Below are 107,185 nucleotides of genomic sequence, written 5' to 3'. Positions count from 1 at the left end.
CGTGATCAGTTTTTATTTTTTATGTTTAAATGTCTGTCATCACTTATTGTAGACATTACTTACGCTGATGGTCAGAGTAAGTAATGTAGCCTATAGTTATTTTATGAATTATGCCTTTTTGAAAAGTCTCTGGTGAATATTTGTTTTGCTTGTTCTGTGTCATATGTGTTGATTGGCCTATTTGGCGATATGTAGCCTAGTGGTATCTATTGTCTACTGCATAGTCGATTAACATAATACTGTAATGTGTTACAGTAATCGGGGTACTATTGCAAACACTATACCGTAGGCCTAGCCATAGAGATGATGGGCCTACCTGCCATAGCGTCATCAGTGTACACCTGTGTACACGTCACGATTATAGACCACCACTCTCCGCGCCCTGCATGGCAGGGGAAAACCTACGCAGTATCTATCAACGAACGATGTTACACACATCCGGAAAGCCCTTCAGTATTTACAATTAAATCAACGGGGATAATAAAGATTGCCTCCTGGACCTAGGCTACCAGAAGTTACTATATCCATTGGGCGTCTTCAAGATTTTAAATACTTTTGAACGCGTTTGCATACAGGAATGTGCAGTTTTTTGGGAGAAGACTTTACATTTACAGTAACCGTAATATAATTTGTATTCCAGCTCAAAACTTTTGGCTACAAAAGCCATGGTGTAAAAACGGCATGTCTCGTTTCTTCTGGCCATGATGGATTTTTTGTTATTTACATACAAGTATCACAAAGGAGCGGAATGTAGCTCGCCTGTTTCTCCAACTCCCTGAATAGGTGTTTTCGGTGCGTGCAGAACAAACCAGAATAGTCCCCTTACACTGGTGCGCAACTGTAACGCAATTTGTATCACATTCTTTTTGGAAGCATTTGATCAACGAGGAATATTCGCGGAATAAGCATTGTTACCCCCCCCCCCTTCTTTTTAAAAAAATCGCCACAACAAAGTAGCTTGTGCGATCGTCGCATCAAAAGTGAGCAGTTTTTATTTTGTCCCTTTCGCTTATTGCAAACAAGTGTTTTTTTTGTTTTCAAAGCTACACGGTGAGTAATCCACCACGCTACTCTCTAATAAAGTGCCCGTGCGTGTAGGAGTGTACAGTCAAATCATCATGAGGAACACCGAGGAGGCGGAGGGGTTTGATGGCGAGGCCTCCAACACTTCCATGATCTCGGGAGCAAGTAGCCCATACCAGCCCACCACCGAGCCCGTACACTCAAGGAATGTTTTGGGTGGCATTAGGTGTGACTTTGAGTACCTGAAGTCACACTTTGGCATATTAAAGGCCGTTGAAGTGGTGAGTTAAATCATTCAGTCAAATCATTCAAGAGACTACTTGACTAGGCAACTGAAGAACGGTAAAGATGTGCATATGAAAACGCTTAATTGAATGGTGTTTAGCTTCATTTGTATGTGTGTAGTCTGTTTTTGATAGATGGCCTGCTTCTTTAGGCACAGTTACATAGTAGTAGCCCATTTTGCATGTTGGTCACCCACAGTCCACTCTGCTACACTTTAAAAAAAAATCTAATCAAATTTACTCTCACATGCGCCGAATACAACTGGTTTAAGATTTTACCGTGCAATGCTTGCTGACGAGCCCTTCCCAGCAATGCAGAGTTTAAAAATATAATACACAAGAATGGCGTTATATACAGGGAGTAACAGTACCATATCAATGTGCAGAGAGGTACATGAAGGTAGTACGCGGTTTTGCAATGGAAGTAGCCCAAATAATGACAAATTCCTCTACTAGAAAGAATTCCTTATCAACCAGTTCCTTACTGTTCAAAAGTTTGGGATCACTTAGAAATGTCCTTGTTTTTGAAAGAATAGCAACAACAACAAAAAATGTGTCCATTAAAATAACAACATTGTTCAGAAATACAGTGTAGGCATTGTTAATGTTGTAAATGACTATTGTAGCTGGAAACTGCAGATTTTTTAAATGGAATATCTACAAAGGTGTACAGAGGCCCATTATCAGCAACCATCACTCCTGTGTTCCAATGGCATGTTGTGTTAGCTAATACAAGTTGATCATTTTAAAAGGCTAATTGATCATTGGAAAACCATTCTGCAATTATGTTAGCACAGCTGAAAACTGTTGTCCTGATTAAAGAAGCAATAAAACTGTCCTTCTTTAGACTAGTTGAGTATCTGGAGCATCAACATTCGATTACAGGCTCAAAATGGCCAGAAACAAAGATCTTTCTTCTGAAAATCGTCAATCTATTCTTGTTCTGAGAAATGAAGGCTTTTCCATGCGAGAAATTGCCAAGAAACTGAAGATCTTGCACAACGATGTGTACTACTCCCTTCACAGAACAACGCAAACTGTCTCTAACCAGAATAGAAAGAGGAGTGGGAGGCCCCGGTGCACAACTGAGCCAGAGGACAAGTACATTAATTAGTGTCTAGTTTGAGAAACAGAGGCCTCACAAGTCTGGCAGCTTAATTAAATAGTACCCACAAAACACCAGTCTCAACGTCAACAGTGAAGAGGCGACTCCGGGATGCTGGCCTTCTAGGCAGAGTTTCAAAGAAAATACATATCTCAGACTGGCCAATAAAAAGAAAAGATAAAGATAGGCAAAAGAACACAGACACTGGACAGAGGAACTCTGACAATAAAAATGATAAACATGGATTAGCTAACACAACGTGCCATTGGAACACAGGAGTGATGGTTGCTGATAATGGGCCTATGTAGATATTCCATTAAAAATCAGTCCAGCTACAATAGTCATTTACAACATTAACAATGTCTACACTGTATTTCTGATCAGTTTTATGTTATTTTAATGGACAAAAAAATGCTTTTCTTTCAAAAACAAGGACATTTCTAAGTGACCCCAAACTTTTGAACGGTAGTGTATAACAATTGTATGACTGTTTATTTTCAAGAAATCAGCAACATTTCTCTCAGCAGTTAACAGGAAGGGGAAAAAGCATAGTTTAATGTGGGGCATGAGCCGGTACACCTAAAACCAGATGTCTAGGAGGGAGAAAACACAACAACAAAGGAAGATGATGCCTCCCAAAGCTATGATAATTCAGTTGCAGAGGAAACGTCTCGGCCAGAGTTTTGTCCCCTCTTTTGGTGCCAAACCGCTCAGTCAAAGATGGTGCTCTCACATAGCCTACAGATGAAGCACTGTATCCACAGTGCGGGAAAAACAGTGGAACTAAGGAAGTAATTAAGTGCATACAGTGCCAAGGGAAACAACCTGAGCCCCCTACTCAGAAGATGCCATGTTTGAATATTGCTTCATTAGCAATTACAGAATATTATTTGGCTTCTGTTGTGCTCTACAGAGGTCAAAACACACACCCTCTCGACTCTTTAAGTGAACTCAATGTACAAAGAGTTTTGATGTTCAGAGAATTCACCAGATTCAAAGCCCAAAAAGCCACAGTACCCGTGTGACAAGGAGAACGGTGGGAGAGATGTACCTGGAGAATCACACACACTGGAGATATTTGTCTTTGAGAAAGACATCTGTAGCCTGCGTGTAAAGTCTGTGCTGAGAGCAACTCTCTGTGCCCAGGTGGACGTTCACTGCTTGGTCAGATGAGACTGACAATAAGCATGTGATAACAATGTCATAGTGGGAGAAAGCTGATCAACTAGAGGTTACATAAAAACAAAACAAAACAGTGAGGTCAAACAGGAAGTCATGTCTTTCAGTACAGTTACCCAGGGTAAATTGTTGTGGAGACACCACAACTCCCAAGGACATTACAGGTGTGAATGCGACAGGTCTTTCCAGTCTTTCCTGGTCATGCCAGTCTAATTCAATACCTGCACTGGGCAGGATGTCTGAATGTCGTTATCTCACCTTATCTCACCTTTATCATGCCTGTCAACCAAGCCGTGTTGGCCTTATGGACCTAGTTGCTGTATTACTTTATTAGCCTTGCTTGCTATTCTTCCTCTGTAAGGGGGTTTCATTTGAACGCTAGTACATAGGAGTTGATAACACATTCCTTACGTTTACTCATGGCAGCTCATTCAGGAAATATGCTCAAGGTTGACCATAATACTTTTACAGTCGCAGAGCTCCCATATGTAGGCTTGGTTTGACTGTCAGTTGACCTTGGAGTGCATGTATGCCACCGCCTTTCCCACTGCCACTGGGCAATGATTGACTGGCTTGAAGGGCCACACAGGGAACTGCTGAGGCCTTGTGTTTTACTATTTAATCCCCCAAACACCGTTCATTGTAACTCATCTGCAAATGTGCCCAGTTTTTCCCTGAACAAGAGCACTCTCAATGTAAATGGATCATCCTAGTTCAATCCACATTAGTTGATGATTGATATTGTTGAACTAAATTAAACTAGTGATAATGGACTAAAGTCTAGTTTAAAGGGAGGGTTGATGATAAGTTATCCTTCCCTAATAGGCTACTCACTATTCAGTTACATAAAATCACATACGATTTCAGCTATAAATCAAAAAGCATACTTTGTGGGCAAGTAAAGTTGAATGTTTGGCGCTAACCTTGCTGGTCAAATCGGGATGGTTTTGTGTGTAGTACAGTATATGTCACATTAGTTAAGTTGAGGTGAAACCCTCCTCCCGTTAGCACGTTTACCTCTCCTAATGACTTTACTATGGGAACTGTTCCTACTGCCACACCCACTTGGTCTATGGTCCCATAGAGGTTGTTGTAACATAAACACTGAAGGTCTGAGGTTGACCTGGTGTTACTGGGAGAAGCAGTAGCCCCAGGATACTGGTGCTATCACCTTCAGAGAACCTTTCTTTGTGTCAGTCTCTGGTAACTTTACATGGGTGTGAAAAGTCTCGGGACAACAGGCTTTTGTGGATCTCATCTCCTCTAAGCATTTCTACATAACTCAAGTCATTTTACCCAATCAGCTCTTACCCAGTCAGCTCTAACCCAATCAGCTCTTACCAATCACTTTTTGACAGTCCCTCCTTTTTGTACTGTTTATAATGTAATTTACACGGTGGCCTTTATAATACCAAAATAAAGCTCCCGTTTCATCTCATTTGTAGAGTGTTGCCTTTTGGATTAAGTTGTTACATAGCTATTCAGTTGTCAATGGACCTTGTAATGTTGATCTTTTTTTGGATGCTTTAACAAGGGAAAAGTTTAATATTATTGAAGGCCCTTTTTGTAGGCTGTGTATGGAGCTAAATGAATTTACCAGACGCTGCTCCATGTCAGCTTGCACTTCCCATTCTGGAGAGACTGTGTATTCTGTTCTAATGTTTCTCTCTGACTGGTCTTCAACAAACACACATGATAGGTGGAATTTCTGACTCTACAGACATCTCTGGGGTCAAGAAACAGGAGAGGGAATAAAACGTATTTTTGCACATATTACAATGAGCCATTTGGGCCAGGAACAAAATACACAGGACACCACTGATCAAAGGTCGTTGGAGTGCAGTCTGTGTTTTGATGCCTACCTTCCATTCATTTTCTGGGAAGGGCTGCTTTTATCACGACTCAGTGATGACTTCATCCACACTGCATCCACCCCCAGTCTGGACACGTCCATGTTGTAATGTCACGCCGTGTGCACCCAGACAAACACACCTATAATGGGGTTTCAATTGGCTGCCACAGAGGAAGACATGGGCTCGAAGAATCCCTCACTGAGGTACCTACTGCAAGTGTGGGGTTGACAAAGATTTGCCGGTCTGAAATAATAATACGTTTGTGTGTGTGTGCGCGTGACTGTGTGTCTGCGTGAGAAACCGTGTGTTGCGAAGTGTTTGGGCTTCGCAAGGCTGTAATTGCAGCAGATGTGTGAAAGGTGGTGAGCCAGACAGCCTGTCAGGAGTGTAGCCTAAGCGCTCTCCCGCCTCAACAACTCTATGTGTCAGAAATAGAAGAGTGTTGTGATGAGGAGCCCTGTTGCAATCTGTTCTGTACATTAACCGGGCTGACAGGTTTAAGAAACAGCCCGGGGCTAGGGAGGAGAGGAGGGGAGCTGGTCAGAAGGAACACGACCAGCTGCCTCCCTGCTGCTCCCATCAGCATCTGGTTCAATATACTCGTTGATTTACTCACTGCACTTATCATGTCAGTTGTCTCCTATGTCAGCCAACTAAGATGCCAGTTTTACAGCAAATTCTGACTTTGACAATATTGCTCTATGCCATAGAAAACTGTTGTTGTCAGATGGATGACCATGTCATCCTCAAGGTATCAAAAACTTGTTCTTCAGGATAATATATGACTTAGATGGAGAGGAAAGAGTGGCTACTGATCTGCATTGTGTCTGACCCAGAACAAGACAGGATGGATTGGGCCTCGACACTGCGCCAACGTATTTTATGGAAAATGTGTTTTATTTTTATGAGGAAAAAAATTATATTACAGATGGATTGGTCTTTTTTCCAACTTCATTATGGTAATTCTTTACACATAAATCATAGGCTTCATATAGTCTCCAGCGCTATTACAGGTAATTGTACAGAGGTGAGTGGTTTTTCTCCGTCTAAAGATAACATCACGGCTAAAAAGGAGGTGAATCTGCATATTCAAGTCCCACTGTTGCCATGGAAAGCGTTGTCTGTCAATCACCCTTTCCATTTAACGAGTACAAAACAGGAGTTGGCTCTTCACAGAGAAGCCTTGTTTCAGAAGATCATGGAAAACAGACAAGAAATCTGAGCAGGTCATACATTATAGAAACAGCACGAAGTGTACGTGTATGCAAATCTGTGTCTCCTTTTATGGCTTCTTGATAAGGTTTGTTAGGGATGGATTCTCGTGGTTAAATCCCAGACTTGGTATTGGTACTTTTAAAGTTCTGGCCGTGAGCAGATCCTCTGTCCATGTCCCATGTGGGGAGCTGTAGACTGTCAAGAAGTCATGTGAATTCCTCGTCAAAGCTGTGAAACCAAGCGTCTGCTTAAGACATCTGAAGGCTCCCCTTAGGAGGGGGATTTTTGAAAAGTGGTGGGAGGAGAGGGAGGGAAAGAAAGGAAAGGGATTCCATACGAGTGTGATGTCACTTTTGATGATGATACCAAAATAGTTCTCACTCTCACGCTCTCACTGTGTGATGTGACTAGGGAATGTTCCATTAGTCACCTTTTTTTTTTAGCTTTCTCTAGGTGGTGTGAATGTATACAGTGCACGGGTGCATTAGCGTGCTTGTAATTCTCAGACTTCCTATCACAGAGCTCATACATTTTTCATGATAAAAGCTGGACTGGGCCCTTTATCCCAGATGGAAGAGATTCTTTATTGAGATCTGTCAGGCAACTAGATCCGGTCTGAGCCGGCCCAGATGGGACAAAGCCTGGAATATGTATGCGTGGTGATGGCGGTGGTTCCGTCTCCCTCAGGCTCGCGCGGACCAACCTGTAATCTGCTGGTCTGAAGTTTGTGGAGAGTCGGGCTGATTGCATCAGAAGCCCTAAATAACACATTAACCTCCCGAGTTCTCCCCCATCATTGGGTTGGAGTAATGATTGGGAGGGAAAATATATCAGTTAACTGTTCACAATGAGGTTGTGGGCTCCTCTCACTCACTTCCCAAGGCAATGCCACTCCCATCAGCACCAGTCACCTCAGTCTCATCAAAGATTTGGAGTAAGGTGAAAGAAACATGGATCGTGTCACTAGTTGATATATCATTACTAAATGGCTAACCCCTGGCATGCCTCACATTATTAATGAACCATATAAATACGTAATTTGTGGTTTTCACGTTGGTCATACTCCGTCTGACTGAATGAGTTTGTTTGGGTTGATGTGGGTAGTATCATAACTGTCTTATTTTAAGGCTGTCCTTGACCTGTCCCTCTTCCTCCTCCCTCTCTGCAGGCCCTGGCCCTCATAGCCTTCATCTGCATAGAGACCATCATGCTGTGCCTACCCTGCGGAGGGGTCTACTTCTTTGAGTTTGTCAGCTGCAGTGCCTTTGTCATCACCGGCGTCCTCCTCCTCATCTTCAGCCTCAGTCTGCACACCAAAGTGCACCACGTCAACTGGAGCCTGACGGTGTGTATACCACCCACATGCACTGGCCAATCACATCCTCTTATACTGGAGGCAAGAGTCTGGTTCAGATGTCGATAAGCCAATAGACACGTCTTCTGGAGGACTTAAAGAGTTGTTCTCTTTGCTTTGAGACTAAAGTTGTGACTAGTTTATATACAGTGTTATTACATGGGTATAAGAGCAACTTCACATAACGTATTAACATATGTGATTGAATAAAAGTTTATTGGTTGAACTGAAGGGTAAACTGAATTTGCTGAATGTGCACTTATCTATACAATGTGGGTGAGAATGAGTTTTTTTTAAAAATGCAGTCACAGCAAATGTTAGTGGTGGGTATTCTCCAATCCAACATGGCCCCTTTGACTATTTGCCTACAAACACACATCGTTAGAGCGTTGGGCTCCGGTACAGGATGTGTTACAGATGGAAATGGAAACGCTGAACACACTGCATACCAGAAAGAGAAATAGATGGTGAGTTAAAGTGGTTTAAATCCAACCATAACTATCGTATTGCATGGTATACTTAGTACTATGTGTTTTTACCTCAAACAGGCATACGGGGGTGTGCCTTTGGCTTTTACTGTTGGCCAAGTGAAGCAAAATGAAGCAGGGTTTTTATATATTGTTTTAAATAGGCTTTGTGTGTTTTTCTCCTGAGGCCCACTGGTTTTGGGCTATGCAGGACCCTTCAAAGAGATGGAAACACTGCACCATGTCCACACAACATATGGCGGTCTTTGTATCTCTATAATTCAGTACTTCCATATGAAAAATATCAAATGTCTGTGAATGTGATGTCATAACGTATTTGGGTGGTTTTATCGTCTTATTGCACACCGTTTGTGTGAAGAAACAAAAGTAATTTGGTGTGTTTATGCCGTTGGGCCTTTTGGGGTGGGCAGTTGAAATAATAATCTGTATTTGTATTTATTTGAGTCAGTTAGAGGCTGTTGCGTTGTGTGCATATGTGTGTTTGGTTGTGGCTTAAAGAGAGCTGTTGCCACCTCCAGGGCTCTTATTGGCTCTAGATTGGAGTAGCGGACTTGGCCTCGGCATAGTGGCCCGTTTTCCCTCCATTGTATTTATATCTGTGACATTCAAAGCTTCTCCAATGTGAGTGGGCTCCAGGAATTTTGACATTACACAGCAGTTTTGACTGAGTGTAAACTGAGAAAGTAATTCTCCAAACACTCCAGGGACACTGAAATGACCCCCTTGTGGAGCTGACTTATAAATGTGGAAAACGTCTGAGGAGGGTCTGTTCTTCCAATTATGTGCTATTTGATACTGTCATGTCAAACCCGTGCTTGATTATATGTTTGGTAATGGTCTATTGCTGTCTTGGGAATACAGGGGAGCTATTCCCTCACCTAAAGAAAATGAGACCAGCCATGGGCTTTATCATAAAGCTCTCTGAGGTAACTTTTACAAAAAGTTGTTGAGTGAAAGCTCCTGGAAATATCACATTTGGTTAGAGGTCATTTGGTTATTCAGATACATTGTTGGCGCTAGCTAAGGGGAGTGAGTTCAGTATTATGAGTGTTTTTTTTTCTTTCCCTGTCCCTGGTGAACTGTGTGATCCCGTGTCTCTGGATTTGGGTGGCACAGGCGTTGGTCTGTCTTGTGCTGGCAGAGACCGACTCTCTTTTTGTGGCGTGGTCACAACGATCAGACATTGTCTCAGAGCTGACTGTCTCTCTTGTCTCTCCACACAAAGGCTTTCAAATTACCAACTGCCATGCCAGGGAGTGCCAGCACAGAGAAGGGTGACCACGCACACAGACATTGCCAGTTTTAAATGTGGGCGAGTGCTGGCCCAGTCAATGCTGGGAAAGTTTTTGCTCAAAAATGAGGAGGCTGGGAACATAAATCTCACTACATGCTTGACTGGAATGGCAGGCGGTGGAGGACCTGAAGTGGCCTCTAGACTGGATATTTGACAATGTGCCAGGTAGTCTCCCCTCTGAGTGATAGCATATGCTGATCTGGTTTGCAGGTTATCCCCTCTCACTTTACTGCAGATCCTGCTATGCCATCTCCTTATCCTTTCTGAACATGGAAATCAGGCAGTGTATTGGCTTGAATGGAGCGAAGGTTTCTGTTTTGATAGATGAACCTGTGGCAAATCACAAGCAACATCTTATTTATTTACTTTGCTGATTAAACATGCGATACAGTGCATTCCTCTTGCAGATGTATCGGTGTGGTTTATTTTCTTTGGATCTTGGCATCTGTTGAAATAGTGTGCAATGCCATCCTGTTTGTGTATGCATTACTAGCTTCTGCTGTTTGTTCCAAAGCAGGTCTCTGTCAGACCCCATGCTGTTTTACTTAGCAGGGTCCATTCCCTCCCCCTACATGTTTAATCCACCTGCAAATTATGGCTTGCTATTGTGATTCATCTGTTGTGCTCGCAGAGCCCTCGTCTCTTACATTCTATTCATTTTCACTGTTATTTCAGAGGGGAGTCCAGGAAACGTTTTTCACTGCAGTTTTTTAAGCCCTGTATTTTGCCACCCAAGAAGAAGACATGCAGTAATTATGCTTCTCTTTTTATCGATTTCATCCCCCCCAAAAAGATTATTGAACTGAATGTTTTCTGCAATGTGATGTCTACTCACACTTCAGAGAGTTTGTCTGGATATGCATGTGTCCTGTTGCCTTGATCCTTGTCTAAATCAGCACAAACACGCAGCTGAAAACATTTGATAGAACCATTTGAAGGGGATGTAGCTTCTGGCACCTCGACAACCCTCCTCGGTGAAAGACCACTCCAACGCACTCAAACGTTCTGGCTTCCAGAGAGTCCCTGGCTGCTCTGCCAAATGTTGAGCTTGCTGACATCTCCATCTCCCCCAGAGAAGCCAGTAAGTCTAAGCGGCCTGCCTGCCTCGGGGCTCAGGGTGAAGAAGGGGTTGGAGAAGTGTGTCACTCTGCAGAAAGCGCGAGAGTGAGGCAGCGGTTTGATTGGGGTATTTAAAGGCAGGCGCTCCATCTTTTGCTACTGCTTTACAAACCGCAGCTGTGCATGTGGTAATGGTTTCTCCCAGAGAGTAATGTGCTGGGGTGAGCTGGACCTGGAATGAGATGGATCTGGGGTGAGCTGGACCTAGTGTGAGCTGGACCTAGTGTGAGCTGGACCTAGTGTGAGCTGGACCTAGTGTGAGCTGGACCTAGTGTGAGCTGAATCTGGGGTGAGCTGGATCTAGGGTGAGCTGGATCTAGGGTGAGCTGGATCTGGGCTGTGTAGTAGAGGGAGCGTGGCAGTATTGACACTGAGAAATCAGTCCAGTAACACCAGTTGGACCAGTGTATGCTGTGCTGTTACTAAGGTTGTTGGTGATGGTGTGTTCAGTGGGAGATCCAGCTCTAGAAGATAGCCTAGCGCTGCTGTAGGAATGCTTCCATTAAACACATCAGACAGATTAAACCCCAGGATAAACAGCACTTTTCACAGTTTTACATCCCACTGAGCACCGTTTGCCTTCTCTTCACACATCTTGCCAAACAGATCACACACAGACACGCTCTCTATACCTGCCAAACATAGACTGCAAATACAGGGAGTGAGGCATTAGAGTTTATTTGCCTTACATTTGAAGCCAAGTGTGAGACTCAGGCTTGATTAGTTTCTGATTGACTCCAGCATTTGTGTGGTTTGGTGGTCTGAGCTGTACATGTGTGTTGGTGCAAAAAGTGGAGACTTGAGTCTGGTTTGGCCAGTGTTCGTTTTGAGGGTCTCGCTTGGCTAGTGTTCAGTCTTGAGTCTAGTTTGGCCAGTGAGTCTGTGTGGGATAGTTGGTGTCATGTGAGATGATGTGGGTTATGACTACCATTATGCAGCTATTCGCATAGGGGGGCATTGCCCCAGTCATGCTGAAACATTTATTAAGCTTACACTGAAGGACTGGTCAGCCAGAACAACACATCCTGAAAGCTCACGGAGACACCGTGTCCGATGTTCGTGTGAATAATCAGGTCCTTGTACTAGGACCTTCAGTGACTGCCTTCAGCGCCAATTACTATCAACGGAGAACAAGAGAACAGCACAAACAATTCCAAAAATTCAGATTAGAGGTTGACCGGTTAATCAGAATGGCCGATTAATTAGAGCCGATTTCAAGTTTTCAGGACAATCGGAAATCGCTATTTTTGGACGCCGATTTTGCAGAATAAATGTATTTTATTTATTTTTACAACTTTATTTAACGAGGCAAGTCGGTTAAGAACACATTCTTATTTTAAATGACGGACGGCCTAGGAACGGTGGGTTAACTGCCTTGTTCAGGAGCAAAATTACAGATTTTTACCTTGTCAGCTCAGGGATTCAATCTTGCAACCTTACAGTTAGCTAGTCCAACGCTCTAACCACCTGCCTCACGAGGAGCCTGCCTGTTATGCAAATGCAGTAAGAAGCCAAGGTAAGTTGCTAGCTAGCATTAAACGTATCTTATAAAAGACAATCAATCAATCATAATCACTACACATGGTTGATGATATTACTAGTTTATCTAGCGTGTCCTGCGTTGCATATAATCGATGTAGTGCGCATTCGTGAAAAAGGACTGTCGTTGCTCCAATGTGTACCTAACCATAAACATCAATGCTTTTCTTAAAATCAATACACAGAAGTATATATTTTTAAACCTGCATATTAACTAAAAGAAAGGTTAGCAGGCAATATTAACCAGGTGAAATTGTGTCCCTTGCATTCATTGCACGCAGAGTCAGGGTATATGCAACAGTTTGGGCCACCTAATTTGCCAGAATTTTACGTAATTATGACATAACATTGAAGGTTGTGCAATGTAACAGCAATATTTAGACTTATGGATGCCATCCGTTAGATAAAATATGGAACGGTTCCGTATTTCACTGAAAGAATAAACGTTTTGTTTTCGAAATTATAGTATCCGGATTCGACCATATTAATGACATAAGGCTCATATTTCTGTGTGTTATTATGTTATAATTAAGTCTATGATTTGATAGAGCAGTCTGACTGAGTGATGGTAGGCACCAGCAGACTCGTAAGCATTCATTCAAACAGCGCTTTTGTGCGTATTGCCAGCAGCTCTTCGCAATGCTTCAAGCATTGCGCTGTTTATGACTTCAAGCCTATCAACTCCCGAGATTAGGCTGGTGTAACCGATGTGAAATGGCTAGCTAGTTAGCGGGGTGCGCGCTAATAGCGTTTCAAATGTCACTCGCTCTGAGACTTGGAGGAGTTGTTCCCCTTGCTCTGCATGGGTAAAGCTGCTTCGAGGGTGGCTGTTGTCGATGTGTTCCTGGTTCGAGCCCAGGTAGTGGCGAGGAGAGGGATGGAAGCTATACTGTTACACTGGCAATACTAAAGTGCCTATAAGAACATCCAATAGTCAAAGGTATAGGAAATACAAATCGTATAGAGAGAAATAGTCCTATAATAACTACAACCTAAAACCTCTTACCTGGGAATATTGAAGACTCATGTTAAAAGGAACCACCAGCTTTCATATGTTCTCATGTTCTGAGCAAGGAACTTTCTTACATGGCACATATTGCACTTTTACTTTCTTCTCCAACACTTTGTTTTTGCATTATTTAAACCAAATTGAACATGTTTCATAATTTTTTTGAGACTAAATAGATTTTATTGATGTATTATATTAAGTTAAAATAAGTGTTCATTCAGTATTGTTGTAATTGTCATTATTACAAATACATTTAAAAAATCGTCTGATTAATCGGTATCGGCATTTTGTTGGTCCTCCAATAATCGGTATCGGCATTGAAAAATCATAATCGGTCGATCTCTAATTCAGATAGCTGAAGGATTGACAAGTATGACAATGATGTTGGTTACAGAGACTCTAAATATGCAACTTTAATATGACAGAAACTCAAATTCTACAGAAACTTTAAATATGCTACTTTAATATGACAGAAACTCTAAATATTTTGCTTAAATATTACAATTCTGAAATACAGCATGAGCATACAGTACCAGTCAAATGTTTGGACACACCTACTCATTTAAGGGTTTTTCTTTATTTTTAATATTTTCTACATTGTAGAATAATAATGAAGACATCAAATCTATGAATAACACATATGGAATCATGTACTAACCAACCAAGTGTTAAAAAAATCTAAATAGATTTTATATTTGAGATTCTATAAAAGTAGCCACCCTTTGCCTTGATGACAGCTTTGCACACTCCTGACAAACATTACTCAACAGTGTCGCTGTACAACATGGTGAGAGAAGCTAACTCCTGGCTACTTACAATATGTACAGTAACTATCAGTCTAAACATGACCTGTTAATTAACATGTATGGTCTGTCTGTCTGTCCCTACAGGACCTGGTCAACACTGCAGCCAGCACCTTCTTCTTCTTCCTGGCTTCTGTGGTCCTGGCTGCTCTCAACCACAAGTCTGGAGCCGAGATCGCAGCAGTGGTGAGTTCCCCCGTCCCGCCCCACTGCATCCTCATCCTGGTCACTCCCTGTGACCCCTGACCTGGGCCTTCTCAGAGTGACCACCCTGTTTATTAGTCTGTCTCAGATGTACACCACTGAAACATGGGCTGAGGTCTGGTCTTTCTCCGTTCACCCCCTCATCCTCCCTTCCCTACTCCCCTCTCATTGTGAAAGGGTTCTTTGATCCATTATTGTGCTACGCAATGAACAGTGGCTGGTGTTGCATGACCCACTAGATTTATGTTGTTTGAAGAGTAGCATATATGCATCTAAAATATACATCAGAGACATTTACTGCAAAATGTTCAGAGATATGTTCAATAATCAAATCGAAGACATTTAGCTATTAATTAACTACAAGCCACCCTGAAGTTTTTCTGTTGAATTTCTGTTTATCAGATTCTTTGTCTTTCCACATTATACTGTATTTCCTGTTAACTGCTGCCTCCCTGTGGAAGACAGCCTGAACTGCATTTCACCAAGTCAATATGGCATTTTGTCCCCACCTACAGTATAATAAAGCCAAAATAGAATTGCTGCCACATCAAGCTGTCTGACAGTGTGAGAGGTTTGAGGATCAGTTGGCCAGACAGTAATTGGCCAGCCCAGAGGCGATGTGTTCATGATCAGGGTGTGCTGAGAGCTTGATGATGTGTGAGCAGAGCCACAGTGAATGTTCATGGCTCCATTGGCCACCCTGCTGCTGCCACATCCACACCATTTACTGACTCAGTCCCTCCCTGGAGGTTATGAGCTGATTTCTGATTCCTGTCATGTCAGCTCTGAGCCGTGACATGGACGTTTACTCTGGAGTTCAGCCCTAATTCCCTCGTTGGACAGAGAGAGAGAGGTAACACCTCATTGGTTTTCTCTCTCTCTCTCTGTGTTTCGCTTTCTCTTTGACTATCAACCCTCTTTGTAACCCTCAACCTCATTTTGATATCTCTCCCTCTCGTTCTTTGTACCGCTTGCTCCATGATCTCTTGCAGATTGTATGCATTTGTCTGGCAAAGCTTGCTTGTTTCCTTACACATAAGAAAGCATGCACGCCCTCGCGCACACTGCTGCTCCTTTGATTCCTGTGGTTGTGCATGAGGCTGGGTCAGCAGAACTGTGTACTACGGGCGCCCGGTCGGTGGCCAGAGGATTTGTGCTTAGTCGTTTATGGTGCAGATGTTCTCAGCAGGAAGTTTCAAATAAACATCCTGGGCTTTTCAAGCCTGAAGGGGGCCAGCTAAATCCCTGGGCTCTCTTTCTGGGGAGGGATGGAGGGAGTCGTGGGAGGGGTGTATTTGTTGAATTCCACTCTTGTCTATTTCTTTAGGGGCGTATACTGTATAAAGGGCTGCGATTTGGAGACAGATTAGACACTTTGTGTTACTGTTTAATCAGCTAAATGTCTTGCTGTAATTATACAGTAGTCCCTGCTTGAGATGTATTTACTACTGGAAATATTAGGAAGGACTGGAAGGAGGTGTCATTTCCTCCTGTACCTCCTTAGAAACTCACATTTATTTTAAGTTCATAGTAACATAAATTCTGTTATGTTGAATCATGTTTCTGTAACTTCCTGTGCAGATATTTGGCTTCCTGGTGACGTGTGTGTACGCTGTGAACACCTTCCTGGCTGTGAAGAGGTGGCGTATGGGTGACGGGCGCTCAGTGGCGGTCCAGACCAGTGAGTACATGCGAGCCCGCACTGCCTCCCGGGGAGAGATGGAGGCACGGCCTGACCTGGCCTGATGGAGGTGATATTCTGAGACCAAGACTGACATTTAAGGCTTCTATCTTACCATACCCTCTCTCCCACTACCCCCTAGTGACATAACCAATCCCTGTACCCACTCCATGGATGAGCACTGCAGCCTCTTTACTTGGGGGTCTCCTTTGGCGAGAGTCCTTCAAGGCCTGGACCCAGAGCCCTAGCCCCCTGAGAGTACCAATACACAGACTGGGTCAGAGATCTTCCTCTGTCGACAGTCATCAGGAGAATTGACTTGATGTTAATTAAGTGATTTTCTGGTTTCGAATTCAGCGTGGTTTGAAAACTTGTCCAGTGTTTTGTAAATGCTCTTAACTGTGTGACTTGTTATCTATGACCGCCAGCACGTACTGTACAGGGTTTGGTGGTTATGTTACTTGCAATACGTACAGGTAGCACTGTCTGTTTAGATATGGAATGATTTTTTTTAACGCTACAGATCTAACACAATGAGAACAACAATTTAATGAATTCAGTTGATTTATATATTTTTTTTAACATGAACTTGGGAAAAAAAGGACCAAAAGCTTAGGCCTATTCATTAAGGCAGGTCAACCGGTTATTAAGGTTATGAACTCAGATACTCTTCAAACACATTCCCAACACAGTTCAGTTCCATAATGTCATTACATTTCAGTTGTGACTCCCTCTGTAGAAGATGTAAAGTAACCATCCTCAGTGTATCTCACTAATACACAACACCGAACCACATGAACTTTTGAAGGAAAATTGAAGGTATTCGTTTTTTGACCATCTTTATTGAAGGACTTGATTTAGTTTCTTCAGAAAGTATTTATACCCCTTGACTCATTCCACATTTTGTTGTTACAGCCTGAATTCAAAATGGATTAAATATATTTTTTTCTCACCCATCTACACAAAATAGCCCCTAATGACAAAGTGAATACATGTTTTTAGAAATGTTTGATACTTTATTGAAATTCAGGCTGTAACATAACTAAATGTGGAAAAAAGTCAAGGGGTGTAAATCATTTCTGAAGGCAATGTAGTTGGTATGGGTGCTATTTGTAAATGGTTAAAGAGTATAAATGTGACGTTTGTAGGTGTTGTACCTATAGTATATCTGGCCTAGTGAGTGACAGACAAATTGCACAGTGGTACGTTACTAACATGGTGGTACGTTTGGTAATTTAACTTAATACCGATAAACAGGTGCAGGTCGAGGTCAGCGTCCATAGCACATCTCAGGTATTGGCTGATTCATCATTTATTTTTGAAACTTAAATGTGGCATCACATACATTTGTCAAAAGATGTTGCCTTCTTAATAATTGGGTCCATGGCATACTCATTCACAGAATGGCACACCAATGGGGTTTTACTTTTTTGCCATGAATGCATTTAGTTGAATGTGTGATCTTATTAACCTTATACAGCAAACATTATCACATACCTTATTTCAGAAAACACCCTCGCAACTTCCTGTACTTTTTTTTGTTGATCACATTTATGGAGATGTAGCCTGAGTCTGTTCATATGTGCAAGTTTGTACTGAATGTGTCTAGGATGAAGGACTTTTAGAAATGTTGACTTGTGTTCTGGTCATTGGATTTTCTGTTCTAAATAGTATTGTGCGTTTACATCTACACAACATTGTGATTCCAGGTGTTCTGTATTCCACAGACCCTGCTGGTAATACTGTATGTATATGTGGATTATGGTAAGGATACCATCAGAGGTACTGCTCATGGTGGATGCTTTATATGAAGTGCACCTTGTGGGACATCTTACAAATGTTTTAAAAGATGCCGTCTTTGTCAAAATGATCATATTTTGTGTTTAAGAGTTGATGAACCAATATTCTTTGTGAGAACAATCTTAAAGCCTAACTAAATGAATGACTTTGTAGGCGAGGGCGGGAACATTGCAAATCTCAAATTCATTTGACTGAATTGACCGTAATAACTGTTGATTATGATTGAAACGTGTGCGAGGGTGGGTTTGCGTGAAGAATGGACAATCAAAATGTTTCTATTTATGTCTCTCTATTCAATGAAGGACTGGGCTGATTGTTTTAAGTGGTGTATTATGCGTCGACTTCACAGTAGTGGACCCATCTCCTTTATCTAGCAATACATTATTCTCTATCATGCAGTAATAGACCATGGGAGTGCATATGTAATCCTTGCTTTAACTAGTAGTGAAATGATGTGACTATAGTGGAACAATACAAGTTAATGCTTCATGAAGGCCTTAACAATCCAGAGCACTTTGTAAATATAACCTAAGATTTTGAACGGGGTGTATTTATATTACAGTATATTTTAACATGCTTAAAACAACTCCACCAGTGCTTCATGCATAGGTTATGACTTGTGTCAAGGTTTTGAACCACTCACAATCTGAAATGGCCTATCTTAAAATGAAGACTTAACTGCTCTTATCTTTTTAAAGTTTGACCTTGATTTTCTTAAATGCTCTGTAATTGATACAGGTACTTGTACTCGAGGAGGCAGTCATAACATCTGTATTGTTGTATTTAAAGAATTTTCTGTAGATTTAACAAAACTATTGTTAGTGGTGACAACTTTGTTTCAAAATAAACGGGTTTGGAAATGTTGTCTTAATATTTTATTAAACAAAGTAAAGCTTACACTGGCTGAAAATCAACTGATTCCTTTCTTCTTTTCTTTACATGACCTGCAAAATTGATAAATGTTTGATGTACAAACCTGGTAAGAAAACCTTAATAGGAACCATTTTAAATAGGAAAACATGTTGGTGTACCATTTATCAATGAATGCAGTCCTACCACATTTGCAGTTTACTTTTCAAAACACAACCACAAAAGTCTCAGTGCTTTTCCACTATCAAAAGTTTTCGGAATTGGTAGAAAAGAAAACATTCCGCGGACAAATCCAAATTCAAACAGGAAGTGGCCATTTGGGCAGTCCGGTAAGAGTCGCTAAGTACAGTAAGTCTTTTCAGCTCGGTGAACATGGATCTGTCACAAAATGATTGTAATGCAAGGATATCACATCAGATATAGGAACATTTTCAATAAAGGTTACCAGAAATGGAAAAATCAAGCAAAGCCAGTATGATGATTGGACAGATGGTGTAACCAGCCAACCAGCTGCCAATCTTTTCAATTATGTAAACCTTATAAAAACATAGGGAATTTCTCCAGATTCTTCCATTTAAATGTAGTGTCAATCTGCCTTTGTTCCCCATGCTCCTCTTGGCATTATGGAGGCTGAGCAACTGCAAACCAATAGCCATCACCAAAACTACCACAGTTCATTCCCAGCTTCAGAAATGTATTTCAGAGTTTGGGCAATTTTAGCGCATTTGGAAAATAATACTGTAACTGTAATTGATCATTGTATGTGTCAGCATTCCAAAGCGCTAAAGACAGATTGGAAACCTGTTTTCACATCAGTTTCAAATTAAATGTGAATCCTTCAGGAAAACGTTGATGTCTGCAGTATGGCTGGCTTCCTGCCAGGCATGGTAGATTGGACACACACACACGGTCCCTGGGGTAGAATCTCTTCAGTCTGAGTCAGAATCTGAGTCGTTGTACTCTATAACACAAAACCAGAAAAAAAACTTTTACAGTTATGTTATGAGCTGTGCCTGTCTGTGTATGACACATCCCCCCGCCCATCCCTTCCAAAGAGGGAAGTGAAGTGAATGCCTTGTCTTGCTGAGTCCTGATAGCTCTGACCTCCTTATGCAATGATCAGGAATTAGAAATGAAGATAAAGCCTATATAATCCTACAAGCTAATCATGATAGGTAGAAACACATTTGCGGTCACCATGTGGACAGCATCGATGATTAAAGAGCTAATATAAATGTTAATAACATAGTAACAACTAGGTTGTGCTGAGATATTTTCAGGGCAAATGAGAAATCAGAATTCAGATGTAACTATGTTTTGTTTATTGAATAGATTAGCTACTCAGCATGGTCAGAACTAATCCAACAATCTGCACAGATTTTCACAGACGATGTGCTGACTCCATAAACACACTCCATGAGTATTCGATCCACACTGACCTATGTGACCCTTGGCTGAGTAAACTTGAGCCATGTGGTCCACAATGTGGCTAATGATTTCTACTACGCGCTATCAGCAAACTGCAAGTTTGTTGTTTTCCTAAACTATCCAAACACATTTCCTTAGAACTGACAGAAACTAAAAACCCTGAACGGAGAGTCAGCACCAAGTTTTAATTTCTATATTTCCTGTGTCCATTTTGTGAGAAGAAAAGGAAAGGACGGAATGTTTCTGAGGTGTACTGTAGCAGCTACAGTGTGTAGCATTACAGACAAAATGTAGATTACGTTAATTAGATCGTACTATATACTAGACAGGATTTGAAAGAAAGCATTACCTGAGGTTCTTGGTGGGTCGTCACCCGAGTCCCCTCCTTGTTTGAGGAAATTAGCCAGGTCATTAAAGATGAAGTAGAAATCGAGCGCAAAAACAATGGTGGCAATGAACCCGAACACCTGAAGAGGGTGGAGGTAAAGAAAACCTTTGATATCAATGTGAAACTGCTAGTGAATCCAAAAGGGGGTGAAGTGTCTGACAGAAGCTAGCTATAATATGATATCCAGACACAATGAAGTGATGCAGCGGAATAACCAGACACAACTTCTCAGAGTTCAATGTGTATACAGTCAATTAGGGGGGGATCAAAGTAATACCATGGAGAGCCTAGTGTCTGCCGGTTTTTGTTTTTTTCCTTTCAATTAAGTGGAGTTCCTTACTAATTAGTGACCTTAATTCATCCATCAAGGACGAGGGAGGAGCGAAAACCCGCAGACACTCGGCCCTCCGTGGAATGAGTTTGACACCTGCGGTGCAAATGGCGAGGGGACACAGCTCTGATAGTGGCATAGGCTAGATTAGAGATGTGTGGATAGTGTCAAAGAGCATTTCTTACCCCTGCTGCCTTAGAGGCCCCGTCGGTGAACTTGGAAACTGATATTATGGAGATTATAAAAAAGATGATGGACGCACTGACACAGCGCAGAAAATCCTAAAAGAGAGAAATAATACAAATGAAAAAGTAGTTTTAACATTTGTTTTATAATTGTCAGCAGTGGCTACCATCCCTACTGTACCCAAGTGGACTATAAATATACTGTGTGGACAAAACATTAGGAACACCTGTTCTTTCCATGACAGACTGACCAGGTGACAGATATGATCCCTTATTGAAGTCACTCGTTAAATCCACTTCAATCGGTGTAGATAAAGGGAAGGAGACAGGTTAAAGAAGGATTTTTAAGCCTTGAGACAATTGAGACATTGATTGTGTATGTGTGCCATTCAGAGAGTGAATGGGTAAGAAGAAATATTTAAGTGCCTTTGAACAGGGTATAGTAGTAAGTGGTAGTAGTGTTTTTTTCACGCTCAACATTCTCCTGTGTGTATCAAGATTGGTCCATCACCCAAAAGACATTCAGCCAACTTGACAGAACTGTGGGAAACAGTTGTAAGAACACCTTGGGAAGGTGTTCTTAATGTTTTGTACACTGTGTGTATACTCACCATGAGGGGAAAGTGGAATCCCTTAAATCGCTCATTGAATTTGGTGGAATAGGCAAAAAGGAGGAAGAGGGCAGCCAGGAACTCAATCAAGGGTGCTGTGACAAAGGCTGCTGCCGTGGACGCAACAAAACAGATGAACGCGATGAGGGACAGAGCCTGGCGGAGAAGACAGAGGGAGGGAGAGATGGAGAAATTGACCAATAGAATGCAGTGAAGGCATACTAAAGTTATTTTGGTCCAAAATCTCCCTTTCAAGAAATGTTGCAGTGCCCCGAAGCTATTACATTTCCTGTCTCAAGCTGTAAGGAGATGTAGCTGTTGAATGACAGTTAATATACACAGACACTCACAGATACACTACAAGCCTATACTGTACATTAATTTTTGCTTGTTTATACACAATTGTGTTAACGTAATTGTTCACTTTAGCTAATCATGAAACATGTTTGTCTGGTTGAGCACAAATCCTGAAAGATGCAACTGCCTTTGTGATTTAAAGATCGGAATAAGTCTTTGTTATCAGCATGCAGTCTCTCGACGAATCACAAGTTTGTGTTTACTTTGTACAGCATTTCTGGTGATAGTGCTTGTTTTCCTATACCCCCTTGTCCTGAGTTCCCCCGGCCAACATCATTGGACAAGACAAGCCCAGGCACTGTCATTCTACACAGAGAGCCATCTTGTCTTTGTTACACTGGGTCATCAAAACCACAGACATGGCTCGACTTGGGTAGGGAACTCCCCCAAATGCAACACAGACTGCTACTGCAGCTTTCATAGATACAACCCTGAACACACTGTTCACCTATCTTACACTTAGAATGTGTTTCGTCATCGAATAACATTGAATATCTTCACAAGGCACAGCAGAACTGTGCTTCTGCTTATCAGACATTTTGTCTGACCTTGACATGACTAACGTTTCTCATCTCAGACACCCACTGCTATGTTTCTGCATAGCAGGAACAGTTCTTACCAAATATGTCCTTGAATAGATAGTAAAAGCAACAAGGTCAATTCTCCAGGAATCTTGGAATCTAACATTTGCTTCTGAGAATTCTGGCACGACACATTTCTTGTCAATTGAACGCCACAAGCGACAAACTAAATTACTTAAGCAGCATTATTGTCATTCCAGCTATTACGATCAGGGAAATCTCTGCATATGTTTTCCAGCTGTCTTGAGCCACTACTAAAACCAGCATATTTCATATTTTATCGTGAGTGTTTCCATCCATTTCCAATGGTTAAAGTCATAGTAGCACCCGTGTGGTTTCTAGCGCAAACAGGGGAGAGGATCATATTCTAAGTGTGTGTAAAGAGGCTGCATTGTTCTTGGAGACTGATTTCTTTACCTTATAGCACCAGTCAGCCAGAGCCCTCTATTCCATAGAGTATGGCTGTTGGGCTACATGCCCTCCAGCAGTGTCAGTTAAGTAGAGACTGAAAGGGTTGATCATTGCTTTCTGCAGCACATCCATGAACTGAATCTCACATGCCAGGCATAGGAGGGTCCATGATAACAACATATTTTGAGTTCATTCGGTTCAAATCCTCGGTGATGACCCCTTTTACAGTAAAGATATCTAAGCTTGCTTCACTTCCTGATATCTGAGGTTTGAAATAATCCATCATCATTGAATTATCAAGAATGAATGCAGTTCATTTATTTGCAACCCTTTGTAATTTGAGCAAACTCTCTCTTTGAAATGAATTTTTACCATGATCATTTTTGTTTAATTGCATGTGCAAACGTGTCCCTACAATGGGCTACTGCACATCATGTCAAAACCTATTAGTAGATATCCAGTATTACAGTAATACACGCAAAAGTGCGACAGTAGACTGACCACATGAAGTATAGAATACATTACAGTTGTATGTAAGGTATATTGCTTGCTTGTGTTAACATGAATTAGCCTACACAAGGCTACATGAATATGAATGATTGTTTACAGGCTATATGTCTCAAATTATTCATATGCATTGTATTTCGTATAACTGGTATACATCTCACCTGAATTAAAAGGTTATCTATCAGTCGTAAACTTAAAACCTTCCAAACTAAAAAAAAAAATGTGTGGCTAACTCTAATTCATAAATCTTTCTTTAGCTCCTTTGACGAAAACAAAATGAGAACCGTGTGATGGACACACTGATCTCAATAGAAATTAGCAGAATTCAATGGTTGTGTTTTCCATAGAGTTTACCTAAACAGCTGGTATACAATAGCATAAATTATTCCTAACAAAAACATATTTTTCAGCATTCAAATGTGTAACACTGAATAGCACAAACCCGTTAAATCGAGTGCACCCCGCCCCCGTCATCTAAACTTCTACGCATCTGCTTGTCTTAGCAGCGTTGAAGAAAAGTATTCGGAAGAAGCAATGGAAATAAATGACACTAATATCTTCTTTGAAATGCTACGTTACCACTTCTGCAATAAGAAGTTGTCCTTTCCTTGAAGATGCGAATTCTTTGGCGATTGGGAGAATAGTTTGAAGGACACTTTGGCTCGGTCCAGTCGTATCGGGAGCTTCGATGTCCCCCATTGCAAAGATAAAGTTTGAGTTCAGTAATGGTTACAGATCCAGCGGGCTGGAAGAGTTGAGAGAGTGGAAAATGAGAAGCCTCGAAAAAGCGTGTTGCTTCTTGAAGTGGAAACGGAAATAATGACAATGCGAAAACGTAGTTCACAAAAGCTCAACATCTGCATTCTAGAGATGTTGGACCCTTATGCTGGGCTATGTGCATGCTAATATGCGTCAAAACTCAAATACTGTAATGTATTTGTTAAAATTGTTGTGCTGTATCCCTCGAGTTTTATAAATAATATGTTTTAACTTTATGGGAACGTCATAAACAGCTCAAAATGCAATAGAAACATTACTTTAGAATAAAGCAGAAATAGACTAGGTAGGCCTACATGTAACCTGACATTGTTCAAAACATTATACAGGCCTAGGTTTCAAAGGTGTACTTATTTTATATACATGATAGTTGTGTTGTTGCATGGATGAAGCTATACAAACAAAGGGGCAATCTGCAGTTGATACATCCATTTTTTGATATAGAAATTAATGATATGTACACATATATAAATGCCTCATGAGCTTAGTTCAACTGTCATACACCATCAGAACCCAAAATATAAGCTTGTTTTACTCCAATAATTGTAAACAAACAAAATGTAAACAAACACTATATAGCCTCGAAACATGGTTAAAACTATCATGTTGATAACATTGATGGTCAGTCCTTGCATACATTGCTCTGTCTATGAATTTGAGAGTGGTTACATTTCTCCATCCACATATCCTTCAGGTTTTTACCAAAACGGGCCGGGGCCAAGCTTTGTTATTGTTTCAACAGCTGATTGCCCCTTTAAACCTACACATATAAATGGAAGGACTGCCATAAGAGAGTGAGCATGGGAGGAGACAATTGTGGTGTCTTCACTTCACAGTGCCAGTTGCTGCTGTTCTTGGTTGGTTGAATGTGACCCTCTTGAAAAGCATGTAACCATCCACACACCACAGGCCTGTTGCTATGAAACCCACTATCTGGATAGGGAAAATATACAAGACTTAGTGTTAATATCAGATATAGTCTACAAGATAGAATTGTAGCTGACATTTCTGTAATAATTAATTCATTCGTTGTACTGGGTGCCAAATGTGGGATTACAGTATAGATGAATGTTAGTGGAAATGTTCACAAGGATTGTAATGCCTTTGGGCAGTTTATTATTGACAGGAGGGTGTGTAAGATGAGGCTTCACCCAGAAACCCAGCTCTATAAGGCCCCCAATTAGAAGGTCAACAAGGAATACATTTGTTTTTATCTCACCCCTCCACCCAGGGTCCCTGTCACTGTGTAAGTGGACACTGCTATCAGACTCAGGATAAGTATGAAGACTGCTGCAAACAGTGAGTTGAACAAATCCTGAAGAAGAAAAGACAATGGAAGTTACTCAGGAAGCTTGACTGTTTGACATTTTCACAGCAGTTAATCAATGTAAAAGACCTACTGTAAATGATGTACTGTAATTAAATACTGTAGGTTCCTTACAACGAGAGGCCAGAAGAACAGAGTCAGCTTCTTGTTCAACTTCAGCGTGTACAGCAGAAGCAGGAAGAATGTGATCACAAACTCCATACATGTAGCGGCAATGTATTTGGGCCTGGATGCTACCGCAAAACACACAAATGCTACAAACATAGTCCCCTGAAACAGAGAGCATTGGCATTTAGGAAATGCAATTTGATTGTTTCCATTCAAAAATATTTAAGAAAAGTCTAATCCTACAAATTGAAATGGTTGTTTCACACTAAAAGCTGTGAAAATGCTGGTAGTTTTCATTTATTCAAATGTTTAACATCAATGTTAAACATAAATGTTTAACATCATCATCAACTACTGGGTCGTTTGAACAGTTCACAGGAACTATAGCTCTGATATCCACTTCCACTTCTGTTTTCTCATAGACAACATATTTAGGAAATAATGTATGTCAATATAATCTCTCTGTAACAGTAAGCAAGTGTAATATCCTATAATAATACTGTGCAATACATTCTTGCTGTTTTTATCAAGTTTACACCAGATATATGGCTTTATCTGTGGTGATAAGTCTTTCCAAAACCCAGCGGTTTATCAAAGTATGAAAGATGCATATGAAAAATGTCTCACCATCTCTACTAATTTAAGGACACCCCTCAAGGATCGGAGAAAAGCAGTATCAACCTCCATGGTTAACGAAGGGATGTTACTGGTTGTTTTGGAACAGTCGTCTGTCATGTTGTTACATTTCAAAGAACCAGCTAAGAGTTTGTGCTTCCTGAAAAAGCAATTTCCTTTCAGTTGCAGGATATTACAGTCCGTTGCTCAGAATGTGTGCAGTGTTTTCACACCCTTCACTGTTAAACACACTAGGCCTTTTCATCCTGCTTGCATGCCACTAAACAAATCAAATGACATTGTTCACATACACATGGTTAGCAGATGTTAATGTGAGTGTAGCGAAATGCTTGTGCTTCTAGTTCCAACTATGCAGTAAAATCTAACAAGTAATCTAACAAATTCACAACAACTACCTTATACACACAAATGTAAAGGGATGAATGTGTACATATAATACTGTATATGGATGAGCGACGGCGTGCGGCATAGGCAAGATGCAGTAGATGTAGGATATGTAAACATTATTAAAGTGGCGCATTTAAAGTGACCTGTGATACCTCTATGTGAACATTATTAAAGCGTTATTTAAAGTGACAAGTGATACCTTTATTAAGTCCGTTTATTTAAGTGGCCAGAGATTTGAGTCTGTATGTTAGCAGCAGCCTCTCTATGTTAGTGATGGCTGTTTAGCAGTCTGATGGCCTTGAGATAGAAGCTGTTTTTCAGCCTCTCGGTCCCAGCTTTGATGCACCTGTACTGACCTCGCCTTCTGGATGATAGCGGGGTGAACAGGCAGTGGCTCGGGTGATTGTTGTCCTTGATAATCTTTTTGGCGTTCCTGTGACATCGGGTGCTGTAGGTGTCCTGGAGGGCAGGTAGTTTGCCCCCGGTGATGTGTTGTGGGGTCGACCTTACTACCCTCTGGAGAGACTTACCGTTGAGGATGGTGCAATTGCGGTACAAGGCGGGGATACACCCCGACAGGATGCTCTCGAGTGTGCATCTTTAAAAGTTTCTGAGTGTTTTAGATGACACAACACATTTCTTCAGCCTCCTGAGGTTGAAGAAGCGCTGTTGCGCCTTCTTCACCACGCTGTCTGTGTGGGTGGACCATTTCAGTTTGTCCGTGATGTGTACACCGAAGAATTTAAAACGTTCCACCTTCTCCACTACTGTCCCGTCTATGTGGATGGGGGAGGGGTGCTCCCTCTGCTGTTTCCTTAAGTCCACGACCATCTCCTTTGTTTTGTTGACTTTGAATGAGAGGATATTTTCCTGACACCACACTCTGAGGGCCCTCACCTCCTCCCTGTAAGCTGTCTCGTCGTTGTTGGTAACCAGGCCTACCACTGTAGTGTCATCTGCAAACTTGATGGTGTAGTTGGAAGCGTACATGGCCACGCAGTCATGGGTGAACAGGGAGTACAGGATAGGGCTGAGAACGCACCTTTGCGGGGCCCCAGCGTTGAGGATCAGCAAAGTGGAGATGTTGTTTTCTACCTTCACCACCTGGGGGCGGCCCGTCAGAAAGTCCAGTTCCACAGAGCGCGGTCGAGACCCAAGGTCGTGAGTTTAATGACGAGGGTTCTATGGGGTTAAATGCTGAGCTATAGCTGTAGTCAATGAACAGCATTCTTACATAGGTATTCCTCTTGTCCAAATTAATCATGATCTGAAAATGTCAATCAATCTCCAAAGAATATTACAATTAGAAAATATTTAATTGACTCTCTCATATAGGCCTATGCATTTTATTGATCCTCATCATTACTGTACTGATAATCTAGCATAAAAAACGATAACAGTAGTTATCTATACATGAGTCTCTCACTGAACGAGGATCAGTTTCTATATTTTTTTTGCCCTCAATGGTGACGGTGGTTGGTGGAGGGAACGCAGGTCTCAGAACAAATAAAGCGCTTCAACCAATAGAAAAAAATAGAACAATTTCCATATCATGAACCAGGAAGAGGTTATTTGATACACGGAACTGGAATGCCACGTGACAGTCGAGCCCTGTGTGTTTCAGATAATTATGCGAGATGTCGTTTAACTCTCTTTGTATGAACAATTTGTGGAGATCTGCTATACGACTATCTTCTAACGCTGCTGTCACGTCAACGAGATTAGTGGCTATTGGTGATAAGCGCGGTGAGCTCTGTCAGACGAGAGCCCATAGTAACAATACACAGCACGTCTCAAGTAGGTGCCCATTCATAAAGTATATTTATTCGCTGGCCTGAAACATTGTTTCAATACAGAGCGGTAGAATGATACACGTTGTAGACTAATGTTACAATGTCATGTTACAAATGATGTGTTACAATGTTGCATCAGAACAACAGAATATAGTAACAACATAGGCCTACTCATTCTTTTACAACTTGAATAGCCTAGTTTACAATCTAATGTGACACATGTTGTTTAGAAACAATACACTTATATTCTGAGCTCAGTTTAGCTACCACCAGTACATGCTGTAAATATATATTTTTAATGCAACATTTCTAAAATGCAGATTAGACATGCCCATTCCTGTCGAACCATCCATGAGCAGTGCTATTATCTACCACTACTGTCAATGAGGCTACATGCTCATCAATTTGTTCGAACCAAACCTGGGAAGAAAGCTATCACCCCTGCTTGCATCACCTATATTAACATCCTTATCTGTTTTGCTTTACCATAGCTACTGACTGAAGGTGAAACCAAGAAGTCAGGTTATCTCATAATATTCTCTTACTTCTCCCAAGGAAAGCTGGTGCGGAATGGGAAGGAGAAGAAGTTAGTGGTATGTACTGATACGTTGTCATTTTAAATCCATGAAAATCTTTGAAATTGATATTAAGACATTTACTGCCTCTATACTTGAGGGAGAAGTCAACACATGTGTCTTGTTCTTTTTCTTTAGGTCTTTATAGAGGGTAATATTGCTAGTGGGAAGACAACATGCCTAGAGTATTTCAGCAAAACCAGTAACATTGAGGTAAAATTTAGCAATCCTTAATTTTCCTTTTATCCTTGTGCTGCACTGTGTGTAAAATGAAATCACAATTTTACTTTTGATTTCTCAGGTGCTGACTGAGCCAGTTTCCAAATGGAGGAATGTTCGAGGGCACAACCCCCTGGTACGTGACCATTATAAAGAAGATGGTTCATTTTGATAAATGACATATTGTATGCTGATGTTAGCTCCTCCCCTCCTGCAGGGGTTGATGTACCAGGACCCTACTCGATGGGGCATCACTCTACAGACCTATGTTCAGCTAACCATGCTGGACCGACACCTCTCAACAATGGTAGGTACTCTAAAACGTTGCACTGATATTCTACTGTTTCACTACTGTTGCATGTGTTCTATCAATAGTACAGATTTCTCTTTCACCAAGTACAAAGACGTGTATTTTACATTGCATAATTAACATGGTCTGTTTTGTGTTTGTTGATTTCCAGTCAGCCCCAGTGAGAATGATGGAAAGGTCCATCTACAGTGCCAAGTACATCTTTGTGGAAAATCTTTTCAGAAGGTAATGCACATGGTATATTTCACACCACTTTATAGCTGGTTTTCATTTGTGTCCAATCTAGTTCATTTTATGTACTATTTTGCTCTCTGCAGTGGGAAGATGCCCGAGGTGGACTTTGCTGTTCTTAGTGAGTGGTTTGAGTGGATCACACAGAACATTGCCATTCCTGTGGATCTTATTGGTAAGCTGTGTAGAAACACAAGCTTTCTACTTTATTCTGACGATGTTGGGTCATTGGTAGAACCTTGTTCACTTAGTTCCTCCTCTGTTTCAGTTTACCTCCAGTCGTCTCCACAGACCTGCCATGAGAGGCTGAAAGAGCGATGCAGGGAGGAGGAGAAGATCATTCCTTTGGTGAGGGTAGAAGAATGACAAACGCTCAATGCTGTTCTTGGTCTCACTTCCGAGGAGTTGTAAGACTCGTCTCTTGCCCTAATCTCTCATCCTACTATCCTTCTCGCTTTATTTTTTATTTTTAAAGGATTATTTAGAGGCAATCCATCAGCTGTATGAAGACTGGCTGATAAAGAAGACGTCCTTCAATGTTCCTGCTCCAGTCCTTGTGAGTGATCAATCATTTTTATACGTGCGTTTGGGTGACAATGGTCAATTAATGAACATTGTTTATACGTTCTAGTGTCTCCAGTGATAAGCACCAGAGTATTGGTCATCGGTGTTAAGGAATCCTTGTTTTTCATTGTTGGGAAATAGTCAGTTGTTGAATAGAAAGGCAGGTATGCAGGTAAGTGATTGTTAAACAGCTCTGTTTTTGTTCACATTACTATAATCTGTAAAGGCAGTTTCACAACATTTAATGAGTATATACACTGAGTATACAAAACACCTGACGTGACAGACTGTAACGTGTCTGCTGGGAGTCGGGAAGCAAGTTCAGGGAGTGACTTTTAATAATAAATAACACAAGGAACAAGCGAGGGAGCTCTGCCGAGCCGGCCGAGGCATCCCCGGTTGCTGCACCCGGACCCAACATCACCTACACTCACACAAAAAAAAACAACTCCCTGATGCTCCCCTTTGGTGAGGCGTTATTTTGTAACGTGTACGCAGGTAGTCGGGAAGCAAGTTCAGGGAGTAACTTTTTAAATAATAAATAACACATGGAACGAAACACGAGTAGCGTACAGACATGAAACAACAACGCCTAGGGAAAGAACCAAAGGGAGTGATATATATATATATATATATTAGGGAAGGTAATCAGGCAGGTGATTGAGTCTGATGAGGCGCGTAACGATGGTGACAAGTGTGCTTAATAATGAGCAGCCTGACGACCTTGAGCGCCGGAGAAGGAGTATACGTGACACGGACTGACCAGGTGAAAGTTATGATCTCTTATTGATGTAACTTGTTAAATCCACTTCAGTGTAGATGAAGGAGAGGAGACGGGTACAGAAGGATTTTTAAGCCTTGAGAATTGAGACATGGATTGTGTATGGGTGCCATTCAGAGGGTGAATGGGCAAGACAAAACATTGAAGTGCCTTTGAACAGGGTATGGTAGTAGGTGCAAGGTGCACCGGTTTGTGTCAAGAACTGCAATGCTGCTGTGTTTTTCACGCTCAACAGTTTTCCGTGTGTATCAAGAATGGTCCACCACCCAAAGAACATCCAGCCAACTTGACACAATTGTGGGAAGCATTGGAGTCAACATTGGCCGGCATCCCTGTGGAATGCTTTCAACACCTTGAAGAGTCCATGTGTTGACAAATTGAGGCTGTTCTGAGGGCAAAGGGGGAGGGGTGCAACTCAATATTAGGAAGGTGTTCATAATGTTTGGAATACTAAGTGTATTTCAATATTTTCAGGTAATTCCAGCAGACGATGACTTGCAGAAGATGCTCCACCAGTACGAGGAGAACAGAGAGAAGATTTTAGCAGGGAGCAATGTGTGAGTGAAGTACTCAGTATTCAGACCCCTTGACTTTTTCCACATTTTGTTAGGTTGCAGCCTTATTCTAAAATGGATTGAATTGCCCCCCCCCCCCCCCCGTCAATCTACTCACAATACCCCATAATGACAAAGCAAAAACAGTTTTTTAAAAATGTTTTAAAATGTATAAAAAATAAAACTATCGCATTTTACATAAGTATTCAGAACCTTTACTCAGTACTTTGTTGAAGCACCTTAGGCAGCGATTACAGCCTTAAGTATTCTTGGGTATGATGCTACAAGCTTTGCACACCTGTATTTGGAGAGTTCATCCCATTCTTCTCTGCAGATCCTCTCAAGCTCTGTTATGTTGGATGGGGAGCGTTGCTGCACAGCTATTTTCAGGTCTCTCTAGAGATGTTGGATCAGGTTAAAGTCCGGGCTCTAGCTGGGCCACTCAAGGACATTCAAAGACTTGTCCCAAAGCCACTCCTGCATTGTCTTGGCCGTGTGCTTAGGGTCGTTGTCCTGTTGGAAGGGGAACCTTCGACCCAGTCTGAGGTACTGAGTGCTCTGGAGCAGGTTTTCATCAAGGATCTCTCTGTACTTTGCTTTGTTAATTTTTCCCTCAAACCTGACTTGTCTCCCTGTTCCTGCCGCTAAAAAACATCCCATAGCATAATGCTGCCACCGCCGTGCTTCACCGTAGGGATGGTGCCATGTTTCTTCCAGAAGTGACGCTTTGTATTCATGCCAAAGAGTTCAATATTGGTTTCATCAGACCAGAGTCTTGTTTCTCATGGTCTGAGAGTCTTTAGTTGCCTTTTGGCAAACTCCAGGCGTGCTGTCATGTGCCTTTTTACTGAGGAGTGGCTTCTTTCTGGCCACTCTACCATAAAGGCCTGATTGGTGGAGTGCTGCAGAGATAGTTGTCCTTCTGGAATGTTCTCCCATCTCCACAGAAGAACTCGAGAGCTCTGTCAGAGCGAGGATTAGGTTCTTGGTCACCTCCCTGACCAAGACCCTTCTCCCCCGATTGCTCAGTTTGGCTGGGCGGCCAGCTCTAGGAAGAGTATTGGTGGTTCCAAACTTCTTCCATTTACGAATGATGGAGGCCACTGTGTTCTTGGGGACCTTTCAATGCTGCATAAATGTTTTGGTACCCCTCGACACAATCCTGTCGCGGCGCACTACGAACAATTCCTTCGTCCTCATGCCTTGGTTTTTGCTCTGACATGCACTGTCAACTGTGGGACCTTATATAGGCAGGAGTGTGCCTTTCCAAATCTTGTCCAATCAACTGAATTTACCACAGGTGGACTCCAAGTTGTAGAAACATCTCAAGTATGATCAATGGAAACAGGAGGCACCTGAGCTCAATTTCGAGTCTCATAGCAAAAGGTCTGAATACTTATGTAAATAAGGTATTTGTTATTTTGTATAAATTTGCAAACATTTCTTAATTTTTTCGCTTTGTCATTATGGGGTATTGTGTGAAGGTTGCTGAGGATTTGTATTTATTTAATCCATTTTAGAATAAGGCTGTAACATAACAAAATGTGGAAAAAGTCAAGGGGTCTGAATAGTTTCCGAAGGCACTGTATATATGCTGCACCAACAATGGCAGTAGATATGTTTCTTGTGTGTAAAGCAGGTTATTATAGTCCAAGAGAGAACACCAGAACCAGCTAGTGGAGTTTCTTGTCCAATGTTACACACTGTCTTAGAACAACTCTCTGACCGGTACATTTTCAGACAGCAAGTATTCCATACTGTATATTTACTACTACAAGTCGCTTTCCAACATATGTTACATATGCACTTGGTCATTTTTGTTTGTTTCACTGACCATGATGTATTCTCTCTATACGGGAACATGATGCATTGTTGGTTTCGTAATGTTGATCACGTGGTGACAGCCCTACAATAATACCTACATTTTACAACTGCTGGGACATAGCGGTACCACCTCTGTAATACAAAGCATATATTTTAAGGGGATGATGACTAACATAGCTATGTGTTTTGTTCTTATTTTATTTACTGCTAATATATAGAGGAGCATGTTGTCAGGCTGGAATTGCACTTAGTTGTAAACAGTTATCGGGTTTAAATATTGTACTTTTTTCGCTGAGTTCGTTTTAATAAATGCCTAAAAGTGATTTTTGTACAATAACATGTTAATTTTATGCAATATTGCTGAATAAAGTTAGTGTAACTGTCTTTTGTATGATCCACTTGAACTTCTGAAGACCATGAAAGTTTTTCACATTTTTATGAGTTAAAAAAGGTCATAACATTCTGAATACAATTGGACTAACATTTTCATAAACATTACAAAGCATTCAGTAGTCTCAATGACAATGAGCAAGGAAAGTAAGTGCAGGATTGGCATAGAATACATTTCAGTAAGGCACTGTCACTGTAAGAGGACACAGTGGAAACATTACCTCCACCTCATAAATTAGGTCAAGCATAATTAACATTGTATTAAAAGTCTATCACCTGAGAAACAGTACAAAGCAAATGCCAGAAAATACAGAAGACGCATTAAATTCAACGAGGTCATTCTTGTCACCTTCATACATTGAATCCACAGGAGGTTGGTTGCACCTTAACTGGAAGATGACAGGCTTGTGGTAATGGCTGGAGCAGAAAGATTGGAATGGTATCGAAACATGGATTGATGCCATTCCATTTACTCAATTCCAGACATTTATGAGCCATTCTCCCCTCAGCAGCCTCCACTGATTGAATCGCCCCAGACCAAAACAACTTAGTGGCAAGTGATGTTTCAGACCTGTCAATCAATTTCCCTGTGTTCTGATCATGACCTTACTTCCTCTAAGGCTCGTCCACCATGACATAGGTTTGAAGCAGCTCGTCCTCTGTGGTTTGAGGGATGGGGCCCTCCATGTCCTGGTGCTGAGGGCCTGTGGAGGGCTGGTGGATAGCAGCAGTAGGGTCAAACACTGAGGGGTCCAGGTGGCTGGTTGGGACATAGATGGAGTGAGGTGGCTCTTTGATGGTGTCCCTACTAAGAATGTGTTTGTGGGGACCGTCTGCTACTTCACAGGTGCTACAGCCTGGGATGTTACAAACCGGCACCAGAGAGGGATGGCACATTAGGGGCTGGCTCTGGTCCCCTGCAGAATCCTGTTGAGGGGACCCATCATGGTCATTGCAACTGGCATGTGGTGGTTCTGTCTCTTCTACTGGGTATTTCAGGTTCTCCTTCACCTTGTTGTCCTCCATCTTGTGCTCATGGACATGCAGTTGGCCAATCCTCTCAGCCAGCTTGGTCAGCTCATCTGCATCATCGGCCTCCTGACCCTCTTTGGTCACTTCTACCTGTGGAGGAGTTGGTCCGTGGAGCGTGGCAGTAGTCTTGTAGGCCTTATCTTCTGGAGGCTGGAGTTTTGGGACTGCTTCTATGAGATGGGGTTTTGGTGCTGCTGTGGTGTGAATGGAGATGGACTGGGGACCACTTACATCACTGCCAGCTAAATTGGCTGCACTGCCACCTTCCTCGGGTGCGTTCTCTTTGATAAGTCGCCTTCGCGATACAGGAGGTCCACCCAGTAGCTTACTGAATATTGGCTTCTGCCTTATGGCAAGGTCTGGGTAATTCTGCTGAATCTCCAGGATAGACCTGTCATCGTTCAAGAATGCCCTGGGTGGTCTGATTCCTGGAGAGTGTGTCGTCTCAATGGACTGAACCTCCAGGTTGAGGGGTATCTGTCCATCATCCTGTTGCCTGCCTGGTGTGCTAGCGGTGACAGGGTTCTCCTCGGTTAAGTCTCCCTCATCTGCCTCCACTGGTCCTGGGTCTACCAGGGAACAACCATTTGATAGACCCTTATCCTCGTTCTCCTCTTCTTTCTGCATTTGTAAGGGCTCTGTTTCAGACTCCTTTGCTGTCTCCTCGGCAGCCCTCTGGGTGTGAGGTAGTCGTGCAGCTCTCCTCTGTAGAATCTCCAGACACTCATGCTGTGACCGCTGACCCATGAGCTCCAACAGGTACTCACACTCTGTTCGCGCCAGGAAAAGCTCAAAACCCATTTTCATGGCTGTTTCAGGGTCTGCATTGTTTGTGAGTCGGTACTCTGTGTCAGTTTCCAGATGATATCCTATCGTTTCAAGGATACTTTTCGTGGCACTCTTTGTCAGGACTGGCTGGATGCAGTAGACGAAGGGGCCAGTGAAAGTCTGAGTGGGAAATAAGTGTTAATTATCACATAATTTCACAAGCCTGGCAAATAATATAGCCTCATACAGTTTACTTTCACTTCCTGACATGCGACAGCTGCACCTTTGAATATGTGGCTTGTGATTAGAGATGGCATTTCAATGTAAAATCATAGTCATATTATCCCTCTAATTACTTCTTACCCTGATAATAATTTGTGCATGTGCATTAGGCTAGCCTAAGTCTAGACATCTCTGCACCCCATTTTCTTGCGCAAGACAAAATAAGCCTAATTGTCGAAATATGAATACCATACTATTTATATTTTTACCTTGACAATCTTGATTTCCTTCTTCCACGGGTAAAGAAACAGATTTACACAGAACATCTCCAACACCTCTGTGGCTTTAATGAGCGCGCTGAAGAATGTTCGACAATCTTTAAAGCCTTGTTTTACGCATTCGGATGCAGTAAAGTAGAAGTCAAAATGAGAAAATCTTTCTCCAGGGTCTGTTTCTAACAGCAAAAATCGTCTAGCTTCCACGGTAACCTGTTTCTCTTGGCATAGTTTCAGGTTACCCTTACTCCAAATCTGATCATAGTAATTTAGGTAATCGTCGAAAGCCTCTTTACGTGCTATAGGCGTTTGGTCACCGTCACCACCCTGCATATTTGTTGTTGTTGTTGAAAAATACTGTTTAGTTAGGCTACACGCTTCTTATCTGATTTAGAAATAACATAGGAACAAGGAAGTATGACGAGTGAAAGAGGCAGCACACTATTGATCTGAAAGGCTAGTCAAATAGGTAAAAAAATATGCGGAAGCATGACTGTTTCGCTACAGTTACGGTGACATTAGATTTGCCCATGTATCAATTAAGTTTCTTCTTCAGTATCGGTTTTGTGCTGCATAGTACGACTGACATCTAGAGGATAAAATATAACATCCGTTTTAGACTGAAGACATGCGTCTTCCAACAGATGGTGCTACAGGAAAGAAAAATATAATATTCTAGTCATGCCACAAACCTGAGATGATGCTGAAAAGGCTGTATCAGTTCTTCTCTGTAATGCTAATGAATCAACTTCCAGTGTATCTCTCTCCATCGGGTTGTTTTTCTGTGTTTCTACAGGTGATAGATGTTACATGTCCTACCAAAAACAAAAAGATAAAGAATGATGATAAACCCTCGAATAATGAATGCATAGCGGCATCTCCTCCCTACCTTGGAGCCTGATTTAGAGAATATTTCAGTTGAATAGTGATAATGTTAAAACTATTTTGCAATGGCATGGTGATTGTTCAGGCATTTAGATGATTGGGTACCTTGGAGGCATCGTTGTAAGACACATCAATGAGGTTCTATCACAGATGATGTCTGCCTGACCAATGGTAACCTCCCTCACCTCTAACTCACTACAGAGACCAGAGCTTCTCCAGAGAGCTCTCTTCTGCTTTGTCAGTCTCGCCAGGAAGGAAAACACAGTTTAAATGATTCCCCTCCTAAGTCAATAAGATCCGGGTGAGTGCAGTATTCACAAAGCCCCATAATGGGACGCTGTGGACTTATTATCTCGAGTGCAGTGGCACTAGATGAAATTAGCTTTCTGCTGGCACGCCCTAATAAGAGCCTTGCACTGGCCAACGAGGGTAATTAGGAGCAGAGCAACCGCACAGACCATCTGCTCAGTCAGATTTACATTAGCTAGCTAGCCCACCACCCAAACACAACAGTCAGAGCAGATCAGAGGGGAACGAATGGCTGTCAACAGACAGGATGTCACAACATATTCCCATGCATTATACATAGCAGGATTCCATTTGGAAAAAACGTTTAGGGAAACATTTTGCCAATGTAGATAATTGCGCTACACTGTTTCTGCACTTTTGGATGCCATACAAACACTCATCCCCAGCTCCCTCCTCTATCATGCCTATGTTTATTAATAGTCATGCTCCTCCTCCTATTTATATTACAGCTACTCCTAGGTGTAACCTACACGTAAAACAGGAAGGCGATTTCAATGCCCAGAGTCGCAAAACCAGAACGAACAGTCACACCGACTCAAATCATAGAGGTCAAATTTATTTACTTTCCCCAATATAAGAAATGAATAAAAGCTCTAATACAAAACATGGATTTACGTTGATGACTGTGATTATAGGAAACAAGAATCTTTGTCACACAGGACAGTTGTGCACAACAGTGGGACTTATAGGGAAACTATACATTGGAAGTGTACATGTACAGTATTACACATTATTTCACATTTATGTTGAACATGTACTTATTGTGCTACCAAAAGGAAGTAAACAACAAAGACAAAACAGCATGTAAGACCAGAGTGAACCGCATTGCAGTTTTACCTCAACAGGTATTGGACTAGGTCTTCCAACACAGTTACAGAGCATTTCTACTGACTTGTAAAGGCAGGTAAAGTTGCATTTCTAGATACCTCTGTGTGTGTCACAATGCACACAATCTAATACGTTGTGCTATTCACTGCATTGCACTTTTAGATTTCAGTTGGTGAAACACAAGCCCATCATTATTATTGTATAGCATCGCTAGATTTGCAGTAGCTACATAATAATAAGCACAAATGCTCATTGTCAAGTTATTAACACATCATTTTTAGCCCAAACATTGCTTTATTTATAGGGCTTGACATGACAATTCTGACCACAAATAGACTATGTATTAACAAGTGCCGAGAACAGCATTTGGTTTTAAAAGCCATTTAACAAACTCTCTCAAAGTCAAATCCATTCGATGATGATTGGCACAAGAATGTAACGCAAGAAAAATAACCTGTTGATCTTTAATCTTTAGACATTTTTGTCTAGTGCAAAGCATCTGTGTTGTAGTACATCTACATTCTGGTGAATCTCACAACAACTATTTAATAGTAGTCTTTCCACAGTTATACACATTATTGTTAAATCTATTCTAAATAAATACTCATCTCTTTATAACTTTTTATTCACAATGCCAGCAATGCAATCATGCGACTAAGTCATATATAAAATATTCTTTAAGGGTTCATCAGTGAGGATATCACTTCACAATAAGGGATTTGGTAAGATAAATGAGGGAGACTATGAGAAAGAGTTGGCTGGAACAGAGATACCAAGTTCTGGGGCCAAATGCAAAGGTGACAGGGGGTCACTGACTCCACAAATACGGTTGTATACACAAAATATGGACATGATGCCACATTTTCCGCTGTGTGCTTTTTCTGGGGTTTTAATGATGAACATAGACTTATCTGAATAACAACAAAGTACCACAAGCCTTGAAAAATAGCAAGCTATTTGGAAAAGGAAAGCTCTTGATTTGTTAATCAGTTGCAAGTTATTGTGGCTACAATGTTAAGCAGTCTAACAGTCTTAGACGTAGTGCTTGGCAGGCACAGCCATTTTTATACCATTTATACATGGATGACAGACATGTAAAAAACATTTCAACTGAAGAGAGTTTATCTGTACAATGAATACTCACAACCAAAAACAACATATTGAATAATAATTTGGAAGCATTAAAAATATTCCAGCATATTGAAAAATACAATGTGTTTAGGCTGGATAATATTTTGAAAAAACAAATTGATTATTTATTATAATATCGAAGATGTCAGTACTAAAGTATAGTAAATCCCTCATCACAGTAAACTGTGCACAAATATAATTTTTCCTTCCCACCAATTGTCAAATACCATTGTATCTCTGCTACAAGCTATATTGTACTTTGATGTTAGCTGGCGAATGGGTCACGTTCATAGTAATTTCACTTGTGAACACCCAAAAAAGCTCTCCACAAAAAGAGGAGGAGTGAGAGTGAGAAGAGGAATGTGTGGCAGTGCACGTTCGGAGACTGAAACAGAGCAGTTGGGATCTAAATGGACCTCAGCCCCCAGAGGGGAAACCTAATTATGGAGAATAGACAGTATTTCCAGCTCATATAAACGTGTTTATATCCAGAAACCATATAAAACCGTATACCAAAAAATAATTTATTTTAAAAATACCAACACTCTTGGAAAAAAGGGTTCCAAAAGGTTTCTTTGGCTGTCCCCATAGGCAAATCCTTCTTGGTTCTAGGTAGAACCCTTTTGGGTTCCAGGTAGAACCCTCTGTGGAAAAGGTCCGACATGGAACCAAAAGTGTTCTACCTGGAACCAAAAAGGGTTCTTCAAATGGTTCTCCTATGGGGACAGCCAAAAAAAAAAACGTTTAGGTTCTAGATAGCAACTTTTTTTCTAAGAGTGTATAACACTCTACTATATTTATCAGTTGAAATTACTGGACATTTTACAGACTGTGGGAGTCCTAAAGTCAGCTAAATATAAATCAAATATTATTTTCATATAGAAAATATTAATAAAACCATATGGATATGTGATGGAATGTGAAATTAGTCATTCTTTCTATTGTGTTTTTTATCAAGAGCAATTCCATTACAACATAACAAAATCCAACTGTACATACAGAATATCTATGTGAAACCACTTCAGGTTACCTCTAGTGTTTTTTGTGCTAAAAACAGACTTTGATAATGCTTCCTAAATGCTTGAATGCCTCCTAACCTGAGACCAATTTACAGTATGAAGTGAATTCCCTCTGGACAGAAAGACAATAATCCCCCAGCCCCAGTTTACCAGTAGTAGCCCTGTGATTTCATGGCAGTGCCCCAGTAGTAAAGGGAGATAGAGTGAGGAGTGGTGCGGGTAACATCTTAGAGTTTGGGGACATAGCTTATCCAAGAGGTAGGGGAAGGAGAGGAAGGCGCAGACTGAGTTTAGGTTCAACCCAAACTTTCAGCTTCGGTCCAGAAAGTAATTATCTTTTGATACTGCCTGTCATGCACAAAGGGACACTGGAAGAAGCTGAAGAGAGTTAGGCTGGGAGGTGTGTGTGTGTGTGTGTGTGTGTGTGTGTGTGTGCGTGTGCGTGTGCGTGTGCGTGTCTGTGTCTGTGTCTGTGTCTGTGTCTGTGTCTGTGTCTGTGTCTGTGTCTGTGTCTGTGTCTGTGTCTGTGTGTGTGTGTGTGTGTTGCTGTCTGCACAAAGAGCATTGGAGAGGACTAGCCCAGTCAGCTCTACAGGATCCTGTGTGCAACAGCCCGGGCTCTCTGGGGACTATGGCTGTCTTCTGATGGGTGTTTGAGCAGGTCCATGGGCATCAGAGGGATGGGCTGGTTCTGCCTGCTCACCACCACCTCATATGGGGGCGCTTCCTCCAGGGGGAACGCTGACAGGGAGATGGAGGATATTGGCTGCTGCCTGAGCTCGTGCAGTCCGATTGGGTAGTGGGAGGTGGCGGCGCTGCTGGCGGACACCCAAGAGGCTCCAGCTCCAGCAGACGGCTCCTCCATCTCCAGGCTGGTGTAGGTGGCCTGCTGGTGGCCCCGCTGACAGGGGTCCGTGAGGGAATACGGAGGGGGGTCGTCTGTGGGGACGTATATCTGTGTCGCACCTGGTCCGACACATTCATCATAGCTGGAATAAAGAAGAGTATATCAGGTAAATAGGTATAACATTTTAAAAGAGGATATCTCCAGCCTTCAAACAATGGTAGGCCAAGTGTTCATTTAGTCTATGCTGATGAACCTGGATTCTATGTTTGTAGTTAGCAACATGAACACAAATGAAATGTTTAGCATAAGAAGACTAAACATAATATAAATCTGAATGGTGAAACAGGCCTGTTAGAGGAGACTCTTGTCATCTACTGTGAGCTCTTTTCCTGTGTGGCGGCTGCTAGTCTTGGTTTGGTGCTTTCCATGGCAGAGCCTGCCAATGGACAATTGTTTCAGCTCTCACATAACCCACAATCCCACAGTGCACTGGAAGTCTGTCTAGCACATACAACCACCCTACTAGAACTGCTGGGCTTTATAGAGGCCCTGTAACACAAAGAGAATAACAACACATCCGCCACGCTGATCCTCAACACGGGGGCCCCTCAGGTGTGCGTGCTCAGTCCCTTCCTGTACTCATTGTTCACTCATGACTGTATGGCCAGGCACGACTCCAACAGCATCATCAAGTTTGCAGATGACACATCAGTGATATGCCTGATCATCAACAATGATGAGACAGCCTATTGGGAGGAGGTCAGAGACCTGGCCCTGTGATACCTGGACAGCAACCTCTCCCTCAATGTGATCAAGACAAATGTGATGATTGTGGACTACAGGAAAATTCTCATTGACGGGGCTGCAGAGGAGCAGGTTGAGAGCTTCAAGTTCCTTGGTGTCCACATCACCAACAAACTATCATGGTCCAAACACTAAGACAGTCGTGAAGAGGCGACAACAAAGTCTTTCCCCCCTCAGTAGACTGAAAAGATTTGGCATGGGTCCTCAGATCCTCAAAAGATTCTATAGCTGCACCATCGAGAGCATACTGACTGGTTGCATCACTGCCTGGTATGGCAACTGCTCAGCCTACGACTGCAAGCCACTACAGAGGGTAGTGCGTACAGCCCAGTACATCACTGGGGCCAAGCTTCCTGCCATCCAGTACCTCTATGGCAGGCGGTGTCAGAGGAAGGCCCTGAAAATTGTCAAAGACTCCAGACACCCTAGTGATGGACTGTTCTCTCTGCTACCGCACGGCAAGTGGTACCGGAGCGCCAAGTCTAGGTCCAAATGGCTTCTTAGCTGCTTCTACCCCTAAGCAATAAGACTCCGAACAGCTAATCAAAGGGCTACCCAGACCCCTCTTTTACGCTGCTGCTACTCTGTTTATTATCTATGCATAGTCACTTTAACTCTACCTAGATGTACATATTACCTCAATTACCTCGACCCCACAGGTGCTCCCGCACATTGACTGTGTACCGGTGCCCCCTGTATATGGCCTCGCTATTGTTATTTTACTGCTGCTTGTTTAATTCTTTGTTACTTTTATTTTATATTTTCTATTCATCTATTTTTTACTCAACATTTTTTTTCCCCTTAACTTCTTAAAGCATTGTTGGTTAAGGGCTTGTAAGTAAGCATTTCACAGTAAGGTCTACAACGGTTGTATTTGGCGCATGTGACAAGTAACATTTGATTTGATTTGATAAGCGGAGAGAGAAAGAGAGAAAGAGGCGAACATGTTGTCAGTCAGGCCGACTGGCTTGGATAACATTATGTGAGATACGTTTGCCACGGCCCATCATCATATGTGTAAACCAACCGCTAAATCGTTCTCTACCACCCCGAGACGGACCCCAGGGGATATCTGGGAATAGAGAAAATACAGCGGGATAATTCAATCTGTGGAATTGTAAACAGTATCACCCTCTCAGAGAGCGGGTGTGGCGGAAGCAAGGCAAAAGGCACTGTGGCTGTGGATTACTTAAGCCTTTCACCTCCGGGTTGGGCCGGGTGATACACAGAGATTTAATGATGAGAGAAGGTATTGGGAGCCAAAGTAAATGAGATCTTTATTAATGATAGACTGGATGAGAGTTCTACTTCCTCTACACAGGGCTTCCAGTAAAAAGTTTAGCTCAGCTGAACAGTAGGAACATTCCCAATTGACCTCAAATCAGTCCAGCTATAAAGTGTATTAGATATACACTGAGTGTACAAAACATTAGGAATAACAGCTCTTTCCATGACCGACATAGACTGACCATAGACTGACCAGGTGACCTGCGGGCTCTCCTTCACTGTAGCCAACGTGAGTAAAACATTCATAGAGTCAGGTATCTGCTCCTCATAGAGACATACAGTCAGGTATCTGCTCCTCATAGAAACCCATACAGAGTCAGGTAGCGGGTCCTCTCCTCTGCTGGTGCTCTGTGCTCAGTGGGACAGTAAAAGGTGCTGTCCAGGAACCTCAGTAATGACTGCTTGATTTCAAATGAGTCGCGGAGCTGACTAACTCCCTGGCCACTGCTCCCTCCACCCTCCATCACTGTGCTGCAGAGTGCTGCCTGTCTGCCTGCGTGCAGAGCTATTTTAGACTCTGGCCGCGCTCCGGCTCATTCAGACAGGCTTAATGTCCCCAGAACACAGCAGGACAGAAACATTTGACATGATCCGGGGTTACAGACAAAAACAGGACTTGCCATTAGCCGGTGCTGTAGTACAAAAATGGTTCATAAGGCCATTTTCTATGAAAGACTACAGTGGGCCATTAATTTGCCATATAGCAGTACAAATCCAGAGTGAAACCTGACGGACAACATTGACTTTATTCTAAAACTTTTCACCTTTTTTTCCTATTCTACTTGGATCGAGACATTGAAAGAGACTGGCTTATGATTTTGAGTAAAAAGGTGAGAGTGATCTTAGATACTTTGTAAAAAAAAAAAGGTTAGAGCATTTGAGATACTTTGTAACTGTGTAACCAAAGCAACAACAAAACCTCCTCCTCCTGGTTCTGCATGTGTAACATGCTCTGTTATGTAATGACTGCATAACACAACAACATTAAAGCAGTGGGCACAGAAACGCCAACTTACTATTGAGAGGTGAAGACACAAATGGCAGTCGGTGGTGATGCATACAGTATCTCTCAATGACTTTATTTTCTCAAGTACTTTCTTCTAAGAGTTGAAGAGGAGGATGATGCCCTACTTCTTATTAGTAAATATTGCATTATCTTATTAGTTCAAATTCTCTCTGGTAACTTTCTGTTATTGAGTAGATTGTATTCCATACTCTTATGCATCATTGGGTACAGCTGTGCAGACAGCTGGGCAGTATCAGAACAAACTGACCAGGGGTCATCTGACTACTTGGAGTATCCTGATGTTGTGGGTAGAGAAGGATTTGTTTTGCTAGTAATCACTGTCGAGCACTGGGGCCCTTCAAAAGCACTAAATCAGGAGTTCCCCAACATTTTGGGGCCGCGACACCACCATGTAAAAAAAAGTGATTGGAATCAACAGCTAATGTTTACCTTTGTAATTAGGACTATGACAGTCTATTACAAATCAGTATGACACTATTTATGACAGTATTTCAATCTGAAGGAAGTATGGTTTGAAGTGACATCAAAAACGTATTGAGAAGTTCAGAAGATCATCAGGCAATAATGTTGTTTGATCTTCTGTGTAGAAAATAACATAATCATTGATAATGTTTTTTCCACCCCTGTCTGATTTAGTGACTGGTCTTGTCCACTCTGTCCTATTGAGACCAGCATAGCTTGTGGGCATCGTAGAGGTGATGGGGTGGGGTCATAATATTTTGTAGTTTAAACCGTTCTAAAGATAGAACGACATTTGTAGGAAGAAAACAGAAACCGCTCTGTTTATTACAACCGCATATAACGGCTACCGGAGGTTATTTACTTAACCGTGGTTCTATGAACCAAGCGCTTCCCCCCCCCCCCCCCCCCCAGTTAATCTCGCAACCCCATTTTCAAATCAGGTGACCCCACATGAGGCTGCGACCCCTAGTTTGGGAAACACTGCACTAAATACTGTACATAATACCCACATACCTCTTAACTTTTCTAACCCATATTGTTAGTCAGCTCTAGTCAGAAGGAATGTAAAGTTATCAGCTGTTGCCCTGGATACTTTCAGCTGGGTTTTTTCCTACTCGTTTTTATGAATAAATTATGATCATGCTGATCCAGGAAAGAGGGTGAGAGTCTCAGCTTGCAGAAGTGTGTGTATGTGTGTGTTTGTTTACGTGTGTCTGATATTCATCACACAGCTCAGCAATGTTATTAATCCCTTCAGGGTGCAATAAACTACCAGCACCACATAAACATTGAAAATAGGGCTTTTTCGCTCTAAATAAACATGCTGATACAGACGTTTGTCGAGAGTCACTCCAGGATTTCTTTGCCAGGTATGGTAGCGCTGTGGACACCTGAGGGCCTAGCTGTTTTCATGCCAGGGTTTCATGAGTGTTACACCAAGCTGAGAATCCCCTCTCTGATTCGGGTGAGAATACTTTGCACGTTGCAGTCACCCCCATAAGGGGGTTATGGGAACTATAAGTCCCCTAGGATGCTAACACAAGGTGTTGCATCCTAAAAATAATTAATGATTAGCTAGAAAAATCAGATATAACACTGCTACAGCCTAGCCCTGTTTAGATTGTCTAATCAATCCTGCCAGCAGTCTACTGCTGTTTTCAATCATCTACATGCTGTATGGGGTGGTAGGTAGTCTAGCGGTTATGAGCATTGGCCCAGTAATCGAAAGGTTACTGGTTTGAATCCCTGAGCTGACTAGGTGAAAATCTGTTGATGTGCCCTTCAGCAAGGCACGTAATCCTAATTGCTCCTTTAAGTCGCTCTGCTAAATTAGGTAAAGGTATGTTTGCATACACATTCATTTCCCTGAGCACAGTTGTATAATTGAGCATAATTTGTCATAGGATGAAACTACAGTATGGAGAACCATGGGACTTCTCCAGAAACACCTGTGGCGCATATGACACAGAATGTGTTACATTCCAACGCCTAGAGAGGCGTTCACAACTATGATACATGAATGCAGGTGCGTTAGGCTGTCAAAAAGTTGGATGTAAAGGGCTATATACATCTTTATAGGTATACAATGTACTCCAAAGCCCAAGGAGAGGTGTGGGTCACTAGAGGAGGACCTCTGGCTTCCGGCCTATAGCTCTAGAGAGATGACAGCACTGACTGGAGCATATGGCCCAGGCTGTCCACTGCACTGCAGGGCTGGCACAGGGAGCTCACTCTTTCAGCTCCCTGGCTCTGTCATAGGCCCATGCCTGTAGAGCTACGTACAAGAGCAACAGTGTGTGGTTATGAATGTGCTGTGCATACCTTATTGTGCATATACCTGTAGATGTTAGTGTGAGTTTTTGCATGTGTGTGAATGCATGCGTGTGTGTTTAAATTAGAATACACTCAGTGTACAAAACATTAAGAACACCTGCTCTTTCCATGACATAGACTGACCAGGTGAAAGCTATGATCCCTTATTGATGTCACTTGTTAAATCCACTTCAATCAGTGTAGATGAAGGGGAGGAGACAGGTTAAAGAAGGATTTTTAAGCCTTGAGACAATTGAGACATGGATTGTGTATGTGTGCCATTCAGAGGGTGAATGGGCCAGACAAAATATTTAAGAACCTTTCAACGGGGTATGGTAGTAGGTGCACCGGTTTGTGCCAAGAACTTCAACGCTGCTGTTTTCACTCTCAACAGTTTCCCATGTGAATCGACACCTTGTAGAGTCTATGCTCTGACGAATTGAAGCTGTGTTCTTAATGTTTTATACACTCAGTGTATACAGTACTAGTCCAAAGTTTGGACACACCTACTCATTCAAGGGGTTTTCTTTATTTCTACATTGTAGAATAATAGTGAAGACATCAAAACTATGAATTAACACATGGAATAATGTAGTAACCAAAAAAGGGATTTATATTTGAGATTCTTCAAAGTAGCCACCCTTTGCCTTGATGACAGCTTTGCACACTCTTGGCATTCTCTCAACCAGCTTCACCTGGAATGCTTTTCCAACAATCTTGAAGGGGTTCCCACATATGCTGAGCACTTGTTGGCTGCTTTTCCTTCACTCTGCCGTCCAACTCATCCCAAACCATCTCAATTGGGTTGAGGTCAGGTGATTGTGGAGGCCAGGTCATCTGATGCAGCACTCCATCACTCTCCTTCTTGGTCAAATAGCCCTTACACAGCCTGGAGGTTTGTTTTTGGTTATTGTCCTGTTGAAAAAGCCATGCTGGTTAAGTATGCCTTGAATACTAAATAAATCATTAACAGTGTCACCAGCAAAGCACCCAGAAACATCACACCTCCTCCTCCATGCTTCACGGTGGGAACCACACATGTGGAGATCATCCGCTCACCTACTCTGCGTCTCACAAAGACTGCGGTTGGAACCTAAAATCTCATATTTGGACTCATCAGACCAAAGGACAGATTTCCACCGGTCTTATGTCCATTGCTCGTATTTCTTGGCCCAAGCAAGTCTCTTCTTATTATTGGGGTCCATTAGCAGTGATTTCTTTGACCATGAAGGGCTGAGTTCTTTAAATTTTCCGTATTGACTGACCTTCATGTCTTACAGTAATGATGGATTGTATTTCTCTTTGCTTATTTTAGCTGTTCTTGCCATAATATGGACTCGGTCTTTTACCAAATAGGGCTATCTTCTGTATACCAACCCAACACAACTGATTGGCTCAAATATATTAAGATGGAAAGACATTCCACAAATTAACTTTTAACAAGGCTCACCTGTTAATTGAAATGCATTCCAGGTGACTACCTCAGGAAGCTGATTGAGAGATGCCAAGAGTGCCAAGAGTGTGCAAAGCTGTCATCAAGGCAAAGGGTGGCTACTTTGAAGAATCTCAAATATAAAATATATTTTGATTTGTTTCACACTTTTTTGGTTACTACTTGATTCCATGTGTTATTTCATTGTTTTTTTGTTTTTTCTACAATATAGAAAATAGTAAAAATAAAGAAAAACCCTGGAATGAGTAGTGTCCAAACCTTTGACTGTTACTGTATGTAAATAATATAACAGTGTGGTGTGCGTGTGTATTTGTGCTGGGATGTGCCCAGTTCTCTCTCTGCGGAAGCAAGTTCCTTCACAGGCTCCACAGGTGAGCTGCTGATCTAGGTGGTGTAAGCTCTGTAGTTTCCCTCAGCCATCTGTGGCAATGGCAGCACTGCCCAGCATCACATGCCTTTCCCTTCATCCATCCACTCCACCCCGCTGCCCCCTGACTATGCACACAATGTACACTACAAAACACACTCTCGCTTTTATCCTCTCCAATGCACTGGTTCCTCAGCCAACATATTTAGATATTTCTATTTTGCACTGGATATTCTTCATGATCTAAATCTACCTCAATCTTTGACACATCTTAGCCTAAATTCAGGCATAAGAAAACATTCCTGTGGTGTGGTTGATGTTTCCCACGTTAATTGGAACAGCAATGAAGAAGACGTAGCTTGAGAAGACGTCGTTTGAGAAAACGTAGTTTGGGAGTGATAAAAGCACATTAGGCCTCAGACAGGAATCATGCCTCTGTTAATATGAGGAGTGATTTCCCTCCCTCCCTCCACAGCATAGCAGAGATGGATGGAGGCTATGAGAGGCAGAGGCATTGACAGAGTGGCTTGTTCAGCACCAACAATCAAGACCACCACCTCCACCACTAAACCCACCTGACAGTGGAGCCTAACATCCAAACCAATAATAACACAAGCTCTCTAAAGGCTTGAAAGCACTACTTGACAATTTGCCAATAAGAAGCTAGTAATCCTGTCTGGTCTTATCATCAAATACGTTGTGTTAGCATAGGACTTCCTTAGATGTATCTGTGACACTGCAAAGTTCAACACCGTTTTTGACAATCTGATCATTAGCATATCTGTCTCATTAAAGGACAAGCTATCAACAACAAGGTGTTGGCATATAGCGCAGAACAAAGACTTGTGTTTTTCATGTGAAGAGACACGATTGGCTAAACCTCCTCTTCCACTTCCTCTCACTCGTGCCCACTCAATCTCTCTCTTGTAAGCCTTGTTTATACCTGGCGCTAACATGCATCCTGTGTCCTGATCTTGTCCACATTCTGACTGTGCCCACATTTTCAGATATACATCTACACATGGTATTTAAATGTCTCTTATTCATCCACTGTGTCCAAATTCTGACCAGATTTCTTGGTCCCTCCCTGTATGCAAATTATTTGACAGATGTTATTTAAAAAAATATATATGTATTTATTGATTTTAAGACATTGATATCATCAGTCAATGTTGCCACCTGACTGATGATTTTAGAAGGCAGGATAATGGTGATTTAAATGATTTCACTGTCCAGATCCGTCTACACTAAGATATCGAAACACAATGTGTGCCTGACTATCTCTGGAGTTGGTCAGGAAGACCTGATCACAATCCGTCTTTTAATCTTCTACACCTGTCTAAAAATGTGGGCACAATCAGAATGTGGACAAGATCAGGACAAAAGACGAATGTTAGAACCAGTTATAAATGGGGCTTTAGCCTACGTTTACATACTGTATGTAACCTACAGGTTTATCTGATGGAAAAGGCCAGTGAACAAATTAGGCAGGACATTACTATCTATACAGAAATTGAGCAGATTGATATAACGCCAAACTGACTTACACACTATTCAGTGACATTAATAGCCCTGTCTATGGCATGTTATATTCCATATTTTTCATAATTTGTTGTTGAACAGGAAAGGGCCTGATGTTTCAGATGGCTCCTCTGGAGGGAGAGGTAATTTCACCCTCTTTAGAGGCCCCTTACAGGGCCGTACACAGGGGCCGCCACACTAATGGAACTGTCATATAAATGCAAATAACATTGTGACTCTGTGAAACAAACCTTGAAGGGCAAGCAGGCAGAATTGAGCCGGATAAACAAACCATGCACGCACGCACGCACGCACGCACGCACGCACACACACACACACACACCTGAGTCCTGGGTGGCAGGTAGCCTAGCATTTAGGAGTGTTGGGCCAGTAGCCGACAAGGTAAAAAATCTATCTATGTGTCCTTGAGCAAGGCACTTAACCCTAATTGTTTCAGGGTCAAAAATTGAAGCTGAAATTGGGATTCTATTTTAGGAATAAGGCCTGTTTTTCTTTTGAAGCCAGAAGGAGGCAAGTATCAGCTACATTTATGCCTTTACTAGACTATAGGGATATTTTATATATGAATGCTTCCGCATTCCGCAGTGTTTGAGATCATGACACCCTATTGACACCCTTTACCATGGCAATTTATTTTAAACTGCAAAACCCTTACGCACCACTGCACTTTGTATACCAGGGTTGGCTGGCCTTCTCTAGTCACTCGTAGGCTCAGGCACTGGTATACTTTTATTTACAAAGCCATTTGGGGTTTACTACCTTTTTATTTTGGCATTTTTTTGTTCAGAAATGTGGTGGGTACTCTCTTCGTTCGCTGGACTTTATCCTGCTAACTGTTCTAAATGTCCGAACTGAATTTGGTAAAAGGGCTTTTATGTAGTCTGCGCCATCGTCTTGGAACGCCTTACAAAATACTTTTAAACTGGAAGAACTTGTCCCGATTGGTGTTTTTAAATCACTGATGAATGATATTGAGACTGATTCCCTGACCTGTCAATGTTTTTAATTTGCTGTTTTTGATTTTGTTATACTCTTGTGAATTCTATGGTTTTTACTAGATTACTTTTTACTAGATTTGTTTTTCATATTGTTTGTCTGTAATTTTTGTAATGACTTGGTGCTGCCTATCTTGGCCAGGACACTCTTGAAAAATATATTTTAAATCTCAATGAGCCCTTCCTGGTTAAATAAAGATTAAATAAAAAAAAAAAAATAAGGGTTCCGGTCAATAATGACTGACCTGTGCTCTGACCCCACTCTCCGAGGGTGTTTAAGTGTGATACGCAACAAATGTATTTCCAATTCACATGTGTGAAATAGGACAAAAGTAAGCACCCCCCTAATTATCTTATCTCATCTTTATACCTGAGGGAGGGGAGGGAAAGGTGGGTGGCTTCAAACCAACCCACAGAGTAGTCTGTCCATCTACAATAGTTACAGAAAGGTTGCATTTCCTCTCAGGTTTGTTTTCTATCTTCATTCTGAAATACATGGGGTCATTCCAAGATAGTGAAATCATCAGGAGCAGTTTAGGATGTAATCACAGCCCAGTAGTCAGTAAGCAGGTGTAGTGTCAGCCAGGGATCAGAGTGGAGATGATGTGGTGGAGGCTGGCAGGATGTCTAGACCTGCAGATTGAGCCTGTCGAGGTTTAGAGGACTGCCAGGATTAAGCCTCCTCCTCCTCCTATGTAATCCAACCATAGTGAGGAAAGAGTGCATTAACTAGACTCTAGCACACTGAACCTAAACAGGGAATAAAGAACTGCTTCGTAGCCTACCCTCTCTGTGTGAGGAAACAACCTTTTGTTTATTTTATTTGTTATTTTATCTTTATTTTATCAGGGAGTCATACTGAGACCAAGGTCTCTTTTACAAATGAGCCCTGAATTACAGAAATGACAGAAAATACACACATTAAAATATAAATCCAAAATGCAAGTAGAAAGAAAAACACATTCATAAAAAACAAACACATTCATCAATAAGAAGGTCCTCAATCAGCTTTCTGAATTGCCCTAGAGGCACCAAAACATCAAATTTAAGAACATTTGGTAGATTGTTCTACCTATAAGGTGCAAGAATTATCTAACTCAATAGAGACCAAAGGAATTTCCAGAGTTAGCCATCCCTGAGACCGGGTGTCTTAAAGTTTAGTAATCATGTTAGGTACAGTGGGAGATGTTGTAAAAGGGCTTTATATATGAAAACATAGCAATGTATCAACCTACGGGACATCAAAGAGCCAACCAACTTTCTGGTTAGAGAATGCAGTGATGAGTACTAAAACTGTACATGGTTGCAAAGGGCATCAGTGTCTTAACAGCACGATTTGCCAAGGCAGGATACTCTGAGCGCAGCCCAATCCAGAAATCTGGCAGTGGCTTCTGACTAAATTCAATTTTCACAGAACCTTGTTGCAACCGCTTGTTGCAATTTCAATGAGACTCTCTTGTTCAGATATCGGTAAGTGGACTGGAGGCAGGGCATGAAAAGGATAACGAATCCAGTTGTTTGTGTCATCCATTTCGGGAAAGTTCCTGCGTAATTGCGCACCCAACTCACTGAGGTGCTTCGCTATATCACATTTGACATTGTCCGTAAGCTTGAGCTCACATGCACAAAAAATTCATACAATGATGGAAAGACCTGTGTGTTGTCCTTGTTAATACAGATAGAGAAGAGCTCCAACTTCTTAATGATAGCCTCAATTTTGTCCCGCACATTGAATATAGTTGAAAAAGCCCATCTTTATTCTCAGTTTCTTAACTAAGTCATCAATATACTTTTAAAAGACAGCTTTTCATCTATTAAAATGCCCAGATATTTGTAAGCTGGGACACGATCAACACTTGACACCATCCAAAGTACATATGTTTAAATCATCAGAATTGTTTTTATGCACCCTAGAGAACAACATTTACTTAGTTTTACCTGCATTCAATACTCATTTCATAAAGTTATTGTAATACAATGAAGGTAGACTGTAGTTCAGATAGAGCCTGGTCAACCGTGGGGCAATAGCATACACAACAGTATCATTGGCATACAAGTGCAAGGTAATTTTTTTGACAGACAAGTCAATATTATTAATGTAAACAGAAAAAGTACAGGACCCAGAATTCATCCCTGCGGGACACCTTTCGTATGTCCAGAAAACCTGATTTAACACCATCAGTACCCCCGACACATTGAGTTCTATCTGTCAAGTAATATTTAAACCAACTGTCAAGACTGGTTCTCAGGTTGAGCTTGCTTCCATTTGGTTACACTAACCTAAGGCGATCCTCTCCTCTCATTGAGAGAGGTAGTGAGAAACAGTGTTTATTGTGCCATGTATTACAATCAATGTATTCTAGACTCTCATTTCTTTAACCTTCTTTTATCAGCTGGCATCATCACAAGTGTCTTTTGAAAGGATGGCAGACCAAACTGCAAGCGAGAGGAATACGGCTGAATTATTAAAGACGCCAATTAGCTGGGCTGTCATTTAGATCAAACACACCGGGTGTCTTTCACCGCAAAGCAGTGGCATTTACCAGCAGCACCAGAAGCTTGTTCAGGGAGCGAAGCAGGCTGTGCGCCGGGCGGTGAGTTTAGAGTTGAGGCGGAGCACCCAGCCATGAAAGAGTTGAGCTGTGCAACAGTGCTCTAATGAACGACTTGACACAACAGCATGGTTAAACTCAACCTCAGAGAGGTTACCGAGGCCTGACCTAACTCATCAAGCATGCAGGAGAACTGAATTGTAAGGCTGGTGTGTAAATGGAGTCTTCTTTTCCCTCTCTTTCTCTTCCTCTCTTTCTCATATCTCTCCTACTCTTTCTGTCTTTCTTACTGTAGGTCTTCAAAGACCACACTAGAAGGGTAGAGGACAGCCATCTTGGCAAATTGAAACTAAAAAGGCTTTCAAAAGCATCTTCAAGCACAATCCCTAGTCCCCACAACTGTTTGCTGCTGATAAGGTGAGCATGGCTTACAGCAGTTATGATATATACATTATCATTTAGCAGACGCTTTTATCCAAAGTGACTGAGTCATGCGAGCATACATTTTGCATACGGATGGTCCCAGGAATTGAACCCACTATCCTGGCATTGCAAGCACTGTGCTCTACTAATTGAGCTAGGGAACCACAGTTATCGCATGGAAACTGGAATGCAAATTAAATACATATTTTAAATATTCCAAAACCCTTTACATTTCAATCATATAACCATAAGAGTGCACTAGGTACAGAAAGCCCATCATAGCAACTATGGCTCTCCACTATGGTGGATGATAATGTGATCTTCAGATTGATTAGAGCTCTTAACAACTTCTCACATCTACTCCTTACTACAGCTCTCCATTCCTCAGCCCATCCCTCCATTCCGTTACCTTGTCCCTTCACAATGGTCCTGCTTCATTATCATAGTCAGATCCTAACACACACGCACACACACGCACCCTGGGGATCACCCAGAGGTAACCCTCCATAGTGGTGATTATGATCATTACTCATCCATCATTTTTCACAACGTATAAAGATAACAGCAAATACACCATCAAAATAATTCCCTTTATCTAGCCATAATGGTGACCAAAGGAATGAATAGGATCGTAATGCCATTTGGGTGGTAATACAGTAGAGTTAAATGACTTACTGAGGCGGGGAGTCTGGATACATCACATTGACTTGTGATAGAGTCTCCACGTAGGAGTCAAAGTCAAACGCTGGAGGGAACTCCTCGACACACGTCGACCTCAGCTCCCCGATGGAGCCGCCGTACGAAAAGCCATCCGGAGCTGTGGAGAGGCAGGGCAGTCTAATACAACACTAACGAACACAATAGCTTTTTTTTCTCAGTGAACTATAGCAGAGTCAGGATTGTAAATATGCTCTGTGCTCAGTTCAAATGAATTATATATCTCATTGTTTAGGGATCCTACATTGAACTGAATAAGCAGATCTACAGTAAATATTTATTTTTTGCAGTCTATCTGCACTGTTATTACACTGGAGCAGTCGGAATCTGTTATGAAACATAAGGCTAAGGGCATGTGGCTCCTTGAAGATAGAGGGGCTGTGATTGAAGCCAGTGTGATATAATCTGGGTATATCAGCCTTTGGCCAGGCAGAGGGAGAATGGGGCGGCGTCCTAACACAAAGGATGCTCTTTGAGCTTTTTGTCCCGTCTCTGTGTGGACTGACAATGGGACTCAGTCCATTGGGCCAAGTGGCCTTCCATAGTCATGGCTTTGGCTGTGTGTGTGTGTGCGATTCAGTTTGGTGCAATATTTTGTTATTTTCCCATTCCGTTATCAACCCCACAGGCAGAGTGTGGTCCCTTTAGATGAGGTTTCAGGAGAAGAGCACTGGTTGGTTTAAATGCCAGCTCTGGAGAATGCCAAATGTGGCATATTAATGCCATGAGGGTGAAATGTGTTCATTGGAAGACTGAACTGGATATCTTCTACTGATTCAGCTCTGGGAAAAGTAGCATAAAACATTCATGACCATACATTTTGTCCCATGGATTTGTAAATAAGACTTATGAAACCACTTGCAACTGAAAATGGATAACCTAAATCTTAGAAATGAACGGGCCTCTAACACACCTACTGGCCTCATCGATGGACAACTCTCTGTAACTCACCATAGCTGGCCCGCAGGTGGGGGTTGCGCAGACGACTGTCTTTGCGCAGGCTGCCCACGATGATGGTAACGCAGGACAGGAAGAGCACCAGGCCGATGACGATGCCAGCCACCACCAGCGGTGACACCAGCAGGCTGGCCTCGCTGCCCCCATCACGGCAGTCTGGGTACTCATGGGCACTGCTCTGGTTCGAGCTCACTGCACAGTTCACAGACCACAGGTGGGGCCCAGCCACAGAAAAGAGAAAGCAGGGACGAATGGAATAAAAGAGGGACAGTGTGGAGAGAAGGAAGAGGGGGAAGAGGGAGGTGATAGAGAGAAGAGAGTGGTGAGAGAATTAGAGAAAGTAGAGGGGGAAAAAACACATTGAAACCCTTTGTGGCAATGTCAATGTGAGACATTGCCTCCATGACCCTATGGAGAGAAACATGTAAGCTGATATTTCTCATCACACACTCTGTGGACCGCAGGTCAGGAACACTCCCAAGATTTTCATTCCTCAGCGGAGGAATAGATTCTCAAGTCTGCAGTGTTTAATATTTAATCCTCAACCCGTTAGAATTTTTAAATACACGGGGTGGAACTCTTTCATGTCAGCTCAGGAGGCAGAAACTTCAGCCATTAGTGGCTCATCTCAAATCCCCTTCACCCTTTTCAACAGAACTAGAGGGAAACCAAAATAAGCGCACACAACATAAATCAAATGTACTCAAATAACACCACACATATAGTCAAACAGACAGATTCAATATCCAAGTGCAGGCCGAGATAATACGTGCGTGTTATCTTTGCCAAATTTGGCATCTGAAAATCTTTTTGGGGGCCATCAACAGGAGACAAGAAATCGAATCAATTTATTTATGAGGAGGCCGTTGTCTAAATGCTAATCGTATTAGTCTCTATTCATCTCTTCCCTGCTGAGGAATTCCTGCCATAATTGAGGTTATAAAATATTTGTGTTGATCACAATCAATGTTAATCTTTTAATCCACAGTGAGCATTGTGTGTTGATTTGAAGATCTGGCAGAGTAGTCTACTGCGACACGCTGTTTATGTGTTGGCATACAGTGCCTTCAGAAAGTATTCACATACCTTGACTTTTTACACATTTGTTAGGTTACAGACTTATTCTAAAATTGATTCAATTGTTTTTTCCCCCTCATCAATCTACACACAATATCCCATAATGACAAAGCAAAAACAGTTTATTTTTTATTTTTGCTCATTTATAAAAAAATAAAATATAAAAAATGAAATATCACATTTACATAAGTATTCAGACCCTTTACTCAGTACTTTGCTTAAGCACCTTTGGCAGCGATTACAGCCTTGAGTGTTCTTGGGTATGACACCACAAGCTTGGCACACCTGTATTTGTTGAGTTTCTCCCATTCTTCTCTGCAGATCCTCTCAAGCTCTGTCAGGTTGGATGGGGAGAGTTGCTGCACAGCTATTTTCAGGTCCCTTCAGAGATGTTCAATCGGGTTCAAGTTTGGGCTCTGACTGGGCCACTCAAGGTCATTCAGAGACTTGTCCCGAAGCCACTCCTGCGTTGTCTTGGCTGTGTGCTTAGGGTCGTTGTCCTGATGGAAGGTGAACCATCGCCCCAGTCTGAGGTTCTGAGCGCTCTGGAGCAGGTTTTCATCAAGGATCTCTCTGTATTTTGCTCCGTTCATCTTTGCCTCGATCCTGACTAGTCTCCCAGTCCCTGCCGCTGAAAAACATCTGCACAGCATGATGCTGCCACCACCATGCTTCACCGTAGGGATGGTGCCAGGTTTCTTCCAGACGTGACGCTTACATTCAGGACAAAGGGTTCAATCTGGATTTCATCAGACCAGAGAATCTTGTTTCTCATGGTCTGAGTCTTTGGGTGTCTTCTGGCAAACTCTAAGTGGGCTGTCATGTGCCTTTTTTCTGAGGAGTGTCGTCCGTCTGGCCACTCTACCATAAAGGCTTGATTGGTAGAGTGCTGCAGAGATCTGCAGAGATGGTTGTACTTCTGGAGGGTTCTCCCATCTCCACAGAGGAACTCTAGACCTCTGTCAGAGTGAACATTTGGGTTCTTGGTCACCTCCCTGACCAAGGCCCTTCTCCCCTGACTGCTCAGTTTGGGTAGGTGGCCAGCCTTAGGAAGAGTTTTAGTGGTTCCAAACTTCTTCCATTTAAAAATGATGGAGGCCCCCGGGTGGCGCAGTGGTTAAGGGCGCTGTACTACAGCGCCAGCTGTGCCATCAGAGTCCCTGGGTTCGCGCCCAGGCTCTGTCGTAACCGGCCGCGACCGGGAGGTCCATGGGGCAACGCACAATTGGCCTAGCGTTGTCCGGGTTAGGGAGGGATTGGGATTGTCTCATCGCGCACCAGCGACTCCTGTGGCGGGCCGGGCGCAGTGCGCGCTAGCCAAGGTTGCCAGGTGCACGGTGTAGCCTCTGACACACTGGCTTCCGGGTTGGACGCGCGCTGTGTTAAGAAGCAGTACGGCTGGTTGGGTTGTGTATCGGAGGACGCATGACATTCAGCCTTCGTCTCTCCCGAGCCCGTACGGGAGTTGTAGCAATGAGACAAGATAGTAGCTACTACAACAATTGGATACCACGAAATTGGGGAGAGAAAGGGGTAAAATAAAAAAAAATAAAAAAAAAAAAAAATGATGGAGGCCACTGTGTTCTTGGGCACCTTCAATGCGATCGTGGTCACACCTGTCGGTGGATTCTCTAACCGATCTTCCTCTATTACAGACCACAGAATAAGAAGGCAGACACACTGTGGGAAACACTGCGATCGTGGTCACACCTGTCGGTGGATTCTCTAACCGATCTTCCTCTTTCACAGGGAAACACTACGATCGTGGTCACACCTGTCGGTGGATTCTCTAACCGATCTTCCTCTTTCACAGGGAAACACTACGATCGTGGTCACACCTGTCGGTGGATTCTCTAACCGATCTTCCTCTTTCACAGGGAAACACTACGATCGTGGTCGTTGTGGATCGTTTCTCTACGTCATGTCGTCTCCTCCCTCTGCCCAGTCTTCCTACGGCCCTACAGACTGCAGAAGCCCTGTTTACTCACGTCTTCCAGCACTACGGGGTGCCTGAGGATATAGTGTCGGATCGGGGTCCCCAGTTCACGTCAAGAGTTTGGACGGCGTTCATGGAACGTCTGGGGGTCTCGATCAGCCTTACCTCAGGTTTTCACGCCGAGAGTAACGGGCAGGTAGAGAGAGTCAACCAGGATGTGGGCAGGTTCTGCGGTCCCATTGCCAGGACTGGCCGGGGGAGTGGGCGGTGTTCGTGCCCTGGGCCGAGATGGCACAGAACTCGCTTAGCCACTCCTCCACTAACCTCTCCCCCTTTCAGTGCGTATTGTGGTACCAGACGGTTCTGGCACCGTGCCATCAGGGTCAGACCGAAGCTCGTGCGGTGGACGACTGGTTTAGGCGCATGGAGGACACACCTCCAGCGAGCCGCGCGCCGCCAGAAAATCAGCGCGGACCATCACTGCAGTGGGCACATTGACATCATTGCAACGATGCTATCAAAACAAGGGACTACTTGCTGCTCCTCTCCTGTTGCTCTGGGAATGAACTAGCTATGCAAATATAATGATTCCACAGGCTGTGTCTTACACTACAGAACCATAAATGAACAGATTTCTTAAATTGATTAATACATTGATAGATTGATTTGGGGGAAATTCCATCCGAGGGTTTCTCCTCCTAATTGAAAGGAGAGGTGAAGTTATCCTACTGATAATAGATATACAGTGTCTGTGGTGTGTCAAAATAAAGTCCAGTCTTCCATTAATACTGATCTGGAACAAGTCTGAGGTCAGTGTTAATGCAGAGAAAGGTCTGAGGGCAATAAAGGGCGATATCACAGTGTAGGTTAATTGGATTATTCTACAGGGCAACTCATTATGGTTATATATGATTCACAGGACTGCTTACACAATGTTTTCTCAGGACTCTTTTCCCCCGAGCTGATGGTTTATAAAGATTGGTTTAATCTAAAAGACGGCAGCCGGGTTAAATAAATGAGCAGAGAGTAGAGACATCAAAATCAATCACTAGATCAGTGATGCATTGAAATCACACACTATTGAATAATAACTGTATTATTTGATATGATATCTGATTGAGAGAGAGAGGGTGAGAGAGAAAAAGAGAGAGAGAGATACATATATATACAGCCTGATATTTCTAAAGGCATCAAGTCAAAGCCTCACTCTGAAAAAAGGCAACTCTCGTTGTGTATCAAGCATCTGGGCATGGTTAGCATTTTTCTTAATTTAGTGTGACTCTTCTCTGCCCAAAACAGTGATGCTAATTAGCCTTTGCTCTATCATTAACAGGCCTTTTAGAAACATAATTTGAGCAAACTTCCGCTGTTGCTCTTCATGAATCTCACATACTGGAGAGGGCCATGACTGCGCCACAGAGTTAAAGAGTCGGATTATAGTTTGTTGTTTAAGTAATTCACCTGCTAAACTCCTAGTTGACACCATGTACCTACCAATTGGTAGTAGTGATTGGTAGTCCTGATACAGTATGTGCTGAATTCAGCATTATGGGTTCAGTCCTACTATCCAGTAAGTGATGCATTTTGCAGTGCTGTGCCTGTAAAGACATCTCTGAGACCAACAGCATCAGCAGAGTGCCACATGGCCATGTTTCCAGGGCCCAGTGCTGTAGCCAATGCACCATGGATGCCTTGGGTCATCCAGCTGGCTGTGCTTCACATTGGGAGACACATGTCTGGGACGTCATATTGTCCATGTGCATGATACAGGATGTACTGTGGAGGATTCTCCAGAGAATGTCTTAGGTGAAGCTGGGTTTGTTTGTATGTGTGTGTGTGAGTGAGTGAGAGAGAGAGAGAGAGAGAGAGAGAGAGAGCAAGAAAGAAAGAGAGCAAATGTGTACGTAAGTGTCTACTGTGTCTACTGTTGAGCTGAGTGAATGGCATATTGTCAGGGCCTGGGTCTATGGAGCACTTTGATTGTATTTGATTGCTGCTCCTCCATGCAGCAGTACGTCTTGTTGACCTTCTCCAAACCTGCCCTTGGGCCCCTGACACAGGACCTCACAGAGAGCACACTGCCAGCCCGCTCGACGCAGAGGGTCACACCAGTCCAGAACACCAGGACTACGTACCATATATAATCAATATACCCTCTCTCCCTCACTCTCTTAATCTCTTTCTCAATTTCTCATATTTTTATGAAAGAACATATCCTCCCCTTTTCTCGATCACTCCCGTTTCATCCTTATTTCTTCAACTTTGCATTGCTGTTGAACACACAATTCCATGTCCATTCGCTTTCTCATCGACCCTCCCTTTCTCCCACAGGACTCATTCCAGTTTTGTACCACAGATTACAATAATTATAGCCCACATTTAGTCCAAATGTCCTTTCCTCATGCTCAGATAATGCTGCTAACAGTGCTAGTCTGTCCCCTTGTGCCTTTGTGTTTATATGACAGCTGTGTACTCCCTGGTCAAGATTCATAAGATTAGAAAGCATTTCTCACTGTCTTTATGTTTGCTCCCATAAGACTCCACTCCTATCCTGCCAACCCTGCCCTGTCTTTCTGCTGAACATTAAACAGACCCATCGATAAAGCTCCCTGTGATTTAAATTCACAATATCATTCCGTTCCTCCTCAAGTGCTTTGTAATCCAGACAGAGCCAAGTAGTACACCCACACACTATATATTTCTCATAGGACTTTGGTGTTCTCAAACAGTGGAACTGTCTACTGTACGATGGTATCAACCTCAATATGATAACTCCGGGAATATGAACGGTAGTGCGTGAGTGTGATTGTGCGAGAGAGAGGAACAGACAGAGAGAAAAAGAGAGAGCGAGAGAGAGAGAACGAGAGAGTGCGTGTGTGTGAGGACAGGCACAGGGAGCGAGAGAGAGCGGGAGAGGTGATTGTTATAAATTGTGTCTGTGTGATGTTTGTGCGCCCTGTGGGGTTAGCAGGCCTGGCCCCAGCTGCAGAGAGAGTGGGAGAAGAAAACCGAGCGAGGGCATCTTTCCTGGCACATTATTCTGGTTAGACAGAGGAACTCAGAGGCTTTACTCTCAGGAGATGCTAGAATAAAGAAGTGTTGAACAGCATCACTGCTATAGGAGTGTAATATAAAACAGTGGGATACGAACCGAACATTATTAAATGACACACAACCAGCATCTCTATCTCTCTCAGAAGAGAGATCGGATAACACAAACAAGTCTATAAAATCTTAAGAAGTTCATTTTCCCCCCTCGAATGACAGATTTAAGATATGATAACCACAACTTCGGTGTGAATTCAGTGTGATTTTTTAAATATTTTAACACAGAAGACGAACCATAGCTAATTAACACATCTTCAGCACCAACCCAAGCAGGTGCTGATCATTTTTTAACACATGGCAATTGGCCAATTCTTTATACGCCAATTCACACTTTACCAGGTAGCCATTTTAACATATTTATCACATATCACATTTGGTATGTACAACCTTGTGAGAAGAAGTCCACTGCAGTTCCTCGTGTTCAATATGTTGACACTATAGGCTGATTCAGTGGGACATGACAAACATACAGTACATGTTGTCCTGACATGTACGGTAGCAGCGGAAGTTATTCAGTACACACAGGAAGTTCTTGTATGACCTCAATACAAGACAATCGCTCTAATGCCTGTGTTGTCCTGACATGTACGGTACATACCAAGGCCACATCTAGTGCATCTGTTGGCCACATGCTTGTTTACCCATGTGAAACCTGGTTGGATCTAAGGTGACTATTACGATTCGGATAGATGATGACAGGGTCTGCTTTAAATAGTCTATAGACTCTATACAAGCTAGAGGGACCATGCCATTGAGACGTCAGTCTGATCCTGAGAGGATGTCTGGATGTGTTTTGGTAACTGTTAAATAAAGGTTAAAAACATTTTTTAAAATATATATACAATTGTACTGAAGATGGCTGCACTATGAATATGTTCAAGGGACATCCATCATTGAGTACATTGTGCAGGTGACAACCTGTGTAATCTATGGTGATGGTCACTGGGCCAGTAGGGAATGCAGAGTGAGGAGAAGATGAAGGCTGTCGTAGTACATGTGTATTACCCAGTATGAGAGGTACATGGTTATGTGGAGAGAGAGTAAAACACATTGATATGGCCCTATAGAATGAGGGGTGATAAGGACTCCTCTCCCTGCATTCAACGATAACACGTTGTGGGCATTCTCTCAAGGTGACGAGGAAAACAAATGTCACCTTGCATGCCTCTAGAAGATGAACCTATTGTATGCCAGAGAAGAGCAGAGATATTTTGCAGATGCCTGATTTCTGCTCTGACCTCAAGGATATCTATATTTATTTATTTAAATACTGAAATATAACAACATTAAAAAGAAGAAAATATTTAGCTCTACATCCACCTTTAACAATATGTATTGGTATTATGAATGAAAAGGACTATACGAGTATTTTTGACTTAAATCAGCAATCCCCATAGGCTTCAATAACAGCAAAATCCCAACTTCAACTCCAAAGACGAAGGTATCCTCTGAGCAGGAAATAAACAACTCTGGGACTGGAAGACAGGCTGATATCCCAGGTCAGAACAATGACTACCACTAGGTGGCAGTTCTGTGTCTTACGTCACACAAGCCTTGCTCCAACCTACAAGCAACACATGATCCACCATGGGACTCCCACTCACACATATTTGTCACTTGATTTAATAGGTGACACAACTCTTTTGTTTATTTCCCTGAGTGTGTCCCGTGTGGCACGGGGAGGGTTGCGAAGATAGCGGTAGTTTACCAAAGCTACCAGAATCTTCAGTAATTTCGGTAATTAACAGAAAATCTATGACAATCGTAACTTTGGTAATTTATAGTTCAATAACTTAAAAAATGTTTTTATTCATATTTAGTATACGTTTTTTTAGTTCCATATTGTCCATGAGTTTCTAGTTGATAGACCACATGGTCCAAGAGAAAATAGTGAGAAAATAACTAATGAAAAAAAGCATTGAATCAACAATGGCATTATTTTCAATTAACTCTGCAACTCTTCCAACTGTTGAGGCAACTGCCACCAGTTTGAAGGCAAAACAGTGACAACAAACTGACATAGTAAAATTAAAAAAAGTGTGTGAAAAAAAATATAAAGGATATTTCATGCTGAAACCCTCATCTTTAACACCAATTATATTTACTTAAGGTGATGGTTTATATTTAGGATAATGTTTAACAGCTTTGCCCCCCCCCAAAAAAAGGATTTCATACATTTTGCAGGTGATAAGGCCACACAGAGGGCCAAAAATAACTACAGACACCTGTACAAATCTGAAGTACCAAAAAGGGCCACTAGATGTCTCGCGATAGATTACATAAAATCCTTGAAAGATAACACAATTCTGGTAGTTTACCTGTACAATTTGAAAGTTTGCAGTAATATAACTTCCCGTTGCAACCCTCAGTAAGGGGATAACAGAAGCGACAGGCAGGGACACACACACACAATTTCCCTCTTCGATTAACAAGAAAACATGTCAGATGTCCACAGCGCTTACCAAAAGACTGCAACATATGAGAAGAATAAGAGGAGAGAAAAAAAAGAGGCAAATAAAGAAGAGTGAGAGAAGACGAGAGGACTGTGGAGGGGACGAGTGAAAGGACTGCCCTGTCTCTGCCGGGTGACAGCTTTTCTCCTCTCATCACAAATGTGTTCCTTCAAGGGGGTGAGCGGAAGTCTTATGAGGACAGACACGGGGAAGAAATGGCCGTCTATGACGAGTCTGGGGGATGGACAGCACTGCGTGGAAAAGCACCACAGACTGTTAGAAATGCTTTCCCCGCAATCCATTCTTCTAATGTAAGGTAGAGCCTGCTTCATTGAGCAGAAATCGATCTTAGCCACACTACAAAGCACACACTGCAGTAGCTCGCGCTTCAAAAAGCCAACGTGTAGTTTACTTACAAAACATCCAATAGTAAAGGGAGTGCCACTGGTACACCTTGAAGTGTTGCTAAGTGGCACCGGGGATAATTGGAAACACAATACAGGTGTACTAGTAACATTCCATGCACTTTTTTGAAAAGTACAAACTAGACCAAAGACATAGCAGTTCACTCATGGTGCATTTCCAAAAAGGTTTTACCCCAATGTTTTACACAAAAAGGCTCAGACTTCTCTGTTTCCATCTATGCGGGCCGGCACCCGTGTCTCACTGGGCCATGGCTCCGGCAGACCTGCTCTCACCTGGGGCCAAAGCCAGGCCATTGGTACTTTTCTGCTGGCATTTACTTAACAATGGCTAACTGTGAACTTTAACACCTTCTCACAAAGCAACTGTTTGGTTTATGCAGAGGTTGTTGATTCTGCTCTTCCTACTGTCAGCCCTAGCTATGGAAACACAATGTCCCTAGTATAACATAATAGGGCTGCTATTGCCAGGGACCTCACGATACGATATTGTCACGATACGTAAGTGCTGATACGATATTGACCAATTGTCTGCTGCAGACGGACAAGAGAGAGACATGGGAAAACATGTTTTGATCAGTCATGGAGTGTTGAAAACAAATTGGCTCCCTATTTAAAAAGAAGATGAAGAACAAGCTGTGAAGGAGAAATACTAGAGTTTTCGTGCAGCCAGCTAGGGCAAAAATAATATTGCGATATTGTCAAAAAGATATGATATATCTTAAAAAATAATATCTCCAAACATGTAACTGTGCAGATTATTTTCCCCCCATCACTATAACATAAGGGTGTATGACTAATGTAACATTGGGGTTACAGTCGAAAAGCAGAAACATTGGCTCCCAAGTGGCTCGCGGTCTAAGGCACTGCATCTCGGTGCTTGAGGCGCCACTACACACATCCTGGTTTGATTCCAGGCTGTATCACAACTGGATGTGATTGGGAGTCCTATAGGGTGGTGCACAATTGGCCCAGCGTCGTCTGGATTTAGCTGATGTAGGCCATCATTGTAAATAAGAATTTGATCTTAACTGACTTGCCTAGTTAAATAAAGGTAAACATATAAAATTAAGGGAACAAATGTTGGCTGCTTCTCCCCACAAAGTGTTTTTCTTCAGGATGTGGTTCTGTTGATGACAAAGGAAGGGCTGTACGTGTAGTACTGTCTCTGTCTTTCTGGTCTGTTTGTGAGTTAGCAGCAGCAGATCAGTTCAGTCGGCAAGCGCTAAGCAGAGCGGCTTCCGGTTGTATTGAGCAAACGTCAGGTCTGATTCCGGGCCCTTGGTTGAGGTAGTCATTAAGCAGTCATGTCGAATCACCAGTGGAGTGAGGAAGGATGTCCGGATCCCAGGCCTGACACGAAGCCTCTCGCTCCTCTACCGGTCACCTACTGCCAGACCAGGCAGCCAGGAGGTGGGTATGATACTCACACAGGGGCTCATGGGTCATTTATGAGCAGGGCACTGCAGGCTTTGACACATGAAAGCAGGAATTCAGGAGCCTTTTCTCAATTTACATCAAAACATCAAAGCTCAGGCAGTAGGAATTTTTCTCATAAAATGTATATGCAGATGATAGTCTTGCCCCACCCCGGATTTTGTGTTAAACGCTCTACAACAAAGCTTTCTTAGAGTCCAGCAAGCTTTCTCTGCCCTAAACCTTGTTCTGAACACCTCCAAAACAAAGGTCATGTGGTTTGGTAAGAAGAATGCCCCTCTCCCCACAGGTGTGATTACTACCTCTGAGGGTTTAGAGCTCATACAAGTACTTGGGAGTATGGCTTGATGGTACACTGTCCTTCTCTCAGCAAATATCAAAGCTGCAGGCTAAGGTTCAAATCTGTTTTCCTCTATTGTAATCGCTCCTCTTTTACCCCAGCTGTCAAGCTAACCCTGATTCAGATGACCATCCTACCCATGCTAGATTTTGGAGACGTAATTTATAGATCGGCTAGATGTTCTTTACCATTCGGCCAACAGATTTGCAACTAATGCTCCTTATAGGACACATCACTGCACTCTATACTCTGTAAACTGGTCATCTCTGTATACCCGTCGCAAGACCCACTGGTTGATGCTTATTTATAAAACCCTCTTAGACCTCACTCCCCCCTATCTGAGATATCTACTGCAGGCCTCATCCTCCACATACAACACCCGTTCTGCCAGTCACTTTCTTTAAGGTCCCCAAAGCACACACATCCCTGGGTCGCTCCTCTTTTCAGTTCGCTGCAGCTAGTGACTAGAATGAGCTGCAACAAACACTCAAACTGGACAGTTTTATCTCCATCTCTTCATTCAAAGACTCAATCATGGACACTCTTACTGATGGTTGTGGCTGCTTTGTATGATGTATTGTTGTCTCTACCTTCTTGCCCTTGTGCTGTTGTCTGTGTCCAATAATGTTTGTACCATGTTGTGGTGCTGCCATGTTGTTGCCATGTTGTGTTTCTACCATGCTGTGTTGTCATGTGTTGCTGCCATGCTATGTTGTTGTATTAGGTCTCTCTTTACTGTATGTAGTGTTGTGGTGTCTATCTTGTCATGATGTGTGTCTTGTCCTATAATCTACAGTGGAAAGCAGACTCACTGTTCAGTTCACAAAAGCTTATTGTGATTCAATGTTCCAAACATATTGTTCCAAAAACAGTAATAAAGAAAGTCGCATACTCCCTGTAACTCTCATATTCACAGAGATGTTGGATCTTAATTTGACCAGTTTCGCCGCAGGAGTAAAATAATCCTGCAGGAGGATTTGATTATTCTCAAAAAAGTTCAACGTTCTAACATTCTATTTTCACAGGCTACTTTAGGCTATAGTTTAGGTGCAGCCTACAGCTGCATTTTGGATACACTTCTATGTCGTAGACCAATATCTATCTTGTGTTATTATTAAGTTACACTGAACAAAAATATGAACGCAACATGTAAAGTGTTTGTTCCATGTTTCATGAGCTGAAATAAAAAATACCAGAATTGTTCCAGTCACACAAAAAGCTTATTTCTCTCAAATTCTGTGCACAAATTTGTTTACGTCCCTGTTAGTGAGCATTACTCCTTCGCCAAGATAATCCATCCACCTGACAGGTGTGGCATATCAAGAACCTGATTAAACAGCATTATCATTACACAGGTGCATTTGTGCTGGGGACAATAAAAGGCCACTCTAAAATGTCTGAAGTTTTGAATGTCTGAAGTTTTGAGGGTGTGTGCAATTGGCATGCTGACTGCAGGAATGTCCCCCAGAGCTGTTGCCAGATAATTTAATGTTCATTTCTCTACTATAAGCCGCCTCCAACGTCGTTTTAGAGAATTTGACAGTTCGTCCAACTGGCCTCGCAACCGCGTCGTGTGGGCGAGCGGTTTGCTGATGTCAACGTTGTGAAAAGAGTGCCCTATGGTGGCGGTGGGGTTATGGTACAGGCAGGCCTAAGCTACAGACAATGAACACAATTTCATTTTATCGATGGCAATTTGAATGCACAGAGATGCCGTGACAAGATCCTGAGGCCCATTGTCGTGGCATTCATCTGCTGCCACCACCTCATGTTTCAGCATGATAATGAACGGCCCCATGTCAGAAGGATCTGTACACAATTCCTGCAAGCTGAAAATGTCCCAGTTCTTCCATGGCCTGCATACTCACCAGACATGTCACCCATTGAGCAAGTTTGGGATGCTCTGGATCGACGTGTGCAACTGCGTGTTCCAGATCCTGCCAATATCCAGCAACTTCGCAGAGCCATTGAAGAGGAGTGGGAAAACATTCTGGTTACACCAGATACAGTACTGGCTGGTTTTCTGATCCAAGACCCTAACTTTCACAGTCATGTGAAATCCATAGATTACGGCCTAATTCATTTATTTCAATTGACTGATTTCCTTATATGAGCTCAGGAAAATCATTAATATTGTTGTATGTTGCGTCTTTTTGTTCAGGATATATAAAACAATGGTTGTTGATGTACTGTATATGGCTGAATTTCAGATACATTGTTGTACATTTGAATGTCGCAGTAGCAGGACCTACAGTAGGGTATTTATTCTGTCTGGTGCGTTTGAGCGAGTGAGAAAGAAAGAGAACTGCTGGTGTTCTGTGAATGTATTTATCACGAGGCTCATTTGAATTTCCTGAGGTGCAGGAAAACACTCAGCCACAACAGAGTGATCAAATTAAGATACTACATCTTTACTACACCTGTTTATACAGAGCATACCACACATACTAGCCAAGCCATGCCAGGTCCATATAACAGCTTCTGTGTGTGATAATATCTTGTAATTTCACCCGTTGGCTGCATGTTACTAGTGGGTGGTAGAAAGTATTTTGCACACCCTGTGGTAGACAGACTCAGTTGGCTGGCTGGCTGGTTGATGGATGGGTTATAATGGATCTGATAGTCGCAGTGATGTTCCCTCCTTTCACATTCAGTGTTAAAAGGAGCCTCCAGGGCTGAGATGTCACTGTTGCTCCCTGACTGTGACTTGGGATGGGACTGCTGTTACTGGGCAGTCTGTCAGCCATGCAGCCATCTCCACAGCAACCCTCCCAAATCAATTTAGCATGAGACTGATTCAGCGGCTCAAGGTCATCCTGCAGCGCAGCCATCAGAATCAGGCTTGAGTCTGGATGACACGACAGCTGCTGACCAGGCCAGAGCACACTGTGACTGCACAGAGCAACAGCTCCAGGGGGACAAATACTAACACACACTCCCTCTCCCTATCCCCCTCCTTTACACTCTCTTTCTCATCTCTCTCCCTCCCCCATCTCGCTCTCTCTTTCATCTCTCTTTCTCATCTCTCTCCCTTCCCCATCTCTCTCTCTTTCTCCCCCTCTCTTTTTCATCTCTCTCTCTCTCTCTCTCTCTCTAATTTTCTCTCGCTCACACACAAACTCAATCAAATACGACCCAGAGACAAATTAACAGTACACAAAAACAGTCCTATGAAGAAATAGGAACAAACACACGTGTACCCAGCTCTGTTATCGTCATCCCCTGTATTCAATGAGACAAAGACAGCAAACCACAGTGTGCTCTATGTTTTACACAATACATGGTGTGACCCATTTCCTGCCTACAGCATGGTCTTGGCTGTTTTTCTGGCTGTAAGACAAAGCATCAGAGATCTGATTCTAAAACCCAGAGGCTGGTGTAAAAAGGAGAGCAAGCAATCCACAGAACATCAAAAACTCAATAGACATCAGTCTCTTCCACTCCGGCCCTGTCACACCTTCAATCATACGATATCCCAACCACAGGAACCTTAATTGGATAGGATGGGCTCAGAGTAATGGCTGGAACGGAATCAATGGAATGGTATTGAACATATCAGACACGTGGTTTCCATGTGTTGGATACCATTCCATTCACTCCATTCCAGCCACTATTATGAGTCGTCCTCCCCTCAGCAGCCTCCTGTGATCCCAACTGATATGCATGAAAGAGATAGATAGCAGTGGCCCCTATTTTGCAAAGACACATGAACTATTCAGTTTATTCTATTGAAACAGTTCATTGAGATTACAGGTGATACAAAACAGTAACATCTGCATGGAACAACAAATGAACTGTATCTGTCTCAGAGATGCGACCTAATACTGTATCTGGGCACAATGCCCTTCATAAGACAGCCTCCTTCACAGTGTAACACCATACACAATATTATACATGAAGGGAAGTTGGATATGACTGGATGTGGGTCACAGAGCCATGGAGGGGGAATGAATATCTGGGTCAAACTGGATCATAGAGGCTTAAGTCTCTGTGCATTCTAGCTCACCTATTAATACACCACAGAAGGGTTGGCACAGATGATCACTATTATACCAGTGTTCTGCCACATCCAACCCTACTCCTTTACCAGGAGGTCCGTGGTTGTTGTGTACGGTGTGCGTGCATGCGTGCGTATGTGTGTGATGTCGCGGCATCACCATAGTTCACTATTCTAGATCCATTAACCCAATCCCGATCAGTCAACATCAACGCAACAGAATTAGAGTCAGAGGAATTAGGTCTTTGCATATTTCACATTAGATACATGATGAATCCTAAAATAGATATTTTTGCTCATCTGCCTAGCAGCAGTTTGAAATTACTCAAAATCCCTACCCCATTTCTGCTGGACTGGACACTTTTCAGAAGCATAGTGTTTGAAAGGGGGAAAATCCCCTTTAACAGACAATAATACATAGAGCCATCACAGATACATGTTGAGCACCGAGCCATTGAAACAGCGGAGCCCTATAGATCTGCCATTGATTCGACAATTCAGACATTAACGGTGTGGAAAATAAAGCGTCTGACCATTCCCTTGAGGCTGCCATGGTGAAAACAAGAACATGAAATGTGATTAGTTTGTCTCCCATTGAGGTGGAGGTGTGACAGTGCTCCTATCCCAGAAGTCCAGACACCATCAGTCTAAAGTGGCTTAATGGGGTTAGGTATGAATGAGTCATTTCCTGTACAAATCTAGGGCCAAACCTGGCTGGAACTGTCTGTCCCTCTTGCAACAGTAACATCACAGGAGCAGCAGCATGACACAACAGCTACAGGAAATGATTCTAACTCAAAGTAGAGGAAGAGCTAGGTCATGTCAAAAAATGGAAGACTTCAATTCAGAACAAATTGTTATCATTACAAGTGGGTTATCTAACAGTGGCAGGTATTGGCTCACCAAAACACAGCGACCAGGGAAGAATTTGCAGAATGAAAGTTGATGCCTTTTGATTCTATTAATTCAATAGAAGATTACGAGATTAAATCATTGACTGGCTGTGCATCCCTCCAGCGTGCCTGGCTTTACAAGAACAAGGGGATATTGAAGAAGAAAATGCACTGTCCTCTTGAGTTTGGTTAGCCTCTGACTTTATTTCCATTCATATTGTGGATTATTCAGCCTCTGTGGATTTAGGCAAAGGAAGCTGCTTCACTCCAAGCTGTTGTAGAAACTGTCAGAAAGATATGAAATGGTGAAAAGTGCATAAGTCTGTCAAAACTGACATCCGCTACGCCATAATTGGCTGAGACTTAGAGGTGTCTGAGAGCACAGGCATCCTGTCCTTATCCAGCTCTGCCAGAGGCTCCAGCCGGTGGGAAACTTCATACGAAGATCCTTCTAAGGGGGATCCATGGAAAGACGAATTAGACAACCGAACCCCGAAAGGGAGTGAGTGAATAATTGAGCTGCACTCATTCTGGATCAAACCAGTTTGGATTGCCCGTGGCGGCCAGCAAGCTACACATCTACAGAGTTCCTCAGGGGACCAGGTTTACTGTGATGCCATGCTAGAGACAGAAAGGGGCGGGGCGGGGCGGGGGACAGGTTTTGGTTATCATGATTATCCATGTGATTCAAGTGAGCTCTGAAGAACAGTTGATTACTCCAGGCACAAAGCCTCTTTGAAAGGTTTTCAGAGTGAATGACCTCCAGCGGTAGTGCTCAAGGTCATACGACATTCAACATTGCATTAGCCGATTAGATACAACATCGCTTCTTGATCAGGACTACAGTATATTTTAAACTTACTGTTATTAAAGTATGTGTGTATAGTCAGCTTTTTCCAAAATTTGACAACCACGGTCCTAAAACACTGTCAATGACAGTAAACAGCCCATGACTTCACTGCACTTTATCCCTCTAAGATAATTATACACTTTGGGAGGAGGGGCGGCCATTTAAAGAGAGCTCTCCCCAAGTCCGTTAACCCAGATTAGAGGAGTACTAGGGATACACCTGCATGTATGGGCCATGTCTGCTGGCCCTCCCAAACAAACAGACAGCCAGGGTATGGGGCGGCAGGTAGCCTAGTGGTTAGAGCATTGGGCCAGTAACCGAAAGGCTGCTGGATTGAATCCCTGATCTGACAAGGTAAAAATCTGACGTTCTGCCCCTGAACAAGGCAGCTAACCCACTGTTCCCAGGCCGTCATTGTAAATAAGAATATGTTCTTAACTGACTTGCCTAGTTAAACAAAGGTTCAATATAAATAAATAAATTAGGCCTGGCCCTGCATTATCCAGACCTCTGAGTTTAGTGGGTCAGGAGGGCCCATTTCAGTGGGATTTGGCTGTTTTGATTCCACTCACTGTCATGGCTGGCACACTGAGCCCACGGGATGAAGCTACGCAGTGTAGCTGTGCAGCCTCTTAATCTGGTTAAAGCGGCTCCAATAACTCCAGCTTCTAGTTGATGTAATAACCCCTGATCCCTCCTACTGTATCTGCCCTGACTTTTCAACTGACGGGAAGACGGATGTCCATACCTAACCTACTGTACACTACAGGCCTTCATCTGAAACCCTGGGGAATTTAAAACATATATGGGTGACACAATACAAGGGTAAATTATAACCTGGGCCCTAGGGTACAGCTGGGTATAGGGAGAAGCAGGCTTGCCATAGGGCACTACTGACCTTTGCGTATTGTATCCACAGCTGTGAATTGGGTATGGCATGTGTAAGCACATTTCCCGCTTTGAGAAATCCCATTGCTTTTGCAATGTGTGGAGGAACAGATGCTTGGGGTGTTAGACCAGAACACAATAATGTTTCTTCTGCCGACAGTGTTCTGGAGCCATTTTCCAGCCATCGTATTCACAGACACATTCGTTCTCATCATGTTTGCTGTAAATGGTGAGGCATAGAAAAAGTGATAGATTAAAGGAATATGTCTAAAGCAATTAATGTGAATAGAGGCACTCATAAAGGACAAATTGTCTCCATCCTCCTCCTGTCTCACTAACTCCACCCCACAGCAGTTTGCCATTGCAATTATTAGATGCTATTAAGAAATCTTGGCCACTAATTGCAAAGAAAATAGCTTTCTTCCAAAAGGCACAGGGAGAATTCACCTGACATCTGCCACCACTATCTGGCCACCTGCAAAGCCTTTAATAGTTGTTTTTTCTACTGTGACAAGGGAACTGAAGCAGAACCATCTTGGTATTTTATCCCCACCCTCAATATTCTAAAATCTCAACACATCTCCTAATATGCATATAGATGGTCATACCTGGACCAAGTGAAAATGCAACAGAAATGTGCAAATGTGCCAATTTCTGACATTTTCATAATTCCTAAAATATGGGGTTCTTTCTGATGGATAAGCAAAGGATCATGGGTACCATTGTACTCGTAGATCATGTGCACTGAACTGGAACAGACCGTTTAAAATCCGGTCCTGTTTTTTACTGACACGAGTGCTTTTTTCTGAGGACTTGATTTGCTAGGATAAAAAAATCATACTTATTAAGATGCAAAGGGTGCAAAAGGATTGGCTCTTTGATCAAAAGATAAAAAGGAAATACAGTATATCAAATATTAGGAACCCCCCATTCTTGATACACATGTGAAACTGTTGAGCGTGAAAAACCCAGCAGCGTTGCAGGTCTTGACACCTACTACCATACCCCGTTCAAAGGCACATACTTTTTTGTTTTGCCAATTCACCCTCTGAATGACACACATACACAATCCTTGTCTCAATACTTAAAAATCCTTATTAACCTGTCTCCTCTCCTTCATCTACACTGATCGAAGTGGATTTAACAGGTGACATCAATAAGGGATCATAGCTTTCACCTGGATTCACCTGGTCAGTCTGTCATGGAAAGAGCAGGTGTTCTTAATATTTTGTACATCATTGAATACATTCTGACGTACAGATAATTGAAAGTGTTTAAGGAGAGAACAACTAAAGTGGCCATAGATCTCCCTATGAAATATGAAGGCACCGAAATAAGGTTTGGAAAGACGACGTGCCTCAACTTTTGTCTGTGAAAAGGCTTCATAATAGGTGTTGCTCAAATGTATGTTTACATAGCATTACATCCTGTGGGCAAACACATTGTAATTACAGTGTAGGATATGATTGGTGTGATTGCACATTGACGTTTGGGTGTTGTACGTTGACATTTACATGCATTGTATTTTCAAACAAACTCAAACTGATTGTGTTGAAACCTCCCCTCAGCATAGAATCATCATCCCAGCTTGCACATCTCTGAAACTGTACAAGTTGCAAACAGGTATTCACAACACAAACAAATGACAGTACACACAGACCAGATAACACAGATTACAAGATCTGGTGTTTTCCTGGTAGAGAGGAGCAGCGGTTTTTTGTAGATGTTGAGGAACCGTACATTACAGTGGTGATGGATGTGGTCTGGGGAGTGCAGCCACAGCGTAGAGCCTGTCTGTTCCTGTATGTCCCTACTCTGACAGACAGCCAGCAGGGCATGAGCAGGGTGAGCTGGATCACTCCAGGGGGATCCAGAGCCACCGTCACAGTCCCTAGGTCTGCCTTGGCAGCGGTGAGGAGAAGGTCAAATCAGGAAAGGGGCATGATGGCAAAGTGGCAGCATTAGTCAGCCACTTGCTACTCTTTACATTATTTATTTACCTACTCAGCAGATGCCCTGATCCACCGGGAGATGGATAGATTTACATATTATCCACTTCTACAGCTGGATATTTAGAAAAACAATTTGGGCTAAGTGTCCTTCTCAAGGATAGAGCCCCGATGTCCCATCTGTAGCCTTTATCCTTCAGCGAGCTATCCTTCACTGAAGCCCCTTTTCTCAATCAGAACGCTGAAATAAAAGACCAACTTAATACAGTGTCGCTGCCACACTAGTATGGGGTGAAGATACTTCTTGGAAGTGAATGACTATGACAAAGAATACACAGAACAAAGTGAAGAGGTTAGTGCTGTATCCATGAAAACCACTCCACTATTTAATTTGACATGGGAGCACAGAGCCAGTGCTTTGATTTGAGAGCTGAAGCAGATATCTGCACTGTGACTAATGGAAGGTTAACAGGAGATTCAGGATGCTGGAGGTTATCTATTCACTGCAAACAATGCAAATAGTATGCTTGGGCATACAGTATGAAGCAGGTAATATCTGAATTAATACATTGTACAATTAATACACATATATTTGATCAAGATGAGAGGATTCATCCATTGAATGTATTGAAGTGTATTCATTTAATCAAATTGTATTATTAACACGTGTATTATATTATAGGTCCTCAAAAGGAAAGGCATTAAGAAATAAAGATCGCTTAGATAGTATCTGATGTCATGACATTCAGATTACAAAGACATTTTTAAGATGGCAAATTCATTTCTCGAAGACATTCTCAGTGATCTGTTTGTGGAAAGTGAAGTTCTACACCCAACACTGAGGTACTGAAATAGTAGCAACACACTTGGCCAGCCACATGTTGATGATGGGTGATCCCCAACAAAATATCAAAGAAAGTCCTCAGCTACAGTGTCAACATAGAGGACTGCGCTGGGCATAGTGGCATGTCCATAGAGGAACCTAAAAAAAGATCCTGCCTTTCCATTCTCTTTATCTATCTATTTTCTCTATTCATTTTTTACAGCTTGCCCGAGAGCGGGGAGTCTGTCCGCCGAAAGTCATTCCACAGCCTAGGGGGCTGGTGACATTTCAGGTGTGAGGGGGATGAGCTGTGAATTATAGATTAGAAGGAGAGCAGGGATTGGTGAGTATTACTTTGAGAGGCGCTATGATTGTCAGAGCAGCCAGCAAGGCTGTATAGGTTTAGCCACCCTTCATCACTGGGAAAACTCCCATTACAGCTTAGTTTATTGATTCCAACACAACAGTCTGTGTGCAGTCTAAACATGCTAAATACTTTGAAGAGAGTTTAAACATTTCCTCTCATCTTGATATGACTTAATTCAGATTTCAATGGTTATGTATGTAGAATACGGATGCTATAAAATCACACAAGGGCCAGCTTTAACGGGAACAATTTCCTCCCTGATCCCAGCCCTCTCCCAATAGTCAGTCAGGAGATAGATGTTGTGGCTGGTTGAGGAGCCCTCGGTGGCTCATTAGAGCTCTTCTGAAGAGTGCCAGGGACCACATGACGCATCGAGGTTCCACTGACTGACTGCAGCCGTTTGTGGGCACAATTTTCTCTCTCTGCAAACAGTTTAGTGAAAGGTCAGGCTGCATTAGTGGCGGGTGTAAACACACCGTGGCCGAGGGGACAAGCTGTTCACTGGAAAGGTACTTATAAAGGAGCGAGGCTACCTAGCAGCCAATAGATCATATTTCAGAGATGGTGTAATACAAAAGGCAAAATGGCAACGTCTGAGGCCGATTTGTAACAGAAAAAGGCAACACGTGGTCACCACTGATGTACAAACCATGTTTGTGTCACTGTATTAGGACTGGAACATCACATTTTGAGGATGGATGACAACCTGTGTTGGTAATTTCAATTTATTTATCAGTTTTTTTATTTTAAGGAACTGGCATTTTGTGTCATTTTGACAGCATGGGATGTGTATTCCCATAACGCTGTACGTACAGTGATATAATAAAATCATGACAATCAACACTGCTAACACTAACGGCTACCACCTCAGGAAGTCACTATAGATTTGAGACACATGAGGTCGTTATTTAAGTGGTTCAGTTCTCTGGACATTGGCCTTGGGGTCTGCATTTCTGTCAGGGAAATTGATCTGAAGAGGAGTGCCAGAGGCAGCTTACAACTACACTATTTAATCAACTAAAGACAGAAACAGATGTTCTCAATCACATCCCAGACATATGTTGCCATGGTTATTATTGTCTCTCTAAAGAGGCAGAGTTACATGTTCTTAGTCATTACACATATAATATTATGTGGATAATCAGTCTAGTATACACCGTGACAAGTACCATTAAGACAATTCCCATAAAACATTTGCAGTAAACATGTAAGGATATGTCCCTTACCTGAGCAGATTAGTTTCATCAACATGTACTCCCTTCCACAGTCCTTCTTATAGTAACATTTCAGCCGGTTAATGAGGCAGGTGCCGAACTTGAGCTCCTCTCTTCTGCACAGAAGGGCGATGTCCTCATCTGCAAGGGCAGGCAGAAGGGAGGGAGATTGTGAGGGGGGGAGGGAGACAGAGAGAGAGAGAGAGAGAGAGAGAGAAAGAGAGAGAGAGAGAGAGAAAGAGAGAGAGGGGGGGGGGGTGATGTGAGTGACAGGCTCCCTGTTGTTTATAGAGCCTGAGGCACATGCATGTGTGTGCGTGTGTATTTGTGTGTAGTGTGCAGCCAAGGGGCCACCCACACTGCCCTGTGTTCATTAGTTTTTCCGGTACATGACCACAGGGTCTGAGGTATCCGATCAATACCAGGACCCCTCTACATGCAATATTAAAGGGATACTTCAGGATTTTGGCAATGAATCTATCTACTTCCCCAGAGTCCGATGAACTCGTGGATACCATTTTTATGTCTCTGCGTGCAGTTTGAAGGAAGTTACTAACTAGAGCTAGCGCAATTGCTAACTAGTGTGTAGTGCAATGATTGGAAGTCTATGGGTATCTAGCAGATACCCATAGACTTCCAGTCATTGCGCTAATGCTAATTAGCATTGGCTCACAAAACGACCTCTAACTTTCCTCATACTAGAGACAGAGGCATTAAAAATGGTATCTATGAGTTCATCTGACTCTGGTGAAGTAGAAAAATGGCCTCATTGACAAAATCCCAAAGTATCCCGTTAAGGCGTTTGGAGATTGGATTTGTAACTTGGTGGAAATTATTAACACTGAAATCTGCTTCAGATTGGTTATCTTGAAATGTACGTTGTCATTTTCTTGTTTAGAATAAATCAATATGTAAAGGAATCAAGCACTGTATTATACATGTGTTATTACTTTTGTGTATTGTGCATGTGTGTGTTTATTATTTAAATGAGGTGAGTCATATATGAAGACGTTTACTCTGTGCACACTGTATGAAGGATGACTGTACTGCCTGCCATCACAAAGCCCTGCCATTCATGTCCTGTTTAAAGCAGAGTGTATAATGTCACGCTAACCAAAGGTGCATAGTGCTCTTACATAACACTGCATCTTCCAGGCGACAGCTAAAATCTCTTAGATTCTAGTACACTCCATTCACGGACCATGAGTCCTGTATTATACATTAGACACACCATACATTCATATCCCAACACTCATGTATGATATAACCTGTGCATTCCTTGTATAGGAAGCCATGGTTGAATACTGTACTGAGCATTGGAACATCATGTAAAACACAGAGAAAAAACTCACAGGCTTTGGAGTAGTTCCTGACAACTTCAATGGCGTTTGAGGTGCCACAGACAAGGGGAGTGTGCAGTGCTAGAGCTGTCGAGGTACAGGGCAAAAATGAAACAGAGAGAGAGGAAGCATTAATCTCATTTTGTAGTCCTGTCAACTTTGTTTTATGGTGACTGAGGTGTTATTCCCTCTTGGCTGATTCTGACATCACATCATGCCTCTTTGGCATTTCTGCCGAGGCCCGGTGAGGCTAATGCAGAGCTTGGACAAGCCATGGCTTGGCTTGGTATTTCAGGTCCAAAGGAGAATGTGGGACAAAGCCAGTAATGCATATTGGCTTTGGTCAACAAGCTGCCATGACCATTACTGTCTGAGGCAAAACTACATCAGAGCTGACTACAGATCAGATATTCAGACAGTCATGCCAGTTATCTCACAACATCAAAGCCCAACCTTTATGGTGATGTGACAGTATTATTGACAAGCTAAAATGTGAAGATCAAGATAAGACTTTAATATCCCCAGTAGAAAAATCTATAGTTCTTTATTCATTCCTTTTGCACTGTCAGCTCCGTCTTTTTTGTATTTATCAAAGGCAGAAAACAAGTTGATTAGTTGTGTAACCAACCCGGTATCAGACAGTTTCTGGATACCCAGATCAATATGTTGAAAAATAACCCAAAAAAGGAATATGGAAATGAGTACAATCAATGGAATTGTAATAACTTCTCATGAACATTATGTAACATAGTCAGTGGGTTGGCATCTTCCTCTACATCTACAAATAGAGCACTAGGATGGATACTTAGATTTGATATGAAACCAGATGGGCCTCTAAACTGGCTGTCCTACTGTACAGTAACATGGACATATCAAATGCAAATAGTCCCTTTAAATTGGACAAGTATAGTTCCATGCAGAGCTCTGTTTCCATGTACTGTACCATATATATTCTGGGGATGTTTGGAAGATAAATGCAATGCTCTCTAGCTAGATTAAACATACTCCTCAGGGGTAGGTGCATAGCACTTGGTGCCTGTATACACTATGTTCATCAATCTTGGGCTAGCCCTATGTGACAGCCCAATTTGGCCTATTTTGGGTCAGCCATGAATTATTCATGGCCTTCCTTGGACAAGAACCAAACTAATAACGTAATAATGAGAAAATATGAATGACTTCAATACATTTTTTTGGAAACATTCTATGAAAGCCCAAGCATGGCGCATGGATACCATGATCTCAATGGTGAAACATCTTTAAAGGTGTACTCACAACACAGCATAACTAAAAAAGCAACTGCTCAACCTGGAATACTCTACGCAGATCACAGGTCTATAAACCAAAATTCAACAGTTTATCGGACAAGAGGAAAAAGTGATACAGTACGTACCCACCGACCGGTATAAAAATATCCCCATGTGATGCAGGTGTTTTCTTGTCGTTCGATTTCGGATAGCCTACCTACCCAATGCCAGCAGAAATATGACTTGTTTAATTCGAAGAAAAAATCGTGATTAAAAGGGTTACGATATCTTAAGGTGCCACATAATATCTGGTGTGAAAACCCTCAGAACACCTTCCCTGGTCCAAATTCCAACTCAAACACGCGTGCCGTAGACCGGAGACGTTGCCCACCTGGCCAAAATAGCATGTATATCACTCATTAAACTTCTGTTAGATACTCGATAATACTATTTTTTTCTCAAATTCACAGTGTAACCATCGAGCATGTAAACCAAATGCCTTCAAAAGCCGTCAAATCAAACACTCTGCAGCAAGGAGCATCTTCTATGTCCCGCCATGGCTGCGAACGTAGTAGCTCGTTTGCAGCGCTCAGTTATCCAACATACAGTATTATAATGCCATGATATTTAATTTAGATGACAAGCGGGTAGCGACAGTCATGTGCCAACACTGGCGATTGTTTACAAATGACATAAGGGTAGTTGGATGGATACCATATTGCAGATTACCGGGCAAATACAATATGAATGTCCCAGGATGTAAGAGCACCACATTTTTCTGTTTTAATGTTAAGTTTACAGTATTTGTATTAATTTTATTTCTTCCGTTTTCTCAAGCAGACAAAGGCTATTATGTTGTGAACTGTCTTCTGACATCCACACATTTCGACTGTTATCCACTTTATTCACTGTTTATTCATGTATTACTACATAGGAGGATACTGAAAAAGAGGAGATTGGGGTCAATACCACTTCAATTGAATCAATTAAGGAAATTCAAATTCAAGAATTTAAGAATTTTCATTGAATATAATGGACATTTTTAATTTTTAGCTTAAATAATAACTTCAGAAAAGACACTAGACCTACACTTAGTATACAAAACATCAAGAGCACCTGCTCTTTCCATGACATAGACTGCCCAAGTGAACCCAGGTGAAATCTATGATCCTTTATTGATGTCACTTATTAAATCCACTTCAATGGGTGTAAATGAAGGGGAGGAGACACGTTAAAGAAGGATTTTTAAGCCTTGAGACAATTGAGACATGGGATTGTGTATGTGCCATTCAGAGGGTGAATGGGCAAGACCAAAAATATTAGGAATGTGTTACATTTTTGAGTGGTACAGCGGTCTAAGGCACTACATCTCAGTGGTAGAGGCGTCACTACAGATCCTGGTTCGATTCCAGGCTGTATCACAACCGGCCGTGAGATCCATAGGGCGGCGCACAATTGGCCCAGAGTCATCCGGATTAGGGTTTGGCCGGGGAAGGCCGTCATTGTAAATAAGAATTTGTTCTTAACTGACTTGCCTAATTAAATAAATGTTAAATGTAAAAATAATATTTAAAAAACAGTCCATCAAGTTGATGTGTGGTATTACAAATATTCCATGATAGGTGTGTTGGCCACCCCTACTGGCGATACAATGCATTGCCAGAAAGGTTTGCTGATGATGTATATTATGATACGTTCTTCCCATTATGTGTGTCTGCTGAAGGAAATCGTAATTATGTGTACATCATAAGGACAATGTATCCATACCCATAAACTTGATAGCATTTGGATTTGTAAATTAATGCACTGTAAACCCAAAGACATTTTTAACTCAAATATTTATAGTAAGCAGAACTCAGTCAATGAAAATGTGGCATTGACTCAAAAGTAAATGAGAAGTCACATATATATATATTTTTTTAATGATATGATAACAAATTCACTTTTTTTCCCATGCTCTACTGCAGGTAGATTCTTTAGAATTGTTTTGAATATCTCTGCTTTTGCATGTATATTGATTCGTCCAATAATTTAGTTAGATTTTTTTGCACTTGTTACTGAAATGGTTGTTCCAGATTAGATAGCTTAGGGCTCCTCACACTGTTTCTGACCCTGGCAATTATTATGAATGCAGGTTGTGGGTGAATAAAAATGCCAACTGTTGGATATAACTGTGGCTGGATTCCAATAGGAATTACACATCACTTTGCAAGCCAGCATAATATGACTTGCAAGCAGGGTTGCAAAATTCTAGAAAACTTCCCAGGTTTTCCAGAAATCCCAGTTGGGAGATTCCTGGAAATCTTTCAACCAGGATTTTAAAAAACGGAATCTGTGATTTTTGGGAAAGTTTGTGCCAAGCGTGTGCAAAGCTGTCATCAAGGCAAATGGTGGCTATTTGAAAAATCTCAAGTACAAAACACATTTTGATTTGTTTAACACTTTTTTTGGTTTCTACATGATTAAAGATGTGTTATTTCATAGTTTTGATGTCTTCACTATTATTATACAATGTAGGAAATTGTAAAAAATAAAGAAAAACCCTTGAATGAGTAGGTGTTCTAAAACACTACTTTCCTAAAGAAAATAATGTACCTTTTACTCCAAACATTTCCCTAACACCCAAAAGTACTGGTTACATTTTGAATGCTTAGCAGGACAGGAAAATGGTTCAATTCATAATGAATGTGAAATGATTTAAACTTTTACTTTTGATACTTAAGTATATTTTAGGAATTCAATTGACTTTACATACTTATGTAAGTATATTTAAAACCTAATACTTTTAGACTTTATTTAAGTAGTATTTTACTAGGTGACTTTCACTTTTACTAGTCTTCTATTGCGGTATCTTTACTGTCACTCAAGTATGACAATTGGGTACTTTTTCACAACTGGGCAGAGGTAGTCTGATAGAGGAGAACACATCCGTTGTGTTACCATATAACGGGATCTGCCAGTCCAGTTAGGAGGGTTCGAGAACACAGAGAAGCCAGAGAATACAAATATGGTGCAAACACAGCCCGTTTCAGTTAGAGTGCAGCCCGGTGATGATAGGTCTAGTGCAAAAAGTGATTTACCAAAATGTTAAATGATATTTACAAGAAGCTAAATACAATACAAACCAATCTACTGAACTCAAAAAGGTCAAATGCTTAATAGCCTTAAACAGGCCTGCCACTCACTCAACTGAGCAATGAGTATAACAAGCGTTCTAGCAGTTAAGAGCGTTGGGTCAGTAACCAAAAGGGCGCTGATTCGAATCCCCAAGCCAACTAGGTGATATATCTGTCGAAGTGCCCTTGAGCAAGGCACTTAACCCCGTTTGCTCATTTAAGTCACTCTGGATAAGAGCAACTGCTAAATGAGTCAAATGTAAACAATGACTAGAGGATGGTGTATAGCCTGAAAAGACAAATCAAATCAAATCAAATGGTATTTGTCACATACATATGGTTAGCAGATGTTAATGCGATTGTAGCGAAACACTTGGGCTTCTAGTTCGGACAATGCAGTAATAATCAACGAGTAATCTAACCTAACAATTCCACAACAACTACCTTATACACACAAGTGTAAAGGGATGAAGAATATGTACATACAAATATATGAATGAGTGATGGTACAGAACGGCATAGGCAAGATGCAGTAGATGGTATAGAGTACAGTATATACATATGAGATGAGTAATGTAGGGTATGTAAACATAAAGGTGGCATTGTTTAAAGTGGCTAGTGATACATGCATTACATAAAGATGGCAAGATGCAGTAGATGGTATAGGGTACAGTATATACATATGAGGTGAGTAATGTAGGGTATGTAAACGTTATATTAAGTGGCATTGTTTAAAGTGGCTAGTGATACATTTTTACATCAATTTTTCCATTATTAAAGTGGCTGGAGTTGAGTCAGTATGTTGGCAGCAGCCACTCAATGTTAGTGGTGGCTGTTTAACAGTCTGTTGGCCTTGAGATAGAAGCTGTTTTTCAGTGTCTCGGTCCCTGCTTTGATGCACCTGTACTGGCCTCGCCTTCTGGATGATAGCGGGGTGAGCAGGCAGTGGCTCGGGTGGTTGTTGTCCTTGATGATCTTCATGGCCTTCCTGTGACATTGGGTGGTGTAGGTGTCCTGGAGGGCAGGTAGTTTGCCCCCGGTGATACGTTGTGCAGACCTCACTACCCTCTGGAGAGCCTTATGGTTGTGGGCGGAGCAGTTGCCATAGCAGGCGGTGCTAGAGCCCGACAGGATGCTCTCGATTGTGCATCTGTAAAAGTTTGTGGGTGCTTTTGGTGACAAGCCGAATTTCTGCTGCACCTTCTTCACCACGCTGTCTGTGTGGGTGGACCAATTCAGTTTGTCCGTGATGTGTATGCCGAGGAACATAAAACTTACTACCCTCTCTGTAGTGTCATCTGCAAACTTGATGATTGAGTTGGAGGCGTGCATGACCACACAGTCGTGGGTGAACAGGGAGTACAGGAGAGGGCTGAGAACGCACCCTTGTGGGTCCCCAGTGTTGAGGACAGCAGGGTGGAGATGTTGTTACCTACCCTCACCACCTGGGGGGCGTCCCGTCAGGGAGTCCAGTACCCAGTCTCAAAGCACTTCATGATGACGGAAGTGAGTCGTTTAGCTCAGTTACCTTAGCTTTCTTGGGAACAGGAACAATAGTGGCCCTCTTGAAGCATGTGGGAACACCAGACTGGGAAAAGGATAGATTGAATATGTCCGTAAACACACCAGCCAGCTGGTCTGCACATGCTCTGAGGACGCGGCTGGGGATGCCGTCTGGGCCTGCAGCCTTGCGAGGGTTAACACGTTTAAACGTTTTACTCACGTCGGCTGCAGTGAAGGAGAGTCCACAGGTTTTGGTAGCGGGCCGTGTCAGTGGCACTGTATTGTCCTCAAAGCGAGCAAAGAAGTTGTTTAGTCTGTCTGGGAGCAAGACATCCTGGTCCGCGACGGGGCTGGTTTTCTTTTTGTAATCCGTGATTGACTGTAGACCCTGCCACATACCTCTTGTGTCTGAGCCGTTGAAATACGACTCTACTTTGTCTCTATACTGATGCTTAGCTTGTTTGATTGCCTTGGGGAGGGAATAGCTACACTGCTTGTATTCGGTCATGTTTCTGGTCACCTTGCCCTGGTTAAAAGCAGTGGTTCGGTCACCTTACCCTGGTTAAAAGCAGACACTCCCAAAACGGGATAAACCATAAACACAGAAAGAGTTAGGTTTTTCAAAGACGGTCAAAAGGGCACAATAAAGAAGCCTAAAAAAACAGGTTTACTATACATCCAACTTTTCATGCAAGTGAAGTACATGCCCAATAAAAAAATGTCATGACAGGCCGATAAACTTTCCAGATGTAGAGAGAACAAAATATGCTAGACAAGGTGGGATCTTTTTGTGTCTGTAAAATTAATTATGCAAGAAATGGCAGTGGAAACACCTTTATGCGCAAGTACTGATATGATAACAATCATATCTAAGTAAACTAGGAGTCACGCAATGATATGTTGTCCTCCCACAGTTTATTAGAGATGGGTGAAACTGGGGCTCCCAAGTGGCACAGCAGTATATTTATTTAGGCAAGTAAATTCAGGACAAATTCTTATTTACATTGTGTCACGGGATTCTTCCTGGGAAGGAGAGGAGGACCAAAATGCAGCGCGGTAGTTGTCCATTGTTTTTTAATTAGAAAACTGAACACATAACCAAAACAACAAAGTGAAAACCCGAAAACAGTCCCGTGTGGCACAAAAACTAACACAGGAAACAACCACCCACAAAACCCAACACAAAACAGGCTACCTAAATATGGTTCCCAATCAGAGACAATGACTAACACCTGTCTCTGATTGAGAACCATATCAGGCCAAACATAGAAATAGACAAACTAGACACACAACATAGTCGTGCCCACTCAGATCACACCCTGACCAAACAAAACGTAGAAACATACAAAGCAAACAATGGTCAGGGTGTGACACATTGACAGCCTACCTGAGCAACACTTGGCCAATTGTGCACCACCTAATCACAGCCAGATGTGATGCAGCCTGGATTTGAAACAGATACTGTGGTGACACCTCTTCCCCGAGATGCAGTGTCTTAGACCACTGCGGCACTTTTTAGTATAAGGCACCTTCCTGTCAGCCACTGTTTTCCCACAGTTCTGTTAAAACAACTAAGATAATAATTGTATTTCCTTTTTGACTGACGTTCAAAAGTGTCACACAAGTATGAAGATGTCGTGCTCAAGGAGGAGAGGAGGAGAAGTGGCGGTGTTCATGAAGGAACCAATGCTCAAGAGAAGGCGTTCCTGCAGATGCAGTCATGCCCACATGCAGAAAGCCCCGAGTTGTGGTCTGCAGTTGCTCGCTATTGGTTTATTACGCTATAGATGAAATCAATTATGAGGAACTTCACAGGGTGGTGAAAGTGCACCTGATAAGCTTGATGTTCCTTTCCAATTCCTATCGAAGGTCTTATTCTGGTGACATAATGATCAATGCTTGGTTTTGACAAATAAAAATAATATCGCTTTTATATCAATAATAATCTCATAATATAGGTGGCATACCCACTACACTGTATCTGCGAGTTGTTGGCCAGAACGCACATGCCAAGACCAGAATGGGCACATTCTCTTCTTTTTTTTGTTGGTACATGGGAATTTAACCGCAAAAGTTATTTTTATGTGTGCTATGTCATCCCTCACAGCCTTGTGTCCGCAACAAGTCAATTTGATGATGTAAGTTGATTTTTGTATTATGAATAATAATTAAAAAAGTCAATTTGATGGAAACACATCTCTGGTGGGAAAATGTGCATATTGTTTTTATGCGGATTTTAGAATATTCGCATGAAAATCTGTCACCAATTGGATACACACCTAACATCTGACAAACAAACATTTACACATCCGACATGAATAATAATTACTGCGGTCACTGTCTTATGCAGAACATATTTACTTGCAATGTAACAACATTCCTTCATAACGGAATAATTACCGGCGTCACTGACGTGATAGCCTATAAGCCAATAATGAAGTAATCTAATGTTGCGCGCACACTATAAAAAGCGCGCCAATACCGGAGATGGCAATCATCAAACACAGGTTGGAAATTAAATGGAACTTTTAGATTATAGAGTAAATCGTTTCAATGTTCCAATAAGTCGTTTTTTTGTGTAGATGTAATGTCACTGGTAGCATAAACAATAATATGCGTGCTCTCTGTGAGCGTTACAAATTTGTTGAAGAGTTTCATGTTTGAGTGGTGGAGTCTAAGGCTAGGCCAGTGGTTCCAAACGTTTTTCGGTTACTGTAGCCTACCACCAACTGAATTTTGCTCTACCCGTGAAGTCGACTGCTGATTGCCACCTTAAAGGAAAATTCAACCCAAAACATGATGAAAAATGTATTTCTGTATTTTGAAAGTTTTGAAAGACATAAAGTTATATGTCTTGAAAACCTGATTGCTGAAATGCAAAACATTTTGGGACAATATCAAAAATGGGATAATGAAACAATAACAAAATATAGTTTTTGGGTGGAGTTTTCCTTTAAAGTGAGAGATAACCTATGCCTCTTTCCCTCACCTCCTGAGATGTGTTCAGCAGTGGAGGCTGCTGAGGGGAGGATAGCTCATAGTAATGTCTGGAATGGTGTTGATGGAATGGCCAAAAAAACACATAGAAACCAAACCATGTGTTTAATACCGTTCAACTGATTCCACTCCAGCCATTGCCATGAGACCGTCCTCCTCAATTAAGGTGCCACCATCTCCTGTGGTGTTCAGGTAATGGTCTGACGTTTTTGTGTTGGATGTCACAGTGTCACAGCCTGGACAAGCTTTAATTAACGCTGACACATTCTGAGCAGAGGGATAGGATCAATGGTGGAGGTCAAGGTAATGATCTCGCATTTAGTTGGTGACTACTATTGTTCAGTGTTTTGGCTGTGACAGACAGGCAGTAGCCTATACAGCGGACTGTGATAAGGGAATTGTAAGGCAGTGACTGGGGGCTTGATGGGCATGCCGCTCAGTCATTGCTAGTCCTTTTTCATCTTCACAGCAGCATCAGCAAGCACACACAGCTATAAATATTTCAGCCTGTAAAACTACTGCTGGCGTCCGGAAAAGTCTCCCTACTTAGCACTGAAAGGATACCTTCACCAAAGCATGCTATTGTAAAGGCAAAAAAGGTGCACTATGTTTACTTGGCATTTACAAAATGTCATCATGGATTATGTCGTTGTAGATTTGAAAAGTAAGGAGAACAGAGGAATACTGTAAGTGGAAGAAGGAGTGAGGGTATTTAAAAAAAAGGAATAGGCCTACTGTATTTTCAGATGCATCCCATAGGCTTATGTCTCTGTGGTGACATAGAAATGTGATAATTGTGTAGTTAGTTGTTGATGTCAACTGGCCCGTCTGTGGTTTTAAAGTCTATTTTCTATCCTTTATTCTTCGTCGGCAGAAAAAGACGAGTGTATGACTCTTTGCTTCACGTCAACAATGAACGTTCACACCGATGGGGAGATAGAACAAAACAGATATCCAGATGGTGTGTTGCTGTACACTGTAGATGTGAGCAGGCAGACATTACTTACTGAGGTGTCAGGCAGGGATATATACGCAAACAAAAGCTATTGCTTTAACAACAATTCACCAGGTCCCTTTAAATCAGACAAAGTGAAGGATTAGTCAGATTTCAGCGCCATAAACTCAGATGCCTGTTCTCTGACAGAGTCATATCAGGACATTGTTATTCCCTTAGCCAGAACAGTGGAATAACCTATAGCATACAGTCTTCATATTTATTAATCCCACTATGAAGGCTATGTTCTACAGGGGTCCGTACCATGGGACCTTTCCACAACTGCAGTTTACATAACACAGAAAGATTTGGATTTAGCTTTTGGACTCAGACACACTCTCTCTTTCCTCCCCAGAGACTCAGAGCTGGGGCCATATGGTCAGAGGAGTATGGCTAGCGATGACATGCCCTGCCCTCCCTGGAGCTGGACTGCTGCTGATGTGGACAGACGCCATATGGAGTGACACGTGAGAGAGACAGGTAGGACACAGACCGCTCAGGGCACACACAGGCCATCTGATCTGTAATCTCTGTTCAGTCACCACATCACATTGTTAACTTTGTATGGATTAAGTATGTGTGGAAAATTATACAAAGTACAGGAGGGATTTTACTGTGTGTGTGAGAGGGAGAATAAATAAGATTTTTGAGGCAGAGGATTTATTTCTTAGTAGTAATATGGGAGATTTGGTACATTTGGATGACAGAGTATGTGTGTCTTAGCACTGTATGTGTACACTATTTGAGAGTCTGTGTGAGTAAGGAGAAGGTGAAAGACTAGAAAACAGGAGGCCATCTGATTGCACTCTGGGAAAGCATTGAGGTGGAAGATACATTCCGGTTGGCGAGAGTAGGGAAAGTTTATGTTACACTCCTTCCCATGTAGGACTGCCATCCAATATGGAAAAGCTCTATCGTCATTTGAAAGACGGCAGGTAGCCTAGTGATTAAAGCGTTGGACTAATAACCGGAAGGTTGCAAGATTGAATCCCAGAGCTGACAAGGTAAAAATCTGTCGTTCTGCCCCTGAACAAGGCAGTTAACCCACTGTTCCTAGGCTGTCATTGAAATAAGAATTTGTTCTTAACTGACTTGCCTAGTTAAATAAAGGTAAAAAAAATAAAAATGAATAGTGTTGTCTAAGTAACATTGTTGTGTTGTGGATGAAAGATGAGCATAATATGTTTCGAGTGAGAGGATGTGGGATAAGGAGCGAGATCAAATCTGAAACAAAGAGAGGATGTAACAAGGGAACAAAATTCCTTCGCTTGCATGACCTTCACTTGTCATTTTGCTCCAGTCCACCTCCTCCTCCTTGGAGAGATGAAATCAAATCAATTCTAATCAGGAGCCATTTGCAAGCATGTAAAGTTATGTAAGGAAGATGACAGATGACATATGCATGCACATGAGATGGCTTCAGCATGTACAGTGCATTCGGAAAGTATTCAGACCCCTTGATTTTTTTCCACATTTGTTACGCTACAGCCTTATTCTAAAATAATGCAATACCCCATAATGACAAAGTGAAAACAGGTTTTTACAAATGTATTTACATAAGTATTCAGACCCTTTGTTATGAGACTTGAAATTGAGCTCAGATGCATCTTTTTTCCATTGATCATCCTTGAGATGTTTCTACACCTTGATTGGAGTCCACCTGTGGTAAATTCAATTGATTGGACATTATTTGGAAAGGCACACACCTGTCTATATGAAGCCCCACAGTTGACAGTGCATGTCAGAGCAAAAACCAAACCATGAGGTTGAAGGAATTGTCCGTAGAGCTCTGAGACAGGATTGAGTTGAAGCACAGATCTGGGGAAGGATACTCCAACAATTCTGCAGCATTGAAGGTCCCAAGTACACAGTGGCCTCCATCATTCTTAAATTAAAGAAGTTTGGAACCACCAAGACTCTTCCTAGAGCTGGCCGCGCGGCCAAACTGAGCAATTGGGGGAGAAGGGCCTGATGGTTACTCAGACAGAGCTCCAGACTTCCTCTGTGGAGATGGGAGAAACATCCAGAAGGACAACCATCTCTACAGCATTCCACCAATCAGGCCTTTATGGTAGAGTGGCCAGACGGAAGCCATTCCTCAGTAAAAGGCACATGACAGCCTGCTTGAAGTTTGCCAAAAAGCACCTAAAGGAATCTCAGACCATAAGAAACAAGATTCTCTGGTCTGATGAAACCAAGATGAAACTCTTTGGCCTGAATGCAAAGCGTCACATCTGGAGGAAACCTGGCACCATCCCTACGGTGAGGTATGGTGGTGACAGCAACATGCTGTGGGGATGTTATTCAGTGACTAGTCAGGATTGAGGGAAAGATGAACGGAGTTAAGTACAAAGAGATTCTTTATGAACACCTGCTCAAGAGTGCTCAGGACCTCAGACTGGGGCGAAGGTTCACTTTCCAACAGGACAACAACCCTAAGCACACAGCCAAGACAATGAATAGTGGCTTCGGGACAAGTCTTTGAATGTCCTTGAGTGGCCCAGCCGGACTTGAACCCGATCAAACATCTCTGGAGAGACCTGAAAATAGCTGTGCAGTGACACTCCCCATCCAACCTGACAGAGCTTGAGAGGATCTGCAGAGAACAATGGGAAAAACTCCCCAAATACAGGTGTGCCAAGCTTGTAGCGTCATACCCAAGAAGACTTGAGGCTATAATTGCTGTCAAAGGTGCTTCAACAAGGTGTTGAGTAAAGGGTCTGAATACTTATGTAAATGTTATATTTCAGTTTATTTTATTTGATACATTTTGCTTCATCATTAAGGGGTATTTTGTGTAGTTTGATGACAGAAACAAACAATTTAATATATTTTAGAAAAAGGATGTAATGTAACAAAATGTGGAAAAAGTCAAGGGGTCTGAATACTTTCCGAATGCACTGTATGTATGCGCAGTCATTTCAGATCCCATCCAATCCAGCTTCATTATGTTACACCCAGCAGGAAATGTAACATGCTGCAAATGGACTGAAGATCTGCATTGATTATCTATCTTATTGAGCTAATTTCTTCAGCAAGCATGGTGCATGGTATTAATATTTGATCTCATGTCATGTATATGTTTATCATGCATTTATGCTCACATTTGAATGAACCCACAAATTTGAGTTGCCTAAAAACAGAGGGAGAACCATTGTATCTTTGTCAGAGTATCTCTACCAACCTCAATCCCGGTAGGTATTGAAATTTTCAAATTGACCGTGGGTCAGTTCGCTCTACAAATGTATTATTATTGATATTATTACATTTGGGGCACCACTGGAGCACATGAGTATTGTGGAACTAGTTGCAACTAGCTGGATAAATAAAGGACAAGATGAATGATTCATAGTGATGTATGCTGTGATGCATAGACCATGGTGTAGACGTTACAGTATGTATGAATGGGCTATGGTCTTGTGGTCTAGCTAGTCCAATGCCCCCTGGTGGTGTTTATTGGGTAATGGGACTTCTCCATTACTCCCCCTAGTTCTTCATCTCAGCCATTAGAACTCCTTTAGTCCACTGAGGCTGAAACAACCATGTATGGCAGTACTAGGACTTCTTCCCTCAGGTGATTGTCTCCACATCTCCAGATCAGATGCTGGTGTCATCTCAGTTCACACTGTGTCTGTTTGATCTGTCAATCCAAAGGGCTGGGGCGCGGGTCGGGCGGATGGGCGTTGGCCCCGGGGTGTTGCTGACGTGACAACAAATTTAGAGGTGCTGATGTTGTCGTGGCCTGATAGTTAATAATTGATACCCCTGTCTCATTAATCCGACAGGAACCACAGCAGTGTCAGTGTGTTTATGTTGCACGCGCTCCTAAGTGAGGAATTTGTCTTGCAGGGGTAATTAGAAGAGGGATAATTTAAGCCATCCAGCTGTCTATTTAAAACAATGCAGACATGTACAAATGGGACTGCCATATTGGATATTTCCTCAGCCATGTTTATCTATGTAGTTGTAGTGACAATGAGAAGAAGACCTGGGTTCCTTTATCCTCATTCCTCCGTAGCACAAAATACCCCCAAAACAACATAACTATTAAAACCATGAATATAGGGATAGACAATTACATTTAGCATTGAATTGTGTTTTTATCTCGGTGTCATTGTGTGTGTGTGTGTGTGTGTGTGTGTGTGTGCGCGTGCGTGCGTGCGTGCGCGCTTGCATGTATGTGTATTGGTGCCCTGGCTGCTTCCCTCAGTAACAGGCCATTCATTCCCAGCTGTTGTATTTATCTTTGTGTCTGCTAGGCAGCAAACACAGAAAGGTTGTCTGAGGCGTAGGAAACAGGTGGAGTGGTTAGATAGTCTGTGGGTATGAATGGGCAGGGTGGTCAGGAATAGGAGACGTACCGTAACTAACTCTGTATTATTGCATTCCGTAGCTGTATGGACTGGACAGGAAAAGGTATATCCCCTGAGAGATTTTATCACATTCTCCTGGCTTTTGTTATTATTGACTATTTGAAGTCAGTGGCTCATCATTGTTCTATGATTTAGGCATAGTTCCAGCATGTCTCGGAATTAGTTTGTTTAGAATTTGAGTTGTGTATGTTTTTATGTTGGACGGCAAACACTGAAATGATGTCAGGCTAAAAAGCAACATTTCCCTTCACTGACAATAGAGAGTAAATCTATTCTCTGTGAAAGCATTGCCGTTGATCTAAAATGTTACCTCCTGCACTGCAACATTTTACTGTCCCCTAGTGTTCACTTGGGCAAACTACACCTGTCTGCCAGTTATTCAGTTCAGCACTGTTGAAACATATTTATTTTTTACCTTTTTTTAAACTAAGCGAGTCAGTTAAGAACAAATCCGTATTTTCAATGATGGCCTATCATTCAATGATGGCCTATAACCCAGATGACACTGGGCCAATAGTGCGCCGCCCAATGGCACTCCCAATCACGGCTGGATGTGATACAGCCTGGATTTGAAGCAGGGACTGTAGTGACTCCTTTTGCACTGAGATGCAGTGCCTTGGACTGCTGCGCCATTCGGCAGCCGAAACTGACCCATAGCTGAGTGTAACTAACTAATAGTTTTTTTGCCAAATTGTGGCCTCTTCAAACATTCAAAATGACACATTTTCCCTCTAATTTGCCCCTTTGGACTTCCTGTGCTGTAAATGAAGAGATTTTTGCTCAAGGTTCACAATCCTCAGTTCACAGTGCAAATGAGGATAGTAAAAGGGACACTTAGTTGCTGAACGTTGGAAAGTGTGATGCAATATTTCTTGAAGACTCCAAATACGACCTTCGTTATCGTCTTCCGGTCCATGATACAGATCCCAACTGTAACGAATCAAAGTATTTTAAGCATATAGCTTTCTCAGTCTTGTAACAATGACTCATAAGGCCCAAATGCACAGTGGCACTCACCATATATCAGAGGTCCTGAGAGGCCCAACACTTTCCTGGGCCTTTAAAAAAATGTGAGGACATTTGAAGCTTCAGGAAGTTCCCTGCTGGCTGTTTTTTTTAAGTCCCGGGGGTTTGAGGCATGACATCACTGAGTTATTTTCCCTAGTCTCTCTGTTATCTTTGCAATCTCACACACACACCCAGTCCTCCCATATACTTTCTAGACCTCAGGGACTGTAGCTGCTGTTGGATCTGAAGACTGAACCTCACCTGAAGATAACCCTCTCATACAATAATGACTTTACAATTACAAGAGGCCAACTTAGATGGCTATAAAGGCAGTATGATACTGTTCTTTATCTTACAGAAAAACACAGAAACCAAAACGTAGACTGGACCATGGTTTGTACCAAGTATCAAAGCTATGCTATGCTAAACTAGTCAGTTCAATTCCATTTAGTATAATATTATTCTATTCCTTCTTGCATTTTTTTGAAACAATAAAGCTCACTTTTTGGACTTTTGAGTGCTACGTTTATTTTACACATACAAAATTGGTACTAAATAAAAAGTTGTTGTTTTACACGATACAAACCATAGAAAAGATTGTGTTCACCATCGAGAGAATGATCATAAACCAAGGCACATATTGCTCTCCTACAGAATGACCTAGCTGCATACAAAAGGAATGCATTTTAATGTTTTCTCTTCTCCTTTTGGTGCCCAATACTGACACCCACTGAAGTGTATTTACACAGGTAGACTCACACATACATATAGCATCAATCAATGCACAATTACACATCAATTAAACTACAAGTGTAAAAAAAAACTACATATTTTACACTTACACTCAGCAGACAAAGACCAGTGTCAAGTAAAATAATTTTGAAAAAACGCAAAAGGAAGTGAGGCCAGTATCAATATTCAGGCACATTTCTATATACAGCATAGACAACTATATTTCCAGTACTCACAATCTCGATAACATGGATCCCGTATTGCCAAGTTACTTATTGCCGTAAGGTTTACAGAAGAGCACCACTAACAGTAGGAGCTTGTGAAATAGAATAGAGTTGTGCGCAGACAATGATCATTAATAGCATGGAACGAAGTAGATCAGGTATGTTATATAGAAATGGAGTACTAGAGACATAACATTACAGCACAGTTTACCAGTGGCATCTATTGTATGCCGAGGTTTCACCATACTGATCTTTGGTAGATGGTCAACACAGAAATGTAATGTTGCTTGTTGTTAAAGCCATCATGGCTCTTACATTGTTCTATATCTATTTTGCCCTCTCCAGAGGTTTTTCCCAGGCAGGAAAACAGGAAAACGGGACGCAATGTGTTGCTTTACTTTAAAAGATAACGGGACAGGAAGAGGGCTTCCTCACACACATATGTGCAGGAAGCAGATTCCAGTGTTTTGTTTGGGTAATGTGTAGGGGCGGACTCTGGTGTTTAAAAAGGATGGGGGTCCAGCTCTCCATGTATATGATCCAGACAGGGAAGTGGTAAGATGGCTTCCACATATTGTATCCATGGTTTATGAGAAGTGGTCCCATGTAGGCAAAGCTTCAGTATACAACAAACAGTCCACATTCTAAATCAAATGGAATATAATGAAAACAGGGGTAAACCTTTGCTCTCTTTTTGCTATGTCTTCAGTCAAGAAGGACAATAGCGATAATGATAAACTTGATCTTGTGTAGATTGCCCTCATTATTTTAAGCTGTTTCAGCAAATGGAGCAGAAGCACTATGTTGAAGTAGAATATTGAAGCAGTATGTTAAAGCAGTATGTTGAAGCAGTATGTTGAAACAGTATGTTGAAGTAGGATGTTGAAGCAATATGTTGAAGCAGTATGTTGAAGCAATATGTTGAAGAAGAATATTGAAGCAGTATGTTGAAGCAGTATGTTGAAGCAGTTGTTGAAGAAGAATATTGAAGCAGTATGTTGAAGCAGTATGTTGAAGCAATATGTTGAAGCAGTATGTTGAAGCAGTATGTTTAAGCAGTATGTTGAAGCAATATGTTGAAGAAGAATATTGAAGCAGTATGTTGAAGCGGGATGTTGAAGCATTATGTTGAAGCAATATGTTGAAGCAGTTGTTGAAGAAGAATATTGAAGCAGTATGTTGAAGCAGTATGTTGAAGCAATATGTTGATGCAGTATGTTGAAGCAGTATGTTTAAGCAGTATGTTGAAGCAATATGTTGAAGAAGAATATTGAAGCAGTATGTTGAAGCGGGATGTTGAAGCAGTATGTTGAAGCAATATGTTGAAGAAGAATATTGAAGCAGTATGTTGAAGCAGTATGTTGAAGCGGGATGTTGAAGCAGTAGCTCTAGGATGAAAGGTTAAAGTTATTCAGATAACTTTGTGGTCATCCAAAGGACTATTGAGCTACTTCACATTTCCTGAGTTGGTTGTAATACTTTTGTTACAGTGGACCTCAGAGACTTGGGCTTTATCCACAACAATTGATGTGTTGATGAGTCCTGTCAAATACACGGGGAAAGACTTTAATTATTTCAGAGCTTCTGTTATCATTGTTTCCTGCCGGGCTCCCTGGACAATAGTAGCTCTTGGTGAGAAGGGTAATTCTGTCTGAAAGACAACTGCCACTGTGACTCACTGAATGACCCACCCTCTCTACATAGCTACAGTTGGTTTAGTCAACCATAAAAAAACCACAATCAATCAAAATGGAATACAGATTTCTGTGAGAGTAATCGGACAAAAAATCAAACACATTTTCTTAATCTCCTCTGAAACCTCAAATAAATGTAAAAGAAATTAATGAAGCACAGTTGTGGAATGTTAACGGTTTTCTTTACACCAAATCTATTTCCCTTTGTCGTCATATTCACGTGACAGAAACAAATAAAATGAAAGAAAAGGAAATAAAAGCACTATTTCTTTAAAAGAATAATAGAATAATAATAATAACAAGGGAGTGGAAAAAGGAGAAGTAAGAGTAGGAGGAACAAGAGGTAGAAGAAGAGGAAAAAGAACAAGAAGAAGAGAGAATTACTTAAAATTGGCACACGCTTGAGTGGACCCTATCATAGTGTGCTATGATTGGACGGATTAGTGGAAGAAGTTAATCCCGATGTGCTTTTAGTCAAAGGAAGAGCTGAGAGAGCTGAGAGACATCCTGCCTGCTGGTCTTTAGGCTCAGTGTGCTCAATACGGTGAGCCACTTCCCTCAGACCCATCCACCCCGTAGAGCTCAGCCAGGGTTCTGAAGCGAGGGCCCCAGTCGTTTAAGAAGTCATAGTCAAGGTTAGAGCCAGTGGAGGAACTATCCAGGGAACTGAGGCTACCAGCCAGGGACTCTGGCCCCTCGTAGCCATAGATGTGCAGGGTATCGTAGGGGATCTCATCCCTGTCATGGTCAGCCTCGTCTTTCTTCACCTCGATCATCACGGCCATGTCTCCCTTGCACGCGGTTGGCGGTTTCTTCACCATGGCGTAAAGGCTGGGGCCCTGCCTCATGCTCATGCTGCCGTCATTCCGAGCTGAGGTCAGGATGGACACGTCATAGCCGTTGGTGTCCATCTCCCCACCGCCCTCCTCGTCGTACGTCACTAGCTGCTCGTGGATCTCACTCTTACCCAGAGTGACCAGGGCATCCTTCTGGTGACGTTTTCTCATAGCGATCAGGATCACTATGACTGGAACAAGGAAGAAAACATGTTTAATATCCATGTCACACAGTTTGGGGTTTTAATAAGTACTGAAAAAGATAGAAGCGGGGGGGAAAAATATATATATATATATTTCATGAGGCAAATTAAATCGGGTGTGAGAAAATATTTTGTCGAATGGGTCTCCAGTATATTTATTTGGGATTCGTATGATAATGACTTCAATGTTTAATAGTTAATCATCACTTCATTCTGTGTCTTTGGAAACAAGACAGCCGAATAACTGATCATCTTCTCATTAGCCTTCCCATTCTTCTCATGTTTTTCCCACATTATCTGCTTTTGTAGAAGCCTACTGCAGCAGTGCGATTGCTCTCTGCTTCAAATATGAGCTTTTGATAAAACATCTCTGGCACATGGCTCATCTAATATGACAAATGGCTTTCTCCCAAGACAGCAGAGAAATTATCAAAGAGAATATTTAGCTCAATGCTTCCCGTTCCTTCCACTATTTACTTCTCTTGTCCTGCATTCTTGAATATTATTTATCCAATCAGATACTGAGGTAAAACTCTTCAACTTTGCCCCAAAAAATAAACAGACAATAGATTGAAATTAGTTGCACATCCCCCATCATGTGTATTGTTCACTTTTATCGTTAATAAAACCTATCCTTGTCCTTGTGTCGTAAATACATCTTGATTTTACCCAAGAACACCTTGAGCTGAAGTACCTTGTTTAAAGATCTCTGTTTTTTTATTTCTTAGACGATTGCTCTATTTTACAACATGTCTTAATCAGGGACAGCGGTGTGGTAGAATGCCAGTTAAAATAGAGATGGCAGGGCCTCCCGGGTGGCGCAGGGTTAAGTGCGCTGTACTGCAGCGCCAGCTGTGCCATCAGAAACCCTGGGTTCGCGCCCAGGCTCTGTCGTAACCGGCCGCGACCGGGAGGTCCGTGGGGCGACGCACAATTGGCCTAGCGTCGTCCGGGTTAGGGAGGGCTTGGTCGGTAGGGATGTCCTTGTCTCATCACGCACCAGCAACTCCTGTGGCGGGCCTGGCGCAGTGCGCGCTAACCAAGGGTGCACGGTGTAGCCTCCGACACATTGGTGTGGCTGGCTTCCGGGTTGGATGCGCGCTGTGTTAAGAAGCAGTGGTTGGGTTGTGTATCGGAGGACGCATGACTTTCAACCTTCGTCTCTCCTGAGCCCGTACGGGAGTTGTTGCGATGAGACAAGATAGTTGCTACTACAACAATTGGATACCACAAAATTGGGGAGAAAAAGGGGTAAAAATTCAAAAAAACAAATAGAGATGGCTGTATATTGTAGAGGAGAGATTGACTCACCCAGAATAGTCAGGATGCACACCAGTATAACAATAAGGGCGTGGACACTGACACCCATTTTGAGTTGGGCTGCTTTGCACTGGGTGTGGATCCTCTTGTTGTCACACCTGCACACTTTGATAGGCAGAGAGGTGATGCTGTTCATGGGAGGCCTGCCTCCATCGCTGATCCCAATTTCTATTACATAATCCCTGGAGTCCTCCAGGCTGAAGCCTCCATGTTTCAGCACTATGTTAGATGTGTTGTCTAGGAGAGGCGGACATAAAACAATGTTAGTTATTAGAGGTTTGCCATGGTTAGATTTTTATACATTACATGGGTCTTCATAGCATTGGTTCCAATGGTGTAATGATCTTAGCTACAATGTACTTAGGTACAAACTTTTGCATCTACCTAATTTTTTAAAATGTATTTTTATTTCACCTTTATTCAACCAGGTAGGCCAGTTGAGAACAAGTACTCATTTACAACTGCGACCTGGCCAAGATAAAGCAAAGCAGTGTGACACAAACAACAACACGGAGTTACCCATGGAATAAACAAACATACAGTCAATGACACAATAGAAAAAAAAGTCTATATACAGTATGTGCAAATGGTGTGAGGAGGTAAGGCAATAAATAGGCCATGGTAGCGAAGTAATTACAATTTAGCAAATTAACACTGGAGTGATAGATGTGCAGATGATGATGATGTAGAAATACTGGTGTGCAAAAGAGCAAAAAAGTCAATAAAAACAATATGGGGATGAGGTAGGTAGATTGGATGGTGTCACGCCCTGACCTTAGAGAGCCTTTTTATTTCTCCATTTGGTTAGGTCGGGGTGTGATTTGGGTGGGCATTCTAGTTTTTCTATTTCTTTGTTGGCCGGGTATGGTTCCCAATCAGAGGCAGCTATCGTTGTCTCTGATTGGGGATCATACTTAGGCAGCCTTTTTCCACCTTTAGTTTGTGGGATCTTGTTTGTGTGTAGTTGCTTTCTGCATTGCATGTAGCTTTACTTTTCATTTTTTCGCTTTATTGTTTTTGTTCTTTGAGTTTCTCTTCCAAATAAAAGGATGGAAACATACCACGCTGCATCTTGCTTTTTGTATTTTGTTGTTTTTTTCGGTGTCATTTTAATAAAAGTAAAATGTACGCCTTCCACGCCGCACCTTGGTCCAATCCATCTCTAAACGATCGTGACAGAAGATCCCACCACAAACGGACCAAGCAGCATGGCCAGGAGGAGCAGACATCCTGGACATGGGAGGATATCTTGGATGGTAAGGGATCCTGGACGTGGGAGGAGATCCAGGCCAGAAGTGATCGCCCTCCATGGGAGCAGACGGAGGCAGCGAGGGAGCAACAATGATGACACCGGGGTTCGCGACCACGAAGGAAGCACGAGAGGCAGGCCCCAAATTTTTTTGGGGGGGCACATGGGGTTGTTGGCGGTGCCAGGTTTCAGACCAGAGCCAACTCCCCGCACTCGCTTTAAGGAGCGTGTGACCGTTCAGGCACCATGTTATGCAATGATACGCACGGTGTCTCCAGTGCGCATTCACAGCCCGGTGTGCTCGGTGCCAGCTCCCCGCACTTGCCATGCGAACGTGAGCATACAGCCAGGACGGGTTGTGCCGGCTCAGCGCTCCTGGTCTCCAGTACGCCTCCTCGGTCCAGGATATCCTGCGCCGGCTCTACGCACTATGTCGCCAGTGCGCCTTCACAGCCCAGTGCGTCCTGTGCCAGTGCCCCGCACTTGCCGGGCTAAAGTGAGCATCCAGCCAGGACGTGTTGTGCCAGCTCTACGCTCCAGACCTCCAGTGCACCTACTCGGTCCAGAATATCCTGCGCCGGCTCTACGCACTGTGTCGCCAGTGCGCCTTCACAGCTCAGTGCGTCCTGTGCCAGCGCCCCGCACTTGCCGGGCTAAAGTGAGCATCGGGACGGGTTGTGCCAGCTCTACGTTCCAGACCTCCAGTGCGCCTCCACGGTCCAGTATATCCTGTGCCAGCTCCATGCACCCGGCTTCCAGTGCGTGTCTCCAGCCTGGTACGTCCTGTGTCTGCTCCACGCACAAAGCCTCCAGTAATGATCCATGGCCCGGAGCCTCCAGTGATGATCCATGGCACGAAGCCTCCAGTGATGATCTATGACCCGGAGCCTACAGTGATGATCCATGGCACGAAGCCTCCAGTGATGATCCATAGCCCGGAGCCTCCAGTGAAGATCTATGGCCCAAAGCCTCCAGAGACTATTCAAGGTCCGGAGTCTCCAGCGACGGTCTGCAGTCCAAAGTCTCCGGCGACAGTCTGCAGTCCGGAGCCTCCGGCAACGATCTACGGTCCGGAGCCTCAGGTGACGATCTACAGTCCGGAGTCCCCAGCGACGATCTACGGTCCGGAGTCCCCGGCGACGATCCACGGTCCGGTTCCCCGGAGGGATCAGCAAGCGGAGCGGGGTCTACGTCCCGAACCAGAGCCTCCACCCACCGAGGTTAGATGCCCGCCCGGACCGACCCTCCCCCATGGAGTCAGGTTTTGCGGCCGGGTCTGGGGGGGGGGTACTGTCACGCCCTACGTCCCGAACCGGAGCCACCACCGAGGCTAGATGTATGCCTACCACGCTGCACCTTGGTCCAATCCATCTCTAAATGATCGTGACAGATGGGCTATTTACCGATGGGTTGTGTACAGCTGATGTTTAAAGTTAGTGAGGGAGATATATAAGTCTCCAACTTCAATGATTTTTGCAATTCTTTCCAGTCATTGGCAGCAGAGAACTGGAAGGAAAGGCAGCCAAAGGAAGTGTTGGCTTTGGGGATGACCAGTGAGATATACCTGCTGGAGCGCGTGCTACGGGTGGGTGGGTGTTGTTATCGTGACCAGTGAGCTGAAATAAGGCGGAGCTTTACCTAGCAAGGACTTATAGATGACCTGGAGCCAGTGGGTCTGGCGATGAATATGTAGCGAGGGACTTTAGAAAGGCAGGGCAGGATAGATATAGGTCTAATAAGCAGTTGAATCTGAGGGTTTATGTGTAAGTGAAACATTTCCGCACTAACAAAATCCCTAAAATCGCAGTAGGTAAGAATCCTCAAAGCAAGATAATTGAATGTGCTCCAAACCTCGATATAGGAATTAGGCTTTTCCACATGGTTAGTCCCATGTGGATTAGACATGATTATCTCCATGAGCTTTAGGTGCCAGTATATGTTGATAGAAACTGAGCATGCTCATTTTATATGTTCAATTTGGTTGGCCTCATTTTAGTAGAGTTACAGTATATAACTTATGAAGGATGTACTGTAGTGTATACAGTACATCAAAGCTAGAGATATGGCCTTGACATGCACGTCATCACTAATGTAAGAACAAATTCTCACTGTTCTTCTGGTCTTCCGCTGCTATGACCTTCTCTTTAGTTGCACTGGGCTAATGTGCAGCCTACTCCCAGTGTTCTGTGTTCCTGGCTGATCATTACATGGTGAAATGTCACATCAGTTCATTATGCAGTGCAGCCAACGAGGCAGCACAGACTGGACCAAGCCACCCCAGCGCTGCACTGAAAATGTTCCCCAGCCAGAGTGCCTCTGAGGCTGTCACTGTTGCTCTCCAAATATGTAATGAAGGGCTGCTGGTTTTAAAGAGCTTGTACATCATGAATATTTCAGGGGCTCTCAGCGGTTTGTTGCTGTTCTCGTTTCCACCCGACTAGATGGAGAACGTTCAGACGTCAGATAGTTTTAGAACGGAGCGCTGCCCAGGCTGATTCCTCGACCACTGGGGAGCACAGTGCTATCCTGAGCACATATCTGAACCAGCCATTCACCTCCAAATTGTCCCTGTTATACCCACCTCACCGCCCCTCACACCAACCAACAGCTTAACATTAGTAGAATGTGTCTGCCTGCACAGCTTAAGGTGCCATAATAAAGGTGCCACTTGTCACATGTTCATGCATAGAAATGATCAGTTCTCTCACCGTTGTTATCGATGACTGAAAAGTTGCCGTTCGGTTCGGTTGGTGAAGCTGAATGCGGGCAAATGATCATCTTTGTCTGTGGCACTTATGGTCCCAATCACCTGTGTGAGGGGAATACATTTAAATAAAGACTTAATGCAAGTTTCAGAAAAGTTTAATGATTGATGGCTTAGATGACGTCTAACTCTGGAAAAATTCCTACCGTTCCAGCCATATCATTTTCACACACGAATATCTCTTCAATGGACAGCTCTGGTTTGTTGTCATTGATATCAATGACCAGTATGTTGACGTTCACAAAAGATTCCAGTCCTGAAGAGGAGATGGGAAACGTTATTTTATTATTGGGAAATACCTAAACCATACTAGTTATTAAGATATAAAATGTTTTGGACATGAATTACATTTCACGCAATAAATGTGTATTTGCTGTTAATAAGATTAAAGATGATGGCTAATGTCATACCATTTGGTTCCTCCTTAGCTTTAACCTGGAACATGTGATTGGCTACTAACTCCCGATCCAGCTTCCTCACTGTGAAAAGTTGTCCAGTTATGGGGTTGATACCAATGGGACTGTCCTTGTCCTCAATGGAATACCTGTAGAGGGCACATTGAAACATTGTGGAAATCACCTCTCAGAAAAGAAGTGCTGTTAATTCTAGCATCAGTAGCATGTGAATGTGTTGTAGTACCGTATGGCCTTTTTGGCTTGATCAGGATCTCTGGCTGAAACGACTCCAATATTATTGACCATAATTTCCTCTATGACATTAAAATTGTAGATACTCTTGCTGAATTCTGGCTGCTCATCAACATCTAGCACCTGGATGGTCACCTGGGCCTTGATCAAAGGATTGTCCTTATTATCCGCAGGGGACTGCAAGTGGTTCTCCCTCACATGCACAAAGAATGTGTAGCTGCTCTTGGTTTCATAATCCAGTCCCTGAAAAGTAGTTAAGGAACTTTAAGGAAAAGACTCAGTACATGTACTATATGTATAATCTTCAGCAAATGTGTCACTCTCATACATATTCCCTACATCGTTATCTATAATGTACAGGCTGTACCGATACTTTTTTTTTCGCAGAATACTTTATTAAGTAGTTTAATTTTCATTACTTAATAATGGTCTTCAAGGAGTCTTTCAAGGACATTCATTTTCATATGTGCTTCAAAGAGTGCATGGTCTTATTTCTTTAGTCTCTGCTACTGTATAGTTTAGTGTTATGTGTCATTCGGTAATGCTCATATCTACAGTAGAGTTTAGAATAGATTATGAAAGCATTAAACCTGGTTGCACTATAGAGACAAAAATGTGGATTGTTTTTTTTGTGATAAAAGAAAGTAACAGTTTAGGATGAGTGAAATACCTTTTTCAGCATGAGGTTGCCGTCTTTGATCTGACTGCGCTCCATTTCAAAAATGTCAGATGAAGGTGCTATGGTGAAGATGGGGTCTTTATTCTGGATCTCATCTCTGTCCTCCAGGACCATGGTGTCTATTCTCTGTCCCCGCTTCATGTCCTCTTTCACTCTAAATACATAGGAACCTAGGGAAAAAGACACTACGTGTTAGTAAGAGAAGCTTCTGAGGGACAACATTATGGAATAATCCCAAATTTGCAACAAGGAATTCAGTAACAATCATTCATATTTAGGTTTATCTCCTATAAGACCAATAACTGTCAATGTGCTTTAACTGTATAGCTGTCAGGGATGTTCTTTTTTGCCCTTACTTTTGGTAAATGTGGCTATGTTATCATTGATGTCGCTGACTGCGATGCTGACAGAGGTGGTGGCGGTGCCCCCTTGTTTAAGTCCTCTCAGATCCTGGGCTTGAACCACAACCACATAGCTACTCTGGGTCTCACGGTCCAGGTTCTCATATTTGGTGGTGATGATCCCTGAAATTAAGAACATTCATTTAGTCTTTGATTCATGACTCGTGCATCTTCAGAGGCATGAATACAACAGTAAATGAATATGGGGTTATTAGGAAAGAATATTGAAAAGAGATGAAGATACAATGGACTTTATGACGTATGAGTTCAAATGAATGAACATCTCCTACCTGTTGTGCTGTCTATATCGAAGAAATCTCCCCCCTCTAATAATTTGTAATCAAGTTCTCCATTTGCAGTCGTTGGATCATCTGCATCAGTGGCTGTGACCTCTATCACTTTAGTTCCTACACAGGGAAGAAATAAAGAGAAGTGATTTAGCAAAAGCATTCTTTAATATCCAGCATAACCATCCCTGTGTTTAGGATTTGATCTCCTGTACCTCTTTTGGATCTCTCTTTGATAGAAGCGTTGAACGATTTAGTAAACACTGGATCATTGTCATTGATGTCAGTAACCAGGATCACAAAGTCTTCCACTTTCTCCACCAATTTGTTGCTGGTATCAACCAGCTTTGCACTTAGATGGTATTTGCTTTTCACCTCTCGATCCAATCGTTCAGTGACAAAGATGTCTCCTTTTTCATCCACTTTGAAGATTGTGTTGGCACCTTCTCCCTCAATGACATAGTGTGTCCTGTCACCAGACTTTGTTGACTTTAACTACAAATAGAAAAACAGATGACAATGTTAAGATAAGACATTCTGATCTATCAGATATATCATTACTGTATATCCTCTTTCAACTCTTTGGCTTTCTACCTGAGCCTCCAAGGTAAAACAATGACATACCTTTCCAAGATAGTATTGGAAGTAGGTTGGCCTTTCCTCCTCCACGTAAAGGTTGTTCCACAACCACTCTCTCTTGTGCCTATGGAGAACTGGGCTGGTTTGGAGTGCTGGCCTCTGATCCATATGTTCAGCCATGGTTAGACTGAGGGTCAGGGCCAAGGCAAAGAGACCCATCCACAGCTCTGGTGCCCTCATCTGCCTCCATGCAGACTGTCTCATCATCTGAAGGAAGGGAGAAGCAGATAATTAAATTTGGGCCATTGAGACCACTCACACCTCAGGCAACACTACTAGCTCAAAAAATATTTGTCTTCTTTCAATTGCTTAGTTATTACTTCAGGTGCGTTTAATTAAGCTTGACTGGCATGCCCAGTGGGCAGGGTTGGCACTTTTGGGAGTTTTCCGCTAGAAAAGTTGAATGGACACTTTCTTTAATGGACACTTTCTTTGTGGCCAAGAGGATTGCTAAGCATTAAAGCAGTCCATCCCAGATAATATCCTTTATCTGGATTATTCCACTCTTATTGTTGCCAGCCCTTAAGCAGTGGATATTAAGATGAGGGGGATTATGGTTCATAAATGTTCCCAAATAGCTTAATATCATATTCTAAAGTCCAAAAACTGTTACAATCAAATTACTTTCATTACAACCCCATATAGCACAGATAAGAAAGTCTCTTATATTCTCCACACTGACAATAGGCTTATCTTGGCCTTTGAGGTAATGAACTTGGCATCTTATCACGTTTTGTTGTTCCATATCTTATTGAATCTTGTGTTCAGCTATATATCAGAACAGGTAAAAATTGTTTGTTGGGCCACCCAAGTGGCGCAGTGGTCTAAGGCACTGCATCGCAGTGTTAGCTGTGCCACTAGAGATTCTGGGTTCGAGTCCAAGCTCTGTCGCAGCTGGCCGTGACCGGGAGACCCATGGAGCGGTGAGAAATTGGCCTAGCGTCATCTGGGTTAGGGGAGGGTTTGGCCGGCAGGGATGTCCTTGTCCCATCGCGCACTAGCGACTCCTGTGGCTGGCCAGGCGCAGTGCACGCAGACAACGTGCCAGGTGAACGGTGTTTCCTCCGACACATTGGTGCGGCTGGCTTCCGAGTTAAGCAGGCATTGTGTCAAGAAGCAGTGCGGCTTGGTTGGATTGTGTTTCGGAGGACGCACGGCTCTCGACCTTCGCCTGTCCCGAGTCCGTACGGGAGTTGCAGCAATGAGACAAGACTGTATCTACCAATTGGATACCACGGAATTGGGGAGAAAAAGGGGTACAAATATATATAAATAAATAAAATAAAATATTGGAAAACATTGACTCTGTGCTGTAATGTAAAGAGTCAAACAAACTTTCCTATATATGGTTGTCTTGTTACTCCTAATC

The 107,185-nt window shown here is 42.4% G+C and overlaps 7 protein-coding genes across 10 annotated transcripts in view; 2 read left to right on the top strand and 5 right to left on the bottom strand.

Moving 5' to 3' along the window:
* The first annotated feature begins 397 nt into the window (after window positions 1-397).
* On the top strand, window positions 398-16,408 carry LOC139411370 (CKLF-like MARVEL transmembrane domain-containing protein 4). Of its 2 annotated transcripts, XM_071157650.1 has the most exons (5): window positions 398-1,304; window positions 7,828-8,004; window positions 14,353-14,451; window positions 16,051-16,150; window positions 16,293-16,383. In XM_071157650.1, exons 1-5 carry the CDS (start codon window positions 1,119-1,121, stop codon window positions 16,298-16,300), a joined length of 570 nt encoding a protein of 189 aa, XP_071013751.1. In that variant the 5' UTR covers window positions 398-1,118; the 3' UTR covers window positions 16,301-16,383. The 2 variants fall into 2 exon arrangements, with proteins under 2 accessions (XP_071013751.1, XP_071013750.1); XM_071157649.1 differs by having other exon boundaries at window positions 16,051-16,408.
* A 2,402-nt stretch (window positions 16,409-18,810) lies between these two features.
* Window positions 18,811-24,505, bottom strand: LOC139411373 (CKLF-like MARVEL transmembrane domain-containing protein 3). The gene is made up of 5 exons (XM_071157652.1): window positions 24,199-24,505; window positions 21,764-21,919; window positions 21,153-21,248; window positions 20,598-20,715; window positions 18,811-19,781 (listed from the first exon to the last, which is right to left on the bottom strand). Exons 1-5 carry the CDS (start codon window positions 24,316-24,318, stop codon window positions 19,750-19,752), a joined length of 522 nt encoding a protein of 173 aa, XP_071013753.1. The 5' UTR covers window positions 24,319-24,505; the 3' UTR covers window positions 18,811-19,749.
* A 223-nt stretch (window positions 24,506-24,728) lies between these two features.
* Window positions 24,729-27,573, bottom strand: LOC139411372 (chemokine-like factor). The gene is made up of 5 exons (XM_071157651.1): window positions 27,211-27,573; window positions 26,459-26,606; window positions 25,838-25,993; window positions 25,616-25,711; window positions 24,729-25,329 (listed from the first exon to the last, which is right to left on the bottom strand). The coding sequence occupies exons 1-5, from the start codon at window positions 27,294-27,296 to the stop codon at window positions 25,222-25,224; spliced, it is 594 nt and encodes a 197-aa protein (XP_071013752.1). The 5' UTR covers window positions 27,297-27,573; the 3' UTR covers window positions 24,729-25,221.
* A 229-nt stretch (window positions 27,574-27,802) lies between these two features.
* Window positions 27,803-34,089, top strand: LOC139411369 (thymidine kinase 2, mitochondrial-like). 3 transcript variants are annotated; one of them, XR_011634594.1, is made up of 11 exons: window positions 28,430-28,651; window positions 29,203-29,240; window positions 29,361-29,435; window positions 29,524-29,577; window positions 29,659-29,748; window positions 29,903-29,976; window positions 30,069-30,157; window positions 30,251-30,330; window positions 30,458-30,538; window positions 31,802-32,618; window positions 32,734-34,089. XR_011634594.1 is itself a non-coding variant. In XM_071157647.1 (10 exons), exons 1-10 carry the CDS (start codon window positions 28,492-28,494, stop codon window positions 31,886-31,888), a joined length of 828 nt encoding a protein of 275 aa, XP_071013748.1. In that variant the 5' UTR covers window positions 27,803-28,491; the 3' UTR covers window positions 31,889-34,089. The 3 variants fall into 3 exon arrangements, 2 of the variants coding, with proteins under 2 accessions (XP_071013748.1, XP_071013749.1); XM_071157647.1 differs by having other exon boundaries at window positions 27,803-28,651; window positions 31,802-34,089; XM_071157648.1 differs by having other exon boundaries at window positions 28,440-28,651; window positions 29,659-29,752; window positions 29,907-29,976; window positions 31,802-34,089.
* Window positions 34,090-34,124: 35 nt separating this feature from the next.
* LOC139411367 (uncharacterized) lies at window positions 34,125-36,990 on the bottom strand. The gene is made up of 2 exons (XM_071157646.1): window positions 36,387-36,990; window positions 34,125-36,075 (listed from the first exon to the last, which is right to left on the bottom strand). The coding sequence occupies exons 1-2, from the start codon at window positions 36,723-36,725 to the stop codon at window positions 34,711-34,713; spliced, it is 1,704 nt and encodes a 567-aa protein (XP_071013747.1). The 5' UTR covers window positions 36,726-36,990; the 3' UTR covers window positions 34,125-34,710.
* Window positions 36,991-41,095: 4,105 nt separating this feature from the next.
* Window positions 41,096-80,585, bottom strand: LOC139412158 (protein BEAN1-like). The gene is made up of 6 exons (XM_071158973.1): window positions 80,297-80,585; window positions 78,916-78,990; window positions 77,576-77,704; window positions 55,804-56,001; window positions 54,811-54,952; window positions 41,096-41,553 (listed from the first exon to the last, which is right to left on the bottom strand). Exons 1-6 carry the CDS (start codon window positions 80,322-80,324, stop codon window positions 41,154-41,156), a joined length of 972 nt encoding a protein of 323 aa, XP_071015074.1. The 5' UTR covers window positions 80,325-80,585; the 3' UTR covers window positions 41,096-41,153.
* Window positions 80,586-94,643: 14,058 nt separating this feature from the next.
* The window catches only part of LOC139411366 (cadherin-5-like), a 14,976-nt gene continuing 2,434 nt past the window's right edge, over window positions 94,644-107,185 (bottom strand). The window contains 13 exon segments of the mRNA XM_071157645.1: window positions 94,644-96,327; window positions 96,419-97,818; window positions 99,142-99,387; window positions 103,108-103,148; window positions 103,150-103,208; window positions 103,310-103,419; window positions 103,574-103,707; window positions 103,803-104,053; window positions 104,481-104,659; window positions 104,846-105,013; window positions 105,181-105,297; window positions 105,393-105,672; window positions 105,802-106,023. Coding sequence (XP_071013746.1) covers window positions 97,328-97,818; window positions 99,142-99,387; window positions 103,108-103,148; window positions 103,150-103,208; window positions 103,310-103,419; window positions 103,574-103,707; window positions 103,803-104,053; window positions 104,481-104,659; window positions 104,846-105,013; window positions 105,181-105,297; window positions 105,393-105,672; window positions 105,802-106,023 — 2,298 coding nt within the window. The 3' untranslated portion in view covers window positions 94,644-96,327; window positions 96,419-97,327.

The sequence above is a fragment of the Oncorhynchus clarkii genome, chromosome 6 (assembly GCF_045791955.1).
Source record: "Oncorhynchus clarkii lewisi isolate Uvic-CL-2024 chromosome 6, UVic_Ocla_1.0, whole genome shotgun sequence".
Taxonomy (NCBI): Eukaryota; Metazoa; Chordata; class Actinopteri; order Salmoniformes; family Salmonidae; genus Oncorhynchus; species Oncorhynchus clarkii.
This window is presented reverse-complemented; position numbering and strand designations above follow the sequence as displayed.

Coding starts and splice junctions, on each gene's coding strand:
- LOC139411370 (XM_071157649.1), top strand. CDS start 1,119: ATGAGGAACACCGAGGAGGCGGAGGGGTTTGATGGCGAGGCCTCCAAC. Junction 1,305..7,827: donor TATTAAAGGCCGTTGAAGTG/GTGAGTTAAATC, acceptor CCCTCTCTGCAG/GCCCTGGCCCTCATAGCCTT. Junction 8,005..14,352: donor ACGTCAACTGGAGCCTGACG/GTGTGTATACCA, acceptor CTGTCCCTACAG/GACCTGGTCAACACTGCAGC.
- LOC139411373 (XM_071157652.1), bottom strand. CDS start 24,318: ATGGGGGACATCGAAGCTCCCGATACGACTGGACCGAGCCAAAGTGTC. Junction 21,920..24,198: donor AACTTCTTATTGCAGAAGTG/GTAACGTAGCAT, acceptor CTTCTCCGCCAG/GCTCTGTCCCTCATCGCGTT. Junction 19,782..20,597: donor CGACCCACCAAGAACCTCAG/GTAATGCTTTCT, acceptor TTTGTGTTATAG/AGTACAACGACTCAGATTCT.
- LOC139411372 (XM_071157651.1), bottom strand. CDS start 27,296: ATGTCACAGGAACGCCAAAAAGATTATCAAGGACAACAATCACCCGAG. Junction 26,607..27,210: donor GCTATCATCCAGAAGGCGAG/GTCAGTACAGGT, acceptor TTGCTTTTTCAG/GAAGCACAAACTCTTAGCTG. Junction 25,712..25,837: donor TGTTCTTCTGGCCTCTCGTT/GTAAGGAACCTA, acceptor TTTCTTCTTCAG/GATTTGTTCAACTCACTGTT.
- LOC139411369 (XM_071157647.1), top strand. CDS start 28,492: ATGTCGTTTAACTCTCTTTGTATGAACAATTTGTGGAGATCTGCTATA. Junction 29,977..30,068: donor GTGGAAAATCTTTTCAGAAG/GTAATGCACATG, acceptor TGCTCTCTGCAG/TGGGAAGATGCCCGAGGTGG. Junction 30,539..31,801: donor ATGTTCCTGCTCCAGTCCTT/GTGAGTGATCAA, acceptor CAATATTTTCAG/GTAATTCCAGCAGACGATGA.
- LOC139411367 (XM_071157646.1), bottom strand. CDS start 36,725: ATGCAGGGTGGTGACGGTGACCAAACGCCTATAGCACGTAAAGAGGCT. Junction 36,076..36,386: donor AGGAAATCAAGATTGTCAAG/GTAAAAATATAA, acceptor TTTCCCACTCAG/ACTTTCACTGGCCCCTTCGT.
- LOC139412158 (XM_071158973.1), bottom strand. CDS start 80,324: ATGGGGATATTTTTATACCGGTCGGTGG. Junction 54,953..55,803: donor CCACCTGCGGGCCAGCTATG/GTGAGTTACAGA, acceptor GCCTCTCCACAG/CTCCGGATGGCTTTTCGTAC. Junction 41,554..54,810: donor TATCCAGACTCCCCGCCTCA/GTAAGTCATTTA, acceptor TCTTTATTCCAG/CTATGATGAATGTGTCGGAC.